We start from the raw sequence: 144,179 nt of genomic DNA on the forward strand, positions 1-144,179 counted from the left end.
CGGGGCACTCCGAGGGAGAGTGCACGCTTTAATCCGGAACGGGTGGTTGAAGATTGAGGGAAATGGTTCCCTCCCCAATGTCACCTCAAACCCACTACCTAACCATAACGCGGGCAGTGGTGTGAATATGATAGAGTCTAAGGAAGAAGGATCAACGCCAGAAGTGGATAAGTTGGTTCCTTACTATAAGGAGATTTTTGCTGCAGCAATAAGGAAAGGCTACCTTTGCCCTCAGGTAGCAGGGTTCAAAAAGAGTATGGGGTGTCCTTACCATGGAGGGGCAGCTGACCATGAGCTGTGAAATTGTGAGGGGTTCAGGCGAGAAGTCCGGAATTTACTGACTCTCAAGGTTCTGAGATGTCGGACAAGGTCAAAAACGGAAGGGGGAGTGAACACCACTAGGTTCAGCCAAACTGTTTCCACCTCCAAGCCCAGAATTACCTTCTCTCCCCCGGTAGCCTCACCGCCAGTAACGGTTATCCAAACTCCACCCCAGCTCCCCATCACCAATACTCATGCTGTCCCTTGGAATTATAATTTCCAAGTTTTTACTCAGGATGCGTCAAGCAGTACATCCACTCCCAGTCTCGCCTCACCTCCGACACCACCAAAACCATGTTTCGCTCCTCACGAGCATTTCAGAATGACTTATGCTGGACCTACTAGCAACATTACTCCCCAAACCAGTTCTCGGCCCGTTATCACAACAAAATCCTCTCCACCTGAGCAAGGAGTTGAGTTTATAACTCGAAGTAGGAGGTGTTACGGGAACGAAGAAAGAGAAAAGAGGAAAGGGAAAGTAAAAGTGGGAGAGTCATCAAAAAATACAGAAGAGGAGGTTGAGAAAGCAGGGGAAGTAGAACCTATTGAACATAAAGAAGAGGAAGAACTACTGCTCCAAATAATGAAACAGAGTGAGTACGATGTAGTGGAGCAATTGAGGAAAATACCGGCCCGAATTTCACTGTTATCACTGATCCTGAGCTCTGAAGTCCACCGACAAGCCTTGCAGAGAATCCTGGATCAAGCCTTTGTGAACCCCGACATCACACCGGGGCAGTTTGAAAAGATAGTGGGACAAATACAAGCGTCCAGTTTTGTTACTTTCTCGGAGGACGAGATAGACCCTGCAGGCTTGGGGCACAATAAGGCTCTGCATGTGACTGTCAAATGTAAGGGCTGTATAGTGGCAAAGGTTCTCATCGATAATGGATCAGCCCTCAATGTACTGCCTAGTGCTACTTTGGCTAGGTTGCCAGTTGACCAATCAGACATACGTCAAAGTACTATGGTGGTGAGAGCCTTCGACGGTACTAGGAGAGAAGTGTTGGGAGATATTGACTTGCCACTTCAGATTGGCGCATGCACTTTCAGCGTTACATTCCAAGTGATGAACATTGAGCCTGCCTACACTATGCTGTTGGGAAGGCCGTGGATCCATTCTGCGAATGCTGTTCCATCGACTTTGCACCAGAAGATCAAATACATTAAAGACGGCAAAATTGTCACTGTAAGGGGTGAAGAAGCCATATTGGTCACTAAGCCACAATCACTTCCTTATGTGGAAGCGGCCGAGGAGTCGTTGGAGAGTTCTTTTCAGGCCCTGGAGTTACAAGATACCGGGAAAGAGGGGGCTATGGCTATGGTAGCCAAAATAATGTCAAGGAATGGATATCAGGAGGGTAAAGGCTTAGGCACCGCACTGCAAGGAATAGTGGAACCCATACCGGCCATTCAGAAGATAGGCCGTTGTGGTTTGGGATATGGGGAGGATGCCCTCGTGGATGGGCGGTTTTGGATGAGGAAAATACTTCGGGATCAGAGGTTTGACCAAGAGATGGGAAAGATGGAAATGGTCCCGAGAATCACGGAGATCTTCACTAAGCCGGTCATTCAGCATCCGGCAAATACAGAAGAATCACCCGATGAACCATCCATTGATATCATCCAACTCGATTCCTTGTATGACATCCTGGTTTCGCCAATGGCTGAGGGGCAAGAGCTGAACAACTGGATAGCAGAGGACATCCCTGTACTCAATCTCGAGTAAAGTACCTCTGGTTATTTACACTTGATCATTTTGTCCATGGTGGCAAGTGTAATACTGTAAATGGACCTTTTCTTATGGCATTAATATTAATGAATTGACAGCGCATTTTAAATCCAATCTTCTCTTTCTTTCCTTTTTAATTCCATCTTTATAACACTTTCTATTCTCTATTTATTCAGGACAATTCATCAATTAACACCTAATAATCCAATAGACTCAGGAATCCCTCTGGTTAATTTTGAAATCCCCATAACTGCCATTACTTCAAGTGATTCTGAGGAAGACCTTACACAAGAAGACAGTGAAAAGGATGAACCTTCCCTCGTGCCTTGTGGAGACGAAACGCGCACAATAAACATAGGCACGGAAGAAGAAAAAAAGGGAACTTAAGGTAGTGGAGAGTAAAGAATTGGGAGATATGATCAGTCTGCTTAAGGAATTCCTCGATGTATTCTCCTGGAGCTACGATGATATGGTGGGTTTGGACCCTCACATAGTGACGCACAAGATTCCCTTAATCCCAGGAACGATTCCAGTAAAGCAGAAACTAAGAAGAATGAATCCCGACACACTGCTTAAGGTTCGGGATGAAGTCAAGAAACGATATGTGTTGGGTTCTGAAGTGGTCAAATATCCCCAATGGGTGGCTAACGTCGTCCCGGTAATGAAGAAGGACGGGAGAGTCAGGGTGTGCGTTGACTACCGGGATCTTAATAAAGTTAGCTTAAAAGACGATTTCCCTCTCCCCCACATTGATGTGCTAGTTGACAATGCTGCGGGATTGGGTAGGTGTTCGTGTATTGATGGGGCATCAGGGTATAATCAGATCCCAATGGACGAGGAAGACAAGGATAAAACTGCTTTCATCACTCAATGGGGGGTATTTTGCTACCGGGTCATGCCCTTCGGGTTGAAGAATGCCGGGGCTACTTACCAACGCGCAATGGTCACATTATTCCACGATATGATGCATAAAGAAGTGGAGGTATATGTGGATGATATGATCATTAAATCCCGGGGAGAAGAGAGCCACGTTCAGGTGATGAGGAGGGTATTCGAAAGGCTCAGGAAATACCGGTTGAAACTGAACCCTGCCAAATGCATATTCGGAGCTAGATCGGGAAAGTTGTTGGGATTCATAGTAAGTGAGAAAGGGATAGAAGTAGATCCAGACAAAGTTCGAGCTATTCAAGAAATGCCGTCCCCAAAAACAGAAAGGGAGGTGCGCAGTTTTCTGGGAAAGTTGAACTACATTTCAAGATTTATTTCTAATCTCACTGCCAAAGCCGAGCCTATTTTCAGACTACTCCGGAAGAACAACTCTACCCAATGGGATTCAGTGTGTCAAGAGGCTTTTGAGAAAATTAAGCAGTATCTGTCGAATCCACCAGTGTTGGTTCCACCAGTGGCGGGTAGGCCTCTGATCCTGTACATGGCAGTCCAGCAGAACTCGATGGGATGTATTTTGGGACAACATGATGATACCGGCCGAAAAGAGAGGGCCATTTATTACCTGAGCAAGAAGTTCAACGACTGTGAATCAAGGTACTCTTTCTTAGAAAAGACTTGCTGCGCGTTAACCTGGACAGCAAATCGCCTCAAACACTACATGTTGAATCACAAGACATGGCTTATCTCTAGGATGGATCCTATCAAGTATGTATTTGAAAGCCCATTCGTGCCAGGAAGGATAGCCAAGTGGCAGGTTATACTCTCCCAATATGATATAGTCTACATGACCCGAAAAGCGGTAAAAGGTAGCGTGATCGCTGACCTCCTAGCGGAAAATCCTATCCAGGATTATGAAGCTCTGGATTTTGAGTTCCCTGACGAGCATATTAATGAAGTAGACTGCGAAGAAGAGGGGCACGCCAACGTATGGGAAATGTATTTTGATGGAGCAGTCAATTTATCCGGAAACGGAATCGGAGCCGTACTAGTATCCCCGGACGGAAAACACTTCCCGATAGCTGTCAAGTTGAAGTTCGACTGCACCAACAATGTCGCAGAGTATGAAGCTTGTGTAGTGGGTCTACAAGCTGCTATTGAAATGAAAATCAGAAAGTTGGAGGTATACGGAGACTCAGCTTTGATAATCTATCAAGTCAAGGGAGAATGGCAAACCAAGGATCCCAAACTAATCCCATATCAGAAGTACTTACTGGAGCTGATCAAGAAGTTCGAAGTGATCTCTTTCACTCATCTTAGCAGAGACAAGAATCAGTTTGCTGATGCTTTAGCTACTCTGGCCGTTATGGCTCAAATGGAAGAAGGGCAGACAACTCAAGCATTGAGGGTTAAAGCAAGGGATGAGCCAGCTTATTGCTTCATGATTGAAGAAGAGCCCGATGGAAAGCCTTGGTATCATGACATCCTGGTCTATTGTAGAACCAGAGAATTCCCTTTGGGAGCAAGCAAGGATGAAAAGAAGATGATTCGGAGGTTAGCATTGGGGTACTTTCCCAGTGGAGAAACCCTATACAAGAGGAACTCCAACGGCGAATTATTGAGATGTGTAGATGCAAAAGAGGCAAAGAAAATCCTCTTTGAGACTCATAAAGGAAACTGCGCCACCCATGCCAATGGGCACATGATGGCCAAGCAAATCATGCGACGGGGATATTTTTGGACCACAATAGAAAAAGATTGCATCGAATATTTCCGAAAATGCCATAAGTGTCAGATCTATGCCGATCCAATAAATGTGCCACCTCATAAGCTGTTCAACCTCGTCTCACCATGGCCTTTCGCAATGTGGGGCATCGATGTGATTGGTCCCATCAATCCTAAGGCATCCAATGGACACAGATTCATCCTGGTGGCCATCGACTATTTCTCCAAGTGGGTCGAAGCAATGTCATACGCCCACATCACACAAAACACGTTTCTCAAATTCTTCAGAAGCAATATCATCTGCCGGCATGGTCTCCCGAATAAAATTGTCACTGATAATGCCAAGAACTTGAATGGTCCAAAGATTCAAGAATTATGTGATCAGTACAAAATACGGCATCTCAATTCTTCCCCGTACCGTCCCCAGATGAATGGAGCAGCAGAAGCCGCAAACAAAAATCTAAAGAGGATAATCCGGAAAATGACGGTCACATATAGGGATTGGCATGATATGCTTCCCTACGCTCTTCATGCATACCGAACTTCCGTGAGAACCTCAACTGGGGCAACTCCATACTCGCTGGTCTACGGCATGGAGGCAGTATTACCCATTGAAGTTGAAATCCCTTCCCTAAGAATCTTGAAGGAGTCAGGAATTGATGAGTCAGAATGGATTCAGTCAAGGTTAGATCCGTTAAACTTACTTGATGAGAAAAGGTTAGCAGCAGCATGTCATGGGCAATTATATCAGAGGAGGATGGCTAGGGCGTTTAATAAAAGCGTTCGCCCACGCGAATTCCAACCCGGAGACTTAGTTCTGAAGAAAGTGCTGTCGAACCAAAACGATCCCCAGGGCAAATGGTCACCAACCTACGAGGGACCCTATGTGGTTAAAAAGGCATTTTCCGAAGGAGCTTTGATCTTGACCCAAATGGACGGTGAAGAGTTTCAGAGACCTGTGAATGCCGACACTGTCAAGAAGTACTATGCATAAATAAGTGAAGGATGAAAACCCGAAAGGGCGTCCAAAAAAAAAAAAACAAAAAACAAAAAAAAAAAAAAACTTGGGGTGAAAACCCAAAAGGGCATCCCAAGAACCGAAATGGGGAAATAAGGAAGGGGGTATGGAACCGAGGATGGAGAGGAAACCGTCACGGCATGGGACTACAGAGAACTGGAAATAATGGCAGTTAAAAGACTTCAAAACCAACTATAAGGGATATGTGAGATCTATCCTTGTACCCTTCCTTTACCTTTAAAAGTCTATCCCTGTTTTCCTTAAAGCCATAATAAAGTCATACTTTGTTCCTTCTGCTTTTGTGTTTACTTACCTCTTAATATTATCCTTTCTCTTTGTTTAATGTGCTATTAATTTGTTAAATTTTTGCCATAAGATTTGAATTCGAAAATTGATAACCTCACGTACTTTATTATGAGATTTGCAGGGAATGGCCTTCATCAAAAAAAAAAAAAAAAAAAAAAAAAAAAAAAAAAAAAGAGGGGAAAACCCGAAAGGGCGCTTCTGGTCAAATGAACGGAAAGAAAGTGAAAACCCGCAAGGGCGCTTTCCTTAAAATAAAAATCGGGAACAGAAGAGGGGTATTTGAAGAAATGGGGTTATGGGCCAAGTCTTGCGATTCCTTTTCCATTAGCCATCAGCCTTCGGTATCTTGTTAAGTACACTACCATCGGAAAGAACTTCAGGTGTCAGGATTAGACTTGCCTTGTAAGTTGATTTTAATTTCCTGCAATTTACATTTCTGCTATCAACCTCTGGTTCCTTGATCTAAGTTGATTTTAAATTCCTGCAATTTACATTTCTGTTATCAACCTCTGGTTCCTTGATCTAAGTTGATTTTAATTTCATTTCCTGTTATCAACCTCTGGTTCCTTGATCTAAGTTGATTTTAATTTCCTGCAATTTTCATTTCCTGCTATCAACCTCTGGTTCCTTGATCTAAGTTGATTTTAATTTCATTTTATGTTGTCAACCTCTGGTTCCTTGATCTAAGTTGATTTTAATTTCATGCAATTTACATTTTATGTTATCAACCTCTGGTTCCTTGATCTAAGTTGATTTTAATTTCATGCAATTTACATTTTATGTTATTAACCTCTGGTTCCTTGATCTAAGTTGATTTTAAATTCCTGCAATTTACATTTTATGTTGTCAACCTCTGGTTCCTTGATCTAAGTTGATTTTAATTTCATGCAATTTACATTTTATGTCATCAACCTCTCGTTCCTTGATCTAAGTTGATTTTAAATTCCTGCAATTTACATTTTATGTCATCAACCTCTGGTTCCTTGATCTAAGTTGATTTTAAATTCATGCAATTTACATTTCTGTTGTCAACCTCTGGTTCCTTGATCTAAGTTGATTTTAATTTCATGCAATTTATATTTTCTGCTATCAACCTCTGGTTCCTTGATCTAAGTTGATTTTAAATTCCTGCAATTTACATTTCTGTTATCAACCTCTGGTTCCTTGATCTAAGTTGATTTTAATTTCATTTCCTGTTATCAACCTCTGGTTCCTTGATCTAAGTTGATTTTAATTTCATGCAATTTACATTTCCTGTTATCAACCTCTGGTTCCTTGATCTAAGTTGATTTTAAATTCCTGCAATTTACATTTCTGCTATCAACCTCTGGTTCCTTGATCTAAGTTGATTTTAAATTCCTGCAATTTACATTTCTGCTATCAACCTCTGGTTCCTTGATCTAAGTTGATTTTAAATTCCTGCAATTCTGCTATCAATCTCTGGTTCCTCGATCTAAGTTGATTTTAATTTCCTGCAATTTACGTTTTATGTCATCAACCTCTGGATCCTTGATCTAAGTTGATTTTAATTTTTTATTCCCCGATTCTTTGATCCAAGTTGATTTGGGTCTAACTTCAGTTGCCTATTTCTAGGTCATTGACTTAGGTATGCTTTAGTTCCTTAACTTAAAACACCTAATCGTCAAAAATATGAGTCGGAATCTTTACATAATTCCTATACGGAAATTTTTCCTTTAATAGAAATTATGTAAAGAGGGGCAGCTGTCGACACCATATTTTGGCCGATCCCTGGAATCAATAAAATTCTTCTTTGAACAGCTAAATCACGTTTCCGATCCCTCTTTGATAGGCGGTCACATTTCCGATCTTTCCTCACAAAGAATTGAATCAATGCTAAGCCCTCACATTCATTAAAGCCTCGCCGATCTCTCAAATCATTTACCGATCTCTCAAACCCGTTGTTGAATTTCCGGACCTGTCGAGTATATTCCTGATCTCTGTTGATAAATAAAATGAACTGGCACTAGATCTTTTCCTACCAGTTTTATTGCCGACCTCCTTTCCGAAAGTTTAAGAGCTAAAGTTTTGGTTCGATTTAATGAGGATTCCGATCTTAAGTGTTCGAGTTAAATTTTCAATCAAGTTCCATGCTTTAAGTGCTTTCCGATCTCTCATACTTAGATTAATAATCACATTTAGTCTTTGTTTTGCTGTCCTCATACAATCAAATACTCAGACAAACAATGGTTTAAAATTTTCCGATCACAATCATTCATTGAACAAAGAGGCATTCCATTTCATGTCATAATTTGTACAAGTTATTCGGCTGGGGGATCACCCACGGCTGATCTATTTGGTTCACTCTCTCTCTCTCCCTCACCTTCGGCTTCCTCCTCACTATCTTCGCCGTCGCCCTCGGGAGCCAGGTCGTCCATCCAGGAAAAGTCCTCTTCAGGGTAGCGTTTTTGGAGTTCGGCCAAGAGATCTTTATGAGCATTCACATAGGCTCCGGCTATTCCTGACACCATCTCTTCATCTTTTTCCTTGAGCTCTTTGTCTTTCTCCGTTAGCTCCTTGTCCTTCGCGTTGAGCTCCTCTATAAGTTGAGCGACCTGAGCGGCTTCGTTGGCCTGAAGTGCCTGGACTTCTCTGAGAGCCCGTTCTCTTTCAGCCAGGTCACGAGACCTTTCGGCCAGCTGGTCTTCATGGTACTTCGCCCGTCCCTCAACTTGAGATATATAATCCCAAGCGGATGAAAGTTGGGATCGGAGGGAAGCCAATTCCTGATTTTTCTTCTCGACCTCCTTACCCAGACGCTGAATCTTTTCCCGAACCATGGTCTGGTTCACCAGACACTCCACATTCAAGCTCATAGATCGAGTCAAGATATCATCGAGACCATTCAGGATAACTGTCCGATCCTCTTGAAAGAAGATGGTAGACCCGGGACTTTGGCAAAATCGGGGTTCTCCCTAAGCTGTCGGTTATTCTTCAAGGAGTCGATCGGATTTGGCGCCACGAGAAGAGGTCCTCCCGAAGATTGAGAAGGACCCCTTTACGTACTTGGAACAATTGGGAGAGGTGGAGGCTGCTCTTCCGATCTAGGAGGTGATCGAGCGGCTTCGGTCGGCGAGATCAAAGGTTGAGGCGGGTCTCTTTGTATCTCCCAGGTTCGTGGCCGGGTGTTTGAAGTCGTTCGACGCTTCATCTCCTTTATCTTAGGAGATCTCTCTTTCTTTCTTTCGTTTCCTAGAACCTTCACCACCCGCCATACCTACGCAGAAAAGAGGTTAGTGAGATCGCTAAGGTCCTGAGAACTGAGATATAGAAAATACCAATGCCGAGGTCAGAGAGCGGAAGTTCGCGATCTTGGCGGTGATCAACCGCATAGTCCAATGGTGCGATTCGCGGTCACCGCATTTGGGCGAGAATATTTTAGAGTGGCGACTCTTGACTCCATCACTATTAAGCTTTCCTCTTGACTCGTGGTAATGTGCTTGAGCGAGGCCCCGTACCACCACTACTAGGAAAGTCCTCAGCGGCTCGGATCTTTACTCCTCAGAATGAAGAAACCGTTCTACCAATTCTAAAGGCATGAGGCGGATCGGAAAAAGCGACGCAATGAGGCTTCGCTGAAAGAACCGATGTTCGTCATCCTTTGGCGGGTTAGTGCATGCATTTCGGCGAACACCTTAGCCATAGGTCGATTCCCTGAGCTCGGCAGAGACCTCGGAAAGCGAACAAGCACCGCCACGAGGTGGGGTGGATTTGAACAAAGGATGTTCGGTGAAGTTTTAGGACCTCCTTATAGAAATCGTCTAGAGGGAACCTCAGACCGGCCTTTAACTGTTCCTCGTACACCATAACCATGTCATCCTCTTCAAAAGAGTGATCGACACGAAGATCGCCATGGCACTTGATCAGCTCATATGAATCAGGACAAATGTTGTATTCTTGAACAAACGATTGCGGTCAGTTCTCGAAGAACCGAGCGGAAGCTCGTCTATAGGAAGGGTCTCTCTCCTTGAAGGTGGTGCAAGCCTTGATGGTATGACCAGGCCAGGCACAGGCGAGAGACCGTAGGGGGTTTAGGTTGAGTGATTGGCCCGATTACCTCTTCTTCATCGGAAGACCATGAGAACTGTATGGAAGGAGGGCTCGCCGCTCTCTGACCGTCGGTACTGCTCATTTTCAAAAGCAACAAAGAACTTAAACTAAAAGAAGATCAAAGCCCTTACCGAGTCGATCGTCGGAAGAAGCGGAGAAAATGAGAGAACTTGAAGTTGAAAGCAAAGAAGTGAAAACAAAATGAGAGAACTGGCTAGCCCTTACCCCTATTTATACTAGTCGAGCATTAAATGCTCACGAAGTTCCATGCAGTCCATCGGTTAACGTGAGCTGCCTGCTGTTCTTGCAAGTCTCTCGAACATCCCAAGGTGATCGGGTAAGAAGAGGTAGGCATAATAAGTTGAATATTTTGAATAAAAGATCGATTAAAGTCGTTTTGTTAGAATCCGAATCGGACAAATATATCGAAGATCGACAAATAATCGAGATAAGGCAATAATTGGAGGAACAAGATTTTTTTTCCAAAAGTTCGGATTACATCATTTGGGCGATCTCTAGGATCGGATTACAATAAAGGTCTAACTACATCATTTGGGCGATCTCTAGAGACTGATTACATTTAGGGTTACATCGTTTGAGCGATCTCTAGAGGCCAGGTGGAACATCCTATCTAAAGGACCTATCTCAAAGCCTAGTCTCGTGGTTGAATCAAAAGAGGTGTTCGATCGGAGGCCAGGCTATTGACATCGGATAGATGTACGGCTCGAGATGGGGTGACTATGACTCCCATGAAGATGAGAGACATCGTCACCGATGTTACCACCGAAACCGACCATTGCCGGAACACCCAATGTGGAGGAAAGACGCTGTCGGAACACCCAATGTGAGGAGAAGTCGAATGAACTCAGTTGAGCGACTCGAGATCGATACAACCGAGGTCCGCAATACAGATCGGTCAAATCCAGTTCTCTCACCATCGTAAATTAAGGTCATGCGATCACCAGGATCGTAAATTTTCAGTCGGTGAGTAAAGGAGTCCATCGGAAAAAGATCAAAGCCACAGTTATAGCCAGAATTTCCACCGGAGCAGCTAGAACAGGGTAAGTAAGAAAGGAAGAGAGGAAAGTCAGATGAAGAAAATGTCTCCGTCGGCGGTATATATAGGGAAAATGAGCATTTATTCTTTGGCGAAGCAAGCGGGCGGCAGGAATCGAGGGACAATTAATGCTTTGACCAGATCGGACCAGAGAAAAGGAGAGATCAGAATAATAGATCGGAAGGTGGGAGACCAGCATGAAAGGTCGGAAAGAATATGCGAAAGAGATCAGAAAGAGGAGGGATCGGTAGGCAAAAAGAATAAGACAAATTCCAATAACCGTCGTCAGAATCAGAGCCGAGGTAGTTAAGGCGTTGCAGACGAGATCTCCACCGCACGCCTAAGAATCGCGCACATCTTGACAGTGCGGTATGTCATGTGATCCTGTACATTCCAATCTCCACCGTTGATCCCACTTGTAAGGACAAACCCGGAACCCTTAGATCAAGAGAGAAGACGACAATACCAGCGTCTTTCGCTCTTAGCCCTCAGATCGTTCCGAACAAGGAAATTTGGGACCGTCGGATGGAAAGAAGAAAAGGACAAATGTTATGAAGAGTGATCTCAACCATTCATTTTGATTCTCTTTAATTCCTGAACCTCCGATCATGTCCTTCGAAATCTTGACCCTCCATCTTCCTCAAAATCAATCCTGACCCTTCACGAAGAGCACCCGATTCCTATAAATACCTGCATAAAATTGTTCAAAGGGGGACGGAAAAATAGACAAGAGGCTGTTATTATAGCAGAGGAACTCTGAAAGTTCATTTAGTTTGTTACTCTGCTATTTAGAAGTATCGATCAAAAAGACTTTTGAAACTAGTTTTCTGAAGTGTTTTCTTGAAGAGATTCGAATCTTTGAACTCTACATTTCCAGTTTGTTCATTATCTGGTCATACTCTCACTTTCTGCCTTTTATTATCTCTGTTTTCACTGTCCAAGCTCAATATCACTCGTTTCTTTTGATCTGATTGCATTTTAACTAAGTACTCTCCAGTTCACGAAGAACACCACCTTCAGGCTAATCGGTCCACTGTCTTATTCCTGTTTGCCACCCCATAACTATTTTAGTAGATCCGGCTCCTCACAGGTAAGAGTTCATATTGCTGTTTACGTTATTTTCCATACTTTCTTTGTTCTTCATACATCCGCAACTTTCTTCAAGATTATTTTGTACAAGGGAACCCAAGAAAAATGTTATTGTAAAAGTTCATGCTACTGTTTTATTAAGTGTCTACGTTTATTTTCCGCTTTTCCTTGTTCTTCTTACATCTGCGATTTTCTTCAAGATCATTTCTGCTCAAGCAATCCCCCCCAAAGAAAGTCACTCTCAAATCATCTTTAGTGATCAGTTCATTTTATTGATCTCCGTCATTTCTGAAAGCAAGTTTTCTAACTCCTAGTAGTATGTAAATGGGTGGAGTAAACGTAGGTAACTGCAACTTAGAGGTCTCTTTTAAAAGAGATGACATGAATAACACGACAGGAAGATAGCCGAACTATTAGGTTGACGTAAACAGCAATTCGACAAAGATGTCGTAAAGTGGAATAAAAACCAAAGTAAACGAAATAGAATAGATCGGTCATTAATAGATATTGGCAAAATGAATATCTAGAAGGTCGGTAAATCAAGTCTAGTTTTCCCCATCTAGCCAAAGGGTATCGAGAAGCCTTATCCCCGACATCTTTGAACGCCAGGATCCTTAGCTTTAGGTTCTTAGGATACCAAATTAGGGAGATCGGAAAAATCCCTTCAGGGCTCCTGTTAATTTAAATAGAGATCGGAGGAGAGTTCTTATCCGGTCTCAACTTAAAATTTCAATAACTATTAAAAAGAGATCGGAGGAGAGTTCTTATCTGGTCTCAACCCAAAATTTTAATAACCATCAAATAGAGATCGGAGGAGAGTTCTTATCCGGTCTCAACCTCAAAATTTTAATAAGGAAATCGGAGGAGGGTTCTTATCCAGTCCCCCCCCCCCTCAATTTTAATAAATAACTTAAAAGAGGTCGGAGGAGAGTTCTTATCCGATTCTCACACCCATTCACTAAGGTTGTCTCATTTACTTATGTATCTGGGTGATCCAATTTAGTGAAAAACTAAAATTTCCTTTCACCGAAAGGATTAACATTGCCGTTTAAGCCCTTCTAGCTAATTTATAAAGAACTCAAAAATTAAATCTACTCACCCTTATTAAGGGACGAGGTGGGGTGCCTAACACCTTCCCTACCCGTTTATGGACCCCGAACCTAAAATCTCTGTTTTGAAGTGGTTTCATTTTTTAACTTCTCAAATGGTTTTCTTTAGTTTTCCTCAAAACTAAGGTGGCGACTCCTCACTCTTTCCCACTTCGGTGAGTGATCGTCCAGGCGACCGCAAAATCCCATTGCAACATTTTAGTTAAATCTTGTTGTTACAATAATTTAGTTTTTTTTTTTTAATTTCAATATTTCAACTTTTTCTAAATTTTAGATTGTATTAAGTACTCAATTTAATAATAGTATAAGACAACTATCAAAATATTTCATTAACTAGTAAATCAATTCTAAATTCTAATATGAATTTGATCAAAGTAAAAATAGCATGAACAAATAATAATTTAAGTAAAATTAAGAGTTTGTGATAGCATGAACAAACAATAATAGTATACTGAATTTTTTTTATTTAAATTTAATTTATTATAAATTAAATATATAAATAAAAATAACTGATAATATTTATTTATTTATTTAATCAAAGGCAGCCCCATAACCATGTGTTTGAATGAAGGATTAAGAAAAAGAAAGAAAATTCATGTTATATATTGAGTTTTAGACACAAGCTTCGACATTTGAAGAAAGAGACATCAACGGCAGAAAACATGAGCAGATTTATTTTATTTTAAGAATAAGACAAGAGAAGATAATGCGCTGAGCTTTTAAAAATGTTGGACTCTGTGACCAATCCATTTGCTTTCGGATTTATTCCTGCCTTTAATTCTCAGACCTCGAATTGCAGACCCTCTTCTGATGGTTGTAATAATTAGCCTCTGGCTGTTGATAATCCAAAGTCTTTGTATCAAAATGGGTTCTTTTAATAGGACATTGTTATTAAATTTTATTTATCACGTAGACGCGCTTTGACAATAATAATTATTAACTATTTCACTGTTAATAGAATATTATTCTATGAATTATTAATTATTTTATTAATTATTATTTATTAGATATTAATCATTATTTATACAATCATTTAAAATTAAAATAAATGTTAACATAAATATTATGTAAAAAAAAATAAAAGAATAATATTTTAATTAAAATTTAAATATTAAATATTACCTTAAAAAGCTAAAAATGCTTTGATCAGAATAGACAACACTTAAATATTAATGTTTATTGACATTAATAAAATAAATAAATAAATAAAAATTAACAACTAAAAATTTCAATTTTTGACAATGTAATTATAATTTTATATTATTAACTTAATAATTAATGAAAACTTTCGAACTCTAAATGCTAAAAGCAGACCATTTATAATAAGTAAATACTTCAAATATGAAAAATAATTTAATTAAACATGTATTTATAACAACAAAAGGACAAGTGGCTATTGCATTCATTTCAGTGATATTTTAATTATCTTTAAAATTATAAAATTTTAAATTCAGATCACAATAAAAATCAAATTTAAAAAAGAAAAAACAAAGAATATTGCAAGTGGCTTTGTCTTTTATTATGGAATTTAGCTTAGCGGTCAGTCTCAAGGAGAACAACTCATCGATGGGTTTGCAGACTTGCAGTTGGCATTTTAGAGAGTATCTTGTAGTTGAGAAGTGGCCACTGCATGAGGATAAAATAAATCTTTTTGCTCTAATAACAGACTCTGTTCCTCTTTGTTCCCTTCTTTCACCTACTACCATTCCCCCATAATGTAATTGCAAATTGTCAAAAGACCTGTGACTTTTATTATTGTAATTATTATCACAGATACAAGAGATCCAAAGCAAACCTTACCAGACATCATAATCATCAACATTAAACACAGTGGTTAACCTATAACACAACCAGCTTTGCAAGGGGGAAGAGGAAGAGAGTGGTATTCATGTACCAATAGGATAATCACAAAAACAGATCATGTTGCAAATAAAGGCACCGACTGAGATGAAACCCAAACCTAACACAGTGAACATTGGTTTTCTCTTCAATCTTTAGAGGAAGGGGGAAACAAACTCCTCCAAGGTACCATTCTTGCATGCAGCCTAAGCATCCGCTAATGTTTTTTTCAAAAAAATTAAGGTCGGATTACTTCTTTTTATTTTACTCGAAATTATCTCCTATATCATGAGACAGACAATCATACAATTAATCACTGAACCATTAATTTAATAATTTTTTATTTATTAAATTAAGTAGCAAGTAAATTAAGCTTGCCGATTGATTCGAGATTTGATTTATTATAAATTTAAAATATAATTATATGAAACTCATATACTTAATAAGTAAATCTCATTTATATATAGTGTCCTAAATCTAAACCGAATTTAGATAACAAAAATTCTCAAATTTGTATAAGTACGCAAAAGAGTTTCAAGTTAAATTCAGATCTATTTGTTAATTATAATTCGCTACAATTAAAATATTAATTTTTTAAAAATAATTTTCATGTTAAAACCCATGTTATTTTGAATAAGAACTGATCGACTATATTAAGCATCGAATTAACATGAAAATTTTTTTAAGTGGACCATCCTCTTAGGTCCCAGCACCACAAGTGAGTAAAACCTTTTAAGTGGACCATGCCCTACTGACGTACCAGTAGCCAAGCTTCCATTTGTCGAAATCATAAAAGCAAAAGTGACATTTCGAAAAGAGGAACTTGGCAGTTGGCAAATGGCAAGAGGAAAATTACAAAACCTGCCCCTAAGATAATAGTAATAGAGTTGGAGTTTTAAGCTGGTTTGATTTTCTAAAGGACTCTCACAATTACAAATCTCAAGTCAACCACCTTTTTTGCGTTGACGAGTCGACCAACGAGGCTTTTTAGCTTACTTTTTAAAAGAAACTTGACCTTGTCTCATAAAATGACAATTTGCCTAGGATTCTTGTCCAGCATTCGATAAACAATTCCCTGTACATAGTCTGTACATATCTCTATTTAACCCTCAGTATTTAATTGTACAGTAGGGCACACCCACAAACAATTCAATTTAAATAAATGTAACCCTAGTTTGAAGCAAAAGCATTAGCTTAGTTGAATGAAAAGGTACCATCCCATTTAAGAATGCTGATCCCCGAGTGGACCGCGCCTGAACTTACTCCGTGCAAATAAGTGATTTAGATTTTACAGAATCATCACATTGGACCCGCCAAGAAATCATCATCATTTGAAATTCAAACCAAGTTTTAAAACTAGTAGTTTTGCTTTTACATAATTGAATATGATTTTTTTGCTGAACGGAAACAATTTCTTTACCTGATTTTTGCCTTCAAAATGTTCTGCTCTACGAGCTGCAAACAGCTGCATCACAAGGTGCTTTGGATTGGATTATAACCCGAGCTCCTGAAGCAAGCCTGTTGGAAGTAAGTTGCAATGTAAATTGATTTGCACAGGAAAATAATAAGTAATGATGAAGAAAAACTGAGCAGTTATTGTTAGAAATGAGTAAGAGTCAACACTTAACTTTCTTCTATTTTGATCACTTTCTCTTTCTCTTCTCTGAAGGAATCCAGCTTCTTTGATTGGCTTTTGCACGAAACATGTTCTACGATTCTTTTGCTGCTGCCATTTGATGTGCTACTGTGTATGGCTTCAGAGCTACTGGTCTCTTCAGAAGATTTTCGAGGTTTATCAAAAATGGGTGATCTCATAGATTCACTTCTTGGTTGCTTGCTTATTGAGGCTTTTATTGATCTCGGAATGCATTTTGAGTGTGCAGAGGTTGACTCGTCATTGTTCTCAGCTGAATCCATTTGCTTACAAGTCCTGTGATTCAATTTAATTCCACAAATTAAGGGCGAATCACAAAAATAAGCAGGGAAGACTTCAAGATGTCCTTCGATTACAATAATTCATACCAGAAGTATTCCTATCAAAGACAAGCCAATACATGTAATTTTAGAAATTAAAACACATTGCTGAAAACAAATACCGAATAGTAGAACTCTGGTTTCACCATACGCACTCAACATCAATAACAAGATTATTTTATTGCACACTAAGGAAAAGTTCTGGTGTTCTAAAAGTTTGAATAAGTTTGGCTTATTGTGTGGTTAGGATCAATACCAAGACCACCATTCCATCGAAATTCATATTTTAATCAAAAGCCAAGCAAGTCCCCTTTCAATACAAGTATGTAACTACCAAGAAGGATGACATAATGAGACATCAATATTTGATATTTTAGACCATAACTAAAATGATTATTCAATTTTTTGCATGATCCTGTCATTATTCATAACACTCTATCAGAAAAAGCATGGTGCTTTTGAATAACAAGTGAAACACAATTGAAGGGGTTTAATATAATGGGATATATTGTCATGTGACCTAATCATTAATGGCAAAGGTAAAGGGCAAAAGTTGCAAGTTTAGACTCAATAAAGAAGGTGGCGCAAGGATTTTGCCAATTGCACTTTTAACAAAAGTCAAGCTCCCTCAAGCAACTAACCTTATTCAATTTTACATGAACTTGTTCTCAAGCCTAATTGATCAAGTCAACTAACCTAATTCAAAATTCATCCAACATGCTCACCGTAATTTGTAGACACTAGTGTTTGCAAAATATTCTACATTGTTATTATTAGGATATTAAACTATTAACTTGCAGCATCAAAATCCTTAATATCATATTGTTCTAGTGACAAGAAAACCTAAATAAAATGATTGCCTAAAGATATTAAATGATGTATGAAAAAAGATCATTTCTTTTGTAAATAACAATTGGAGACAGATGAACCTGTCCGCGCTGTAGGAAGAAGAACGCTTCAGAGTACTCAGTCCATCTCCTTCTTCCTTGAGCATTTTTGTCTCAACGAGGCTCCCACTGAAATATTCCTTATCTTCCAATCGTAGACCTATCAACCTTGGATTCTCTGAGAGGCAATCAAGCTCCCCTAATGATATGGAAGTAGAGAACAATGGAGAAGCAAATTTTGAATGAGAAAACCTTGGCCTGTAGGTTGGTACAAGTCCAAAACTGTGATCTTTCACTGAAATTGACCCACAGGAGATCAATTGCATCAACATATTAGTGGCCTTGATCTTTGAATTGGCTGGCATTCGAATTTCTTCCTCTTCAAGGATCCTAAAACTGTTGATTTTATTAACATCAGCTCTAATAAGGGACTCCAAAGTTTCAGTCTTTCCACCTGATGAAGATGCACTAGAGGATGACGGGGGAGGGGAAACTGAATTCTCACTTATATCAGACTTCTCCTTAACGCATGGAACCCGGTTTTGATAATTATTATTATATTCATGTTCTGATGAGTTATCATCAGTTGAAACACCCCTTGTGCAAGTTTCTCGAGATTTAGGTCTGCTCACATTTTCCTCAGTCTGGGTAGAAGCATCTGCTAATCCATCACTCTTATAAATCTTGTACTCTGTCAGTCTTAGAGAACCATTCCAAGAGGAATTCTTGCCATCTCTAGACTCTGGTGACACAGCAGAGGAGCCAGGACGCTGAAGAGTAGGGGAGAGCTCATCATCCTGAGAATGTTTTGTCTCCTTACCATTCATGCTTGAAGATGACGAGGAATCATCTTGACATCTAGAAGATGCTGGTTCTGGCAACTGTTTCAGATTTTGAATTTTCATGGTTCCGAGAGGGGCAAAACGATCTGTAGAAATCATGCCAGAATTCGTTTCTTCAAAGAGTTCAGAGCCTTTGAGAACGTATTCACTTCCATGAGCAGGAAGAATCAGGTCATCTTCGCAAAGATCATGCCAAACAAATCCATTTTTGTAGCTTCTGCAACAAACAATAGAGGTATACATTGCATAAACAAAATGAAACATCTCACAGAAAGAAATATAAAAATAAAATAAAAACAGAGATATTCGGTCTGGCTACCAAGAAAGGCTCTGCTCAATTGTACCGTAGCATTTGGGGAAAAAAAAAAAGAAAAGAAAGAAAGAAAGAGGAACCCAAAAAATTAGAGAGAGAGAGAGAGAGAGAGAGAGAGAGCAAGGACCAAGGACAAGAGATTTCAATTCTGTCTTCCATGATCTCCTTTGTTTTTCTCACCAACCAAAAGGAAAAACAAAAGAAAAGAAAACGGAGGAAGGTAAGTGATTTGACCTCTTACAGGACCATGAGTACATAGAAGCCATCCCTGTACCTCTCAACACATTAAGCCTCTCGATCACATCTGCACGACACATTCATTCTCAAACATCTCAAAACTAATATATATAGAAATTAACACAATAAAAACACACCTCTCAGGTGGAGACCGTCCGGCGAAGAGAGAGGGACTTCAATGAAGTGAGGATGTTCAAGCTGGCGATTCCTACAGAGATAATAAACGACAGGAACTTTCCTATTCTGGTGGTACTTCAGCGACCTCTCCGTCCACACTTTTGCTCTTTCCGGGCTCAATTGCCTGTACTTCTTCATTCTCGCCTCCATTTCCTCATCAAAACCCTAACATGCGCCACAAAATAAACAAAAAATGCAAGTTTCACCAACTTGATGCTACTCTTCAGCGCTGATTGTCACATGAGCCAAATCTAGCAATGCAGAAACAGAGATTCAACTCAGTAACGAGCCAAACAGAAAAGACTTGAAAATTTTAAAAAAAGAAAGGAAAAAGAAAAAACAATAAGCACAGAGCTGGATACAAATCCAAGCAATCTAGTGAAAAAATTCGATACAGAGATTAAAGCGCAGACCACAAAAGCCTGAAGATACACCAAAATAGAGAGACACAATGAAGAAAAATTTATGATTCAAAAACAAGCTGAAAAGGAGAATTCATGATAGAGAGAGATACCTGAGTGAAGATAGTGAAAGCACAGGTAAGGAGGTGCCCGCATTTACTGCTCGGATAGTAGAGAGACACTGTGCCTTTTAGCTCATTGAAAGGTTCAAAGGCTACAGAGAGAAAGAGATGTGGATGATTTGCAGTGATGTTGACGGAAGAAGGAAGCGTCAACACTCCTTATTTTCTGGTCATCCTTTTTGTTTTTGGCTGACTGATGGGAGTTATAGAGAGATAGAGAGATGAAAAGCAGGAAGCCGCGCTGATCTGCTGCGTGTAGTTTTGGCTTTGCCCTTTTTGCTAATTCCCACTGCCCAGTTTACCCCTTGTGGAAGCTGCGAATAGGGGGAAAGGGGAATTTATATTTGTTTAAACTGTTCTCTTTGTTGGACGTAGACATGGTCCGGTCTGGTTTCAGGCAGAATCGGATCAGCGATTTTGATTCGAAAATGTTGGGATTTGAAATTAGACCGAATGGCAGTACTCAGTTTTGATTTAATTTTAGTTTGATTTAATTTTCATTTAATCTGGTTCAGTCTGATTTGATCAGTCAAACTTTTTAAAAAAAACCAAATTGAAGTGAAAATTTGGTTTTGGCTCAATATTGAACTAAACTAATTAAATTGATTTATTTTGATTTTGATTCAATTCAAGATAATTCTAATTAAATTTCAATTTGACGGATCCAAATCATTTTTATTTCCATTATTTCGAATTTTAACTGATTTCGATAAAAATTCATACCAAACCCATATCCAATTCAAATTCAAAAATAATTGTCTAAATTGAACCATATCCTTGCGGATCTAAATTGAAATCGGAGATGTTTTGAATTTGAGTATTGTTCAAGGAATTTATTTGGATTTGGATAATTCAATACCTCACAACATGGTCATCTTGGAAAACGTTCACATATACTAGTTGAAAATTTATGTTAAATATTTAGACGTTTAGGATATTTTCTTTGAAATTAGACATTTATTTAATGGATTGATTAAGAGTTAATTTTCAAAATTTTTAGATTTTTTTTTTTAATTTAGCTTCTTTCGAGATTTAAATGGTAATTATATTGCTCAAAGTTGATATCAATTATTAGTTATCAGCCACTAATACTTAATTACTAGTAACTCTATCTATTTTTATCTATCACATTTAAGTTTTATCTATAATTAATGAAATAATTGAATAATTTAATTTTTATAAAAATATACTAATAATTTATTAAATTATTCTTTATATGAAGTTCTTTCTCCTAAAATTTTAAATATGCCTCATTGTGATGCTTAGCTTACACCTTGTTTAGATTGATAGAAAAAAGGAAGATGAAAGAAAATAATAAGAGAAAAATAAGTTTAAAAAGACATTTTCCCATATTTAGATTGAAGAAAAAAAAATAAAGAGAGAAAGAAAATTTTATCCTGTTTTTGTCGAATTATTTTTCCTTAAATTTAGAGAAAAAATAAAAAATTAAAAAGAAAAAAATAACTTACTCTTTATCATTTTTTATTTTTTATTTTTATTTATTTAAATAAAATAAATAGAAAATAAAAAAAAATTTCCTTCTTTTATTTCACTTCCCCTCTAAGTGTTAATTGGTAGATAAAGACACTAATTAAAGCTAGCCCATATACTCTTCGATAATGTGATTTGGCAAAAACTAAAGGCACCTTCCCTTACACATGGGTGTTTTTCTCAATTAAGTGCACTGATATTAATAACCTTCAGTGCAGAAGTACCTCACAGGAAAGGGCAATACTTTATGACCCATTCATGTTCCTTATCTTTTATTTAATAACCCATTGAATGTAGGAATATTATGTGACTCACAAGCATCACACATGCTATAGCAAAACCATATCCATTTCTATGGCTAAATTTTTAATATTATTTAAATAAAATTATTTTTCTTAAATAACGAGAATGGCTTTGATGTAACAATAAAATTAGTGCACTTGCAACATGTAGGTCACGGATTCAACTCTTGAAAATAACGTTTTTGCAAAAAGTAATTGTTGCCTGTATTTCTCATATTGATGACTAAACTCTTAATAGCTTGCAAATAGGAATAAATGTGAAGTAGATGATCTAAGTAAGATTACTTCGATGCTCAAATCAGAAAATATTAAAGAATGCAAGCAAATACTAAGAGAATGAGGAAAATAAATTGCGTCCCTTGATAAGTGTTATGACTCCTGTTTATAGGGCAAAGGATAATGCTTTTCTGTCACATTCAAGATCTTATTAATTCATATCCAGTTATTTTTTTTCATATATTACAGAAATGCAATGCATTGTTAAGTAATATTTTTTATAGAAATATAATAAATCTCAATAACCTGTATTTGATTTTTAAAATATTCCTTTCTTATTTGAACTTTATCTGAGTTAGTCTTTTAAAATCCTTTCAATGGTTTTATTTTTAGTATTGTCTAAATATCTTGTGTCTTATATTTGAATGATGAGTTTGGAATCAACTTGAATTTTAAGGACTCCAGCCCTTTAAGGACTTAATTTGGATTTTGAGGCATACTATATCAATAATGATCAAGCTACATACATTAAACATTCCCATAACCTACAAGTGTGATGTTTTTGTGCACAAAGTCAATGTTTTGGTAGATTGCTTTGATAAAGCATGAGAAAAAGATGATGCATATGATGCAAAAGCTAATGTCATTATTATAGAATTGGCATCTCACCACCTAGCCCATTTTTGTCATGAACAGCAGTTTCAAAGTTTGCAATGAAATGGGTTAAAAATATGAAAAGAAGAATATATGCTAGTGTAGTTTTTTATTAGAAACTTTTTGGAACTTTTTGTAATATTTGCTAAAAGCAATTAGACAGGCTGGTTTCTGGTGAGGGGAACAAATCCAAGGTTCATAAGGCAAATTGTTGTTGATTTAGGGCTTTTGATATTTATGCTGGTCCCTACCCCATCTCCCCTGGCAGTGGCTTTGGCCTCTGGGGCCATATGGCGTTGATATGTGAAGTGTTTCCATGTTAGTGTAATTAATAATGAATAAATCCATTAATATATAATAATAATAATAATAGAAAATTCCATGCATTAATTGTATATCTTTAATTGAGACTTAATTTTGAGATTAAGATTGTGTGTCAGTTTAGCATTGTAGTCGGAAAGTTCAAATTATTTATTAGGAAAAAATATAATTATAAAATATTATTAAAAAAAAGTTTGAGAAATATTATTTTATTATTTTAATATTTTTATAATTAAAATTTATTAAATTTATTTTAAATTATTTTTTAATATTATCTAATTAAAAAATTTTAAAAATTACTTTCTAGTAACAGTTCTAATATCAATGGCAACTATAGCGTTTTTATACTGTTTTACCTCCTAGTATTGTAATTGAGAGGGTAGAAAGTTGATTTTTGAAAAAGAAATTATATGTTATTAAAATATACAATTTAAAAGTATTTAATCATTTTGTAATTTTATAATTAAAATATTTAAAAATATTTTTTAACAAATATATATAATAATAATGTCAAATAGATGTTAGCATTTGTAGGAAAGCATGATTTGGTTATAATTGAATAACCAAATTGAACAAATAAAATTTAATTATTTTAGTAAGAGTAATTTCAGTTTAGTACAGTTTTTAGTTAATAATTATAAAAATTTTTTATTATGAATTCAGTTTTACTTAGTTTTGGTGACCGAAATAATTAAATTTTTATTAATTATTATACTAATTATAATTTTATTAATATTATATTATTTATAATTATTATTTTATGATTTTATAATAATATGTAACTTATATTTCATTTATTAATTTTTTACTAATAAAAATTATAAATATTTTTTTATAATATTTATAAATTAATTAATAATATATATATATATATATATATATATATATATATATTAATTTGATCATAATCAATAATCAATCGAATATTTTTTATTTCAATTAAATTTTTCTCTCAATTTTAATTTGATTTGATTAATATTTTATAATTGATTAATAATTTGATTAATTAAAAATTTAATTAACCTAAGTTTTGTATTAATTTTATGAACACGTCCAATGAGAACGTGGGGTGTGCAACTCAGGCCAGGCAGAAAATCTTTGGTGGATCCATTTGTACATTAAGCTAATATAATATTTTATATTAAAATATTCATAATAGCTATGTGATATATTTTTAATTATTCCTAAATTACAAATAATACAAAATAATTATATTAAAATTCTGCTTAATATTATTGTTAAAATTAATTTTAAAAAAATGCATTTCAAAATATGTTACTGTTAATTGCACGTTAAATAGTTTATAAATTAAAAAAATATTTTATTTAATTTATTATTTTATCGTAGAGTTACATTTACGGATTTTTCACTAAATTTTTACCTTGGAATTTTTTACCAAATTATATATTGGATTTTTCATTAATTTTCTCTTTGAAGAATTTAGATGCGAATTTTTTATTGGGCAAATTACAATAATTTCGAAGTTAATAAATATATACAGATTTTGATCACTACCATGGTGTGCAGTATGTTGAGGATTGTAACGGATTCGACTCCAGACGATTTGCTGGCATTGGTATATCTTTTGCCGAAAAAGATTGCTCCTGCGCATGAGGGAATGGAGCTAGGAATTGGAGAATCAATCATTATCAAAGCACTTGCAGAGGCGTTTGGGAGGACTGAGAAGCATGCCAAGAAGCAATTAGAGGTTGTTGCTGCATGTTTTGTTAAGCTTACGAAAAAAAAGAACTGATAATTTATGATCTCTGCATTGGTTTTATCTTTTAATTACTTATAGTTTCTCTGAATGTTTCCGGTCTTGCATAACGTCCCAATACAAATTCTTGCAAGCGTTAATCTGGTTTTATTGCCTATTTTATGCCCTTCTTGAAATGGACACTTAAACAACGTTTGAAAAGGAATGAAAGGAAAAACAATGCCAGAAAAACTTTATTTTAGCTAGTCAAGTCACAAAAAGCAAGAAAGTAAAAAGATAAGATGGGAGTACAAATTGAAAAGCAAAGTTGTCAGTAGTTAAATAAAGTTTCCTTAGTATTTTCCCTGAGCCCCTCTAAAAGTTTTTTTTTTTTTTTTTGGGGTTGTGGGGAGAGGGGCCGCGGGGTGGAGCATACAATATTTTCCCTGTATAAATAGCCCCTCTATTTATTTGTCATTGTTTATGAAAATTCTTCCTAAGAAACGTCCTTATAGTTGCATGAACAACTGATTTCATGTGGATTACTGGCCCTCGCAATCTGATTTTGATTAAGCAACATTTTCAAGAACTTGCTTGAAATTTGCTGAGCCTCGCCTTCTTCTGATTTAGGTTGGAATTGTTATTCAGGCTCATCTTCCTCTTCTATATATTTAATTTTGATTGGCAGGGAAACGGAGATCTAGGACTTGTTGCTCAAGAAAGCCGCTCATCACAATCTTTGATGATGAAGACAGATGCATTAACGATTGCCAAATTTTTCAATACATTTCAGCTGATAGATAAGGTACTTTCTTTCTGGAAGTTTACCTCTTTTGATGCTGAGTTACATGAACTATTTTTTTTTAATTTTTTTTAATGCATGGTGGAGTAGGAGAACTCATTTTTGGTGATGCAGAATGAAATGTTATTGTCTAATTTGGCACCACTTGCTCAAATGAGAATTTACTTACATCACATGCATGGTAGAGATTGTGCTTATGGATAGTTATCGTAATGGTGTTCAACGATTAGTAGGTGGCAAAGAAAGTGTGAATATAGCCAATTCTCCTACTCCAATGGTAAAGGACTCAAGGCTTAGGTCTTGAGAACAAAGAGGTTCCAGATTCGTGATGATTTATAATATTTTATATTAATATATCCATAATAAATATATGATTTATTTTTACCTCCTCCTGGGATAAGTGACTGGCTGTTACATGATGCTTGTGGTGTCACCTATGGGTGCTTTATTCGTGATGTAATTGTTTAGTTTGTTTTTTCTCTGTTTTCCTTTTGCCAAGTGGCCTTTTATCATAATGGTGTTCATTTTTCAACAATGAGTAGGTGGTAAAGATGTGAATATAGCCAATTCTGCTGCTCCAATGGTAAAGGAGTCAAGGCTTAGGTCTTGAGAACAAAGAGGTTCCAGATTCTATTTCCACTGTTGTTAGTTATTATTCCCTTATGATTTATATCTTGTACTCTATCTTTGAAAATGAAGTTGGTGAATATATGGCTTCAGCAACATAATTGCCCTTTTGAAACAAGATATTGTTGGATTTGGAAGATTGTAAGTTAATATTCTAGTTTAAAACTTGGTGTATTCTAGGTAAACTCATTTATGAATTTTCAAATTTGTAGCATTTTTGCTCCCATTGTATGCTCTTAGATATTCTTACATATTTTGTGTGTACACAATAAATTTGAAACAGCTAACTAGCTGGTTCCAATAAATGGAAGGTTTTTTACAATTACATATTTTTTGATTGGTGATAATCATTTAATGATTATGATGTACCTATTTTCATGAATAATCAAGTCAGGTGATGCATAAACACATTATAATTGTGGTATAGGAATGTGCCTTGGATTTTATATGGCTGGCATTTTTTTTTCTAGAAATTTCTCTGTAATGCTGTGATTTTGACATATTTAGCAATTTTAGTTTTTACAATGTTACTGCTCCAAAGTAGAGAAGAGAAAATCATTCTTTTTTTTTTTTTCTGGTTTTTTCTTTTTCTGTTGTCCCTCATCAATCGTAAAGTAACTGAAATGGTATTATTTCCTTGTCAGATACAATATCTTCATGCTTTTTTAAGTTTCTTTTTTTTTTTTTCCTTCTATGGGAAACAGTTTTTGGTATGTATGCATTATGTTACTTTTGACTTAATTTGTGGCCTATGAAGCCTCTTGGCAAATACTATTCTATAATATAGAGCATATGCAGAAAGAAATAATATATAGAAAGAAAAAGTAGTACACTTGGAGACTGATATGCTGGAAAAGAATAAAGTAGACCTTGTGGTTGGTTTAATTAAAAAAAAAATGCTTAATTTTATAATTAACTCATCCTCATTATTTGTTGGATCTTAATAGCAATCTCTGAAGGATAGTCAAAATAAGAAAAAGAACCATATTAAGGCACTTCTTGTTGCTGCCACCGGCTGTGAGTCCCTATATTTAGTTTGTCTACTTCAGGTTGAAACTTTGAACATTTTTTTTATACCATTTCTTTTGGCTTCTTTCTCTTAGTTTTATTGTTGTTTGCATTCATTTTACAGGGAAATTTGGGATAAATTTTAACAACTATCCCTGAACTTATATAGTTGTAACACTACAGTCCTTTAACTTTAAAATGTAACATAAAATCCCCTAAACATTCAAATTTTGCACAGTAAAATTCCTCTGGCTTTCAATTACTGATTTTTCAATTAGAAACTGAAGTAAATAGCTCCTGCATGGCACTTAGTCAACATTTCTCTCTCCTCTCTTATGCAAAGTGTAAAATTATTCTCTTTACGCATAAAAAATTATTCTATTTATAGAGAGAAAAATGATTCAATTTACACATGGCTTGAGAGAGAAAAGAGAAATACTGACTAAGCTCCATGCTGGAACTGTCCAGGTCAGCGTCTAACTGAAAAACTGGTAATTGGAGGTTAGAGGGATTTTACTGTGCAAAATTTGAAAGTTGATGGGGTTTTATGTTACATTTTTAAGTTGAGAAACTGTAATGTTACAACTAGATAAGATCAGGGACAATTGTAAAAATTTATCACGGAAATTTGTGAATCAGATTGGCAGGACAGACTCTTTTGGTGGCAATAAGACAAGCTGCAGTATACGCCGAGAAACATTACACTCAATCTTCACACATAGAGTCTGCTCTAGAAGAGGTGAGTTGATTTCATGTATATAAGAAATTACTGCCACTTTGCTGGTTGTTCGATAACCATGTCATGTATTGTGAGACAGAGTGAGGGCCAATTTCTTGAATATCTTTTTTGATTAGTCTGGGCAGGTTGTTCCAAAGCAAGTTTGAATTACCTTTTCAGCAATTTTTATATTAGTATTTATTTAAAGGTCCTATTTCAGTTAATGTAATGACAATGTCTCACATACAATTTCTTGCTATTTAGAGTATCTTCCCAAGTGGAAACCATGCCTACTTGTTTGTTATAGGGTTAGAATTTATGCAAAGTCAGTCTTTGTTATTTTGAGAATCAGTAAGTGAAATATTCTCAGAAAGGATTGTTTGGGGTTGCACCTGGTAAAGAGGAAGCAACTATGAGAAACAGATCAAAAAGTAAGAGAACAATTGAAGCTATGTTCATAAATTGGAAATGGTGACTGGATTGGGTTATTTATGCCCCTCAGAGAAAAAATGGATCATCAATGATGTCTTCTCAGCTGGTATTTATGTGATGCTAAAGTAAATGGCTCCTCATTTATTTCTAGTTAGTGATAAGGTGATAAGGATAGATATTAATCTAATATTAATATATTATGTATATCTGCCATGTATATTATCTGTTTACATCTTCTATTATAACTATACTTGTATATAGATAGACTTACAATTCCAACCAACTACGTTGTACTCTTGTATATATATTGGTTATGCAATATACAATGAGCAGCTTTTCAACCCTACATGGTATCAGAGCCACAAGTCTTACGCCCATCTGAAAGTCATGAGAGATTCACAAATTGTTCCAGCAAACACATCTTCTTACTTCTTCTACCATCCCAAACGTATCTCGGTTTCTGCCCATTAAGTTAACTTCCTCCAATTATATCTTATGGAAAGCAGAATTGCTTCCTCTGCTTCATGGATATAATTTAGCAAGTCATGTTGCTGATGACTCAACTCCGCCTGCACAAAACCTTGAAAACAACATGCCAAATCAAGCCTATCTCTCTTGGTTTCGACAAGACCAACTTGTGTTGAGCTGGCCCTTTGCTTCTATCTCTGAAAACATCCTACCACAGATCATTGGTGTTGCCTTTGCAAAGGAAGTATGGCAAAAGCTTGCCAATGTTTACTCTTTTGGTTCACGAACCCAGATCCAACAATTGCGAAAGTAGCTCAAACATTTAACCAAATGGTTTGATTCCATTGAAGTTTATATGCGAAAAGCCAAGACAATTTTTGATTTGTTAGCTACTCTACAGTCACCCATCACTAAAGAGTCCTTAGTAAGTGACATCTTAGAAGGATTGGGACCTAAGTACAGGCCTTTTACAAGGGCCATAGAAGCATGTAATATGCCAATTACATTTGATGACATCTATGTTTTATTATTGAGTGAAGAACAATAACTCGAAATGGATAACAAGGCAACTAAACCTGCTATACCACCGACAACCTAAATTTCTACACATAATTCAAATCCACGTGATCGTGGACGAGGACGTGTAAGGGGTCATTCCAATCAATATTATGGAACCAGTTCTATCGGGCAATCAAGCATTACGCCACCATCACAACAAACCGTTAATATAATTTGTCATAACTGTTGTGGCCAAGGCCATATTGCAAGACAATGCCCATCACCCAAACTGAATATCAACAATGCTTTTCATCCACCAAGCACCAATCTTGCCATGACTAATGCTTCTCCAGTGCAGAATTGGACAATGGACTCTGGTGCAAACTACCATCTCACAACATAAGAAGGCAACATTTCTCAAAAGTCAAATTATTATGGCACTGACAAAATTATAATTGGCAATGGTAATACTCTTTCAATTTCTCATGTTAGTAAATCTCTAGTCTCTCTCAATAATATTCCTCTTACTCTTGACAATACCTTTTGCTCTCATTCTATACGTTCTAATCTCTTATATGTGCATTCCTTTACTAAGCATAATAATGTATCTATTGAATTCTTTCTTGACTTTTATGTTGTGAAGGATATCCACACGAAACAGATTTTGTTTCAAGGCTTGAGTGAAGGAGGTCTCTACACCATGCCACTTCAAATTAAATCCTTGCCGCCACCGCAAGCCAACACCGCTACTTTGAGTACTTGGCATGCTCGATTGGGTCATGCCAATAATAGAGTTCTTCATAAAGTTCTTTCCCATTATAATTTGTTATCTGTTAGGAATAAAAATTGTGATGTCCTTTGCAATGCATGCAGCATTAGCAAAACACATAAACTTCCTTTTTCTGAATCTAGCAATAAAATTACTAAACCTCTTGAATTAATTTGTTCTGATGTTTAGGGACCCTTTCCTATTCCATCTGTTGATGGCTTTTGTTTCTATGTTATATTCTATGATCATTTTAGTAAATATTGTTGGATCTATTTTTTTAAGAAGAAATATGATGTCCTGAGTGTGTTCATTCAATTTCAAACTTTAGTTGAAAAGTATTTTTCGTTACCAATTAAAAGTTTCCAGGCTGATTGGGATGGGGAATTTCAAGCATTAACCACTTATCTATGAGAGAATGGGATAACCCATCATGTGTTATATCCATATACTCCTGAACAAAATAGTTGCGCTGAGCACAAACATAGGCATATAGTAGAAACTGGCTTAGCTCTATTACACCATGCTTCGGTACCTCAGAAATAATGGACCCATGCTTTTGAAATTGCCATCTACACTATAAATAGGATCCCTTCTACCCACACAACGCCATCCACCCCATATGAAATTTTCTTCAACGCCACGCCAAATTTCAATGACCTACGTGTCTTCGGCTGTCTTTGTTATCCATGGTTAAAACCACATGCTGCAAATAAATTGGATGCTTGTTCCATCAAATGTGCATTTTTGGGCTATAGTAAATTGCATAAAGGTTATAACTATTTGGATTTGTCAACCGGAAAACTTTATGTCTCATGCCATGTTATTTTTCATGAACATGTGTTTCCTTTCCATTGTGATGAGGGTAGTTCTCGCCAGACCATAGCACTAATTTTGCATGGTATGGAGCACCAAGTTCCTTCGGCATTTATACCTCCCCCACCACTCATACCCGAGCCACCTAGCATCCTTAGGCCTCCACCACTACAACAATCATCAACAATTGCATGTCCTATGCAACACACTTCCCCCACTAGCCATGTTATTTTTCATGAACAAGTGTTTCCTTTCCATTGTGATGAGGGTAGTTCTTGCCAGACCATAGCACTAATTTTGCATGTTATGGAGCACCAAGTTCCTTCAGCATTTATACCTCCCCCACCATTCATACTCGAGCCACCTAGCATCCTTGGGCCCCCACCACTACAACAATCATCAACAATTGCATGTCCCATGCAACACACTTCCCCCACTAGCCTTCCATCAACACCTGTCCATCGAATAACTTGCTCAAGCCCATCCACCACATCGTCCAATCAACCATCTCACCGTATTACATCCCACCCACGTATTTCTCGTCATTCCCCACCATCAACTGAAGGATTATCATTAGATGTTGACCTAAAAGATCATCCACCTAATGCTTCTCAACAATACAAAACCCACCCCATGGTGACAAGGTCACAAACTGCAACCTAAAACCCAAAACATTCTCTGCTACTATGACCTCTCCATTAAGACCCACATGTTACACTAAAGCTGTGAAGGACAAGCAATGGCGAGAAGCCATGCAACAAGAATTGAATGCCTCGCTTCAAACACAAACATGGGAGCTAGTTCCTTGACAGGAAACTTCCAATATCATTGGGTGCCAATGGGTGTTCCGAATAAAACAAAAGGCGGATGGGTCCATTGATTGTTATAAAGCAAAACTTGTGGCAAAGGGCTTTCATCAATGCCCTGGCATTGACTTTATATGGAGACCTTTTCCCCAGTTGTCAAGTTGACAACACTAAGGGTCATCTTATCTCTTATAGTGACATATGGTTGGAACATCAAGCAATTGGATGTCTCCAATGCATTCCTACACGTTGAGTTGGATGATCAAGTTTTCATGGAACAACCATCGCTCTTCATGGATCTAGATAAGCCAAATTTTATCTGCAAGCTGAAACGCTCCTTGTATGGTCTCCGTCAAGCACCTAGACAATGGTACAAATGCCTTGCATCTGCGTTAGTGAAGCATGGGTTTAAGATGTTGTTATGGAAAGTCAATCACTATATTATTTCTCTGTATATTCTGTATTCTGTATTCCTATTTAGGATTTCTTATTTAGGATTTCTTCCTAATTAGTAGAACACAATTATAGGAATCAATTGTATATATATACCCATGTATAGATTAATTGAAATTAAGGAGAATCATCTCTTTCTATATGGTATCAGAGCAGGTCATCTATCTAGGGTGACTATTTGTTCTCACCACCCAGCTCAGGAGAGACCTTGGCCGCCGACTAGCCGTTTCGACTCCGATCAACATCGCCGGCGTCACCTCAACCCCCTCATTCCACCACTGTGTGCTGTTGCCTGATCCAGTATACCATTAAAGGACTTCTGAGGTTTGGCTCTCAGATCTTATTTCGGTATTTGCTTAATTTGTGATTTTGGGTTATTTTGCTGCTGTAAGCACTTTGGATTAGTGTTTCGGTTAGTTTTCTTTGTCTCAACAAATGGCAGACAATAAGAATGTTATTTCTGATGTGATTCCAGTGATGACTAAGATCACGGAACACAAACTTAATGGCTCGAATTACCTGGAGTGGAGTAAGACTGTTAGGGTTTATTTGCGTAGCATTGATAAGGATGATCACCTTACTAAAGATTCACCTACGGATGATACACGACAAACTTGGCTAAGGGAGGATGCTCGGTTGTTTTTACAGCTTCGGAACTCGATTCACAGTGAGGTAATTAGTTTAATTAATCACTGTGAATTTGTTAAGGAATTGATGGATTACTTAGATTTTCTGTATTCTGGTAAAGAGAATATCTCCCGTATTTATGATGTTTGTAAGGCATTCTACCGTGTTGAGAAAGAGGATAAGTCTCTCACGGCTTATTTTATGGATTTTAAACGGGTATATGAGGAACTTAATGTACTGTTGCCTTTTAATCCTGATGTGAAAGTTCAGCAGGCCCAACGGGAGCAACTGGCTGTTATGAGTTTTTTTGCAGGCCTTCCTTCAGAGTATGAGATTGCTAAATCTCATATTCTCTTCAGTTCTGAGATTTCCTCTTTTCATGAAACGTTCACATGAGTCCTTCGTACAGAGAGTACCAAATCTTCACAGCCTGCCAGTAGTGCTCTTATTAGCCGTAATTCAAATGGATAACAGGGTAATAGAAGAGGAAGTAGAGGAGGAATTACAGGCAACAAAAGTAATCAGCGTAATGGAGAGGCAAGTTATAATCAGGACTCAAGAGGAGTCATTTGTTATTATTGCCATGAGCCTGGCCATACAAAATATAATTATCCGCAACTTCAGAGGAAAAAATCAGCGATCACAGATGGCAAATATGGCAGCAGAGGATTCTACAGTATCTTCCTCTAAGAAAACTATTTTGGTATCTGCAGAGGATTTTGTACAGTTTTCCCAGTATCAGACATCTCTAAAGCCTACTAGTTCCCCTGTCACTGCGATCGCTGAGTCAGGTAAATCCACTACATGCCTTGTGTCTTCCTCATCCAAATGGGTTATTGATTCTGGTGTGACAGATCACATGACAGGTAATTCTAGTCTTCTATCTGTTTCAGTCTAATCTCACTTCCTCCTCTACTGTTACTTTAGCTGATGGTTCTACTTCTTGTGTCATGGGTTCTGGAACTGCGAACCCGACTTCGTCAATTTTTTTGTCATCTATTTTGTGTCTACCAAAATTCTCTTTTAATCTACTTTCTGTTAGTAAACTTACTCGTACCTTAAATTGTTCTGTTTCCTTTTTTCCTGACCAATGTTTGTTTCAGGATCTTACGACGAAGCAGATTATTAGTAGAGGACGTGAGTCAGGTGGACTCTATATTCTGGAAAATCATGCACCGCAGTCGCTTGTTTGCTCCAGTACCTTAACACCTCTTGAAGCTCATTGTAAATTGGGCCATCATTCTTTGTCTACTGTGAAGAAGCTATGTCCTTAGTTTCAGTCTTTATCAGTACTAGAATGTGAGTCGTGTCAGTTTGCAAAACATCATCGTTTGCCTTCTGTGTCTAGAGTCAATAAACGGGCTTCATCCCCTTTTGAGTTAGTTCATTCTGATGTTTTGGGTCCTTGTTCTATTACTTCTAAAACTGGATTTCGTTATTTTGTTACTCTTGTTGATGATTACTCTCGTGCTACCTGGTTATATTTAATGAAGAATCGTTCTGAGTTGTTTTCTATCTTTTGTGCATTTTGTAATGAAATCAAAACTCAATTTAATATTTCTGTGCGCATATTAAGAAGTGACAATGCCAAAGAATACTTTTCAGCACAATTTCAGTCTTATATGACACAAAATGACATTCTTCATCAGTCTTCCTGTGTGGATACCCCATCCCAAAATGGCGTGGCCGAAAGAAAAAATCGGCATCTTCTTGAGGTAACTCGTGCTCTTCTTTTTCAGATGAAAGTTCCTAAACACTTTTGGGCGGATGCAGTTTCTACGGCATGTTTTTTATCAATCGTATGCCGTCTTCTGTCCTTAATGGGGATATTCCTTATACTGCTTTGTTTCCTACAAAATCTTTGTTCCCTGTTGAACCCCGTATTTTTTGTTGTACCTGTTTTGTGCGTGATGTTCGTCCACAGGTTACTAAATTGGATCCAAAGTCTCTCAAATGTGTCTTCCTTGGGTACTCCCGGCTGCAAAAAGGGTACCGCTGTTTCTCTCCTACTCTTAATCATTATCTTGTTTCTGCAGATGTCACATTTTTTGAGTCCACTCCATTTTTTCCTCAATCATCTGTGTATGAGAGTCAGGGGGAGGAGGATGATCTCTTAATATATACTGTCCAACCAATATCTAGTCCTCTCCCACAGCCTGTTCCTTCTGTCTCTAAACCTACTCGACCTCCCGTTGTTCATGTTTATTCCAGGAGATTGGAGATTCCTGACTCAGATCCACCACCAACTACTTCGTTGGGAGATCCTGTACCTCATACTGATCATGATTCTAATCTAGACTTACCCATTGCTCTTCGTAAAGATAAATATTCATGTACTTACCCTATCTCTTCTTTTGTTTATTATAATCAATTGTCTTCTTGTTCTCGGTGTTTTGTTACTTCTTTAGACTATGTTCCTATCCCTAATACTGTTGGTGAGGCACTGTCTCATCCTGGCTGGTGTGCTGTTATGAAAGAGGAAATGGAGGCTTTAGATGCTAATGGTACATGGGAACTGTTGCCTTTGCCCACTGGTAAGAAAGCTATTGGTTGCAAATGGATATTTACAGTAAAGGTAAATCCTGATGGTTCTGTGGTTAGGTTAAAAGCACGCCTTGTAGCAAAAGAATATGCTCAGACATATGGGGTTGATTACTCTGACACTTTTTCTCCTGTAGCTAAACTTACTTTTGTTCGCTTGTTTATCTCTTTAGCAGCTACATATGATTGGCCCCTGCACCAATTGAATATCAAGAATGCTTTATTTCACGGTGATCTTCAGGAGGAGGTGTATATAGAGCAACCACCTGGGTTTGTTGCTCAGGGGAGAGTTGGGTAAAGTTTGTAGGCTTCGGAAGTCTCTTTACGGCTTGAAACAAAGTCCTAGGGCCTAGTTTAGGAGATTCAATGAAGCAGTACAGGAATTTGGTATACAAAAGAGTAAGTGTGATCACTCAGTATTTTATAGGCAATCTGAGGCTGGTCTAATTCTCCTGGTAGTCTATGTGGATGATATTGTCATCACTGGGAGTGACTCTGCAGGTATTTCATCTCTTAAAACCTTCCTCCAAACCCAGTTTCAGACTAAAAACTTGGGATTGTTAAGGTATTTCTTGGGTATTGAAGTTATGAGAAGTAAGAAGGGTATTTTCTTGTCTCAAAGAAAATATGTCCTTGATTTATTGACAGAGATAGGAAAATTAGGTGCTAAGCCTTGTAGTGCACCAATGACTCTAAATTTACAACTGTAGCAGGGGATAGTGAGTTGTTTGAAGATCCAGAGAGATACAGGAGATTGGTAGGAAAATTGAACTACCTTACAGTTATTCGTCCTAACATTGCTTATGCCGTTAGTGTGGTAAGTCAGTTTATGCCTTCCCCAACTGTTGCTCATTGAGAAGCCTTAGGAAAAATCTTGTGTTATCTGAAGGGCGCTCCAGGAAGAGGTTTGTTATATGGTAATCATGGGCATTTGAATGTTGAATGTTTTTCAGATGCTGACTAGGCTGGATCTAAGGTTGACAGGAGGTCAACTACTGGATATTGCATTTTTGTTGGAGGAAATTTGGTGTCTTGGAGAAACAAGAAGCAGAGTGTAGTTTTTCTATCTAGTGCTGAATCCGAATACAGAGCCATGGCAAAATCAGTATGTGAGGTAATGTGGATACTTCAATTACTAGATGAGACAAGTTTTAAGACCTCCCTGCCTGCGAAATTGTGGTGTGATAATCAAACTGCTCTCCATATTGCTTCTAATCCGGTGTTTCATGAGCAAACCAAACATATTGAGATTGATTGTCACTTTGTTTGTGAAAAGATTCAACAACAGATCATCTCAACAGGACACATCAAAACTGGAGAGCAGTTAGGAGATATTTTCACAAAAGCTCTGAATGGAGCTAGGATTGACTATATTTGTAACAAGTTGGGCATGATTAACATCTATGCTCCAACTTGAGGGGGAGTGTTATGGAAAGTCAATCACTATATTATTTCTCTGTATGTTCTGTATTCTGTATTCTTATTTAGGATTTCTTCCTAATTAGTAGAACACAATTATAGGAATCAATTGTATATATGTACCCATGTATAAAACTCAACTCAACTCAACTCAACTCCACTCAACTAAGCCTTTATCCCAAAAATTTGGGGTCGGCTATATGGATTCACTTTCTCCACTCTAAATGATTTTGGGTTAAATCCTCAGAAATGTGTAATGCTTCTAGGTCATGTTATACTACTCTCTTCTAAGTCAATTTAGGTCTACCCATTTTTTTCTTTCTATCCTCTAACCTAATGTGCTCTACTTGTCTAACTGGAGCCTCCGTATGTCTACGTTTCACATGACCAAACCACCTCAATCTCCCTTCTCTCAACTTATCTTCAATTGGCACCACTCCTACCTTTTCTCTAATACTCTCATTACGGACTTTATCTAGTCTAGTATGGCCACTCATTCACCTTAACATTCTCATCTCTGCAACTTTTATCTTAGACGCATACGACTCTTTCAGTGCCCAAGACCTCAAGACTCGTTAAGAGAGAGTCTCAAACCTCACAAAACAATTGAGATAAATTTTTTGCTTGCTTTATTTCATAATACTCAGCCTGTTATATAGGCTTTACATGGCATAAAGAAATTCCATAAATAAGTTTCTGTTAAATAGGAAATAAAATCATCCTAAAAAGAAAATTACTAATATCAAGGAAATTAGTTACTAAAGCTAATCCCCTAATTTATGCATAGAAAAATAACAACTGAAATAAAGATACTGGATCCCAAGAATTCTGCTGCAATCAAATTTCCTTGGTGCTGCTGGTTCCATGTCCATGTCTGCAGTAGTGCTGTCCCACAAAGGCGTCCACAACATCACTCCCCCCCTGAGAAAGGAGCTTGTCCTCAGGCTCAATGTTTGGATAAGCATGGCGGAATTGGTCAAGGTCTTCCCAAGTTGCTTCTGAAGTTGGTAAATGTGCCCATTGCATTAGTATCTCCCAAGTGCCTCTGTTCAATCTGGTGTGAAGGACAGAAGCTGGAGTGGGTACCACCTGGCCTTCGACAACAGGAGGAAGGAGCGGAACCTGAACTGGAGGGTCAACTTTAAATGGTTTGAGGAGAGAAACATGGAAGACATCATGAATCCGGCTTGAAGGAGGAAGCTCTAACTGATATGCAACTTCACCGATGCATCGTAAAATCTTGTAAGGACCATAAAACTTGGGTGAGAGCTTATGATAAGGGGTGTTGGTAAGGGAAAGACGTCTATAGGGAAGAAGATGTAACCAAACCAAATCACCAGCTGCAAACTGAACATCACGATGACCCTTATCATAATATGTTTTCATGCGTTGCTGAGCCTGCTGAAGACGTTGACGAATGTCTGCAAGAATAGAATCTCGGTCTAATAGGGCTTTGTCCACTGCATCTATACGAGAAGAGCCCGAATCATAAGTCAACAATTTTGGTGGTTCTCGCCCATACACCACTTGGAAAGGAGTAGTGTGTAAAGCTGAATGAAAGGAAGTGTTGTAACAGTATTAGGCCCAAGGAAGCCAATCCACCCAACTAGTTGGTTTGTCACCCACAAAACACTGGAGATACATTTCTATAGTGCGATTAACAACCTCTGTTTGCCCATCCGTTTGAGGATGATTGGCAGAAGAGAAATTTAGCTTGGTTCCACTCAATCGAAACAATTCGCGCCAAAAATTACTGGTAAACACAGCATCACGGTCGCTAACAATGGACTCGGGTAATCCATGTAAGCGAAAAACATGTGAAAAGAAAGCATGGGCTACGGTTACAGAATTATAGGAATGCGAAAGTGGTATGAAATGGGCAAATTTAGAAAAGCGATCAACTACAACGAACAAAACAGACTTGGCTTTCGCCTTGGGTAAACCCTCCACAAAATCCATTGTTATATCTGACCATATCTGAGATGGAAGGGCTAAGGGCTGTAACAACCCAGCCGGATGCAAATTGGATGACTTCTGTTGTTGACAAATTGTGCAAGATTCAACAAAGTCTCGGATAGCAGATTTCATGCCACGCCAATAAAATTCACTGCGAATGCGATGCAGCGTTTTCTGGATGCCTTCATGGGTACTATTATGTATTTCTGCAATGATAGTAGGAATTAGTGGAGAAGTTGATGGAAGGAAAACCCGCTGATTGTAATGAATGAGACCATTGGATACCGACCATTCTGAACCGAGCTCGCCATCTTCAACTTGGCGCCGTAACTGACTAAGAGAGTCGGTGGTGTTAATCTCAGCTTGGATAGCTTCCAACAATGACATTATTGGTTGCGAAACAGCCATTAAAGTGCATTGTTCTTCAGCTCGTCGAGATAGTGCATCAGCCACGATATTTTGTTGTCCAGCTTTATACTCGACTCTAGAATCACTGTTATCAAAGGTGTGCCTGAGGCACGCCCCAGCCGCAAGGCGCCCCAGGAGAGGCAAGGCACCACCTCACAGAGGTGCACCAAGGCGCAAGGCGCAAGGCGCACCGAGGCGCGCCCCAGTGAGTCAAGGCGTTGGATATATAAGTTAGGGTTTTTTTTTAAAGCTTGTCCAGACTCCAGACCAGCAGCCAGTAAAAAGGAAAAAAATAAGAGGAAAAGAAAAAGAAGAAGAGGGAAGGAAGAGATCAAACAAACCTGATATGTATATTTTAATTTTACCGTTTTGTTATTGTTTTCTTCTTCTTCTCCTCTCTCTCTCTTCTCTGCTCTCTTCCCCTGTTTCCTGTGCTGCATTTTTTTCTTCCTGTTTCTTTTTTTTTTTTTCGGCTGCCAATGCCACGCTCTCTCTCTCCCTTTCCTGTGCTGCACTTTCTTTTTCTGTTTCATTTTTTTTTTTGGAGCTACCATGCTCTCTCTTTCTCTCACTCTCTCTTTCCTGCACTATTCCTACACTGTTTTTGCACGGCACTTTCTTCTTCTGCATCTTTTTTTTCTTTTTTTTTTGTGCTGCCATGCTCTCTCTCTCTCTCTCTCTCTCTCTCTCTCTCTCTCTCTCTTTCTGCCTGTTCTGCCTTGTTTCACCGCACTTTCTTCTTACGCATTTTTTTGGCTGCCAATACCATGCTCTCTGTGTTTTACCTTTGTTCCAAAGATTGCAATTTTCCATTTTTTCCAGCAGATGATGAAGAAGATGAAAAAGATGAAGAGGATTTTGATATTTCTATTGATGTGGATTGAACATTTAGTAGTTTACTAGTTTATTAAACTTTAACTTTTAGTAGTTTATTAGTGTTTTTAACTTTTAGTAGTTTATTTTTACCTCTTTTGGATTATAAACTTATTATTACTTGTATATTTGTTAGTTATCATTATGTAGTTTTATGTTACTTGATGTGTGATAGCATAATTATAATTTTTTTAATTTTTAATTTTTTTTTTTATTTTTGCGCCTTGGCTCGCTCGGGCGTGCGCCTGAGCCTTGCTCCTTGCGCCTAGGCTCCAAGACACCTTAGCGCCTTGGTACGTCTTGAGCCTTTGATAACTATGTCTAAAATCAAAACCAAGTAATTTGTTGAGCCAGTGCTGCTGTGGCGAGGTAGTAAGCCGTTGCTCAAGCAAATATTTCAAGCTATAATGATCAATTCGGATAAGAAACTGCCTTCCCCACAAATAAGGGCACCAATGAACCACCGCTTTGGCCAAACCAATTAATTCTCGCTCATATGCAGCCAGTTTATGGTGTCGGTCAGCCAATTTGCCACTGAAAAAAGCAATGGGTGGCTGCTCTGTTGAAGAATTGCACCAATTCCTACACCCGAGGCATCATATTCAACTATAAACTCATCATCAAAATTAGGGAGTTGAAGAACAGGGGCTTGCGACAATGCAGTTTTAAGTGCATAAAAGGAAGTGGCACCCTTAGCAGTCCAGTGAAAGCTATTCTTTTTTAACAAACTTGTCAATGGGTTAGCGAGCTGTCCATAATTACAAATAAATTTTCGATAATATCCTGCTAGCCCAAGAAACCCTCTCAGTGCCTTAATAGAAATAGGTGGTGGCCAGTCCAGGATGGCTGAAATCTTGGAAGTGTCAACTGCAACACCAGCGGCACTAATGACATGACCAAGATAGGCCACTTGCTCTTCACCAAAGGAACATTTGGATCTTTTGAGGAATAACTGGTGAGAGCGAAGTAACTGAAACACTATACGGACATGTTGCAAATGGTCTTCCCACGTTTTGCTGTAAATCAAAATATCATCAAAGAAAATCAGAACGAACTTGCGTAAGTAAGGCTGAAATACCTCATTCATTAATGCTTGGAAGGTGGATGGAGCATTGGTGAGGCCGAACGACATAACCAGAAATTCAAAGTGCCCATGATGAGTGCGAAAGGCTGTTTTCTCTACATCTTCAGCCGCCATACGGACCTGGAAATATCTCAATTTCAAATCTAATTTTGTGAAGTACCGAGCACCATGGAGTTCATCCAATAACTCATCCACTACTAGAATCGGAAACTTATCTTTAATTGTTTTAGTATTAAGCTCCCGGTAGTCGACACAGAAATGCTATGTTTCCTCCCATTTTTTAACAAGCAAAACTGGTGATGAGTAAGGGGAATGACTAGGGCGGATGATTCCTTGGCTAAGCATTTCCTCACACTACTTCTCAATTTCTTCTTTCTGAAAATGAAGATATCTGTAAGGCCGGACTACCACAGGTGCTGAACCCGGAAATAAGAATATACGGTGATCACATGAACGAATGGGAGGCAGCCCCTTGGGTTCTTGAAACAAATCAGCTATTTTTTCAAGAATTCCCTCCAATCCTTCTGCTTGCTGTTCATTAAGAAGTTTTAGTCTTGGTTTATGTTCAGGTTGGAGCCCCTACAAGGTGACCTGTCTATTTCCCAATTCGAAACACATAGTGAAAGTTGAAAAATTCCACTAGATAGGGCCCAATGTCATTAGCCATCGTACACCTATGTAGAAAGAGATGATTCTCCTTAATTTCAATTAATCTATACATGGGTATATATATACAATTGATTCCTATAATTGTGTTCTACTAATTAGGAAGAAAACCTAAATAAGAAATCCTAAATAGGAATACAGAATACAGAATATACAAAGAAATAATATAGTGATTGACTTTCCATAACACTCCCCCTCAAGTTGGTGCATAGATGTTAATCATGCCCAACTTGTTACAAATGTAGTCAATCCTAGCTCCATTCAGAGCTTTTGTAAAAATATCTCCTAACTGCTCTCCAGTTTTGATGTGTCCTGTTGAGATGATCTGTTATTGAATCTTTTCACGAACAAAGTGATAATCAATCTCAATATATTTGGTCCGCTCATGAAACACCGGATTAGAAGTAATATGGAGAGCAGCTTGATTATCACACCACAATTTTGCAGGCAGGGAGGTCTTAAAACCTGTCTCATCTAGTAATTGAAGTATCCACATTACCTCACATACTAATTGTGCCATGGCTCTGTATTCGGATTCAGCACTAGATCGAGAAACTATACTCTGCTTCTTGCTTCTCCAAGACACCAAATTTCCTCCAACAAAAACGCAATATCCAGTAGTTGACCTCCTGTCAACCTTAGATCCAGCCCAGTCGGCATCTGAAAAACATTCAACATTCAAATGCCCATGATTACCATATAACAAACCTCTTCCTAAAGCGCCCTTCAGATAACACAAGATTTGTCCCAAGGCTTCCCAATGAGCAACAGTTGGGGAAGACATAAACTGACTTACCACACTAACGGCATAAGTAATGTCAGGACGAGTGACTGTAAGGTAGTTTAATTTTCCTACCAATCTCCTGTATCTCTCTGGATCTTCAAACAACTCATTATCCCCTGCTAACAGTTGTAAATTTGGAGTCATTAGTGCACTACAAGGCTTAGCACCTAATTTTCCTATCTCTGTCAATAAATCGAGGGCATATTTTCTTTGAGACAAGAAAATACCCTTCTTACTTCTCATAACTTCAATACCTAAGAAATACTTTAACAATCCCAAGTCTTTGGTCTGAAACTGGATTTGGAGGAAGGTTTTAAGAGATGAAATACCTGCAGAGTCACTCCTAGTGATGACAATGTCACCCACATGGACTACCAGGAGAATTAGACCAGCCTCAGATTGCCTATAAAATACTGAGTGATCACACTTATTCTTTTGCATACCAAATTCCTGTACTGCTTCACTGAATCTCCCAAACCAGGCCCTAGGACTTTGTTTCAAGCCGTAAAGAGACTTTCGAAGCCTACAAACTTTACCCAACTCCCCCTGAGCAACAAGCCTAGGTAGTTGCTCCATATATACCTCCTCCTGAAGATCACCATGAAGGAAAGCATTCTTGATATCCAATTGGTACAGGGGCCAATCATATGTAGCTGCTAAAGAGATAAACAAGTGAACAGAAGTAAGTTTAGCTACAGGAGAAAAAGTTTCAGAGTAGTCAACCCCATATGTTTGAGCATATCCTTTTGCTACAATGCGTGCTTTTAACCTAGCCACAGTACCATCAGGATTTACCTTTACTGTAAATACCCATTTGCAGCCAATAACTTTCTTACCAGTGGGCAAAGGCAACAGTTCCCATGTACCATTAGCATCTAAAGCCTCCATTTCCTCTTTCATAGCAGCACACCAGCCAGGATGAGACAGTGCCTCACCAACAGTATTAGGGATAGAAACAGAGTCTAAAGAAGTAACAAAACACCGAGAACAAGAAGACAATTGATTATAAGAAACAAAAGAAGAAATAGGGTAAGTACATGAACGTTTACCTTTACGAAGAGTAATAGGTAAGTCTAGATCAGAATCATGATCAGTATGAGGTACAGGATCTCCCAACGAAGTAGCTGGTGGAGGATCTGAGTCAGGAATCTCCAATCTCCTGGAATAAACATGAACAACGGGAGGTCGAGTAGGTCTAGAGACAGAAGGATCAGGCTGTGGGAGAGAACTAGACATTGGTTGGACAGTATATATTAAGAGATCATCCTCCTCCCCCTGACTCTCATACACAGATGATGGAGGAAAAAATGGAGTGGACTCAAAAAATGTGACATCTACAGAAACAAGATAACGATTAAGAGTAGGAGAGAAACAGCGGTACCCTTTTTGGAGCCGGGAGTACCCAAGGAAGACACATTTGAGAGACTTTGGATCCAATTTAGTAATCTATGGACGAACATCACATACAAAACAGGTACAACTAAAAATACAGGGTTCAACAGGGAACAAAGATTTTGTAGGAAACAAAGCAGTATAAGGAATATCCCCATTAAGGACAGAAGAGGGCATACGATTGATCAAAAAATATGCCGTAGAAACTGCATCCGGCCAAAAGTGTTTAGGAACTTTCATATGAAAAAGAAGAGCACGAGTTACCTCAAGAAGATGCCGATTTTTTCTTTCAGCCACGCCATTTTGGGATGGGGTGTCCACACAGGAAGACTGATGAAGAATGCCATTTTGTGTCATATAAGACTGAAATTGTGCTGAAAAGTATTCTTTGGCATTGTCACTTCTTAATATGCGCACAGAAATATTAAATTGAGCTTTGATTTCATTATAAAATGCACAAAAGATAGAAAACAACTCAGAATGATTCTTCATTAAATATAACCAGGTAACACGAGAGTAATCATCAACAAAAGTAACAAAATAACGAAATCCAATTTTAGAAGTAACAGAACAAGGACCCCAAACATCAGAATGAACTAACTCAAAAGGGGATGAAGCCCGTTTATTGACTCTAGATACAGAAGGTAAACGATGATGTTTTGCAAACTGACACGACTCACATTCTAGTACTGATAAAGACTGAAACTGAGGACACAGCTTCTTCATGGTAGACAAAGAATGATGGCCCAATCTGCAATGAGATTCAAGAGGTGTTAAGGTACTGGAGCAAACAAGCGACCGCGGTACATGATTTTTCAGAATGTAGAGATCACCTGACTCACGTCCTCTACCAATAATCTGCTTCGTCGTAAGATCCTGAAACAAACACCGGTCAGGAAAAAAGGAAACATAGCAATTTAAGGTACGAGTAAGTTTACTAATAGAAAGTAGATTAAAAGAGAATTTTGGTAGATACAAAACAGATGACAAAGAAATTGACGAAGTCGGGTTCGCAGTTCCAGAACCCATGACACAAGAAGTAGAACCATCAGCTAAAGTAACAGTAGAGGAAGTGAGATTAGACTGAAAAGCAGATAAAAGACTAGAATTACCTGTCATGTGATCTGTCGCACCAGAATCAATAACCCATTTGGATGAGGAAGACACAAGGCATGTAGTGGATTTACCTGACTCAGCGATCGCAGTGACAGGAGAACTGGTAGGCTTTAGAGATGCCTGATACTGGGAAAACTGTGCAAAATCCTCTGCAGATATCAAAATAGTTTTCTCAGAGGAAGATACTGTAGAATCCTCTGCTGCCATATTTGCCATCTGTGATCGCTGATTTTTCCTCTGAAGTTGCGGACAATTATATTTTGTATGGCCAGGCTCATGGCAATAATAACAAATGACTCCTCTTGAGTCCTGATTAGAACTAGCCTCTCCATTACGCTAATTACTTCTGTTGCCTGTAATTCCTCCTCTACTTCCTCTTCTATTACCTTGTTGTCCATTTGGATTGCGGCTAATAAGAGCACTACTGGCAGGTTGTGAAGATTGGGTACTTTCTGTACGAAGGACCCATGTGAACATTTCATGCAAAGAGAAAATCTCAGAACTGGAGAGAATCTGAGATTTAGCAGTCTCATACTGTGAAGGAAGGCCTGCAAGAAAACTCATAACAGCCAGTTGCTCCCGTTGGGCCTGCTAAACTTTCACATCAGGACTAAAAGACAACAATACATTAAGTTCCTTATATACCCGTTTAAAATCCATAAAATAAGCCGTGAGAGACTTATCCTCTTTCTCAGCATGGTAGAATGCCTTACAAATATCATAAATACGTGAAATATTCCTTTTAGTAGAATACAAAAAATCTAAGTAATCAATCAATTCCTTAACAAATTCACAGTGATTAATTAAACTAATTACCTCACTGTGAATCGAGTTCCGAAGCTGCAAAAACAACCGAGCATCCTCTCTTAGCTAAGTTTGTCGTGTATCATCAGTAGGTGGATCTTTAGTAAGGTGATCATCCTTATCAATGCTACGCAAATAGACCCGAACAGTCTTACTCCACTCCAGATAATTCGAACTATTAAGTTTGTGTTCCGTGATCTTAGTCATCACCGGAATCACATTAGAAATAATATTCTTATTGTCTGCCATTTGTTGAGACAAAGAAAACTAACCGAAACGCTAATCCAAAGTGTTTACAGTAGCAAAATAACCCAAAATCACAAATCAAGCAAATACCGAAATAGGATCTGAGAGCCAAACCTAAGAAGTCATTTAATGGTGTACTGAATCAGGCAACAGCACACAGTGGTGGAATGAGGGGGTTGAGGCGACGCCAGCGATGTTGATCGGAGTCGAAACAGCCAGTCGGCGACCAATGTCTCTCCTAAGCTGGGTGGTGAGAACGAATAGTCACCCTAGATAGATGACCTGTTCTGATACCATGTAGAAAGAGATGATTCTCCTTAATTTCAATTAATCTGTACATGGGTATGTATATACAATTGATTCCTATAATTGTGTTCTACTAAGTAGGAAAAAATCCTAAATAAGAAATCCTAAATAGGAATACAGAATACAGAATATACAAAGAAATAATATAGTGATTGACTTTCCATAACAACCTAAAACCACATCAAATCCATCTAGTGGGATAACATATAATTCGATAGGGAAGTGTTCACCTGATACTTGAATAGTCTCCTTGCACGTGCCCATACTAGGAATCTTTTCTCCATTTGCCACTGCCACTTGTAAAGCACTTTAAGAATCCAGGGTTGCTCCCAATTTTTGTGCCGCAATTTTATTGATGAAGTTATGGGTGCTACCTGAATCGATTAATACTGTGACTAAACAATTTCTGATGTTGGCTATTAATTGCATAGTCCGGGAATGTTGGAGGCCGATGATGGCATGCAGGGAGATGGCTGGTTCTGCAACTGCGACATTCTCACTTTCTTCTGTCTTGGTTATAGCCCCCTCTTCCAATTCAAGCCAAAACAACTTTTTGCATTGATGGCCAAATGTGTATGGCTGATCTCAATTATAACAAAGTCCGTTTGCCCTCCGATCAGCCATTTCGGTTCTGGATAGCTTTTTGACGAAGGGTGTGGTTGCACTTTCCCCCCTAGAAGCTGGTGCGTTATTCCCTCTTGAACCTGTTGGTTTCGTTACAGATTGAGTAGGTGCAGTAATTCTGGAATTATTCCAGAAGTTGTGCAGGCTATTGTTCACACTTGCTAATTGCTGCTTCTTCTCAAAGACCCTCGCCAAGTTCATTGCAGTCCCCAAATTGGGCGGATTTTGCATCTCCACATCCAAACGAATCACCTCAGATAATCCTGCAATAAAAAAATTGACCTGTTAATGCATGTCTGGCCCAGACGAGCTAGCAAGCTCAAATCGCTTCGTATTCCTCCACTATCCTTGTTTGCTTCAAGTTGATCAGTTCCCCGAGAGGATTACCTCTCAGTAATGGCCTGAGCCTTAGATTGCAGTATTCTTTAAAAGAATACCAAACCAGGTCTGCTTCCTCCTGTTCCAACTTGTAAATCCATAATTGCGCCTCCCCAGTCATATGAAAAGCTGCGAGACTGACCTTCTCTGTTTCTGGCGTCTTCTGATTAAGAAAAAATTTCTCACAACGATGGAGCCAAATGAGGGGATCATAAGAACCATCATATGTTGGAAATTCTTGCTTGGCATACCTCGGCACCATGCCTCCAGTCTATCGCAGCTCTAGTCTTTCTTCTGGCCCGGTAGCAATATTCAGACGTGAAGAGCTGCCACTGATTCCAGTGTCCGTTCCCCTTCCATTGGTCCCGCCCATGACAGACATGAATTCTCTCAATTGCCGAGTTAGATCTTGAACCTGCGCCTCCACCTAGGCAACTCTCACTGCATTCTGTTCTGACATCTCGCGGATAAGAGCTCGCAGTTCATTGGAATCCCCCATGTCAGGCTCTGATACCAATTTGTTATGTTCACGAATCAGGGATCGAGTCACGGGACGATGAACTACGAAGTCTTCTCCAAAACTTGTAGCCTTCCCTTTGTTGCGATTTCTCCCTCTTGATGGACCTATGATGACAGAAAAGAAAAGCAGGACTTGTCGGAGAGAGTCCAAGACCTCAAGACTTGTTAAGAAAGAGTCTTAAACCTCACAGAACAATTGAGATAAATTTTTTGCTTGCTTTATTTCATAATACTTAGCCTGTTATATAGGCTTTACATGGCATAAAGAAATTCCATAAATAAGTTTCTGTTAAATAGGAAATAAAATCATCCTAATATAAAGGAAATTACTAATATCAAGGAAATTAGTTACTAAAGCTAATCCCCTAATTTATGCATAGAAAAATAACAACTGAAATAAAGATACTGGATCCCAAGAATTCTGCTGCAATCAAGTTTCCTTGGTGCTGCTGGTTCCATGTCCACGTCTGCAGTAGTGCTGTCCCACAAAGGCGTCCACAACATATATTACTCACTGGCAATTCCCCTCACCATTTACAAAGTCTAGTCGCCTCTTCACAGAAGGAGTTTATATTGAAAGATCTTGGTTCCCTAGACTACTTTCTAGGCATGGAAGTGACACCAACTAAAATAGGTATTCACTTATCTCAAACAAAATACATCTCCTATTTGTTGACCAAGGCTCGCATGCAAGAATGCAATGGGATTGCAACCCCAGCAACTCCTAACGATAGACTCTGCATCCACGGCAGTGACCCAGCTAAGGATCATAGCTTATATCGCATTATTGTTGGTGGATTGCAGTATTTATCTTTTACAAGACCTGACATATCATTTGCAGTGAATAAAGTGTCTCAGTTTGTTCACAGTCCCTCAAAACAACACTGGTTTATGGTCAAAAGAATTTTGCGTTACCTTCATGCTACTCCAAATTATGGTTTACATATAACAAAATCTTCTACCCAGCAAATTCATGCTTATTCAGATGCTAATTGGGCTTCCAGTCTTGATGACTGCAAGTCCACAACAGGGTATGCCATTTTTTCTGGGTTCTAATCTTGTGTTATGGTCCTCAAATAAACAACATACTATGACAAAATCATCAATAGAAGTGGAGTACCGTGCCATTGGAGCAGCTACCACGGAAATTTCTTGGCTTTAGCCGTTACTGTGTGAAATCTCCATGTCCACAAATGAAACGCCTATTCTGTGGTGTGACAATGTGGGGGCAGCATACCTCACTACCAATCCTATTTTTCATGCTCGTATGAAACATGTAGAGATAGATTTCGACTATGTCCATGACAAAGTAACAAAGAAGGAATTGCAGGTCAAGTATCTCTCCTCTCAAGACCAACTTGCCGATGTGCTAACCAAGCCGCTGCCAAGACAACGGTTCACTGCCTTAAGACAACAGTTGACAATTCTACCTTTGGCAGGTTAGAATTGAGGGGCATGATAAGGTGATAAGGATAGATATTAATTTGATATTAATATATTGTGTATATCTGCCATGTGTATCCTCTATTTACATCTTCTATTATAACTATACTTGTATATAAATAGACTTGCAATACCAACCAACTACGTTGTACTCTTGTATATATATTGGTTATGCAATATACAATAAGCAGCTTTTCAACTTTACAGTTAGTATGGTAAAACTTGGCTTATTGACCTCATTTACCTTTTCTTTTCCAGAGCTGTGGGTAATTTGGTTAAGATACTAGTCTGGCAGATTGATGTTTATTAAATTTGTTGCCACTTTGCATCTTTTAGGCTTTTTATGCATAAGATGTGGAAGTTGTGAATTATTTGTGCTCAGATGGTTGTGAATTTCAAGCAGCTCCCATGAGCATTAATGGAATGTGTTTGAAAGAAAGTCTAGTCAATACTTGAAAGTTCATCGATTTATATTACAATGCTTTTCATTCAGTATTATATTATTGTGTTTGTAACAGGCCGCAAAAATTGTTAAACAAGTGAACTCTGTGCTTCCTGTTTATAATATGATAGTCCCCGCTCTTCTTAAAGATGGTGTATGGAATCTTTCCAAGACATGTAGCTTCACGCTTGGTGTCCCAATTGGACCCATGCTCGCAAAGTCAATAAAAAATATTTCTAAGGTAGCAGATAAGTTTCAGAATACGAACTTCACCTATGAATACAAGTATGATGAACAATGCACTCAGGCGATACTAACTAGTTACAGTGCTTCTAGTTTCTTATTTTGCATCTGGTCATTTCTCCTAATGTTGTTATGATGTAGATACATTGCCTGGAGAATGGTCTAGTTGAGAAATACAGTCGAAATGCTGAGCGAAATACTGGAAAATATCCTGATGTTATTATTACAATTTCAAGGCAGGCTTCATTCCTTGCTTGAGACTTGAAAGAACCCATTTCTTAAAGTCTTTGAACTTTTCGAGGGCTTTTTTTATCGGGCCCTATTATTCAATTGTGTACGTTTAGGACATTGAGGACTTATTTAACAGTATTAAAAAGAAAAAGAAAAGGAGAGTGAAATTCGTTAATAGTGGTTCAAAAATATTTCAAAAATTGCACTATTTTTTTCCTTGGAGAATGGGAATTTGAACCTAAACTATTGAGGCTAAAGAAAAGGGAAAACTTACTTCCAAGCCTATGGGCTTTTCAATTTTGTCTATTAAGGAGTCCCATTAACAAATTGTGGCCTTAATAGCACGCTATAGAACAAAAGGGATTCTCTTGATTCTCTATTATTTTTTCCCCGCCATTTTATTGCATCTACAGATTGATATCTGTAATTTTGAAGCCTTCTTTATTCTTACTTTCTTTTTTGTTTGAGCAGCATAATATAGTGGTAAGTTGCAATGCCTGATCCATTCTTGTTATCTTCTGCATTGGTGTGTTCTATTTCCTCATATAAAATCTTGAATGAATGCTTAAATGTTGGCCTGAAAATTTTCAATAGATATTTTTTTGCAGTTATTCAGAATTTGAAATGCAATCTGTTTTGAGTAAATTCAACTTGGGGTTTGAACTTCAGTTATTTGTGTTGTAATATAAATTACTAGCTGTAAAGGGTTTTATTTGCAATGCCTGGCTGTTTAGTGAGAATGATTTGCTAATAGCTTTTTCCACTTGGTAGGTTCTAATGCTATATACTTAGGGTTTGAGAGTTATGATTGATTGTATCTTGCTCTTTTTTTTATCATAGTGAAACTTTTTTCTCTTGTTTTACTTGTATATGTAGACCTTATAGTCGAACAAAGTAAATCTTGTGTTATTTTCTTATCTTCTCTATATTTTCTCTATACTGTGTGACTGTGCGATTGTGTGTGTGCTTTAAATTTGCATGCTTGATTTAACACATGGCTTATATGCTGGCAATTATATTTAGCTTGGATGCAAATAATCTGCCTGTGTCAGAAAAATACCATTTATTGATGGATCTGTGCTTTGGTTATGTGCAGAGGCTTTATGGCTCATTTGAGGAAGACCCTGGATTTTTTAAGTTTGCAACAGTTGTAACAACGAATAATCCTGAGGAATCAAACATTCCTTGCTGATGCTGTTGTGGCAAGGTTTTGATCTCATGCTTTGGGCACTTTTTAGCGGGCAACTAGCATCACTTAGGCACCTTTTAGGATATACTCACGTTTAGCATGTTGATGATTCCAGTTGCATTTAGATCTTGTTGACACGATCTTATATTGGTTGGGTATCCGGTTTGGTGTGGCCTTATATATTGTCCAGGTCTCTGCATTATGGCTTAAGTTGTTGGGAGTGAATGATGGTTTTGTAATGAAATAACTATACAATTGCCACGTAATATTCATTTTTATTGGAATATGGTATTTCTTGCGCAAAATTGGCAAAGGCTGGCGCTGAGTTAGAGAACATGGTTGCTGTTTTCTGGCCATTGATTTGTCTTGCTTTGCAGTTGTGAGGGTAATGATCAAAAAATTGAGCAAAGATGCTACATATAAGCCTTCCAACTGATCAATGAACTGGCTAAAGTTGAAGAAAGATTACATGGCCAAGTTTAGGAATATGAGTCATATGCATATAATGTTAAATTATAACAGAATGTTATTATTGTTGTGGGCACTCTACAGTATTGGAGACTCACTGGATCTTGTACCTATTGTTGCTTTCCATGGTCGTGGGAAACGTGCAGGTAACTATTATTTTAGTTGAATTAAGCAGGCATGCATTGGTGTCAAAAGCATTTACTAACCCATACTGTTGTAAATTTCATGGTGACTGTTAATAAGTTGGTGCACAGTTTTTGAGAAGAGGGGGGTACAAGCATTCTACTTTCAGGTACTAACCTATTTTAGTTCACAATGCTATGTTTCTTGCCCTTAGGTGTCTATGGCGCTTTTCTTCTTGCTTGTTACGACATCGATAATGAAGGGTACCAAAACATATGTAAAATAGGTGATTTTGTTTTTTTAAAGTTTCACGGAATTTGAGTAATTTTAATATTGATGCCATTCTCTTTTATATTTCTTTCTTCTTTTTTCTAATACATTTTTCTAATAATGTTACAATGGACAGGAAGTGGATTTTCTAAGCAAGAGCTTGAAAATCGATCTAATGGTCTTCGTTCCAAAGTGATTCTGAAAACAAAGGTCTTTTTTAAATTGGTAATGCTGGAGTTCTTATTACTTCGGCAATTCTAACTTTATAGTTTGGTTCCAGCCATACTATATGCATGGAGATAAAATTATTCCAGATGTGTGGTTCGAGCCCAGTGAGGTAACAATTATCATCTTCAAGAACACTATTCTATACTCTAGTCCATCTTGTTATGCTTTCTTCCCATTTATTTTGTCTAAACTTTGGATCTTGGATTTTGATGCATATTTTGTATCTACACTGTAATTGGTTGATGGAATTCCATTCTTGGTTTTCACATCCTTAACTCATTCCTGAATATGGTATGGGAATCACCCAAAACAATGTAATGGGACTCTTGAATCATCATATGGATGTAAACAAATGACTCCAGTGTTTCATAATGGTTGTTCTTAGGTGTTCTTTGATTCAGACTGCATGTGCATGAATAATCTTTTCTTAGACAAAAAAAATCTAACACTTTTCTGCTCTGCAAAATCCTAAGCGCAAGATCTTCTGCGAAGTAAATTGTTTTCCTTATATTTTTCTTTCAGAAATCATATTTTTGCTATCAAAGAATTGTCAGGCTCATGGATTTTGGCTGGTTTCTGATGAATCTGGAAAGCTTAAATTAACAGTGTACGAACACATCCAGACAAGCTTCAAAATTGAGTTATAGGAAGTATTAGCTTTTGAGAAACAATATGCTTTGCATAGCCGAACCTAGCATTTAGCTGCTAAATGTCTTTTCCTAAACCTCATCATGTTGATACTCATTTCTGTCAATTGTTAAAAATAAAATTGTTCTGCGAGGGTGTTTATTTGCCCAGGTTTTATTTGTCTAGCTTACAGAGAAAATGAAATATATTGGGGAACTTCTTGTTTCCTTGCACCATATTTTTGGACATTAATTGCTGACTTGTTATTTTTGTTGTTATCATATATCATTATTATTATGGAAAATGCAGGTATGGGAGGTGAAAGCTGCAGAATTGACTATTAGCTGTGTTTATTTTGCTGCATTTGGCAAAGCATAAAAAGACAAGGTTAAATTCACCTTCTTAGATAGTTGAAAATTTATTTTCTACATAAAAAGAGAGGATCTATGTGGATAGTGCTGGCTTCCCCAGTCACCTGAATTTTCTATTAAACCCTTTTCCCTTTGGGTCTTTAATTTTCTTCCCGTTCAACATATGGCAGTTTCTATATGAAACAGAAAATTAAAGGGAACAAAGATGTATCTAATTACTCTGATTGGTAATATTGTGATTTTCGCATTTAGAGGCGCTTCTTTTGACATTTTGGCTTTCCACATTTGCATTTGGGGGTTGCAGGTTTTTCTGGTCCAAGTTCCGGATGTTGTACTTGGAATAGTTTCATATAGTTTTTGTGAAATAAATGGTGGACATCTGCTTTGGATTGCGTTCCAATTTGGTTCTCTTAACAGTTTCTTTATTTGTTGAACCAAATGATCAGCTTCATACTGTTTTTTGGGTTCTTGCTTTAGGGTATTTCGCTCCAATTTCCACGGCTAGTGAAAGTTCGGGAGGACAAGTCTCCAGAGAAAGCCTCATCATCTGCAGAGGTAATAAACTATCCTACTTGGTTGATAATTTAGCATGAGAACACCAAACATGAGGAACAAAGAGAAAACATTGATGGTTAGAACATTATTAATGTCCTTTCGTTTTTGCATATATTTACAGGTTGTGGAGATGTATAATGTTCAAAAGCTTAGAGAACAAAACAAACGATGAATCAACAACAACCAACCAAACAATGATCAATCAAGATAACAATGAAGATGATTGAGGCTAAGATTTTCTGATATTCAAGTCATTTGCCAGATAGTTTTCCTTGTAAAGATCAGCAGCGTTGTGGATACTTGTAAGTAGATGTCCAATGAACACGGATTAACTTTTGAGTTTAATACTGAAAGTGAGACTGCAAAATCATGTCTATCAGATTTGTACACCTTTACATGGTCCAAAAATGCATTCAAATGAAAATGTTCCATCTGATTCAAATTCTATCTATCCTTTAGACGAAAAATCTGATTCAAATTGTATCTATCCTTTAGATGAAAATTTTCAGCAATTTGAAGCAAAAGGTTTTCAAAATCATTTAATCACCGTGTTTGTTATAGCGTCTGATTAATCTTTTGATATTTTTCTTTCTTTCTTTCTTTCGTTTGATCAAATCAATCGGTTTAAATTTGATTTTGACCAACTTATCGGCCCCTAGAAGGGATGAAAATAAGATGAAGGGACAATGGGACCCACCATCTGCGTTTTCTCCTTATTCGGGACATAGCCCAAGTCTCTGCATGTGAATTTTGAAAGCATAGGTCACGGTCATGTGCTATTCATGATATAGAAACTAATGCTGGAAACCAATAGCAGAGGAAGATCAATAAGTTACTATTCCTTGTGAGAAATTATTTCAACCAATCTATAATCTCTCTCTCTCTTTTATTCTTTAACTGCAAATTTGCATGAAAAAGCCAAAACGGCATCAGAATGGAGATGGACCAAAGGCTCTCAGGAATAACATGATTCTGATGGCTTTGATTAGAAGGCTTGAATCAGATTCAAAAACTTATAATTTTCATTGCCATTGCAGGGTCATTTATGATATACCCTTCGCATTCCCTTGTACAGATTTCTGTAATCTGGGTTCAACATTTTATAAGGTTTTTAGCATAACTGAATGAGATGGGTCTGAGTTACTGTGATCGTGACCTTTCTTTTGCGAAGGGACGTTTGAGGGAGGAGGTCTTGTCTATTCTTTTGAATAATCATCAAGTCTTTGGTCAATTTTCTTATTTCTAAGCTTCTGCCGTATGGACCAGACAAGCCCAGACCTGCCCAGGCAATGGTTTTGCTTTCAGTTTTGCAGCTAACATTGGCAATTGCAACTTGTCCAAGTTTATTTCTTTTTGTGCTTTTTTGCTGTAAATTTTGAAGACAATGTCCCTTTGCATAATTTCTGAGGCCACTCTGTTTTTCACTTGATATCTATCTCCCTCCAAGTTCTCTTTGTGCTTATCAGGATGAAACGGAAATGAATAGTTTCAATAAGATTTCTGTTGATCAGAAATCCATTTTTCATTTAGTTTATCTATTTTACCTTGAGAAGGGGTTACTCAAAACAAATGATTATGAGCAATGAGTAAATTCAATTACCCTAATGGTAGATCAACCTGGTAGGTATGTTAGAAGACCATGTTATAGGAGAAATTAAAACAGGGACATTACTAGTTTAACAGCTAAATCATGATTCTGCAGAAGACCAATGTGTCCCCTCAGTTGGGTAATGATATAATTTGCATGTGAAGAGCAACATAACATCCTTGCATTATTTGGTTTAATTTAAGGAGATGAAAGCTTAATGCTAAAATAAACACATAACAAGTAGAGTGGGGCATATAGAATTATAGATATTAAAAAGATGCTTTGTTGAAATCAGGAAGTTAAAAACAGAGAAGAGGGAAAATGACTTTTTGAGAAAAAACAGAACATTAGGAATTATATAATCATATACCTCCCTCTCCACAAAGGAGTAATATAATCATACATCACACCAGTAGTAGATCCTGATTCTGATTTGTGGGATCCACTCAACCAGACAGGCAGGTCTATGAAACCCTATAGTTGTTGGCCTTACCTATCTTCCAACCCTAACAACTTCACACCCATCATTTTTTTTTCTCTCTTGATTGTGATTTCTCTGTCTCTCTCTCTCAAGCTCAAACACTTGTTTTACTATCGGTAGACTAGCACCTAAAAGTTACATTTTACATGCCACAGCAATCTTGGAGAAACCAATCTCCCTTTCACATCATGGAGCCAAAAACATAAAAGAAGAGGCAAAAATCTCCAACCCAAGACACTGGCACAAAAAAAGCCAAGAACAAGCCTTGTCTCTCCAGTTCAGTCAAACTTGGAATAGCTTCTCTGAAACAAACCTTCTGTACAAAAATGCTAGATCAGTCACATAACCATAACCCATCATTGCAAATTACATTCCTCACTAATTTTTAGTGGTATTAAAATGATTTGTGAATATATATATATATATATATATATATTATGTAATTATAGAAGTGTGTAATTTTCACTCAGTAGTTGCAGTGGTCAATGGAGAAGTATCCTTTGACGCTTGGTCTCTGTTGGAGAGTCAGAGCCATCAAAGAGTACCTTCTTCCTATTGCAACCATTAATGTTTATCAAGGAGTCTTGGTGGAGGAGCTGTGGTGGTGGAGGTGGTGGTGGTGGTGAAGGGATAGTGACTGGTGGGATCTCAAAGGACTCAAGTGGTGGTGGTGGGTGTCTCCATTGAGGGAGTGGTCCAGCTAGAAGAAGAGTCTGCAAGAGAGGACCAGCTTTCATCACTGCCTGCAAAAGCTTTCCCTTTTCAGGTAAAGGCTTTTGAGACACCACCTCTATTGTTGCTTGAGGAGCTACTGCTGGTGGCAATTGAGGTTGTTGTGGAATTGGGTCAACAACTGGAGATGAAACAATGCTCTCCTCACAATCTGATGATGAGAAGCCATTGTTAGAGTCAATTGCTCTTCTGGGTTCATCTTCAATGCTGGAAATCCCAGAGAGAGGAGCATTTTGTTGCTGCTGCTGCTGTTGTTGATGCAAGAGCTTCTCAAGGAGAAGTCTTTGGCATTTTTCCCTTGCTTCATCCCTCTCACTTGTGATTTTGTCAAGCAGATCTTTGAGATGACTCAACTGATCATCTCTCTTTCTTATCTCTTCTTGAGCTGCTAGCCTTGTTTGCTCAAGCTCCAAACTTGTGAACAAAAGGGAATTCCTTAACTCTTCCAAGGTCTGCGTTAGTCACAACAGAGAATACCCATTAACAAAATTGCTTTCAAAACGCCAAAAAAGAAACAACCCATCAGTCTTTCTAATTGCAGAACACCAAAACAGAAAGCGAAAATTGAAGAAAATGTAATTTAATTACCTTTCCTTGGCAGTAGTAAGCCCAGCCAAGAAGAGAACTTCTTTGGTTGTCCATGCTCCTAGACACTACACTACACCTATGAACTCAACTCTGAACCAAGAGATTTTCTCAGGAGAAAAAAATGGAGAGATGTGGGGGGTTTTTTAGTGGTTTAGGTAGCTCTTATAACAAGAAGCAGCAGCAGCACCACCACTTGGTTCAACTGTTTTCTCCAGTGTGTGTTCCCTTTTACTTTTCTCACTAGGTGTTGGACAAAAGCACAAAAAGCCAAACCCTCCAATGCCAAATCAGAATTTTCTATATATGCTGTTCCTACTCTCTCTCTCTCTCTCTCTCTCTCTCTATGTGTATTATGCACAGTGTTTTCTACTGAGTCTATGGCTTTGTGAGGGAAAGGCAGGTAGAGAACAGTACCCCATAACAAATCATCAGTTTCATCTGGAGCAAATTATTTGTAAAAAATTAATTTAATTAAATTTCAAATAATTATTTTTTATTTTTTTAAATAATTTTTTTTTAAATTAAAAAAAATAAATTATTTAAATTAAATATAATAATTAATTAATAAATAAATAAATCACTTGAATTGGGAAATAAGTTCTGTTCTATTTTCTTATCAACTTTTGTTACAAATTAATTTCTATACAAACTTGATTAAAATTTGATGGATTGGTCTATTTTCATTACTTACTTAATTTTTTTCCCTCTGTGAAGTTATTATATGTAGAGATGAAAATTGAAATATTTTCCTGTATGAATTTGAATTTAATAGGATGATTTTAAATCATGTATTATGAAATTTAAGATAAATTTAAATTTAATAATTAATATTCATGTCAAATTTAAACTTTATATATTACATATCTATCATTTGAATTTATTTACAAAAATTATTAATTAAATATAAAAAATATCTTTTATAATTTAAAATGTTACATTTTAAAATAGAATTCAAAAATTTTATAAAATTATTATATTTTAAAATAAAATAATAATAAATATATATTTTAAATATATTATTAATTATATATAATTAAATAAATTCATATAATACATAAATAATAATTGATTTTATGATTAAAATCTTTTTGATAATATATAGCATAATTTTTTTTATTAATATTAAAAATATCTAATAAATAAATACAATATTTTTAATCAATCAGTATTGGTTAAGTGATAAAATTCACAATACAAAAGAGGAGAATTTAAATTCGATCTTTAGAAAAAAAATATTATTGAGAGGACAGTCTTGAATTTTAAAAAATTAGTAAAACTTTTAACTATAATATTGATCTTGTAATTAATCATATAATATTTGTGGTTTTATTAAAAGAAATTATGATAAAATTACATTTTTCATATGAAAAATGTCCTTTTTCCCAAAGAATTATAGGCAAATAATTTTCTTCCACGTGGCTGCTTCAACTGTTAAATCTAAACCTTTCAAGTCTTCGATTTTGTAATCCATTTCCAAACTATATAAAATCTAAAATGACCTTAACTCGAATGATGATTTAACTGTGGGTTAATTCAATATTATCTATATATGGTCTGATTTAAAATTAATTCATTTAAATTGATTTGATTAATCTAAATTTTTAATCTAAAAATAATAAATTTTATTTTAAAAAATTAATATTATCGACATAAATCAATAACTTATAAATTTATCAAATATATTTTTATATAATAATTTAATAAATAATTTGAATTAATCAGCAATATAAAATGATTCAATTTAAATTTACTTAAAAATATAATTTACAACTCAAAATAACTCTATCTAACCGCTGTGTTTAGTGGAAAATATTTTTATGAAAAATTATTTTTCATAATTTCTAATGTTTAGAGTATTTTGAAAAATAAATTAATAAAAAATATTTTTTTAATAAAAAAATATTTTTTTAATAAAAAAATAAACAATTTTTAAAGACCTCTTATTTAATATTACAATTAAATAATAAAAAATATTTTTTTAAAAAAATTTTCTTAAAAAACAATTTTCATAAAAAAAAATTTCATATACTAATGATTTCTCGCAAAACAACAGAGATTAAATCTACCCAAATCGCTTCTAAGGATATTGTATGAAATATTGAAATCATTCAAAATTTCTAGTTGTTTAAAAAAAAAAAAAACAAAAATTAAGTCTTTATTCATTTCAAAGTAACATTTGAGGCATTTAGAAAAATGAGTCAATAAAAATTATTTTTTAGACGTTGATAATTTTATTAAAATATAAAAATAATTATATATACATGATATAAATATATATTATTAATTTAATATTATAAATTAAATAATAAATAATATTTTTTTTCAAAAAATATTTTTTATAAAATATATTTTTTGTATATAAATTATTTTTTAGTGAGATAAATAAAGTCTAAGAAAATAAAATATTTCTGAAAATATCTTGCAAATAATAATGAAGTTGACTACATTCTAAATGATAAATAATTAATAGGAATATTTTAAAATTAGGTCTCATTTATGTAATTAAAAAATAAGAAATTAGGTGGGATTCCTTTAACTTTACATGGAAATTGGAGAGACATTTCTTTTTCCACGTTTAAAAAATTGCTCAACATATAGCTCTTCGTCTACTCGTGTTTCATTTCTTTCCATGTTCATTTTTACTAAGTTTATCTTCTAAATTCCATTAAAAAAATTCCATTTCAAGACTAAAAAATTCGTTTAGAAAAATACATTCATTATAATTTAAATTTAATCTAATAAAATATGTAAAAAAAAATTTATCTACTAATATCTCCAACTTAATATGATAATAATAGTTTATATCTATATATAAAATTTTAAAACAAAATGTTAATATTACAACTCACATATATAACGTTTCTTACTAACGTTGGACGTATCATTTTCAACCCTTTAGATTATACATTTTCGTACAGAGAATTGAAATCATGACCTGTCGACTAAATAAGATATAGACTTATGAATTTGTTTAACTCTATTTTAAAAGTTAACTTATAAAGGAGAATCGAAAACCCTTTACTTTAAGAAGGAATTTGCATTAAAACTATAAAAGAGTAAGTTGTCTAATTTCTAGAATAAATTGTAGAGATAGAAGTCATATGAAGCAATTGCAATAATAATAAACTTATAGAAATTTATTTTATTACTAATTTTCAAAGTCTGAAAAAACTTTTGTCATATTTAGGGAACAATGCATGGGCATGTCTTTTTTGACAAAATGATAACCCATTTCATTTCTCTCATTTTTGACTTGAAGGACTCACTGGCAAGTTGCATGTGCCATTCATGCTCAAGACATTTAATTCTCTACAAAATACATATTCTTTTACCCATTTTTAATAAAACCAATTTAATTTCCTCAGTCTTCTTTATGATAGTGATATCTCAATTTTATTTATCTTTCAAATTTTATAATTTTAAAGATGATTTCACTGTAACTGATCAATTAAAATTTTAATTTCAAATTTAAATTTTAGTCATAAAAAAAATCTCTTTCAAGCTCTCATATTTTACATGCATAATACATAGATGATTTGGTCAGAAAAGGGAGCTGGCAATCAAACTTTCCCACCAATATTTTGTACAAAGAAAGGTGATTGGACCCTTTTTGAACAATAAAGTCCTCCTTGGAGGAAAGGAGAAGGCCGCTCTTTGACTCAGTTTTCTAAAATGAACAAATAAAACCATTAATGGCCTCCCTTTGACACAGTTTTCTAAAATGAACAAATAAAACCCTTAAATATATAATGTCACACTCATTCATTTCTTAAAATTTAATTAAAATTTAAAATCACTGCATTAAAACCAATTAATAATGTATCATATATCATCAACCATATGAAAAAGGCCTAAATAGATGCTTAATATGAACATCATTAATATTTTTTTATATATATATATTCAACTTTAACAAGAGTTTAAACTCGAATTCTCATAATACTGAAAACGACGTTTTGTTATTGAATTAAAACTTATTAATAAAAATATGAATTCTCATAAATAAAGACAAGAGTAATTATCAATGTTATTTGTAAATTTTTTTTAGTAAGTATGAACCTGAAGAATAAGAGAGAATATGGGTAAGTTACCTTGAGTAACTCTTTTAATATTTAAGCCAATAATTAAACTAAGTAAAATATAGGAATTGACTAGATAAAATACTGTTTAGATGATAAGTGTGATTATAATAGATTTTTATCTTAAAGAAATTTCAATTGAGGTGTGATCAAGAATTAAATAAATAAGAATATCAATCTTCAATAAATAATATTTATATTTGTTATGATAGGCACACAAATTTAAGGCACACATATAAATTATATAATCACATAATATAGAATAATAATGACACAAAATTTAACGTGATTCAATCATACGGTCTACATCAAAGGGTAAAACAAGAGAAAAAAGTTTCATTTTATGAAAAGAGTAAGATACAATTACTTAAAACTCTCAAGTTTTAATCTCACTATTTTTTCTAAATATCTCACAACTCTATCACAAATGGTAGAATATTATAATATTTATACTGGTAACGCCCCCGCACCCCCAAGAATATCAGTAGTGGATTTCGGGTCCATGTCCTCCGCTTTTATCCCTATCGAGTAACAGCGTAAAATTTTTGAGTCGGATCATAATTTGAGTTTATGAAAATATATTTAAATTTAAAAAAAAAATATAAGGATATTTATATTTTAAAGTGATAATATATAATTATAAATTTTTTTTTGTTTCTTTTGAGTGTGTAGCTAAGAGCGGTAAAAATCCAAACCAATCATACAAAAATTTTCAAAGGGAATAAATGGGCGCCGCGCCCTTTATGTCCCATCCGAGGTTTGCTTATCTTTGGCTTATTATTAAATTCTCTCTTTCTTATCAAATTTAACCTGCATTATGCATACCCTATGTGATGTGGGTTGAGTTCCCCTAGGCTGCCATTGTTATATTATTAACAATAATCTTTATATAAAGTGCCTTTTAAAATAAAATAAAATTTATTTTATTTTATTGCAAATATTTAATTTTTTTAAATCTTCATATTCCTAGTCTTGGATTTGAAAAATGTGATAAAATCCATATGGATTAGGTATTGAAGAAAAATATTTAATATATAATTTAGATAATTTTCTCTTATAAAATATTTTTTTAAGGGAAAGTTAGGTTTCATCTATTAATGTTTTACTTTTTAATATTTGAAATGATTTATCATTTTTTTATTAATAATTATAATTAATTTGAATAATATTGAGTTTATTCTTTAATCTACCATTTTGAATTTAAATTTTATACCTAACATCTTAAAAATAGTTTCTAAATGTAGACTTAGAAAATAATTCAGTTTAAACAATAAATTAGTGTAATTTATTTTTTTCAAAGTTTCACGCCTCTAAATCTAAATTGAGCCCAACTATAAGACAAAAAAATGTTAAATTTAACAGTAAAAATTTTTTATTATTAAAAGTATAAATTTTATGATAGTAATATAAATTACTTTATGTTACTATTACAAAATTATAGTTATAGATATTTACAATAATATTGTAGTTATTAAAAAAATAATTATTGTTACAAAAAATTTATTAATTGTAACAATAATTTGTATCATATCTTTTTTTATGTACTATTAGCAGTAATTTTTTTTAATTTAAATTATATTCATCCTAGATCTAACACATAAAATATATAAAAAAATTTATTTATTAAATATATAAATATTATATATTTATATTTTAAATTTATAATAAATCAAGTTTAGGTAAAAATTTTCCACATAAACTTAATATGAATATTATTGGACTTCTCTTTTTTCCCTTGGTTTATTAGCTTTCTTAATTACTTATTAAATGGGTATTATTATTGATGGCTCAACAATGTTTTGGTTGGTCAAGAGGAAGTGAAATGGAATTTTATTGTGATGATTGATCATTGATGTAGCTATACAAAGAAAAGATCACAAGTGAGAGATTAATTGGCGTTGCAATTTTGTCAAGCATGTTATGAGATGAAATGCTAACTAATCATGATCTCCATAATAATAGACATGTACTCATGATATTAATTAATTATTATAATCATTATTTATTTATATAAATAAAATCAAAAGACATTCAAAGCTTCACACTACACGAAACCCATCTGGTTGCTCTTTTGTAGAGTGTAGAAAATCTTTAAGAAAGTCATCTTCACGTACAAAAAGCAAGGGGACAACACATATCATTACATTATCATCTTTAACCAACATATACAATAATACTCTTTTTTTTTTCCCTAATACATATATAATATTGCATTAATAGAACGTCAAGGGTTCGAATCTTAAGGATTTTACTTGAATTTCAATTTTGATTTGAATATAAAAATACTACGTATTTAAATAAAAAAAAATATTGCACTAATAGCATTTTTGAGGAAACTATCTATTCTTTTACTTTTATTTGTAATTAAGGTTAAAAAAATAATTTTCTTCACTTGAGAATCTTAATTTTTAATATATATAATATTTCTTGTATTAAAAAGAGGTTCATTCATACCATATCCATACGTAAAATTGATAATATTTGTAGTACTAAAATTTCTGCTCCTGAAAAGCTATTTCATGTAACCGTTATATGTATAATAAATATATTTTCCTCCTTTATCTAATCATGTTATGCAAGATTGGTTGAATGCTGTTGATGGTGATGCTGTGTTCAATCCTTTCGGGAACACTAGTAGAAAGCTTATAGCCTGGAAACCTCCGCAGATGGGCAAGTTGAAATGTAACCTTGATGCTACTTTTGCTCGGGGTGTTTCAGGTATTCTCCAAGGTTCTCATAATGGCTGAAGTGTTGGGTTTGCATGAGCTTTTAAAGTGGCTTCTTTTGCACTTTTCTTCAAATGTGGTAATGGAAATGGATTGTCTTGAGGTTGTGACTGCCGTGAACTCCTTAGAGGAGGACTGGTCAGAATTTGAGACTGTGACCAAACATTGTCAAGCGTTGTTAAGCTTTGTTTTCGGGTTCCTCTCTTTGCTGGATTAGTGGAAATGCTAATACAGTTTCCCATTCTTTAGCTAGAAAATCTTTTGAATTTGGTTTGTTTCATGATTGGGTTTAGATCTCATCCTTCTTGTTTTCATTTTTCAATTTGATGTTCTTCATCCAGGTTTTTTTACTTAACTTTTTATCATAGGATGAGTGTATGGAGTAAATCTATTGATCAGGTTAATTTTTCGATCTTTTGAGCAAAATTTTTTCTGGTTTTATATTTCTTTAAGAAAAACCATTGAAATATTTAAAGTGAAGATAATTTTTTATTAATTAATAATCAACCTCAAAAATTAATTAATCCACCAAATTAAATATAAACACTATTGAAAATAAATTAAAAATAAAAATAAAAATATTTTTATACTAATAGAAATATATATATCTAAATTTCCTCCAACTTTATAATATCAATTTCTTTTTAAGATTTTTAAAATATGTAATAGTTTCAAATTTCTTCCAATTTGATTATCTTTCTAAAGATTATTACTTTGATAGTGAGCTCACTAATTAAGTAAAAAAAAAATAATGATAATAATATATATAAAAATTTCGCCCACAATACAATCTTATATATGGATGCATTGAGTCATATATATGATCAGGCTGGCAACAAGGACAACAAAATTCTATTGTAAGCAATCCTAGTAATAAATTTGGACCCAAAATAAGCCTACAAGGTACCCACTAAATGTTGGCTAATGTATAAACCAAAAGGATAAGTTTCTATGATTCTCCATTAAGGTTGGAAATTTTGGTGCTCTATGCAACATTTGGTCGGCCAAATTTAGGTTTATAAAAATATTTATTAATTAAAACAATCAAAGTTACACACATGATCCTTCACATAATTAAAACAACCAAAGTTTTTTATTGGTTCCATTGCATAAATTGCCTAACAATTCAACTTTTTGCTATAAAAATATATATATTCAAAGTTCTCTTTGTTTAGAATCTAGGGCACAATAATAATATGTTCTTGAACTAAAGAATTAAAAAAATAGAAATGGCATCAAATTATTGATATATATTAATTTGCATTAAAGGTGAGAGTCTAAAGTTATAACTAACTCAACAAAGAAAGAATGGTAGTTGGTGAAAAGAAGTAACCAATTTCTTTTGGATGGTTAATCAAAGGCCTAAGTGCTAAGGGAATTGATTCTTTTAAAAGCCTTTAAAGATTGCTAATATCACCAAACCTAATTTAGGTTTATTCCTTTGTATTGTACCCTTTTGGTTCAAAGGTGACTATATCTTGAAAATTTACAATTTTATCTTATAGATATTTCTTTTAAAATAAATTATAATTTTTTAATTACATATATTAAGGAAGAGGGAACTCAAACTTGAGTCGCTCAAATTCAAAATTATTATAATATGGTTTGAATTTTAAATATGTTTGTATTGACTTGAATTTTGATCCGATCTGAAAGACTCACATTGCAAAGCCCACCATTGATTTTATTGGGGTGCTTCATATGATATGGATCAGTATAAATATTATACTATCTACTTTTTTTCAATAGTATTATGAGATTTTGGAAAATAAGATGGAATTAGGGTTTAAAAAGTTTTATATGATTGTGTCTCATCCTTTTTATCATAATGGAATTTTTTTTTTTATGTCTTACTCATTAACATAGACTATAGTCAAACTGTGAAAATTTTGTGTTCATATTTTTTCATCTCCCTATTTTGTGATTGTGTGCTTTACATCTTCGGGATATGCATATCTATGCAATAAATTTTATTTTTTTATATAAATGACCCTGATTGAGATTCAAACTTAAAATCTCATTGTTCTTAAGTTTTAATTTAATTTTAACTTAATAATACTTAATTCTTTAAAATATAAAATCTTATATTCAATTCTCAAATTGAAATAAAATAAAAGAAATTAGGACAATACAAATCCAAAATAACTAATTAAAAATTACAACTCAACCCAAAGTCCACTCAAATATCATGTCACAAAATACAAATTAAGAGAATATTCTTGGCATAGTGCATGGTTGTATTCCATATAGAACTACAAAAAAACAAAAGAAGAAAAGAAAGTTAATATTGATTTAGCAAATTAATCAAAGATTTAACATACTAACCGTAGAACTAAATGTAAATCAAATCAAATCAAATCAAATTTGATTGTGTCTACATAAACACATAAATCTTAAAACTTGGAATAAAAACAAAATTAACATGTAATTACATAAAGCCTTAAGAGTTTATTGAATTACATGATACAAAGTCATAGAAAGGGCTACAAGAGTGGGGTCCCAACGGCTAATACCTGTCGGGTGAGGACCTAAAAAAATCATGGATGCCAACTTTGTTAAGGCGTGTGGGTCACATAGAAATTGAGAATCAAAGGTTGGGGGGCTCTTTAGTCTTTAGGCTTTAGGTGGGTCGTCAATTCTATCTCAAATCATATCATGTTCTTGAAGATCTTTGGAATCCCAAGCCTCCAATTAAAGTTTAATTTCTTTATTATTCTATTATTTATTTTATTCCCTCCAAAATCTTGTCTGTATAATCTGCTTGGCTTGCTTACTAGATTTTATTTTATTTTATTTTAATTATGAAAATAAAAAGTTTTATTCCAATCCATTGGGAATATAAAACTAATTTTAATTAATTTTTCTTTATCTTTAAAAATATAAAGAGTGAAGGAATTTTAGAATTTATGATTTCTTTATTTATAATAATTTTAAAAGTTTATTTGAGTTTATAAGTTAAAAAAAAATAAATTGAAGAAATTTAACTATTCATTTTGATGATTATAAACACTATACTTATAAGTTAATTTAATATAATATTTTACTATATTATCTTTATTTAATTTTATAATTTTTGTCGTTAATTTTATTTAATATTTTTTTTAATTATTTTAATAATAAATGAATATATGAACTAAATTTTATTAAATATATTAATTATTTATCAATCACTTATAAATATTTTAACTAAACATCTAACTGCTTAAAATTTTAAATACTTATAGGCTGAAATTAACTTATAAATTGATTTTTATAAGTTAAATCAAATAACCACTAAATATTAATTAATTTATTATATTTTTATAAAAAAATTACTTAATTTAATTTCATTTAATTTTAATTAAAACCCAAATTTAAAATCTCACTATTCTAAAAATTAGTCTATCATCAACAATTTTTTTTTTTTTTTTTGGAATTCTCCATTATTACTAATTAATTCTCATTAATTGACTCACTTCATTCCAATGCAAATCCATCATCCATTCACATTTTTAGATACATTTACAAGTTTATTATTTTAACTGGAATGTAAGAAATATTTACAAGTTTTGTATATTAAATCTCATAGTATAAATTTGATTAGGTTATTATGGAAAGACTTTCATTTCTTTTTAATTTAAGAAAAAAAAATAAAGAATAAATAAAAGGGCTAATAATCCGTCATCACTTAACGCGGTTTTGGGTCTCGAAGTCTGATAAAAACGACGTTGTATTTGTCGTATTCCTCTCTATGCATGTGCGGGGGGTTGATTATTAGTTAAGTTAGTTGGCTGTTTCCACGTGGCGCAATCTTCTCTCTTTTTGTATTAATGAAAATATTTATTTATTTATTTATTTTAAATTCGGGAGAGCAATTTAAAAGAGGGACAATACTCGGTTCCCTTTGACATTGTCATTTAAGGGTAAAACATATTGTTAAAAAAATATTATTTTAATTAATTTAATTTTATGTTTAAAAAATTATTTTACCATTTAAATATTATTGTGTGATTAAAATATTTATATTAAATTAATTTTTATTATTCTCCAATTAATATATTGAAAATTAGCGTGAAATGTAATGTGGTATTGGAAAAAATTATGTAGAAAATTACTATCTTCTACTCTTAAAGGAAGAAAAAGAGAAGGATGTTGGATATCTGGGTGGCATCATACATCAAACATAAAAATAATATTAAAATAAATAAAAATATTGAAGGACCCACACGTTTTGCTTACATTGAACAATCTGATAGCCAAGCGGTGTTTATAAAGTTAGTAATTTGAGGAATTTTAGTGATTTGGAGACCACTTGAGACTTGGGGTCTTACTACTAACAATCTCATTGAGATTATATGGTTTTAATATGTTTTTTTAGAAAAATATTATTTAAATAATGATAAAAAATAATTCAATTATTTTTTAATTTTATAATTAAAATAAATTAATTTTAATTAAAAATGAATTTTTAAAATTTATTTAAATAAGCGATTCAAATAACAATATCAAAGAAATTTAAACTTTTTTTTTTTTTTAAATTTCTCACTTTACTATGTAATTTGGTCATTGCCCACTAATGATAAGAAATTCATGCTGTTCTAGAAATATAACCTTTGAAAATGTATATATATTGAATTTTTGGTAATGATGAATGATGAATCTAAAATTCGGATTTGCAATTATTTGTAAGCGTGCTAATTCAGCCAACTCTAATTAATTCTAAATGACTTTTGTGAATTTCAATTTTTTTTTTTAAAGTTAATATAATTGGTAAATATTTTTTCCTATATTAATTATAATTAAAAAAAAAAATAATGAAGAAATGAATCTATAATTTATCATTCATGGGGGTGGATAAAATCCTTCCATTTAGCAGTAACTTAGGATGGCATAGTCGGGACTAACAAGAGATAATTGAGTCCATATAATATGATTGAAGTGCATATAATGGGTTGAATTGATATTAGTATGATACAACAAAATAATTTTATTAGATTTAATGAATTAGAATAGATATTTTTTATTTCTCACTCAAAATGAAGCTACAAAAGAAAAAACAAGTGGATCGATTTGATTTGCAGCCACAGTACTTGCTGTGAGACTGAGTGCATGATGCACTTTTCTGTTGGGGAAGTCCATATTGTCTTTCTTGGGCTTCTTTTCTGTTTCTTGATGTGATCTTTTAGCCCATTTGGATTCTTAGACTGTTGGGGTTTGGTCATTGGTGTTTATTTTGTTAATAATCTCTCAACTTAGATGATTATCTAGTATCGTATCTTAACTTTAATTTAACTTGGGTATTGTGATAAACTTATTTAATGATACTCAAATTAAAGTTTAAGAATTTTTACAATACAACCTGATACAATCAGCTGAGCACCCTTTCAAGTGAGAGTTTGTTCTTGGAGAAGAAGATCTCATTGATTATGAAAAACCAATAGATGATCATTGAAAAAAGAAACCCTTTTACAATTTAGAACAATTAGTTGTTCACCTACAATGACACAACCGCACTCACCAGTTTGTTAAATACTGAGGAGAAAACACAATGACTAATGTGGAAACCAATTCTTTATGATTGTTGTTCTACCCAATGGTAAATCCTGATCATTCTTCCCTGCGCATTTTGGTATTAAGGGGAACTTCTTTGTAGGATTGCACCTTCTCCACTGCTCTGCGAACTGGTCTGCCCAGTGAAGACCTTGCTGCTACTTGTGCTTCATTTTCTGAGCCAAAATTTTCTTCCTTTACAACAGAAGAACCAGACAGAGTTGTTAGACCATCTTCCTGCATTGGATTATCAAGTGGCTGATGAGGGATTGGAAATTTTGCATCTTCAATCTCAAACAAGTTCTCCATGGGCAGTTCTCGTTCCTGGGATTTGAACCTAGCAGATTGCCTTCTCAAACAACGCCTGCACAGATGAAAATACATATTTGAAACAACTATTTCTTGGAATGATATTAATAGCTTTAATGACTAGAATTCTGAAGAAGTTTTCCATGCAGACATTTTCCAACCTCACAGGTACAAGACAAGACAGAACAGAACTATGCAATTATGCGCTGAAACCTAGCAGATTCACCTTTTGTTTTCAAGCATCTCTTTTTCCTGGCCTTGTCTAGAAGTAGTAGAAGGGCCCATAGCTGCAAGTATTTTGAAAGTGCCTTAAATGTCAGTAGCCATTACAAGGAAACAAAGAAGTGTATTCAGATGAGTTATTTTAACTCAAAATGATTACATTGACTTCTTGCTGCTCGCCTACTGATGCTATTGCCAGGCTTTGTATTGTTATTAGCTTCCACTTCCTTGAAGAAACAAAGCATGAAGAGGTCAAGTGATAGGAAAAAGAAAGTCGAAAACTATTAATAGCTCTAAATAGACATGTGGAGACTCACCTGGGAGCCAGTGTTTTGATATTTAATATCTGCTTTTCCCTGCATAATAAGATTAATTGATTACAATTACTTTTAAGTTTAAATAAAATATATTTGCTCAGTGAAACTTTCTTATTCCATTTGGAGTCGCAATTAATTTTCCTATTCAATCAGCATTTGAAATTGTAATTGCATTGGACTTAAATTTCTTCAAGCTATATTCTCTCAGATGTTACATTTTGCTCAAGATATGGAATTTAATTTCCTGAAGCCTGAATACATGAATTCCAAGCCTCAAGGGCATTCTAAACACATATAGAATAAGTAATAAATTAATAATAGATCAAAGAATGGAAACTGAAACTAACCTCTTGCTCTAAATTCTTTGCTTTAAGCAAGGCATCCTTGCATAAAAGTTCATGTTGAAGTGACTTCAGCTGAAACAATAATACCAATTTCTTGAGTTGGACATAAATAAAAGACTAGTACTCAAACAAGTAGTCGGGATTTGGAACAAAGTTACCTTTTCTCTTCCTAAATTAAGCTCCTGTCAAAGCAACAGAATATAGTTAAATATCACTGGGAATCAAATTACTCTGGAAATAAGATTAGCTTGAATTTTAATGAATAAGGAGAAACTGACTGCTAACATCTGGCTGTTTGACTGAGCAAGATTCCAATTCTGCAGCTGTAGTTTCTGATAATGCATTCTCAGATTCCTCAGTTGGTTATCACTCAATGCTACAATTTTACTGTTCAATCCAAAATTAAGAAAAATCCAAATCCATCCAAAATGGTTACTGCAAGAAGAGGAGGAAGAAGCAGAAGAAGAAGAAGAAGAAGAAGAAATGCTGTTAGGCTGTTTTAATCCAATATTTTGGTTTATTTGGCTCCTATGGGAGCTCGAACTTAGACCTCATATCTTCCGAGACAACTTCATTACCATTGATTTAAAGCTAATTGTTTCAAAACATCACATACTCAGACTAATCTCAGTACCATTGAGTTAAAATTATTTGATGTTCTAATCCAATTTTTTCTTTGTCAAAAATAAAATAAAAAACAAAGGAAGAAAAGGAAATGAGCAATCAAAGGATACTCTCTCTCCTCAATAAGCAGCATTAGTGTCGCTTTTTCCTGTTAAAAAAAAAAAAAGGATAAGCCAAGCAAACCCACATTAAAGGGACAAGAAATTCATGGTACAGAGATGAACATATATTTGAGAGAAGACCAATGACAGTTTGATTAACATCCCACAATTTATTTCTCATAAATAAAAACAAAACATCATCTTAAGATTGACATATTAAACCCTTGTACCTTAAGAAGCTGATTAATCAAGTCCCCTGTGGAGTTGGGAATGGAAGGCTGCTTTTCCTCGAGGCTAACCAATTTGATTTGCGGCTGAGAATTGGTAATGTCAGAGAGCCTTTTCCTTACTATGCTTCCAAACGATGATCTCTTCGCCATTCTTTCACCTTTCATCATTATCTAACCCGTACAATTCAAGAATCTATAGTTCTGCAAAAGTGAAGGTTATCCAGAAACGAAAATGGAGAAAAAAAAAAAGTAAAGAGAGGAATTCGGGTTCAAAAGGGCTTTGCTTTTCAGGGTTTGCAAAAAATCTGAGACAAAAGGTTCTTAAAACAAGAAGGGATACAAGAAGGGTAAAGAGTCGGACTACTTATAATTCAAATTGAAGCCGCAAGAAAATGCTGAAGTTAGATTGGAATGTGTAATGAAGATTTGAGAGGAAGGATTGGAATGTGTAATGAAGATTTGATTCAAAGAAAATGTGAGAGAGGAGGTAAGTGAAGGGGAAACAAAAATGATAAAGAAAAAGGGCTGAAGAGAGAAGAAAGCAAAGGCAAAGAAGAGGAGAAGCGGAGGTTCGAACTCTTAACGGCTTTCCGAAGCTGAATTGCCGAACGGATGATACCAATTCCCGAACCTGATTTTAAATTTCCGAACCTTGTTTTTTTGTCTTTTTTTTTTTGTCATAGGTGCGACCTAAGAGAAGGCTCAAAAGGCTTTAGTGTTATACACCGAGCGAGCCCAATTAGGTTGGCTCTCAAATCCGAGCAGAATGTATTAAACCTTTACCATTTAACGAATAAATTATAATTTAATTCATCCATAACTTAATTTTTATATTTTTAAAACAAACAATTTAATCTTTTAAATTTAATTATATACACAAATGGGTCATCATTAAATTTATCATTAATTACAATAAAATAATTAAAATGTTTTTATTTTCATTTTCAATTTAAATCAATTTAACATCTAAAATTTAGCAAAATATACAAAAGTCTCTTTGTTTTAAAATTTATATTTAAATAATTACTATATTTTATATAATAAATATTATATAATAAAATATTTTGAATATAATAAATATTTTAAATATAAATATGAAAGTTTTACTATTACTATAACCAGTAAAAATTAGAAGAAGAGAGATTTATATATATATAAACTTAAAGGACTAAAAAAATTCCTTTTTCAAAATATAATAAAAATTTTAATTCATTTGTTTTGAGCAACTAAATTATAATTTAGTCTATTCTATATCATCTTTTATCTTAAAAAAAATTAAAAAAAAAAAACTAATATGATTTAGATGGTCTCCTGTTATTAACTTTGTTAAGATTTCTACCCAAAATAATTGCTTGAAATAAGCAGGTGGAATTATTATGGTTGCACCATCCACTACATGGCTCAAGATAATGAATGGCTGAGAAGATATTACTATTTCCTGAAGAATCAATATCCTCATATTTCAAATAAGTTGTGCATCTCTCAAGACCTTAAGAGAACAAGTACATGCAATGCAGTTGCAAGCAAGCCTGTACATTCATCATCTTTACTATTTGGAGCACTTTCTCTGAAGCAACCAATCACTATTCAATCATTGCCCTGATTTGAAATAAAAATTATCTTGAGATAAAGAATGAATACCAAAGTCTAAACAGCACATTTGCCATCAGCCCTCCATGCCATATCACAACCAAAAAAGAGTAACTTGAGGGTCCAGAGAAGTGAGGTTGCCTTACTTGTACCAGCGCCCCAGTTTAGTGCTAAAATAGTTGCTCTTACACCTATACAACTCAAAAGAAGGTTGCTTTCTGCAACCTTACCTCCATCATCTCTTGTTTTGTGGCCTCAAATTCATTTACACTGAGTTGCCCTGCAAACATAAAATGCTGCTAATTGAACTGAAGGAGCAGCTTATAAATCTCAATACTTTTTTCAAATAGCAGTGAGAATAATGCAAAACATGAAATGAGATCATGACTAATTGCAAATGCAGTAGGCATCTGACTGTAACACCATCGAAACCTTTTCTTTGAGAGAGAGAAGGACTACTGATGCTACCATGAACAGTTTTTGACCACCCATAAGGCCAGAAATTGTTGATGTGCCACAAAACTTGGAGAAATTGGGTTTTAAAAATTATAATTACTTACATATAATGGGTGACGCGAACTTGACAACTTTTCCAGGAGCTAGACAAACCGGTGGATACAGGAGTTGATTGTTACCAGTTAGAAGCCATTTTATTTCCCCTACAAGGCTACAACCCAGCGTCTATCCCTTACTTTCCTTTTAAAACTTGCACACAGAGAGGTGCTTAACATAGATATGAATGAAGAATCTAAACATAATAAATAGATCATAAGAATGCACTTTATTTTCTTGGCTGGTTAAGAACACGTACTTTGCAATGATTATTTCTTGGAGGTACCATGTAGAAGATATGAAGCTTTGGTACGAACCTGAAATGTATAAAGAACTTTGTCAATGAAAACCACCTCAGGTGCATAGACACAGCAACGTTTAGCCGCATACCTTTGATGCATAAGGCCTCAAATCTGTGCCATTGATTTGGCAAGAACAGTTTCGCAGATAAACACCCCACATTTCATAGATGACTGGCTTATGTTCCAACATCGGATTGGACAAGAGCCAATTCTCCGTCAAAACCAGGTAAATATACATCTTGAAAAAATCACAATTTTTGTCTTTCACATTAATTGAGATGAGCAAGTTCAGGATCTCTACTTCATCAGTGGCCTGAGGACCATAGCAAAAGTGATACTGGTAAGATAAACTTTACTTTGGCCAGACAACTAGAGTTAGAAATAAAAAACAGTAAACTCGTTCAATTAGTCAAAAGTTGTTTTATTTGACAAAAGTAATCAGACTTTACAAAATGCCATTGAATCTAGGATAATCAAAAAATTAAGGCACCTGTATTCCTAATCAATGAGATTGTGTGATGCATTTAATCAAGAAAAGTGTAAAACGCAATAACTGATATAACTGGTAATACATAATTCAATCAAAAAGAAGCAAACTGAGGCTGGACACAGAGAGAAAAGAAATTTGCAGATGCAGATAATGGTAGAAGTCGCCAAAAAGATAATTGTTCAAAATAATTGTTTTGATTGTGTGCAAAATAATTGCAGATGCAGAAAATTGCTCAACAGGTTCTAAAGATATGAACCAATGGAAAATGAACACAAGCTACCTCACTATTAAAACAAACAAGCAGAATCTGATAAGAAACCGCACTTCTGAGGTGATTACTACGAGTACCTACTCCTGAAATGCACTCCACAGATCGCAAGCAGTTCAAATCCATGGGGATTCTGCACATAATCAATAATGCTTAACGTAAGACAAAGGAATTAAGAAAATAATTGTTCAAAGGCAATTTATTGGATATTACCCTTCGCTTATTCTTATGAATGCCAAATTTACCAATCATGTTCAATGATTGCATTGATCAAGGCCACAATAAAATTGCAAGTGTGGTAGAGTTTATTTATTTGCGTGTAAAAGATTAAGAAGCATGCAGACATCATGGAATAATTTCTGGCCTTAAAAAATGATTAATTTAAGGAAAAGAAATACACACACCAACCAGAGGAGTGCTCAAAAAAATTGCAGTCTTACATTTACAGTGTTGCACAGAAAATTTCCCACAAAAAGAGCATGCAAGAAGAATAACTACAGCTATTTACATTCAGCAAACTGTTATAACATAAATAAATGGAAGAAAAACCACAGAATGTAAAGATATGGAAATCAATTTATCTTATCAATAAATATGATGAGCACTAATCCCATATCCCCAATAATGGCGTATTTAAAGTGATGAGACAATGAACAAAAAAAAAAAATAAAATAAAATAAAATAAAACTAAACAGCAACTACCTGCAAGCAAGAGTTCTTGCTATTTTTTCACAGCTGGTACTCCATTCCTCATCTGTGAAGTAACTGATAGCTGATTGCATGCATTTATTCAAAAGCACCTGCAAACCTTGAAGCTGGCGATCTAAAGACAGACAAATAAGGAATTTAACCAATTCTTCAGCTTCTGAAGTTGAAAAGATAGATTGTTTGCTCCTGCAAAGAAAAATATGACTGTGTTAATCTAAAAAGATCAGCAATAATCAATCAAGTTAGTAGCATTTATAGACTTCATCTTACAAGTTACAAGTGAACACAACAATTCTTACAATGGAAGCTAAGAGTAATTTATATTCAAATCTGTCACATACCTCACAAGACAACAAGCAGAAGTGAATTTAATCCAGCCTCTAATATTGTTAGGTGGTCCTCTTCCACTAGAATCTGAAAGAGATGTTTACCGCACCATATGAGTCGGAAAACCACATCTATTTAAGAATACCAATTTACTAATACCACAAATCTGAATGGAAAAATCTGTCTTTTCACTCAATGACCTCCTGCAATCTAATTCAGTTTCAGTAAAAAGCACCAGAGGCAACAAGTGTACATTCGATATCACAACATTCAATGCCCAAAACAGCATGAAGTAGGAAAGAAATAATGGTAAGACAAAGTAAAGCGATAAATATGAATGTTCCTCAAATTATAACACAATACAATCGAGTTTCTTTGACTGCAAAAGGGCATTATATCATACTAATTAATCAACAAAATCTTCTGTACAACTAATTTAGCCATATTCATCACAATTAACACATGTGCAGAGCAGATAGCATTTCAGGCAGCAACTGCTCATTGTAATTCTGCATTGGGTCTGGATATGTAGGTCTAACATTAACAACTGTCATGCACACATTCAAAGGAAACGTGATAAACTGATAATATTACACAAAAGTAGTTCATTAAAATGCTTGTTCACTTCACTATAAATAATACTCAAGCCCAGTCCACTGAAATTTGAAATGGAAATTTGGAAGGTGACATGGTAGAGAAAGTAAGAGAAATCAAAAGGAAAAAAATAAAATGAAGAAAGAAAAATATGCAGAAAAGCAAATGCATCGTGCACCCCAAATATAGCAGACATACAGGCTTCACCAGAGCAACATAATTACATACGGGAAGAGAGCATTTCTGTTATTAGCATTATTCATCTTATTATCCTAAAAGTCCTACCTTCCATGAGCAAAACAAAAAAGGAGCTAGACATCTTGTTCTACCACAGGAAAAAACAAATTGATATTGCCAGTTAATAAAATGCATTTCGTTTATGATATAGGAGGAACATTGATGAGGTAAGAGAACATACCCATATTTAACAATTTTGGATGTGATGAAAAATCAAATAGAAATCCATATATTTCAAGAGCTCTTTGAAAATCAGAGTAGCTAGGAAACCACTCAATTCTAACAGGCAGCTTCTCCGCCTGATCAAGCACAATGACAGAAAACCATGATGATTCACAATATCCCAACAAGAAAGGAAACATCAGAGTTAAATTGGAAGCATATGGCATAACTGAAATCTCTATCCAATCACTAAAAGTATAGACGTTCACAGTTCACCTTATTATCAGGAGAAAGAATGATCCACCAGAAGTCACATGCAGATGTCCTCAACTCTTCTTTTGATGAATATAACACTAAAAGACCATAGGATGAGATCATGAGAACACAGCCAGCATCTAACTACAAAATGGACAAAACAGGACTAAAAGATACACTCACTCAAATTAAAAGTCCATTTGGCTATCAATTTTTCTACATGACAATGTGCAGAAACCAATTTTGAGAGCCAGCCATTTACCAATAATCCTTCTAGAAAATTGTCCCCTGTCAGAACATTTCAAAGAGATTGGTAGACAAATATTTAATCAGAAACTTATTTCAAATTTCTAGTATAGAACAGCAAATTCATATCAATATTGGGAACAAAAAGGGAGAAAGAGCACGTCTGGTGAGGAAAAAAATACTGTTGAGTAGGAAAACACTGAATGAGTAGTAGGACTAGCTAGAAATTCCTCATTCATGCCCCCACTCTGGTATGACCATATCTAGGTAATGACTCTAATAGGAATTAGGAAGGCAAGTAAACCATAGTAAAATAAAATAACTACCATTTTCTGTACTCAGTTCGATCAAAGTGTGGTGTTTATTGCTCATAAAAGACTGCAATAAGGAGCAACTTCCAAGCTCAGGAAAAACAAGAGGCGGTGGGGGTTTCTGCAATTCACAAGGAAAAGCTAAGTGATGATGAATTACCGTCAGTTACCTAAGAAATGAATTGTACTACACAAAAGATAAAAGAGACAGTAGTACAGCAGTCATCAGAAAATGACCTGATTTCCAAAAACCTGTACACCCCATGTGGAGATCTCTTCCTCACCACTCATTTCTCTCATCTACAACAAATACATTATAAACTCAATTATAAACAGAATGCCTCTTAAAAAAAAAATAATGGGGAAGCTTATAATACCTGATTGTGGCACTCATTAATTTTTCTTGATAGTAAAGCTTCTTTGCCATTGTCATCTTCATCAGAATTGTAATTCTTCTTAGCCTTTGCTCGTTTAGACTCCCTCTCAATCACTTTGCTTTTCTCCTTATAGTAATCAGTCAAAAGATCATCCAAGCCAATAACTTTCTTCCTGCTTCAGAATAGAAGCATAATACATTATAACACAGGATTTTACACTAACCAAGCAAAACTTAAATTTAACACTATATTTGGATTGAGTGCAGTTTGGTTTATTAATGTATAATATCATACTATACTATATTGTATCGTATGGTTTTTATTATTAACATGTTTGGAAAGATAGTATGGTACAGAATGGTTTAATAACCTTTTCTTGTTTGTTTAGATGGTATGATATGATATAATAAATATGAAAATTACTAAAATACCCTTATTGCTATTTTAAATATATAAAGAGTTATTTTAAACTTTGCTTGCACTGTTTAAAAAACGATGAATTTTTCCCAGAACCAAAGAATTCGGTGTTGATTACTCAATTGACAAAATAGACTAAACAACCTAGATATACAAAATGAAATCACTCACCAACAAACAAGAAAATAGATTCTAGAGCCAGGTAATAAAAGAATCAGAAAACCAAACTCAATGATCAAACAGAAATAAAAAAAAATAATTACCAATAAAAACTCACACTTTTGATGAGTTTAGATTATACCTACACCCAAAATTGGCAGCTAGAGCAAGAGTAAAGATGAGGTATTGAAGCGTATTTGTAGACTTACCAAAGTTTGAGTAGGGGCTGTGGAAGACCTAATGTGAGAGACGATAGAGGACTAGCCTACGTGAGAGATTAAAGTTTTTTGTTCCGAGAGAGATGGAGGATGAGAGACAGGGATAATTGGAATTTTATAAATTGTATAAGTATAAAATTAGAATGCAAAAATTTTAAACCATCTAAAATTACCGATTTTGTGGTTTGAAAATATGTGGTAAAATCATATTAAAGAACCATAACTCGACAACCCAAAACCACCATTCTCTAGGAACAATTCACAAACAAGTAGCATTACCATAAACTATGGAAACCATCATCCAAACAAGGGGTAAGTCAAACAACCAGATTTGCCTGAAATTTCATCGACCTAATGGATCCTTCATATCCCAATCGATTCCTAAGGTTTGACAGGGAAACAAGTGAAGAAAGTTCAATCAACTTCAAAACTTCTAATGCTTAACAAGGAAAAAAAGTCATTACAAAATGGTTTTATTGAACCTTATAAAAATTTGAGGAAAATTAAAGGGGGAAAAAGAACATTAGCAATGAAGGCTATATTAGTGCAAAACTAGCAATGTTCAAAAATCAAAACCCTAACTACCCAGATGAGATTTAAATGGTATGCTGAAATTTGATTGCTTAAAGATAATAAATAGACACTTCAATGCAGTAAAAACAAGATAAAAATCCTAAGGATTTTGAACAATAAGCATTAAATGACAGAATAAACATAATTATAATAAAAAGATAAAAAGGGTACAATTCCAGTTGAAGGAGAAACCTTTTCTGATTAATAACAGGGGAACTAAGAAGTGGGTCTTCAGATTCGAAATCAAGAGGATCGTCCATGATCACCATCACTCTCTCTAAGCAATCGCTTTCTTTTATATATACGCAGTGTGTTCCTCTGGCAGCTAAATTTTGAGAGAGAAGCGCGAAAGTGAGCGTGGTTTTCCAACGAGGATTTCATTCTTGAGAAAGAAGTACAGAAACGAGACTGGTCCAAGGCCCATTACAGAGATGGAACTCAGCCCAGAAAACAAAGCCCAAAGGAAAGGCCCAAAACCCACACGGTCAAAACCCTGTCTTGGTCTCATCAGCAAAATCCTTGTCTCTCTCTGAATTTCTTGTGTATATCACCACTGTAAAACTTCCTTGTCCTCACTACCAAAATCAGTAAAATGAGAGCACCAAATAAAGCAGCAGAAGACAAAATTATAAATGGTTTTTTGTAACATTCAACTCCAATGCAGACCAATTCCTTCACTGCTGATCTATCCAAACCCTTAGCTTTTAGCTCTTTGGTTGCCTCATTGCCATACAAAATTCTAGTGACCTGCACATTCAGTATATATGACCCAAGAGGACTTGCCAATTGGCCGCAGTTGAACAATATGGAGTGGTACTTGAGGCCAAATAGCTCAGAAATTATGGCGAAAAGCAAAGGCAATTGTGCACCAAATGAGAATCCCATTATCACTGAGGCTACATACACTGAATTAGGGAAAGGGAAGGCAATGATAAGGTGGCCTATGCAGGATAGCAGGACAAAGGTCATCATCAATGGCCTAGGGGTTTTGTACTTGATAAGCATGTTTTCAGAGACAAATCCAGAGAAGACCCTGCCAAAGTAGTTCCATATACTCACTAGGGAAACAAAGGAATTCACTGTTTTTGTTGGATATCCTAGTGATTCACCAATTTGACCCAAGTTGTCCACTGCTGTTAAGCTTGTACCAAACCCACAAAATGTTGCAGCAAATAGGATTAGCATGTCAATGCTAAGAAGTGCTTGTAAGATTGTGTATTCTTCATCTCTCTCTGGCTTGTCAAATATAGTAAGGAAGCAAGATCTTTCAGCTTTGTCTTTTTTCTCTTTTGAGGCACTAGATTTCACTGATCCCTCATCCTCTGATGCAATTTCCCTTGGCTTCTGTATGGTTAGTTCAGTAGGAGGCTTCATTGCTTCCTTTTTCTTGAGGTTCCATTGAACCCATTCTTCTATAATGGCAATCAGGAGAGGTGTAAAAAGAATTAAACAAACCACAGTAGCACTTGCTGCATAGGCTCCTTTGGAGAAACTAATGATTTTTTCGAGTATACTCATGGCCATGAGAAACAATGCTAGCACAATTGAGACATAGAGGAAATGGTAAAAGACTCTGAGCTCATTAGGTTGTCTCTCAGTTTTCATTGTTCTAATTGTGTACACATAAACCACAGAAAGAGCAGCAGGAAACCAAGCAATGAGAAGAATGAGGGACTTGGAATCATTTCCATAGATGGCTAGGTAAAGTTGGGCAAAGATAGCTCCACTTAGCCCAACAAAACCCTTCAAAAGAACCAACATAACACCTCTACTTTCTGGGAAATTCTTGACACAAGTGACAAGAGCTCCTGTAGTGGCAAAATTTTGGGAATTGGCTCCTATGCAAATATAAAGACACATATGCCAAATTCTAGGCTTGGCTACCTTGCCAGTCACAGCCAGCCAAATCATGAAATACCCAACAAAATTCATCGCAGAACCTGTGAAAAGCACAAACCATGTTGGTGTTGCTTCAGCTATAAGGCCAGCAAGGACCCCAACATTGGCACCAAGATCCTTGACGAAACCTATAAGATTCGGAGCTTTTTGGTCATACCCAATAGTGGCTTTTATATCTTTAGAGTAAGTTCCAAACAGATATGTTGCACCAGCTCCAGCCATGATTATGAAGGAGGCAAAAACTGAAAACCATCTCCCATTTAACACGTGCACTGCAAATCGCCATGTCTCACCCATTTTTTTGGTCTTCTTCTAGGATAAGCCTATAGTAAAAGAAAAAGAACAAAGAAACTAAAAACAGACCCTTTCTTTTTCCTCCTAAAAACGGACTTGCAGAATTGTAAACAGAAATGGACAAAGAACAGAGGGAAATGAGACCTTACTTGGATAGGAAAGTGTGTCAAATCGTCAACAAAAGATTAAGCAATTCTGCAAGAAACTTGGGGTGGTGATGGGATTAAATTTTCATGGCATACCCAACATGAAAATGAAGACCCTGCATTAATTGATGATTGCCCAACATGCCTAAAGTAAATATACTAATGGGGGGTGTTAGAGGGAAAGGAAAAATTAAGAGAAATGGCAGGTGAGATGAGATGGGTTTTTCTTCTCTTAGTTTTGATGTCAATGTCTCTCCCAACAGAAAAAAAAAAAGCTTTGACAACTCTTTATTATTGATCTGTTTGTCCTCATTTTGAACTCAAAGAAATCTGCTTTATAGAGAGCTATAGGAGCCAACTTTTCTACAGAACTTAATCCAAAACCATAAATTGCACAACCCAAAACTGGTGTGCGGTGAAACCATGTAAGCAAGTTACATGGGCGTTAATGAGATGGAAATTAACCCTGTAAATCTGTAATTAGTGGATGAGATGTCTTCTTTCATTTTCTTTTCTTTCAACTGCCTATGGTATTTTGTTTGACAGTTTTGATACTCGGTTGATCAAGATTCAAGCACAAAGACTTTGTTTTCCTAGGATCTGAACTTTTTTTTTTTCCATATTTATGATTTGGGATATCTTCAAACTTAATGCATTTAGATCACTGCTTAAAATGATTTCTAACGTAATTGAATCTTAATTAATAAGGAATGATTATCCCTACTAATGATTAATTTTACCTGCATTTGTCTATTTGCTATATATGAGAGGGTTGTACGTGGATAAATTGAGGGCCAAGTGCCATTTAGTTAAGCGATCAAGGCATATGAACAGCTGCTCGAGCAAGTTCATGAGCTAGTCTATTGTCATCATGTCGAGTTTTTACAAAAGTGAATTTAGAAATTATTAAATATTTATATTTATATTTATATTTATATTTATTTATTTATTGTATATTTTTTAATTAATTTTATATAAATTTTAATATAAATATTTAATTTAATTATTATTATATTTATTCTTATACAGAGTCAGAATTTATATTAGATACACTCTTATATGAATGATGGAAACATAAATTTAAACGTCTCATGACAAAATTCATAAAATTTTAAATCATAAAATGTAGCTCTACTTTTGAATCCCTTCACGACGCAACCTATAGGCCGGACCGGCACTAGGACCTGGGCCAACCTAAAGTCGCCGAGGCCTATAGTAAGCAGTAAGCCTAATTATTCTTCAACCCAACTCTAAGGCCCGTTTGGGCCCAATTTCAAGAATTCAACCGGAGAGAGTTCAGCCATAAAATGAACCATTTAACGGAGAGTTTTTGATTCGCCTGACCTGTAAACACAATATATGATAAATTGGGGAGCTCAACTCACCCTCCACATAATCAAACTATCATAACTCAAATGGGAGCTCATTTCCCTCGTCCAATCCCATCATGCATGCAGTTAATAATTCTTACAGGTCCAACATAACTTTTATAATATAGGCCCAAAATAAAATAAGTGTTTCTAATACATACGGAGTCTAAAAATTTAACTCAATTATACATAATACATTAATTACTATCAATGGACCTGCGAAGAAGAAGAGCAGGTTAGCCACAACAATAATCCTCCTGTAACATGGAAAAATAGATGAATAGGAGTGAGCGTTCGACTCAGAGAGTAAAATATCAATTTTAACCATAATCTCTATAACTATATAAAAGCTAATGCACCATGTGGAGTGAAATGCAACATCGTCAATATTTTCATATAATTCATACCACAATCAGCAAAAAGGCAACTTGGAGCACTCATACACCCAATGCTGTCAAACAATACATATATGGGAGCTGATCCCCTATACAGCCATTTTAATCCAACCTCTGCCAGCGAGTGTCTCTCAAGCTGGACTTTCGCTTAATAAACCAAATGCGAGGTCCCAGCGAGTGTCTCTCAAGCCGTGTTTATCTCGAAGAACCGGGTTCCAGCGAGTGTCTCTCAAGCCGTGTCTACCCGTTCTGTCCATATCCAATACCATACCACACGCACGCCATGCACACACACTGCTCCAAATTACCACAAACAACGTCCATGGCACTTCAACAATTATGAATGCAATATAAAACATGCCTAGTATTTAACTACACAAATACATATTTATAAGTGATGCATAGATGCTTGAACATATAATAATATCGAAATTATAATTAAAATTAATATTTTACTCATAGACTTAACCGAAGTCACTGTGGCGGCTGAGTGGAGGAGGAAGGCTGTCCCGACTCACCTGATAATTTTATTATAATTATTTAATATATTGAACCCAATAAAAACTAAGAAAAGACTAAATATGTCATAAGTCGTATCGAAAATCTGACAGAGTCTCCCCTATACCTAGGACCTACCCAACCTGCAAAATGACTCAAAATGCATTTCTATATCTACAAATCACACATCCATAACTCAATCACATTACATAACCCCTCCTAGGCCCATCCAAACAGTCAACAATCATAATATGAAAAATTACAGTTTAGTCATTATAATTAACCCTTTTGCAAAAATTACCCAAATGAGCCCTAAAAATTCTAAAACTTTACCCCGCGGTCCTTAGCAATATTACTAAGCTAATGCAAAAAGAATTATAATTTTCTAAACTACCATGAATATTCTATGGATTTTAATCCAATTCAAGCACTAAATAATTAAGAAAAAGTAAGGTTTGGGTTTACCTATGCCAATTCTGACCCCGGGAACGTGCTTGGGACGAATAACAACGATGGGGTAGCTAAAATCTCGACCCAATTCCAAGACTTTTTCGGTAGCTTGTTTGCTCGGTCTAAAATTTACAGACTCGGACAATCATTGAAATTCCGCAAATTGAAGATACCTACACGAAGCCCACAACATGGAGGTTAGTATATAATTTTTACAGAATTTTCTAAGTTTATTTAGTGCTCAAAAAAATACTACGAAGTTTCGCGGAATCCACCGAAAAACGGTGTCAGAAAATTTTGAAATTGGTATTACCGCAAAACTCTCGAGGAGTGGAGCACTCCGGTACTCTCGATTTTCTCGTGGGATTCACGGTTTGCGAGAAATTTAGCCTAAAAATCGAAATGGGTTAAAACTTTCGGGACAAAAATTGGGCAAACCGTTTTATGGATTTTGATGTTCTTGGTGTCTATGGAAAGCTCTCGAGGTGCAGAAGAGTTTTGATACAAGCCCGGTCCGATTGATGGCCAGATTGGCCGAATTTTGGCCGGGAAGGCAAAACGGCGCTCTGCGCGAAGGGAAGGTTTCGCGCGACTTTTTTGGCGGCTTAGAGCTTCGGCTAGCGGCGGGGAGAGGCTGGGGTGGCACGTCGGTGAGCTGGGAAGGCTGGGTTGGCGGCGGTGCGGCTAGAGGAGGAGAGAGAAAACGGGAGAGCAAGAGGGAGTGTCGGGCGCGCGTGCGAAAGAAGAAGAAAAGGAAATAGCCAGTCCGATTCGACTAGTCCGATCCAGTCCAATTCGATTCTGCAGGTCCGATTCAAAATACAAAATTTTAAATTTTTACTGTGCCTTAGGACCGGAAACGAAGCTCAAAAATTTCGAAAAAATTCTAGAAAACTCAGAAAAATTCGTTGAATCCAAATATATTTTTAGTTTTGCCACTTGATCTTTAAATTAATTTTTAAAAATCATCAAAGTTTTATATTTTCGGAAAATCAACCCCAATTTCTAAAATCCGAAAAATATCAAATAATTTCCTAAAATTTAAATAAAATAAAATATTAATATTTACCCACATAATAATAAATTTAAAAATTAGGGGTGTTACAATCCCCTCTTTAATTTTTTTAAATTTCAATCTATTTAAAAAAATACTCAATTTTAATTTTTTTTTCTCAAAAATATCATGTATTTATGTGCATCTTTATCAATTTGCCTACTATATAAAAATATGCCTAACCATTTCTTTTCAATTTATTATTATTATTATTATTATTATTATTATTATTATTATTATTATTATTTAATTTGACATGATTCAGTAGTAAAATATATATTACATTATTACTTATTTAGTAAATTAAGTTAAAGTCTTCACTCTCCAATCCTCTGTTTAAAAGGGAAACTTACAATTTGATATCTGAATTTTATCTAGTATTATACTTCAATTCCTAAATTTTAAGAAATTAATTATTTAGTCATTGAGTTTTGCATTATATTATATTTTAGTCTATAAATTTTGAAAAATAAGTTATTTAGTCATTTAATTTTAATATATAAAATAATTTAATTCTTATAATTTAATGTTTAAAATAATTTTATTTATTGACAGAAAGACTTAATTATTATATACATTAAAATTGAATGAATTAAAATGTGATATAGTATAAAATTTAAAGATTAAATAATTAATTTTAAAAAATTTAAACATTAAAAGTATAATATAATATAAAATTTAAAAATTAAATGATTAATTTTTTTAAATTTAATATTAAAATATATTACGTAGTAAAATTCAAAGATTAAATCGTAAATTTTTCATTAAAAAAATAAAGTGATAGTTAAATCATGTTGGCCAAGTCACCCAAGCCTTCTAGGATCACAAGCCTTTAATTAGGCCCGACCCGGTAGAGAGGTCCAACAATACGCCATTTTTACGTATTATTATTTTTTTATTTTATTTTAATGGACTTTTTTAATATATTAATATTTTTGGAATATGATTATCAATCTATGAATATTTTATTTATATAAAAAATATATAAAAATTAAAATTTATCAATTAAAAAATTATTTATTTTATGAGTTCAACTACAATTTTAAAATTTTATTATTATTTAGTTTTATCATATATTTTTTAATTATTAAATATTCTATAACAATTTATATTTTATACAAATTATACATAGATAAATTATAATAAAAATAAATTATTTTACATTAAAATGTGACACATAAATGTATAATATTAAATAATTATTATATATATATATAGATCAACTACTAGTTAATTTCTATATTTTAACGAAATTAACTATTTAATTTATTTATTTTAAAAAATATATTATTTAGTCCATATATTTTACTTTAATTAAACTGTTTAATTCTTTCATCAATTTTTCTGTTCATCAATATTGGTCAAACTACTATTTAGTCTCTCTATTTTAGTAAATATAATTAATTAGTCTCTATATTTTAAAAAAATAGATTAGTTTGTCTTTATAATTTGATTTCATTAATTATTTAATCCCATAATTATTTTTTATACATAAACTATTCTAATTATCTCTCCCTTATTTCTCTCTTATATTCTCTTATTTATCCTCTATATTTTCTTATTTATTTATCTTCATGTTTATTCCCCTTTGTATATGCACCCTTCCCTCCTTCATTCTCTTTTTATTTTCATCTGTCGATAAAAACAGTAAAAATTATTTATACAAAAAATTAATCAGTTTTCTTAAATTTATAAGTAATCAAGAAAAATTATTTTTCAGTAGATAAAACATAAAAATAATGTCAAATGAATTGAAAATATAAAAAATAAATATAAATTCAGATTTAGTCTACAAATTGTAAAATTTCTATTTTTATCTAATAATATATTTTTCAAGCTATTATATTTTTTAAAATATATAAATCAACTAATTAGTTTCATTAAAATAGAAGGACTAAATAGTAGTATTTTTCAAAATATAGACATCAGCTAATTAATTTTTTTAAAATAGAGAGACTATATAATAGTTTAAATAGTATGAATAATATAAAATTTGATGAGGTATTAAATAGTTTTATGAGAGCAAAATACAATAACTAAATAATATATTTTTTAAAATATATGAATCAAATAATTATTTTTATTAAAATATATGAATTAAATAGTAATTTTTCATATATATAGATTGGAAATTCATTATTTAAAAATGATTTTTATATATCTTGTAAAAACATGGAAAAGACAATAGCGGTGGAAGAAGAGGAAAGGATTATTGGTGAAGACAGCAACAACAAGAATCATTCCATTATTAACAGAACTGAATTCAATCTCACAAAGTTGAGGCATTTGAAATTGAAAGAGTTATAAGAACTACAAACCCAACAATGCTCATAATGTCCTTCACCTGAATCTTCAACAAGTTGATCCTTGATAGTATAATTTCAGACCAATAAATTGTAGATGGACTGCAAGTTTTGATGCATTGGCTGCATTTCAAAACATTCAATTCCCTATCAAGTGCACATGCAGACATGCCAAATGTGCTTATCTTTTGTTACCTCTCACAGAAAGGCAACTTTGCACCAATTCTTTTACAAATAGTTCATCTAGCGGTCGGCCTTCGGACAACGGAGTCAAATTGAAGTAAATTTTTAATTAATTAAATTATTAATTAATTTTAAAAATATTAATTAAATTAAAATTAAAAAAAAAATAAAATTAATTAAAACAAAAAATATCCTATTAGTTATCGATTATAATCAAATTAACTAGAAAAAATATATTTATTTTATATTATTAATTATTTAATAAAATATTAATAAAAATATATTTATATTATTTTTTATTTATAAAAAAATAAATATAATTTAATATTAATAAGATAATAATTATAAATTAAATATTATTATAAAGTCATAAAAATAATAATTATAATTTATATAATATTAATAAAATTATAATTAATATATTAATTAATTAAAATTTAATTATTTCAATTACCAAATTAAAAATAGCTGAACTATAACTCATAATGAAAATTTTTATTATTATTAATTAAAAATTAAATTAAATTTATTTTTATTAAAATGGTCAAATTTCATAATATAATTTGATTATTAATTATTGATTATAGCTAAATAATGCATTCCCACTAGTTTATCTCTCTCCCTCTCTTTGTACCATGTGCCTGGACGGCTCACACTTCAAAACAGTAGGGACAATGCCCAGAAAGTGTCCGTGTCTTTTTCAGATTCAAGGTCCTCTTGATGGGGACCCCCACATAACATCAAGGGTATGTATGGTACAGTCCCATACTGGAATTCGCATAAATAATTGGGTAACTATTTTTTAACAAGGACTTGACTTGATGTATTTTGTTTTGTGCTTATGTGCCACAAGAACATAATCAAAATAATAGAGCAATGGACCTTCATGTTCTTCCTTTATTTGTCCTATGGCCCTAGAGATGTCCAAAAGGACCCACCTCAACGAGTGAATTTAATCCCAAAAAACTCCTTTTCCACCCTGCAATTCTAAGATGGATAGAACAATACCAAATGACTTAGTAGGAGGCTTTTCATGTTCCTTATATTTTTGCCCCTGCCCCCTCTTTCCCTACATAGAAGAATAATTGAAATGGGTCGCCCCTCTGCTTTGCAAACCCACCTCTTTCTTCACGGTTCAGTAGTAGCCTCTGCAAATCCAGACCTTGCATAGGCGGAATCTTCATTCTTCTTCCTCTTCAAAATCAATAGCTTCATTTATATTTTGTCTTATTTAATTAAATCTTACCAAGAATAGCTCTACATGGTCTAATTAAGATCAGACTCTGTCTAACTAAAGCCAACCAAAAAAAGAGTGAAAGGTTATAATTACAGTACCCAAGACAACCACCATGATAAGGATACTCATATCAAAACCTCCATAGAAAGCCTCAATAATTACATCCATTATGAGTTTACTACTACCCAACTAAACAACTTCTATCCATTTTAACTTGCTTAAAAGATGCAGTAATAATAATAATCATCATCATCAAGAATGATTTATGAATTGATTTTTGAACCCCTCAAGCTAATTTGATGGTGGGACCTCTAAAGTGCATGATTTCTTGATAATGCAACTCCAATCCCAGTTTGAATTTTTAGTGGATGCATCCATTTTTGGGATACAATTGATTTTTAGGTTTTAAATTTATTTTTTTATTTATATTTAATTTTCAAGTTATTTACTTTGATTTTGATGTTGATTTGAACCTAATAATTATTAATCAATGAAATTAAACTATATATATATATATAATATAAATTATTTAGAAAAATAAAACAATTTAAAAATCAATAAAGTAATTTAATTTGGTTCGATTCAAACTTTTTATTTTTCACTCTAAAACAGAATCAAATCAAAATAATTAAAATTTTTAAAATCTAAAATTAAACCAAACTAAATTACTAAATTAAAATTATTTAGTTTGATTTATTCAATTCAAACCGAACAGTACTCATTCCTACAAACTTAACCACACTCACAACATATCTCAAAAAGCATTTAAAAGACATGATATGTGGGTGTGGCTTAGGCTTAGTTACTCATACAAGCAACTTTGTCTTGAATGAAGATTTAATGTTCTCTAATTTACAGGGAAAAAAAAAAAGTAACTTTGTGTTTGATAAATGCTTATGAGCATATCTAATATTGCTTTTGTTTCCTACCAATAATCATATTTTATTTTAGAAATAGGCTTACAAATTTATAAATAAAAAAAAAATAAGTACCGCTAATAGAATAATATCTTATTTTTTTAAATTCAAAGAGATTATTGAGCAACTTACATATTTATTTATTTTAATTTAAATTCAAATAAATGGTTAAATTACTTTATACATTAAAATGATTATCTAAATCAATATTACAATATAATAACTTATATTTATCATTTTATTTTTATACTTTCTTAATATAAGATTTATAATTCAATAGTCTCGACCTTAACATCTAAACTTAATAATTCAATTAATCAGATTCTTAATTTAAAATGAAAATTCCAATAACATTATCAAAACACATGATTATTAATTTTATGACCATATAAAATCAAGCTTATAATAAACGTATCTTTTATATAGACCAAATTTACTAGTCAAGATTCTTTAATATATATGCTTAGCATTTTCCATCACATTCTGCAAATAAACATGAAAATCTTTCTTGTTTTAAGCCATCCAGGGTCCAAAGTTTCCGACTTTTAATTAGAGGAACCATTTCTTAATCAATATCAGCCTAGTTTGCTTTGGTCCTTTTATTACCATTTGCGTTTGCGGAACAAGGAATTGGAATCAAGTGCAAGCCTTTAATTATCTTTTGTTTACATGGCTACAAGTACCTCCCACATTTAAGAACCGCACCTATACCATTTGACCTTTCGTTCATCCTCCTCCAATCTCAACCGTCCATCAAATCAGATCTGCCGTTTTCATCTTCTTCGGATCCATAAATGCGTCAGTGTTTACTGTTAATTACTTCATTAAGACCCACCAACAGACTTGTCACTTCCATTCAACCTAAATGGTATACTCAATGTTTACTTTAATTTAATTATTTTATAAGATATAAAGTCAACAAAAGAAATATTAATTAAATTATATTTTTTATTTAATATATAATAAAAAATATATTAAGAAAAAATTATATAAAATAAAAATTATTATTTTAATTATATATAATTTTTGAAAACATATTAATTATATTTTTTAATTCATATAAAAATTGAAGTACATTTATTTTTGTCACTCAACTAAAATTAATAGTGAAGGTCAGACAATCCTGATCACTCAAGTCGAAGAAGTTCAAATCAATTAAAATATATTAATATAAATTAATAAATTTTCATTTTGTAATATTGATTTTTTTTTTTAATTTGTGTACTGAGTGAGGATATATCAATCGCTTTTGAGTTTTGTAACCCGTGAACAAGCACCGAACTTAGAAACCAAGACCTTCGCCGAGTTTTGTTCTGCTCCGCCACCATGTGACCTTCTGCAATCCCACCTCTCTCTCCGTCTGATTCTCTGTCTCTCTGTTTTTTTGTTTTGGTTTTCTTTCTTTTGTTTATTCTTGAAATAACCAGAACTGAACAGAAGAAAGAGATTCAACAAGAAAGCAACAACATTATCCGGTCTTTGTGATTTTTTTTTTTTTAATTAGGTGCAAAAACGAAATACTAACAAACCCACATCTCCTATCACTGATTTCTTCATCTCCACTTCATTTCCCAACCAAAAACGAAAGACCCATTTCAACTGTTAGTAAAAGAAACAATTTTCTTTTTCATGTTAAATTGGAGAAATGGTGGAGTTTAAGAGACCACTTATCAAGAACAACAGGGGATTCTATGTAAAAATGAAGCTTGTACACAGACATGGAAGGCTTCAAGCACAGCAAGAGAAAAGCAGCAATCTCTTTTTCAAATACTACAAATGGCTTCTTTGGGTTTCTTTGTCTCTTTATTTCTTCAGCTCTTACTTCATTACCCACAAGCCTATTCCTATGTACAAGACTGAATACTTCTCCAAATCCACTATAGTTTCTCGTGTCCTCTTTGAATCCACCAACTCCACATTTCTTCAACACCCCAAGAACAATCAAGGTATATACTCATATATATGATCATTATTCTTCACATTTTTCAAATTTTCACCTTCCGTTTTTCTATATAGGTTTATTGAAGGATTTGAAGATATATATCTACGAATTGCCCCCGAAATACAACACGAAGTGGCTAGCCAACGAGAGATGCAGCAACCATTTGTTTGCTTCGGAGGTAGCTATTCACAGAGCACTATCAAACAGCGATGATGTCCGGACATTTGACCCTTATGAAGCTGATTTTTTCTTTGTCCCTGTCTACGTGTCCTGCAATTTCAGCACCGTTAATGGCTTCCCTGCAATTGGTCACGCCAGGTCTCTCCTCTCTTCCGCCATCAACCTTATTTCCACCAACTTCCCTTTCTGGAACCGCTCACAGGGAGCTGACCATGTCTTTGTTGCCTCTCACGATTTTGGCTCTTGTTTCCACACTCTGGTATAAAAACTACGCAAATCAAGTTAATTTTTTTTTTCTTTTCTTTTATATTGGTTTTTCATTCTTGAGTTTTGGTGTTTTTGAAGGAGGGGAGGGCTATGGAGGATGGGATACCAAAGTTCTTGAAGAATTCGATCATATTACAGACTTTTGGCGTCAAATATGACCACCCTTGTCAAGACGTAGAGAACGTGGTGATTCCACCTTATGTCTCTCCGGAAAGTGTACGGTTGACCCTTCAAAAAGCTCCGTTGAACGGCCGGCGAGACATTTGGGTGTTCTTCAGGGGCAAGATGGAAGTTCACCCCAAGAACGTTAGTGGACGATTTTACAGCAAGTAATCAATTCAAACTCTTTTATCAACCATTTTCATCAATGGATTGCTTGCATTATCCATTTTGGTCAATTCCATTTTTGGGTTCTTTTTCTTTGGGTGTTGTAGGAAGGTTAGGACGGAGATATGGAGGAAATTCAACGCCGACCGGAGGTTTTACTTGCAGAGACACAGATTTGCCGGTTACCAGTCAGAGATAGTACGGTCGGTGTTTTGTTTATGTCCATTGGGGTGGGCCCCATGGAGTCCAAGACTGGTCGAATCCGTAGCGTTGGGTTGCGTGCCGGTAATAATAGCCGATGGTATCCAGTTGCCTTTCCCTACCGCTGTTCCTTGGCCGGAGATATCCCTCACGGTTGCGGAAAAGGACGTGGCAAAGCTGGGGAGGATTCTTGAACACGTGGCGGCCTCTAATTTGTCAATTATCCAGAAAAACCTCTGGGACCCAGCAGTGACGCGGGCCCTACTTTTCAACAATGAGATAAAAGAAGGAGACGCGACGTGGCAGGTGCTTGACGCCCTGGCACAGAAGCTGGATAGGTCGCGTAGGACAGTGAGAATTTTGGAACAATAAGAAGAGGGTACGTGGATGGACACGATTTGTGGAACACGGAGCCAATTCTGTCAGCTAGTGCAGCTGTTCGTTTCCCACGTGGACGCGCTTGCATGTAATCTAACTTTATGGAGTACAGCTGGATTTTTCCGCCTGGAGGCAACAGTGGATGGGAATTTTAATGCCCTGTAGTGGGGTCTACTACGGGTAGAGGCTAAGGATTTTTTGTGGTCACGTGACTAGGTCCCTGAGTTGGTTGAGAATGATTGGTCTGAAAAGCTGTAAAATATATAGAAAAAAAATATTAAACTGTTATGTACATTGGGACAAAATAATAGTCTATATGCACAAAGAGAGATATTTAATTTATTTTCAAATTTAAAATTTTATAATTATTTATTTTTTATATAAATATAAAGATAATACGAAGAATTGGAGGATGTTTGATTCAGTGGTTACTTTCCTTTCATTTTGATTTAAAATATATTTTTAATTTATAAATTAATTTTAAAATAAATAATTAATTATTTAATAAATTTATTTAAAATTATTTTTTAAATAATTTAAATATTTAATTAAAAAATAATTAAAAGAGATTTAATTCATTAAAATAATAAAAAAATATATTATAGGGTTTTGTGATTATTATTGTTCACTTATAGTGTGTTTGATAAAAAAAATAAAAAAATTAAAAATTATTTTTTATATATTTTAATTTTTAAGATAATAATTATTAATTTAAATTCTTAATATTAATATTTAATCTTTCAAAAAATATAAATATTAATAGATAAAAATATATTATCTTTTAAATATTTAAATAATATTAATCAGAATTAAAAGTTACGAGAATAATAATTAATTTTTATTGATCTCATAGTAAATACTAAAATATAATTTTAAAATAAATAGATAAATCATAAAGTAAAATTATTTACTTCTTATTAATCAAATATAAATTTATTTATAATTTTTTATTTATAAATAAATTTAATTGACTTGTAAGTCAAATTAAACATTATTTTAGTAATATCAAAATTAATAATATTTTATTTTAAATTATAAAATATAAAAATTGATGTTTATAAAAATAGAATAAAAATGTTTTAAAATTCAACAAATTGAGAAATTATTTAAAATGAGATGAGAAGAGATAAATGAAAGTATAAAATCAACATGTTCCGCAACTAAATTTTTGTTTTTGCTTTTGCTTTATATTTACTATTTTTTTTAATTGAGGAAAAGCGTATCTCAAAATCAACTTTTCGCCTACATTTGTCTTTTTTTTTTAATAATTTATAAAAAATAACATATATAAAAAATTATTAAACTCATTTTTATCTAAAATAAAATTTATATAAAATTCATTATAATATATATATATATATTATAATTAAAAAAAAAATTATTAATACTCATTGAATTTTTTAAATACGATAGATAATATTTAATAAAAGAAAATTTTAAATTTAATAGGTAAAAACAAATGGAGAGAATAATTTTTAATAAAACAGTGGAGGTATATTGAGAAAATATTTAAAATTATTATGGCTTTAATTATATAAGTAATATTTTTTAATATTAATTATATTTTTTTAATCAATGCAAAAAGAAAAGTAAGCTTATCTTAGTGGAGTGGAATAGAGAGAATAAATTTAATTCGATGTATTTTGGTTATTATAATATCAATTTTTTGAATATAATTTTTATTTATTTTATTTTTTTATTTAGTTTAGAATAATAAATATAGTGCATAACTCTACTCCAATGCTAAAAAAAATAAAAATATAAAAAAACTCTAATAATTATAATAATATATTATATTTTTAAAAATTCTGTGCAAAATAAAAAGTAAAATTTGAAATTTGCAATATTTATAAATTAAATATTTTAATAAATTAATTTAAATTTAAGTGTAGGAATTAGATTTTTATATAATTTATAAGAATGTAAGAAAAATAAAATTATAAAAAAAATAAAAGTTGTGAAAAACTATTTCTATGTTTTTTTTTACAGTTTCATTAGAATTTTATTTTTTTGTTATTTAAGTTACGTTAATTAATATATTTCATAAATAATATAAATATATAAAAATATTTTAATAAGTTTACAATAATTAGTTGATAAGAAAATTTTAATACTTATAAAATATATATATATATATATATATATATATATATATATATATATATATATATATATATATATATATAACACAATTTTATTAAAATTCTATTTTAATATTTAATTTACATTAATTAATAATTGTTATAAATAATATAAAATTATGAGAATATTTTAATATAATATATTTTAAATTTTTTTATGAAAATATAAAGTAAAACTTGAAAATTGTAATTAGGAAGGCAATCTTTCAGGGGAGAGAAACCACTCTAGTCAGCATCACAAAAGATGAAGAGAATCACCATTGCCAACACATTAGAGAGAAGAATCTCCGACTCATTTCTGGTAAATATTCGTCACCCCTGCGCCATTTATTCCACTCATCTTTCCCTAAGTCATCCAAGCCATATTTAGACCTGGTAAGCCAGTATCCATCTTCCATATGATTGCTCACTACCATAATCTTTCAAGAATGTATATTAAAAAATGTTGCAAAACCAAAAAACAATTATATTTTGCAACGTCATTTGGATTCTTGAAGGGTTTCTCAATCAGTACCTTCTTTTGGATATCCTTCCCTTGAACCAAATTTTAATGGGTCTTGAATTGACAACTTGGAGAAAAGTTTATACATTCAAGTTCTAACCAAAATACGGTAATTGGAATCTGGAACTTGGAAGTTAAAGAGAGTGAAAATCTGCATGAGCACAGTTCACTTTGAACAAATCGTGCAAATCAGAGAATACGTATGTTGGCATGTTTTGATTCTATAACAATCAAAGGAAGACCAGAGAAAATTTCATTGCATTTGATGACATTAATCATGTCCAAGTCTTCTTTCAGATCGTGTCATCATTTGAAGCACTGGTAGGAACACTGAGAAGCAGCAAAGAAGCGTAAAGTAGTGACATATGATGGTGAGCTATTGTTACCGGGTGTGCATAACAATGTGGAAATCAGACTGAAGCCATCACCACGAATCAGACTGAAGTCATCACCTCAGCCTCATCTCTGAGAGAGAGAGAGAGAGAGAGAGAGAGAGAGAGAGAGAGAGAGAGAGGAGAACGAGGGAGAAATAAATTAAATAAAAAAAATAAAAATTTTAATTAAATTGTTAAAAATTAAAAGATTTAGATAAAATGATATCAATAACCTTAGACAACTCTTTTTATATCACATTATAAAGACTTATGGGCCGGAATTGGTTCATCGTCTCAGGGGCCTCTGCCTTGGGAATAAGCACCAAGTTGGTTGTATTAAAGTTTGGCAGAAAACTCCCACTCGACCAGGCGCCCCTTACCAATTTAAGAATCTCACTGGACACTTTGCCCCAAAACTTCTAAAAGAAAATGGGAGACAGACCATCTGAAGCCAGAGCTTTGTGAGGATCCATGCTACAAACAGCTTGTTTGACATCCAACAGGTCAGGAGTTTTGCACATAAACTCTATATAGAAGGAAGATAGAGTAGGGAAGAGATTCCTGGAGGAGAAGCTTATACGATCCTGAACGGGCTCAAGGTAAACAGACCCAAAGAAAGAGACTGTGATACGTGTCTAATATTGATTGGTGTTTGTTGTTAAGCTTTAGGGCGGTTATTCTAAACTGATCTATAGAAGAGCTCTGAGAGACATATAAAGGGAGCTGTTATGAATGAATTCTTGCATTCTTCTCTGCAAATCTCTTCTCTACCTGTAATTCTTCTATGTTTTCTATCCTTTCTAGTTCAATTTTGTTTTAGTTTGCATCAATGGTATCAGAGCTCCTGATCCTCGGCCATGGCAAACGATGGAATAATATCTCTAGGCTTTCTTTTCTCTCTCTCAGTTCTTCCTTCTTCTCTCGCTAATTCTTTCTTTTCCAAAACTGTAACTCATCATTCTATTGATTCTTTCCTCTGTATTTGCTTCCTCCTCCTCCATTATTGAACCTAGCCCTCTCCCCTGTTCTTAAAATTTTTTGTTCTCTCTCTTCTTTTCTTGGTTACGAAACCATCCATTATGATTCATCTACATTTTTCTCATTCTATCTCTAAATTTCACCCATTGGATCACACCAAATTTCTACCATGGATTATGTTCCTTTCCCAGTTACAAAGAACTTATCAGAATTGAATGATAGAAGGTGTAAGGGCTTGTGCTTGTGGTGTGATGAGCAATTTACCTCTAGCCATAATTGTGATAAGGCACCATTTACATTGATGAAAATAATGAAGAATTGCAAGAAATCCAAGAAAATGTTTCTGCCATTGATGATACTGTTCAACAAGACTGGTTGTCAACAGTTGTCAATGGCAATGTTCAACAAGAATGCCCACCAATCTTGCAGCCTCCTGAATGTTCTAAATGGGATGAAGAAGACAAAGATTCTGAGAATTCAACCTTTTCTTTGCTTCAAATATCACTTTCGGATGATCAAAATTTTTTAAAGATGGAAGATCATGCAACTATGCCCATGCTTTTGGTTTAGGTTAATATCATTAATAAGAGATGCAAGGGGCTTTACCAATTGGATAAGCGAAAAAGTGAGGTTTCAACTTTCTTGGATATCCATGATATAGCTGGATTAATTAGAGGTGCCTATGAGGGGAAAGAATTGGTAAATAGTTTCTCATCTCACAATTATGCAGTTGATAGCAGTTTTCATTTGTTGAAGAATGTTTTAGATTCATTTGTTGGTATTGAAATGGGTGCCATGGATTGTTATGAACGATATTTTGAAATATACATGCTTCAAGATACTGGTGAGTACTATTTTCCTAAGGCATCAAATTGGATTTTGGAGAATGTTTATCTAGATTATATGCTGAAGGGTTTTTTTTGGCAAGATTTGATGCAAGATGAAATCAATATTAAATCATTCCATTAGGCAGTTGAACAAGATCAAATGCAAGATGAAGGAGTTGTGCTAGAAAAAAAATTTTTTTTTTCTCTCTTCAAAATTCAACTTCCTTTAGCAGAGATTTCTTAGGCATTAGAATTTGTTTTCAGTTTTCCTTAAGGAACAGGAAACTTAAGGGGGAGGTATTGATAGGTGTCTAATGTTGATTGGTGTTCAACTTCCTTTAGCAGAGATTTCTTAGGGCATTAGAATTTGTTTTCAGTTTTCCTTAAGGACAAGGAAACTTAAGGGGGAGGTATTTAAAGGTGTCTAATGTTGATTGGTGTTGGTTGTTACGCTTTAGGGCTGTTATTCCAAACTGATGTATAAAAGAACTCTAGAGACTTGTAATGGGAGCTGCTATGAATGAATTCTTGCATTCTTCTCTGCAAATCTCTTCTCTTCCTGTAATTCTTTTGTCTTTTCTTCCCTTTCTAGTTCAATTCTGTTTTAGTTTGCATCAGACTGCCAGACGTTTAGGTTGATCAGCTGAAGCACACTAGTTACCTGCCTCTTTTTGCAAGGTCTCAATTTTATATCTCCTCTGCCTGTTTATTGCCTTGGAATGAAAATATTTTATGTTTTTGTCCTCATTATTATTTTAATCAGCAATAGAATTCTGAAACCAAAATAACTCCTCTTGAATCAATACTGTTTCCAACTCAAGCTTAAGAGAAGTTTCAACATCCAACAAGTACTGAGAATTAGGATGCTTCTCCAGAGCCCTTTCGGCTCCTGCAATGCGTCTCAGTAATCTGACTTTTTGTTTACGAATGCTCCCAAAGATCTCCCTATTCTAGTCCTGAGCAGCAGAAGAAAGTATGAGACTATTCACCATAATTATTTTATTTATTTTTATGTTTATTCTTTCTACAGTTATTATGAGACTATTCACCATAGTTGCTCACCACACCAAATATATTTGAAAGTAAAAAAAAACTTCTATTATAAGATTTTACTTGTAATGTTTGAAATTCTTTTTCTAATATTTTCAATGTATTTGTAAGATGGCTTGTTATCTTTGTTGGCATAGATGGAAAACTCGTAATGCAGCTATCTTTGATGGAGTTCAGCCAGATCCATAGAAGACAATTAAAAGGGTCCATGAAGACTTTGAGGAGGGACAGCTCAAAACCCCTCCACAAATTCCGTCTTCGTCGGATTCAGATCGAAATGTGTTGACAAGGTTTCCCTCTGTTCAAGAAGACTATTATTTCGGTGGATGCTTCCTTTGAGCAGAACATGGGTAACGCTGGCTATGGAATCCTTGTTAGGAATAGGAGTGATTTTTTGGTTGATGGTTGTGCATCTGCTTTTGTTGCCTTGTCGCCAGCTACTACGGAAGGGATGGCTTTGAGGGAAGCAATTCTTTTAGCTTCCAGAAGAGGGTTCATGCCATGTGTGATTAATAGTGATGCTCTTCAGCTGTTTCAGTTGTTGTTCTCCTCCTCCCTTTCTTGTCCTTGGGATCTTGAGGCTATCATGCAGGATTGTCGGATGATGTTAGCAGTCTATCCTTTAATCTCTATTAAAAATGTATCTAGAAATGCTAATTTGAGTGCTCATTGGATGGCAAATGCTGTTAGATTGGGAAAGATTAGTCCAGGATGGATGTCAAATCCTCCAGATCAGTTAGTTCTTTTTTTTTTTTTTTCTCTTGGAATGATATTCAAACTTTGTTAAAAAAATGAATTTCAGTATATAAAATTATAAAATTTAATATATTTAAATGGAAAATTATTATTATTTATTTTTCTAAAATATAAAATTATTGGGACAATGTTGACAATTGGACTGGGTTCTTATAGGAAACTAATAGGATCCATAGGAAACTAATAAAGAAGGATCAATAGGATCCATCGCCTATTGAAGAGGTGAACATTTAGTTCAAATCGAATTAAATCATAAAAATTAAATTACATATTTTAGAAATCAAATTGAACCTAAATGGATAAATAATCAAATTGAATCGAACCACTCTGTTTTGGTTCGATTTGATTTAAATAAATCGATTTTATTTTTTATTGATTTTTTAATTTAGACTTGATTTTTAAGTTATTTGATTTAATTTTGATATTGATTTGAATCTAATAACTATTAATCAATGAAATTAATATATATATATATATATATATATATATATATATATATATATATATATATATAAAATTAAATATGACTTATAAATTTCTCATATAAATAAATCAATTCAAAAATCAATAAAGTTATTGGGACAGTGTTAGACAGTTGAAATGGGTTCAACTAATAGGATTCATAGGAAACTAATAAAGAAGGATCAATAGGATCCATCGCCCACTGAAAGGGGTGAGCATTTTGTTCGAATCAAATCGAATCGAATCAAATCATGAAAATTAAATTATATATTTTAGAAATCAAATCGAACCAAAATAGATAAAAAATTAAATCGAATCGAACCGCTCTGTTTTGGTTTGATTTGGTTTAAACTGATCGATTTTATTTTTTAATTTAGACTTGATTTTCAAGTTATTTGGTTTAATTTTGACTTTGGTTGGAACCTAATAACTATTAATTAATGAAATTAAATAATTTATATATGTATAATTACATATGATTCATAAATTCTCCATAAAATAAATTAATTTAAAAATCAATAAAATTATTCAGTTTGGTTCGATTTAACTGATTATTTCTCTTTAAAATTGAATCGAAAAATTAAAATATTTCGATTCAATTTATTCAGTTTGAATTGAATAATGCTCACCCTCACTCAATATGATGGATTGGGGCCTTAAGTTTTTGAAAATGTTGTTTTTGAAGCTGCCCAAGATATGGGCCTGCCCCATTTCAAAATCTAGCTATTTTGGATCGCATTGACCTTCTAGTACAGTAGCATCGTTTAATTGTTGGCGACATGCTGATAATTAATAATTAATTACTTTATGGTCAAAAAACAAAAACTAATTATTGATAATTATCATTAATATATTAATTAATTAATTATAAAAATTATAATTATTTTTAAATATATTTTAATATTATTTTTAAAAATTCAAACTATAACAAATTAAAAAATAAAGAGAATTTCTTATTTAATTAATTTAGTTAATAAGACTTATTCTTACGCTCCTATTAGGTTAACCGTTCAAGTCTTATTAACCATCCTTTTGCTAGACTATCTATAAACTTTATTGTAATCCATCGAATAATAAACTTTATTGTAATCCATCGAATAGGTTAGTAGTATCCCAGGCCTTGGACTAAAGAAGTCTCTTCACTTAAACTTTTTGTAAAAAAAAATCATCACATAAAAATTAATTTTATATAATTATTATTTTATTATTATAAATTTTAATAATATTACAAGAAATTTTAATAATAATTTCAAAAATTACCAACAACAAAATTAAGAAAAGAAGCCAAGAGAAATAAAATTTAAATCATTTTGTACCAACGAAATTACTGACTGATTACCACGGATCTTTTACTGACAATGCAATTTCGTAGGTAAAAGCGATACTTAATATTGATAACAAAATTAGCAATTAAATAAAAAAAGATACTGACAAAAAGATTGTTAGTAATTATCGATCAACTTGTATTTAGTTGCTAATATTAAAGAAAAATTAAAAAAATTCAAAAATTAAAAAAGTTTTACCTACGAAACTTTGTTTATCTGTAATTATCAATGAATTTTTTTTGTATGTAATATTAAAAAGAAAATAAAAAATAAAAATTTAAAATAAATTATCCACGAAAATTTTGTATTTGTAATTATCAACGAACTCATTTTTTGTCGATAATATTAAGAAAAAGAAAGAAAAAAAATTTAACAAGCTTAAAAATTTTTACCTATAAAAATTTATCGACGGTAATTACTAACGAACTCATATTTGATCGATAATGTTAAAAAAATAAATAAAATAAAATAAATTACTTACCAAAAACTTTTGTCGATAATTATCAATGAATTTATTTTTTAATTGATAATACTAAGAATAAAATAGAAAAATAATTTTAAATTATCTATAAAAATTTATCATTAGTAATTAGCAACCAACTTGTATTTGATGGATGATATTAAAAAGAAAAAAAAATAAAAATTATCCATGAAAATTTTTAGTCGATAGTTACCAACAAACTGTATTTAGTTTGTAATACAAAGAAAAAAATAGAAAAAAAATTAAAAAAACTTAAAAATTTTACTTACGAAAACTTTTCATTGATAATTACTAATGAACCATATTTAGTAGGTAATGTTAAAAAGAAAATAAAAAAAATTGAAAAAACTTAAAACTTTTACCTATAAAAATTTTTCATCAGCAATTATTAACGAACTGTATTTAGTCGATAATGTTAAGAAGAAAATAGAAAAAAATAAAAAAAACCTAAAAGGTTTTACCTACAAAAATTTTTCGTTAATAATTAATAACGAACCATATTTACTCTAATATTAAGAAGAAAATAGAAAAAAATTTAAAAAGTTAAAAAAAATTTATATACAGAAAGTTTTTATCGGTAATTACCAACAAATATTGATTTTGTTGGCAATCCGTTAGTAAATCATAAAAAATGTGAAATTCTCACATCGTTTGTGAATGAATTGGAGAAAAGTTAGTTTCTTTATATAAGGAAAGTCACTGCCCAATATATTGCATTTGCAGCAAACCCACTATGTGGGGTCTACTTTGAGCCCTACTAGTTATTTTTTTTAAATTCATTTAAATCTTAAAAAATTAAAAAAGCTTACATTAAAATTAAAATATTTAATATTTAATTTTAAAAATAATAAAAAATATTAAATAGCAAAAGTTAAATTAAAAATTAAATTAAATTAGATTGAAATTTTTAAATTAAATTTAAAAATTAAATTAAATTAAGTTAAAAAGTAAATAATTAAATTAAAAATATGAAATAAAAATTACCTACGAAAAGTTATCGTTGGTAATTACCTACGATAACTTATTGTTATCGGTGATTATCTATGATAATTTATTATCATCAATAAGTACCAATGAAAAGTATTATGGGTAAATAATTGATAATTCATATGCGTACGATCCCCTGGGAAATTACCTAAAAAAAATCATAATTTACTTATGAAATAATTCATTTGTAAATTTAGTGATAACATTTTTTTTGCCAATAAAAATTTCTCATTCTAAAATTTATGAACGAAAAAATTTCATTGGTAATTCATCAGTAATTCTAATTACTAACAAAAAATAGGAATATTTGTTTAATAATTTTTGTAGCAATTTTTTTAAAAATTTTAATAGTGTAAATATAAATAAAAATAAATTTAAAATAATTACTGGCTGATAAAAAAATTTTAAAATAAAACTTTTAAAATCAAAAGTTGTTGGGTAAATCAAACAACTTCAATATAATTATATAATGAAACTTTAATATATTAAATAGTCCTTGGAATAATTATTTTGCTAAAATTTTTAAATGAATTTCTATAATTTAATATATTTTAATGAAAAATTATAGATGTTTACTTTATTAAAAAGCAAAATAATTTGGTTTATTGTGCATGGAATGGGATGGGAGAAAAGGCAGAAGATTCATATGAGATTAGTCTTAACCATTACTAATTAAAAATATATAAAGAAAAAGTATTTAGCATCAAATCCATTAGGATAAATTATCTTCTATTTTTTATTATATTATATTTTAAAAAAAATGTTTGTAAATTTAATTTCAATATATTTTTTATTTATTTATCTTTCCCAATTTATATCATCAATCAAAAGTGAAAATACTTTAATACCCTTAAAATAAGTATTATTTCATTTTTAAAATTTATCATTATTAATACTTTATTCAATGTAACGTGTAATAATTGATGGATTACACAATAGAAGTTAGCTATCTCCTTATAAAAATGAATTATTTTAGAATAGATAATTGATATGACTTGAATTTGAGGTATTTTTACTTTTTACATCTTAAATACAAAAGAAAATTAACTAAATTATATCCGATTAGCAAATTTTATCATTATTAATATTTTAGCCACTTGTTGATTATATTTAATTTCAACCAATTACTAAATTGATAAAAATAAATAGAGTGAGAAAAAAGTTTTATGATATAATCAAAATTTAAAAATATATTTATTTATTTTTTAAAATAAAAAAATTAAATACTAATTATGATATAATATTTAAAAAATATATAATTTATTTCATATAATCTTTTAATAATGGGCAGGTGACGACATGCCGTACATACTTTATTAGACATTTTATTTTGGCTTTATTATGATTCATTAATTTATTGCATTATGAAGTCAAATTTCCCCACTTGTATTTCCCTTTTATGCATACTTTCTGTTTTTTTCATTTGGTCTTTCTTGTGGGGAACTTCTTTAACCCTACTTGCCATTGCGCAAACAAAACTAAAATTTATTACAGATTTAGTGTAATTCTCTGAACTTGTGAGAATATGAATTATTATATAAATTTGTAATTATCACATATATTTTATGATTATTTTTATAATTTTTTTCATAAAACTTATTAAATTTTAATTTAATTTTATAAAAATTACTGTAATCAGAAATTAAAAAATTTTAAGTTATCATATTGATTTGTTAACTATTTTACAAATAAAATTATTTAACCAATGATTATTGGTGAAAAAAATGAAAAAATGAGAGAGATTTAACGGTAAAAAAAGTAATCGAATACATTTTATGTATTTTATTTTTTTCTTTAAAAAATTAATAAAATAAGATAATTTTATTTATGAAAAAGTTGAAAAGTTAACATATTAATATGAAAACCTTTAATTTCCGGTTACAGTAACTTTTGTAAAATAAAATTAAAATTTAATGAGTTTTATAAAAAAATTAAAATTTAATAATTTTTATAAAAACACTTATAAAATTAAGTGATCGCATATGATATTTTTTCTGTAAATTTATATAAAAATATTTAAATATAACAAACACAATAATTATATGTAGAATCTATGCTAATAATTATCTAATTGAATTATTTTTTTTCCCTTTTAACCAAATAAAGTGATGTGATGCTTCAAAATCCTTACATTTTCAAATTGTTTTTGTATAACTAGTAAAAAGAGATATTTTATTGATAACTAATTTTAAATGAAAATTTATAAAATCTATTTGCTTTAACATCTGTAAATAATTGTCTTTCAAAAAATACTTCAATTAACTAGCTTAAAGAAAAAGAAATCTCCATGATGAAGCTAAGTAGTAATTTGGCAAAGGCCACATAATTTGGCAAATTGTGGTATATACTAATCATTCACTAAGTCCCAAATCAAATTGTGATAGCTAGACTCACATGCATGATTCTTATAGACATTTATTAGATTTGGTAGGGAATTGCATGAAAGAGTTCAATTGTTGTGTAGTGTTAGTTAGTGTAGTCCAATGTGGACTCACAAGTTTTAATTTTTTTACCTAACCAAAGAGGAGACAAATTCCTTGCACAAAGTGGTCCAAAATCAAAATTCACATGTGAGATGGCAGAAATCCACCTCAGACTTAGGCCATTAGACAATGAAAATTCACATGTATATTTTCCATTTTATGGGGAAATTTATTCTATCATCTATCTATTGGGAATAAAATGAGAAAATTTAGTACAACATTTATGACCAATCCTTTTCCATTTGGCATTCTTTCCATTTAGCACAAGGCAAAGTCAATATCCAACCATCCAATGCCCAAACCCATATTCACTCCATTTCAGAAAAATCCTCAAACCATGTTGCAACCATGAAATATTTTAGAAATTTTAAGGTAGATTTAATAGTGATAATACTTAGAAATTAATTTAAATCCTAAAGTTTATTTCTTTTAAATTTTGTTTTTTCAAAAATTTATTTTATATATTATATTTTATAAGTGACATTCAAGTAAATTATATCAATTAAAACTGATTATTAGTTTTAATAATTTTAAGAGTAAGCTTGATGTTTATTATAAATATTAATTATAAAAAAAATATTAAAGATGATAAATTAGGTAAAGAACGCAATTAACAATTAATTAATTCTTATAATTATCACAATAAGAAATATTAGATTTAACAATAAAAAATTTTATAATAAAAAGTATAAAATTAACTATCATAAATTTATGACAACAATATATGAATTGCTACCCAATTGATTGCTTGCTGTTATTACTTATTCCACCGTTAATGATACAAAAACTATATAGTGCAAGAAAAAAAAATAGAGAGTGCAAATCAAATCTTGGAGGCGTGGATGATCATCTATACTCTTGCATCCATTCCTGGCAAGTGGGACCTATCTCAAGAACCCTTCAAGTTTATATCTGAAAGTCTGAATCAGGACTTACTCCAAATATAACAGCAAACACTGTACATCACCCAACTATTGCAGCGATGATGATGATGATACACTAATTAACACTCAGGTGTTTGAGCATGATCTCTCTTTGGATCCCTACAATAGTTATAAGCCAAGTAGTTCCTCTGAACCCATTCCATGGCGGAGTATTGCTGCTGGCTGAGGCCACCAGATGAGGAGGCCGAGGGTGGCCGGCAGGTGGCAGGAGCATTTGCAGTGCACCCACCAATTTTGAAATTTTGATACCTACCAATGAAGGGTTGGTACCTATAATCTGCTTTGTATTTTCCATCCTCAGTGGCCCACGATGATGCATCCCATATTGAGCCATACACCCACATTGGCCTCAATGGAAATGTAGCATCACTTTTTCTTGGATACCTTCTAATGGGAACATCATCTACGAAAAATCTGCAGTCCGCATCATCAAATAGTTTCATCAAAAAGTGAATGAATCCTTCCAAATTTCGGGTTCACGAGACAAAACATTATTTACAAGGTTTATAACTTGAAATTTTATCTAAGTTAAAAGGTTTGCTCATCAAATCGAAAATTCTTGTCTAAATACGATTTGTCATAAAATTTTAAGACAAAAATATATAAAATTCATATATATTGAAGAAAATTCTTGTCTAAACTCATTAAATTAAAAAGAAAGTGCTACACTGAATACCAAAAACAGTAAAAAGAGATGCCACTAACATGATCTCACTGGGGGTCCAAAGAATGCCATAGTTATGAAAATCTTGTGTAGGATCAAACCAAAGATGAAATTTCATTTCTCTTCCAATAATTTTGCCATCCCCACTTCCTCTGACATAGACATTTGTCTGCAAAGTATATGGCTTATCTGGAATTGTTCCTAGGAACTCAATATCAATTTCATCATGGTTTCCAGGATGTTCTTCATTGTTAGAAAGCTGCATGCCATTAGTAATTAATTACCAAATAAATTCAAAGCTAGTTAGTCAATTGTTGAACACAACTTAATTAATTAGCTCAATAATTGCTATTGTAAATTAATGAAATGCAATTAATTAATCCTCACATAGAATGATGTAATGACTCCTGCAGTGTAACCAGGTTGAAGCTTGATGGCTGCACCAAAATATCCTGACTGATATGGCTGAAGTGACTTATACCCACTTCCTATTTCCCATTAATGCAATTGTACAGTAGCAAGTAAGAGCATTAATTAATTATTATCTAAGATATAATATGAAAAATAACAAAAAGGAATTAACATATCAATTAAGCTAGAGTGATGAGTACCTGAGGAAGTATCAAGCCATATTGTTAATGTGCCTTGGTCTAGTCTTTGATGCTGAGGACCCCAAAGGTTTTTAAAACCTTGATCAAATCCTATAGTGCCAATTCTGGAACTAGGGTAGTAGCCAGGTGAAGGTGGATTTTGAGCACTACTGCTTGAAGGGATCATAAGAATAATGAGTAGAAGATAAAGAAGAGAAGCCATGAAGATAGATAGAAATGGAAGGATACTTGTAGTGATGATTAATCGGATAGAGTACAACTTTGAAGAAAATGGCTGAATAGCTAATGGGTATAAATAGGGGTAGCAAAGGCCCCACAGCTCAAGCATGGTGATAAGTTGGTTGATGAAGGGTTACAAATGGAAAAAAATAAAAATAAAAAATAAAAAATAAAAAAATAGAAAGATTGGTGATAAATGAAGAAAGATTGTCCAACTTGTGGGTGTATATATCCTTTTTTTTTTTTTCCACTTTTTACTCCATTCTATGACCAAACCAATTTTCTATTCATGAAAAAAAAAGGGGAAAACTTGTTTGCTATTGTTGCTCACTTGAGCAAGCAACCATTGATGATCATTTTCTTACTGTTGGAGTTTGGTGCTGAGGAGGTCTTAGTGTAGAAACATAACTGTTGTATATATAATGATAGTATTCTAAAATTTCTCATAAACAGAGCCTAGTTTTAATTGATATGGTATGAAAATTAAGAACATGCTTTTCTTGTCAATGCTTTATTTCATGTAGATGAAAAAATGATGATGGAAAAAGAATGAATAATGGAAGGATTTCTTTGGAAACTCTTGTCTTGTCTCAGTGTCTCATTCTTTGTTTGAATTTGCTTGCCATAGATGGCAGGGACCGCCCACCACTCATTTGCAAAACTTGTTGCTTTTGTTATGTAGCTTATTTGGATTGAGCTATTATAGGTATCTTTTTTTCCTTGTAGGATCTTCTTTAAAAAAAAAATCAGTTAGAAACTGAAAGATTGATACAAGATGTTAGGTTTTATGGTTGCTAACAGTAAATTATACATCAGAGCCATTAAAATGACTGTTGAGAATTTGGAATTAATATGAATAATATCATTTTTGGATCCTTTCAAGTAGCTAATAAAATAATCAATAATTTGAAAAGTGTCAAATAACCCTTGATTCTGAAATCAAGGATTTAATTTGAATTATATGAACATGATTTATTATAAATTTATAATCATGCTATCATTTTTTTTTTAAAATAATTTATCAATAAGTAGTTGAATGAGTGGCGTGGCATGAAGCTGATCTCCCAAGTGAATTTTATCTATAAATTCAGGGGTTCAAATTCTGAAATCATTATTGTTTAGAGGATTTTACCTGAATATTACTCTCGGTCCGAGCTTAGTAACCCATGTATTTAAAATAAAAAATAATTTTAATAAGGATAGGATTTGAACATATATAAAAATCCCTCTCCACCAGTTCATTAATTTATTACTATCATGTCAACTTTTGACTTCTTAAAACTAACTCATTCTTGAGAGACTGATTTCAACAATTTGCATTAATGAATTGAGCATAATTAACAAGACCAATATATATATATATATATATATATATATATATATATATATATATATATATATATATATATATATATTGCCATACATAGTTTAATATTGTAGGATACCTAATTAATCAATGATAAAACCAATTAATATATGTACCATTAATTCAAAGATATTATTTTCTAATTAGGTCTTGTCCATTTGGTATGCTTCTGTCTTTTAAAGGATATATGCAGAGAGTGAGAGGTCTTTGTTCACATTGATCCCTTTCATCAAGATGGTGAGAGTTTTTTTTTTTATTTTTTAGTAGGAGATTGATAAAGTAAAAACTCGAACTTGAATATGTTAAGTGAGTAATATACCTTTAACTATTAAATGAAATTAGACTAAATATCAAGATAATAAGATTTACCATAAAAAGATAGCACCATTATCTTCAAATGTATAAGTGGAACTAGCTAATGCAGTATTTTTTTCTCAAATATTTTTATAAAAAATAAATTAATAATAATATTATTTCCGAAATTTATTTTTTTTAATTAATCAGGGTTGTACATCGTTAGAGGGCACTTGGAATTATTTAAAAATTTTAAATGTTGAGGAGTGCATTATTAAAATTATTCAAAGAGAAATTGACATGACAGACCTAATTAATGCTTAAAATGTTATGAGCAATTTGCTTCAAAAAGCATGCAATATTATCTGATAGATTGATATTGCGTGGTTAATTGGAAACCAAAGATTGCTTAGAAGCATGCACAAAATATAATTCAAGAAACAGGGAACCCAGTTGTTGGGTTGGGGGATCTTAATTATCAATTGAATATTTGTAACGCCCCTGGCCCACTAGATAGTATTATCCATTTTAGCCCATTAAACCTCATGGTTTTGCCCCTTGTGTAATACTCTCACTGTAGTAATTCAGTACAATCTACTGTTCTGATGACCGGTGTCGGTCTAGACAGCTAGAACATCTGAAAAAACATTTAAACTAAAGTGAGGAGCCATAATTAACTTAAATATTAATAAGAAAAATTTAAAAAAAATTTTAGAAATAAAATACAACTAAGTTAAATGAGCCGGTGCCCTAGCGATGGGTAACATAGTAGAAAGTTGCGGTCCTCCCAACTAGGAGTCCTAAACCCAGGAAAAAATTCATAAAATAATTTTTAATATTCCAGAAAAAAAGTCATTAAGGTTTCTATAGCATTAGAATGCCAAGAAAATGCTTAGAAAAATTTTTAAATTGGTACAGATAATTTTAACTCAATAAGCCAAACGGAGGGCATTTTGGTCATTTCGTTTTCAGAGATGATTTTTTACCGATTTGTCCAGTTAAGTAAATAATTATTATGATCTAAAATATGAATAAATATTGCTAAAAATTTAATTGAAAATAAGTAGAAAATAAAAGGAAAGAAAAAGGAAAGAAATAGGGAATTATGACATCATATGATGTCATTAAAAGTGCTCCTACCAATCACATTTAAACAAGCCATTACAAATCAATTAAAAAGAGATAAAATTAGGTAAAAATTAACAAAAACAATCTGCCTTCTTCCTTGAACCAGACCAGCCATCTCTCTTCCTTAACCCAACCTCCATAAAAGTTTCATCAAGCTCCAAATCCCACCTAATTTCACCCTAAAACCACTAGCTTGCTTCATTAAAAATTGATCTTGTATCTTGAACAACTTCTAGCCAGTAAAAAGAAGAAGGAAAAATGAAGGTTTTGCAACTTGGGAGTTAGCTTTAACAAGGTTAGTGTCCAATTCCTTTACTCTTTCATTTAAATTCTTGTTAAAATGATAAATTTGAGCTAGGATATATGAAATTCCATTAAAAATAAATATGTTAAGGTGTTACCCTATTTTCGGCAGCCATGGATTTGTTATAGTTTTGATGGTTTCTTTGGATTAAATGAGTGAATTGGTTGCCCTTGATATGATTGTATCACTCAAAATATTAGTTTATGAGTTTAGTGCAAGAAAATGAAACTTTGGAATTTTAGGGCTAGGGTTTGAAACTCAAATATGGGGGTAGATGTAATTGAACACAAAATGATATTGTAATGGTCTTTTAGTGACCATTTGGTGTAGTTTGAATTGGAAATGGAGTGATTGGTGACATTAACTAATGTAGAGAATTAGACTGCCTTAAGTGTGCATTCTGGACTCTTTGAGTCTAGTGTGCTCTTGGGGTTATAACTCAAGCTAGGTAACTCCAATTGGTGCAAGGCCAATTGGAGGCTAGACTAGACACAAAATGCAACAATTTTGATGAAAGAACCTATCCCAGAAAACTAACCTAAGTGGCTCTAAAAATTGACCTAATCCGGGTGACCAATATGCAGTCCCTGAAAAATGACCAAATGAACAGTGTTCATTCATTTGGTCATAACTCAGTATAGAAAGGTCCAATTGACCTGAATTTTTACCAATAGAAAGCTGAGACATAGTCCTACAACTTTCATGAAGAAAATAAACCCCAAATTTTGACCATAACATATCCAAAAACTGACCTGTAGTCAGTATACAAAAACTGCAGAATTGATTCTGCCCAGAAATTTTGGAAAAATTGCAATCTGGCCAGTTATGGTATTTAGGCCATAACTTGAGCTACAAAACTCCAAATGGAGTGATTCAAAAAAAGAAATATAACTAGACACAATAATGAACAACTTTGATGAAGAATATTTGGCTAAATTCATACTGTATAATGACCTAATGGAATAGTGAACTCTAGTACCAAAAAACTGAAATTTCTGATTTATTCACCATTGGTTAGAAGTATGGATTGGCAACTAATGCCAACACTTTTGAGAACCAAAATGTGGTAAATTTATGTGATTAAGGCTTTTGTAGCTATTATGCATTGGAAAGTCAATAATTTGACCTAAATAGTAAAATGAATAGTAACCTTACATGTAATGCATGAAAATTCAATTAATAATTTGGTAATGTGCCCTAGTACACCTAGTAAGATTGGTTTGGATAGATTGACATGTCAATAGGGTTCAGTTAGCAGTACTGCACATGGCATTATGCCATTATGTGATTTTATGGCTTTTAGCCATTATGATATTATGATTGTCGCAAGGTGTTTTGCGGTCGCCTGGATGAACACTCACCGAAGTGGAAAAGTGAGGAGTCGCCACTTTAATTTTGAGGGAAATTAAAGAAAACCATTTGTGAAAGCAAGTTAAAATGAAACCACTTCAAAAACAGAGATTCTAGGTTCGGGGTCCATGAACGGGTGGGGAAGGTGTTAGGCACCCCACCTCGTCCCTCAACGAGGGTAAGCAGATTTAACTTCACGTTCTTCATAGTTAGGAGGGCTTGAATGGGAATGTTAATCCTTTTGACCGAAAGGAATGTTTGATTTTTCACTAATCCGGATTACCCAGATACATAAGTAAATGAGACAACCTTAGTGAGTTGCTGTTGCGTATTAGTTTTATTTCAGGGGGATCATCTTACGTATTTGTTAAAATTTGACTTGAAAGTCGGATAAGAACTCTCCTCCGATCTCCTATAAATATTTATTAAAAATTTTGGGTTGAGAATCGGATAAGAACTCTCCTCCGACCTCTTTTAAATATGTGTTAAAGTTTTTAAGTGAGAATCGGATAAGAACTCTCCTCCGATCTCTTGTAAATATTAAAATTTTGGCTTGAGGATCGGATAAGAACTCTCCTCCGACCTCCTTATAAATATTAAAATTTTAAGTTTGAGGATTGGATAAGAACTCTCTTCCGATCTCTATTAAATATTAAAATTTTAAGTTTGAGGATCGGATAAGAACTCTCTTCCGACCTCTATTAAATATTTATTAAAATTCTGGGCGAGGATCGGATAAGAACTCTCCTCCGACCTCTATTAAATATTTATTAAAATTCTGGGCAAGGATCGGATAAGAACTCTCCTCCGACCTCTATTGAACATTTAAATGGGGACCGGATAAGGACTTTTCCGATCTCTCAAGGTTTAATTACAGCTACGCATCATAAGAACCTGAAACTAAGAGTTTCGGCATTCAAAGATGCTAAGGGTTGGAATGAGGCTTCTTTTAACTGGTTGGTACCTTGTGACCAGACAAAGGATGCCAGACTAAATTTTACCGATCTCCTATGTAATTACCTTACCAATACCTTTTTTTACATAATCCGTCCTGTTTATTTACGTGAAATTTAGTTTCATTCTGCTTTATGACGTCATACTGGATCACCTTCTCTGTTAGCCTAGTGATACAACTCTATTATTTTCTTGACGTATTACTCAGGCTTTCTATTTTAAAGAAGCACTTAAGACACGACTACCTACATTTTACCGAACTACTTATACACTACTTGAGATGAGGACTTTCGCATTTAGAAGTAGCAAAGCTTAACAAAAAGAATGGACCAATTGACAAAGAAAGTAAACTTCGGGAATAACCTTCATTACACCATAGAAACTTGGCGAAGATTACGAACATAAAAGTAAAGGAAATGCATAAAATAAAATAAAAAGAGCTTTTAGTGAAACAGAGATATAAACACTCACCTGTGAGGAGCCGAATTTACTAAACTAATCGCAGAACGTAATAGGGGCACAAGCTGTTTAGCTTGAAGGCTGAAGCTCTCCTAGAAACGAAGGATGCTTCGCTAAACGGCAGTCAAGTTTACACAAGCAAGTTGAGCTTGGGGAATAAGAATGGAAACAAAGATGACAAAGAATTGAAAATAAGGGCGTCACAGGATAATGAAAGAACTGAAAATGGAGAGTTCCAATATTTCAAGAATCCCTTTTGCAAGAAAACACTTCGGAAAACTGGTTTCAAAAGTTTTTCCTTATCAAAACTTAAAAACAGCAGAGTAACGAACTGAATTAAATTTCAGAGTTCTTCCACTATAGTAACTATTTCTCCTTTTTTTTGCCCCCCCTTTTTGAACAGTTTTCATGCATGTATTTATAGGAACCGGGTGCTCCCCATGAAGGGTCAGGATCTATTTTGAGGGAGATGGAGGGTCAGGATTTCGAAGGACATGATCTGAGGCTCAGGAATTAAAGAGGATCAGAACGGACGGCTGAGATCCCCTTCAGAATATTTGTCATTTTCTTCTTCTAATCTGACGGTCCTAAATTCTCTTGTCCGGGGTGATCCGAGGGCTGGGAGTGAAAGGCGCTGATCTTGTCGTTTTCTTCTTCGATCCGAGGGCTCCGAGCTCGTCCTTACAAGTAAGGTCAACGGTGGAGATTAGGATGTACAGCGCTGTCCTGACGTACGTGTCACCTCGAAGAAATTGCTCCCGCAGTTGTCCAAAATTTTTCTGCGTTATGGCTGTCCCAAATGCATCCAACAAGCGAGCTTCGGTCTCATTGGGAGGGACGTGATATGCATGGGCCATGAAGAATTTACGTAGGAATTTAATGTGAGTGCAGGTTGGATATTTAATGGTGCACTAAGGGGTCTTGTGATCAGCACATGCCGTGACTAAGTGGGACGCCACTTCCTTTGCTACGCTGGACGTGTATTGAAATCAACATGGTGCAGCCCACATGGCCTTGACAAGTGGTATTTGTGTGGGGTTGCAAGGTGGCAAGGAGGCATCACGGCAAGTGGGACGTCAAGCCAATTTACATGGCCATCTTCAGCGCATGTAATGTGAACTTGGTGGAGAGATTTGTCCCGCCCAATTAGAGGTCCAACTGGTGGGACCCAAGTGCTTTATCGCCTAATCACATGGCCCTCATCTTCTCCCGCCTATGGACTTGCTAGGTGTCAAGGGCTGCACACTCCTCATGTCCACTAACTTAAACTTGCCGCCCAATGAGCCTTTGATTTGTGTAATTTAAACTTGTTTAAATATAGCCACATGTTGGCAATCATTAGGCAGCAGCCATGCAGTGTATAAAAAGCTCTTGTCCCCTATTTCTTTGTACATGAAATGCCGATTTCATTTGTGTAAAGTGTGAGCAGAATTTGCTTTGTAAGTGTACAGCTTGGGAATACAAGAAGTAGCCGAATTCCACCAGATTTTGTCTCTCATTTCTACCTTTCTTTGCATGATTGTGTTGTATGGTTTATTGCCGCTTTATGTTCTTGTTTTATTGCTTGATATTGTGCCGTTTCCTTGTGATTGGGAGTGTTGCCGATTGGTCCTTGGGACAAAGGGAAGGCTGACTTACTTGGGAGAGGTAAGTGCCGCACGTTTTGGGGTTGTTTTGGGTTGCAAAATTGTCCCAGCATGACAGTTGGTATCAGAGCTTCCTTGGTGAGTGTTGGGCAGCGTGACATACGAATGTCAGAAATGCGGGCGATTCTGGGGCGTGCGGTTGAGATTTCTCCTGCAACGCTTTAACTACCTCGGCTCTGATTATGACGACAGCGGTAGGCGCCTTATTCTCTTTGTTTTCTGCTCTCTCTTCCTTTCCGATTTTCTTAACATGATCCTTCTCCGATCTTTTATACCGACCTCCCTTCTTCCGATCTGTATCGTTCCGGTCCTCCCCTTAATCAGGTCCGGTCTGGTCAAAGCATTAATTTCCCTCGATTCCCAAAACGTCCGCTTCGTTTTCTGCTTAGCAATAAATGCTTGATCTCTCCCTATATATACCCCTGACCAAAAACTTTCTCCATTCGATTTTCCTTTTTTTCCTCCTTACTTTCCTGCTCTAGTTGTTCCGGCAGTTGTTCCGGCCATGATTGTGGTTTTTGATTTTTTCCCGATGGACCTTTTTATTCCCCGACTGAAAATTTATGATCCCGGTTATCGAAGAATCGTAATGACCTCATCTGATGATGGTGAGAGAACTGGACTAATTAACCGATCTGGATCGCGGACCTCGATCATGCCGATCTCGAATCATTCGACCGATTCAAATGGCGAACTGATTTCGAGTGAGAAGACTGCTAATATTCCCCTTAACACCAGTGACTGCCCCTTGGCGTTCATCTGGCTCCTCCCCGCACTGGGTGTTCCGACAGCGGCTCGGTTTCGAGCGGTAACATCGATGACGATGTTTCTTATCTTCATGGGAGTCATAGTCACCCCATCTGAGCTGTACATCTATCCGATGTCAACAGCTGGTCTCCACATCTTTTGACTCAGCCACGAGACTAGGCTTTGACATAGGCCTTTAGATGGGATGTTCCACCGGTCTCTAGAGATCACCGAAATGATGTAGTCCAATTTTAATGCAATCCGATCTTTAGAGATCGCCCAAATGATGTAATCCGATCTTTTGGAAATAAAGATTTTATTTTGTCAATTATCATCTTATTATTATTGCATTAATTATTTTCCTATCTCTGAAGTATTTACCCTATCTGACCTTTAATTTAAATGACCCTAAACCGATCCGCAATTCAAAAGATTTATCTTAATCTGCCGATCTCTAGTTAGTCGATCTCTTTATGGAATCTTGGGAATATTCACGAGACGTGTCAGAACAGCTGGCGAGTCCCGCTATCCGATGCATTACCTGGAACCTCGCGAGCATTAAATGCTCGGACAAGTATAAATAGGGGTGGGGTTAGCCAGTTACTCTCTTATGTCATTTTCAGTCTCTTGCGAACAACTTCAAAATTCTCTCGTTTTCTCAAATTCTTTCGACACTGATCAGATTCCGGTAAGGGCTTTGATCTTTCTTTTAGTTTAAATTCTTTATTTCCTTTGAAAATGAGCGGTGCCGAAGGTCAAAGAGCGACGAGCCCCCCTTCTATTCAGTTCTCGTGGTCGTCTGATGAAGTAGAGGTGGTAGGACCGATCGGGCGACCTGAACCTCCTCCATTGTCTGTTCCCGCCCGTGGCCAAGCAGGATCTTCAAGGCGAACACATTCTTCAGGGAGAGAGAATCTTCCCATGGACGAGCTGCCATCGGTCTTGCAAGAAACCGACTGCGATGCTCAGCCAGGAGTACAACATCGAGCCTGATTCGTACGAGCTCATCCGGTGTCACGATGATCTTCGTGCCAATCACTTCTTCGAAGAGAATGACATGATCATGGTATACGAGGAACAGTTAAAGGCCGGTCTACGGTTTCCTCTGGATGACTTTTTTAAGGAAGTCTTGAAATATCACCAAGTGTGCATCGCCCAAGTTCACCGGAACTCGTGACGGATTTTAGTAGCCTTTCGAGGCTTATGTCGAGCTAAGGGGCTTCGACCTACAGCTAAAGTGTTCGCTGAACTGCATCGGCTAACTCGTCGAAAGGACGACGAGTATTGGTTCTTCCAATTGAAACCACATTGCTGGCTTTTCACCGATCTGCCCTCCTCCCTGAAGAATTGGAAAAACCGATTCTTTATCTTGAGGAGCAAAATTCTGAATAGCTTTGAGGGCTTCCCCCGCAGCTGGCTGCACCAGGGCCCCGTACTTCCGAAGCGCATCACCTTAAATAGAGAAGAAGGCCTGATGGTAATGGGGCTAAAGGATCAGGCGGGCAGAGAGAAGTTTTCTTGTCTGGATGTAGTGACTGCCGAACTGCACCACTGGACAATGGAGTTGATCACCGGCAAAGATCGTGAACTTCGGCTCTCTGACCTCAGCATCGGTATTTTCTACATCTCAGATCTCAGGACCTTAGCGATCTCACTGACCTCTTCTTTGTGCAGGTATGGCAAGCGGCGAAGCCTCCAAGGAGAGCCGGAAGCGAAAGAGGGAGATCTCCCGGAAGGTGCGGGAGATGAAGCGAGCTGAGGAAATGCAGACACCCAGGCATGAGCCCGGGGAAATACAAGAAGGCTCGTCTCAACCTTCGGGACCGGTGGTCGTAGAAGTGGTCCGATCCCCTCCTCGCCGGGAAGAGCCGCCTCCACCTCCTCCAGTTGCTCCGAGCGCAGAAGAGGGTCCTTCTCAACCTAACGTGAGAACCCTCTCCCGCGGTGCCCAAGTCTTAGTCCACTCACTGGAGAAGAATCGTACGGTTCGAGAGAACCCTGGTTTCGCCAAGGTCTTGGCGTCCTCTATCTGTCTTCGAGAAGATCGGGATAGGCTGTCTCCGGATAACCTTGATGATATCTTGACCCGATCCATGAGCCTGAACGTGGAGTGCCCGTGAACCAAAGACATCATACGAGAAGGCGCACGCTTGGGTAAAGAGGTCGAGAGGATGGGTCATGAAGCGCTTCCTCCGATCTCAACTTTCATCCGCTCAGGGCTACATATCTCAAATTGAGGGGCGAATGAAGTTCTATGAGGACAAGCTGGCCGAGCAAGCTCATGTCCTGGCTGAGCGAGATCATGCTCTTGAAGAAGTGCAAGGGCTCCGGGCCGATGAAGCTGCTCAACTTGCTCACCTTGCTGAGGAGCTCAAGGTGAAAGAAGAAGAGATGGTGACCGGAGTGGCCGGTGCTTATGTGAATGCTCACAGAGATCTCCTGGCCGAGCTCAAGAAGCGTTATCCTGAGGAGGACTTCTCTTGGATGGCCAACCTGGCTCCCGAGGATGAAGGTGAGGATAGCGAGGAGGAGGCTGAGGGTGAGAGAGGAGATAAACAAAATGTAGATCAGGCTGGGGGTGATCCCCCAGCCGAATGACTTGTACAAATTCTGAAATGAAATGAAATGCCTCTTTTGTTCGGTGAATGGTTGTGATCGGAAAATTTCTAAATTATTTAAACACTTGATTGTCTGAGTATATCGAAGCAACTGAAAGTGATTATTAACCTAAGTGTGAGAGATCGGAAAACATAATGAGCGCGAGATTGGTAGGGAACCAACGCTGAACGGGACTCGATTAAAATTGGAAATTTGACGAACCCACTTAAGATCGAGATTATCATTACACTGTATTGGAATCTTAACTTGATTATTCCTAAACTTAAAATGAGAGATCGGCAATAAGACCGGTGACATAAAGATATAGTGTCGGTTCAATTTTGTTTGACAAGAGAGATCGGGAATGTACTTGACTGGTAAGGAAATTTGACAATTGGCTTGAGAGATCGGTGAGTGACTTGAGAGACCGGTAAGGCTTTAACTGATACGAGGACTTAGCATTGATTCAATTCTCTGTGAAGAGGGATCGGAAATGTGGTTAAATGGCAAGGAGAGGTCGAAAATGTAATTTGCTGGCAAAGGGAGACTTAATGCTGGGGGATCGGTTTCGAAGTTTATTGATTCTGGGGGTGGTGTCTACAATGATGATACTTGGCCTTGTGCCTAATGTTATTACAGCTTATCAGCTGTTATGTTGCACACCGGGAGATACTATGTGACTGATAGTGTGACTGCTCGAGGTACTTGGTACCCAGTGCCAGTTTACCCATTTATCCAGTCCAGTCATCCAGTACAGGTTACTTGGGCAACAAAAAAAAAAAAAATGAAAGTTGATAAATTTAATGAAATAATGGATATAACAAGTACCAAATAAATAAGACTACAAATAATTACTAAAAATTTGTCTGCATAAGACATCAATATACACACTGCATATTTATTTATTTTTAGTTCTTTTTATTTTATTGTTGACACCACTAAGCATTATTGCTTAGCGCGTTATTTTTTGCTACGCGTAGGTACTGGAGATACGGAGCGCAATCCCAGTAGACCCCAGTCTGAGTGAGAGTCAGATCTGCTAGTGTCCTGTGTCACCTCTCAGCTACAGTGCATTGGTAGGATGCTAGGCTACATTTTGTACTTTGTGTTTTGTATTTTTATAAATTTTGTAATTAAACTTTTATTTTGTCATGTATATTGAAACTCATATGATTATGTATTAATGAAATTATCTGTAAATGGTATTCATAATTGAAAGTTGAGTATTTATTTATGATTTGAGTATAAATATGATGTAAATTGAATAATTGGAAAGTTTGAGAAATTGATGGGAAATTGTTGAAAATTGATGTGATAAATTGGGAGTTGTGGAATAAAATGATTATTGGAAGTGTTTTTCACAGGTTCCGAAGAATTGTTTTCTCCATTTTTAGTCGGTACTCTGCTGGATTTTCTATAAAATTTTTGGAACCTCAAATGAATTTATAATTTCTATAAATGACTTAAATGAGTCAAATCTCCCAAATTACATTTCATCATCATAAAGAAATAAATTAAGGAAGGATAAAAATAATTGAGATAAAATATGGTGTTCCAGTACACAGTGTGGGATATCTTGCTTGGCTATACTATAGACGGTTAAGGGGTGTCACACCTTGGACCCCTTATTTGAGACCCAAAAGCATGCTATCCATGTTAGAAGACTCGTCACTCCCTTTCTAATGTGGGATTTATCCCTTGGACCCCTTATTTGAGGCCCAAAAGCGTGCTATCCATGTTAGAAGACTTGTCACTCCCTTTCTAATGTGGGATTCGGTTCATTTCTGGACCCCATTTAGACAAGAGCACCAGCGAGCCTTGCCCTCCCAGAAGACTGCTCTAGCCGAGACCTTCCATTTTCGCGCAAGATGTTACAGGACCACCAGCTTCTGCCTGGTGCCCTGGTTCATCCCCAAACCACACCATACTGAGGGAGGTCAGTTCTGATACTATATGTAACGCCCCTTTGTGGCCCATTGGATAGTATTGTCCACTTTAACTCACTGTACTCACGGTTTTATCCCTTTGACTTATTCTTTGAGGCCCAAAAGCGCACTATTCAGATTAGAATGCTTATCACTTATATAACCCTTCATTTTTACCTCTCTTTTCGATATGGGACTCGATTCATTCTTGCCTCCAATTTGGACAAGGGCATCAACAAGCCTTGCCCTCTCAAAGGATCACTTCAGCCGAGACATTCCCTTTCTGTACGAGATGTTACAATTTTATATCAAATAATACAATTAAAATTATAAATTTAAAAATTATTAATTATATAATTAAACTTGTGATTAATAAAAAAAAGGGTTTACATTCATATTAATTAGTCTCATTTTGTGAGTTTCATGTGATACAATGAATTTTTTTTAATATTTTTTTTAGTCATATCGACGGTATAGATTCTTCTTTCTCCCACACATGATGTGTAGTCTAAATTTAATGCATTTTTCATACAATAACATGCAAAATCTCTCGCATGATGAATTTTTATTAATAAGAAATAGAGTTCTGATTTTTGTTAATTGCACTAATTTTATTAAATTTCATGTGATACAATGAATTTTTCGATTTTTTTTTTCCTTTTCATATCTATAGTGTACGTTATTCTCCCTCTCCCACATGATATATAGTCTGGATTTAATGCATTTTTCATAACATAACATGCAAAACCTCTCTTCCTTGTTTAATTCCAAAGGCATGTTGAGTAATATTAGTTGTTTTAGTATATATTAATTATTTTAATAGCTATCAGCCGTTAGATAATAATTATTAGTAACTAGCTATTAGATAATAGCTATCAGCTGTTTATATGATAATTTAAATTAGAAATATTTAATAAAAATAATTATTGGATTAGCTGTTAAATGTAAAAATAATTATATCATCTTATTAACTTTTGTCAAAATGCTCTCTCAACCTCTAAAAACTAAGAGATTAGTTTTTTATGAATTACTTCTTCGACCTCTAAATACTATTATAAATACTATGTCACCGAACAATATAAATAAGAGGGGTAGTATTTTGACTATGATTAAAATACTAAATTATTGCCAAACAGGATTAAGTAAAATTCAATTGATACATTATGACAAATTTAAACATTAACAATATGTTTTATATACTATTAAAAATTTAAGCTAAAATTTTTAACACTTTTATATTAATTTACAACACTATTATTTATAATATTTTATACATTATTTATTACATTATATATTATCTCAATATTTAAATATATTACATTAATGTTATTTATTATTTTAATCTCATATATAAAATGATGTTAAAAATACTGTTTAACCCCATATTTATTGTAGCAGATAAAATAAATATACAATTAAATATCTATTTCATAGAAAAAAAATTATGATTATAATTAAATTGATACTTATTATCGATCACTATATGTATAGACAAACATTATCGATGAACACTAATTCATAAATTAATTTGGTAAGACATAACTATCAAAGGCAATATTCATCATATGGTATATTTTCTTGCATGAGAGAGCTACTTTTGTAGACCGTACTATGGAAATTAAATTAAAGAATATATATATATATATTGTTGTTCTCTGTGGCCGGCCATGGCCTACGTACATGATCGATCTTGTGGGGTCTGTTTGCCGACAGATAAAGAAGACTCTGGTGCACTACATGAACTTTGGTGTTCAGCCATTTCTAAAATTTTGGCTTTGGCACACCACTTACCAATGACAACAAATTAGACCAAAATACATAGATTGAATAAGACAGGCAGACAATTAATCAAGTAACTCAAACACATGGCTGGAATTTTTTTTCCCCTCTAAAATCGATTTTCACTTGGAAATGGATACTTGCAAGATTACTGTAGTTTAATGACAAATAAATGTTGAATTCTTAATGATGTTGAGTTAAATGATGATAAAAAATTAGAGTTGCCAAACAAGTCCGTTGAGTTTTTTAAATCACGAGTGTAATTAAGTGATATTTGTGTAGGTTTAAATGGTGGTAAAACTCAAATTAGACCGAATATAATAAAAATTATCAATTCTTTCATAAAACTTTTCTTCATTTATGGCATTGAAATTTACTTTTTATTTTAATATATGAGAAATTTTTATCTAGACTCAGATTAAATATATAAATGTGAAACTCATATATTTAATATGTGAGTTTATTAGGAATATTAAGAATGGCCCACGTCAGGAAAATATGAAAAAGAAAAGGTAAATATAAATAATTTAATTGTATTATCAATATTAAATTGATTAATCATTTTAATATATAAAGCAACTCTGTCATTTATATAAGTTAAAATTAAAATTAATTAACATATAATTTATCATCACTCTCTTCAAATTTAACAGATTTCACTATGTATTTTGTTATTGTTTACAAATTTAGCTGTAGCAAATGGACTATTACAAACTTAACTTTCTAAACAAATTCTCTCTAATCCAATTATCTAAATTTTGGTCCCCACAAGAAATAAAGAATATCAAGAAAGATATCAAAAGGGCAATGACAACTTCACAAGATATAAACAAATGCATTGAGATAATTAATTAATGATAATTATGGGTAGATAAGAAGATAAAAAGAGAGAAAAGAGACAAAAATACATTAAGATATTCTCATTAAAAAAATCCCAAGTTGATCTCTATTTTTGTACATTACTTCACTAAAAAATGCATTATGTGGGAAGCATTAGAAGCTATTATATGTGAAAGAAAAAGCATAATCATGTCATGTATAGGTGATCAAGCAAGTTAATAATTAATGTTATTATCAAAATACATGGATAAATTAATAAATATAATTATAATATTTAATAACTAAATAATAATGTATCAAAAATATTTTACATATAAAGTCATAATATATAATTATACAGGAAAAATTTAGCATGCACCATTTAATTAAAACTCGATCATCAGATTTTCTCAATGTATCTAACTCGAGACAATGCATGTTAAATGAAAAATCTTGAAGAGACATGTTACAAGAAAATTAATCCACATCGATTGAAATCACAATGTCAAACCAAGAGAATTCATCAGGAATCAATCACTTGTGGTTTACTCTTGCTTGTCGTAGTAAACATAGCTTGCATTTAATCTTTCATCAAGATTTAAACTAGGACCACACTAGTCTTGTATTAGGATTCGAATCTGTAAACACCTTTGTCTTCACCATTACATGATAGCTATATATGGCTACTTTATTATGATTATGATAATAATAATGATTATTATTATTAACATTTTGCATGAGAACAAATTCTTGACCTCTTTAACTTGTAAATTTAATTTTCCTTTGAAGAATATATAGAATTAATAAATTGACAATTATTAATAGATGAAGTCATGGTAGTTCTAGAAATGGATTATCCGACACACATATGAAGAAAGAAGAATAAAAAACAGGGTTTCAGAAGTAGTTACAGAAATTGCTAGCGTGGTTCATTATCATTTTCAAAGGACAACCACTACTCCTATTGCCCTTTAAAGTCAAGGGCTCAATTAGATGCCCTACCCTACCGACACATTGATGGTGCACTTATGAAAAGATAGTGACCTTATTGCTTGTTTATATGGAATTTCTTTTTCCGTATTTTCTCTTTAACTAATCAAATTATGACATTTTTCTTAAGTACTATAAAAAAGACATGGGTTTTAATTGATTTTCATGACTTTTTGAAGGAATAAATGATCGATGCCTCAATATATATAAATATATAAAACAACATGAAGACAATTAAATAAGGTGTTATAATTACTAAGTAGGTATATGATGTATACATATATTTGGATATTAGTGCACTATTTATTGATTCTTCACATATTATGGAGGATTACATTAATTATCAATTATTTTGAGCCCTATAATGTTCTTAGCTATAATATGAAGAGGGTATGTGATCACTATGCAGGTGGGGTTCAACTCTTAATCTCATATAATAAGTAATTAATATATATAATACTAACACCGTTTACTAATTTAATAGTTTAAAAATTAATTTCTTTTCTTTCGAAAGGAAACACTAATTAATTTTATGCTATGTTCCAATAAAAAATTTTGACTAATAATTTAAACAATTAAGTATTTATTTCATACTGTCAATATAGAAAGTTTGGGTTTGATAATTTTTTTTTATTTCTTTAATTTTTAAAATTTTTTAATATATATATATATATATATATATATATATAAAAGGAGGATAATTTGCCTATAATTTTTCTTATCATCCAAACAATAAAGATACTGATAATCCTCTCAAATTTGCTCAGATAAGCCTATAAGACCCAAACTTGAAAGGTTATCTACAACTCACCTATTGATGGAGAAGGTAGACTCATGACCAGGTAATTAAGGAACAGGGGAAGCCGCTAAAACAACAGAGACAAAGGAGCCTAAAGCTCTCAGAAAAAGAAGAATATTCAGAAAAAATTTCTCTCTAAGTTAATATATATATATATATATATATATATATATATATATATATAAACAACTTTAGAGTGAGAAAGAGAGACATCCTTATCATCCCATTAAGAGTTTGAGAGGTTTCCTATGGTCTTCATCAAACTAGAAAAGCTTTTGAAAAAAGAAAAAAAAAATATCGTTGGAATCTTCATTATATATATATATATAAACAACTTTAGAGTGAGAAAGAGAGACATCCTTATCATCCCATTAAGAGTTTGAGAGGTGTCCTATGGTCTTCATCAAACTAGAAAAGCTTTTGAAAAAAGAAAAAAAAAATATCGTTGGAATCTTCATCAAATGAAGATAAACTTGTTAAAATCTAGATATTTAATTAGATTGTCATTTCATTTTTAAGAGAACCAAAATTTTTCTTTCTCTTAGTGGTCTTTACATGTCCAAAGGTAACTGATCAACATTTTCAAAGATGATGACAAATAATTTCTGAGCAAATTAAAGCAAAAGGAAATAATACTACAGAAAAGAAAAGAAAAGAAAAAAAGATGAGACTAGACCGGAGGTAGGCATCAATCTGACAGATGATTCCTAACCAGCATAATAATTAGGACTATGCATGCAAAAAAAAAAAAAAAAAAATCAATTCTTGCAACAATTGTATCATCTTGATGTAGATTGTAAAATTGTGATGGATGGATTTGAAATTTTTGATGTAAGGGTATAGGTATATAATCTCAATGATTGAGGGTCTATTTGATATTATTATTGAAATTATTGGTAAAAAAAATATTTTTTAAATATATTTATTAAAAAATATAAAAAAATAATTTAAATTAAATTTAATAAATTTTAATTATAAAAATATAAAAATAATAAATTACTTTTTCAAATTAATTTTTTTAACAGTATTTAAGTAATACTTTAATTTAGAAAAATAAATACCATACAAGCATTGATAGAGATAATAATTTTTTTAATTCTACTTTAATTTAAATTTTATATTCGAATTGAAATAATTTAAATTTAAATAATTTTTCAAAATACTGTTAAATTAAAATTTAATTTAATAATTTATATGATTTAAAATAATCCTCCTTTAAATTTAAATCTTTTTAATTTAAAAAAAAAATAATTCTTTTTAGTAATAAAAGGGATTAAAAACCTGCACAAAGGCAAAGTCTGGAGAATTTTAACCATTCTCAAAGAAACATTATGGGCCACATGAAAGCCCAAATAGATTATGAATTACATTCCAAAAAGGCACTTTGCTGTTACCAGCCCAAGCAGAGCCCACACTTCAAAATCACAAATTCAAAAAAAAAAAAAAAAAAAAAAAAAAAGAAAAACTCTCTAATGGGGTCACAAACAAATAACAGTAGTTCAATCAATAAAACGACACATGTCTCCTTCTGCTATGTGTCGTTTAAATTTTCTACCCAACCAATCTTTTAAAAAGGTTAGAATTGTATTTTTATTAATAATTTAAATTTTTAATATTATTCTTCTTGATGTAAATTAATTTAATTATTTTTTTTAATTTAAAAAATTCATTCTTTTTAAAAGAAATAAAGCCGAAAAAAAATCGAAATGAAATAACTAATTAAACTGAATCATTTAAATTGGATAACCGAACCTCAAAGTTAAACTGATTTCAATTTTGGGTTATAATGGACAATGCTCACTGCTCAGACCTGAAGTTCACAGACAAAAACCCGAAAGGATTGAAGTTTGATCAATCGACGCAATTTTGATTCTAAGCAATCATATACCCATTAGAAGCAAAGGAGAGAAAAAAGGCCCAAAAGAAGATAATGGAGAAAGTGATGAACATTATAAAGCCGAAACCAAACCCACAGCAGCAATTGAGAGATTGGCAGCGTAGACTCCGTCAAGAGTGTCGCAACATCGAGCGCCAAATCCGAGGTAATCCCGCTATTTTTCTGATTTTTCTCCATTTTTTTGGTTTGTATTTGATGGGTTGTTTTCGTTACATGGATCTGGGGTTTTGGTTCGTGGGTACCATGTATTTTGGCTTGGCTTTATTTTCATGGATTTATTCTGGGTTCAATTGTAGATATACAGAGAGAAGAGAAAAATGTACAAAAAGCAATCAGAGATGCTGCCAAGAGGAATGACATGGTTTCTGCTAAGGTACTGCTGCTTAGTGCTTTTACCATAATCAAAATAAATACGTGTGGTTTCTTGAAGGAGATGCTGAGTATGCTCAGTGGCGGATTTACATTGTCAAATGAGGGTTCAATTGATCCCCTCTTTTTTTAATGTTCGTTATATATATATAAGTTTAATTATTGAATCCTTTTTCATAAAATTTAAAATTATTTAAGAAAAAAAATGTTTTGCATTCAATATTCTGCTATAACTTTTTCAATAATTAAGTTTATCAATATAAAATATGATAATTGTACGTGTGGTAAATTGATACATGAATTTTAGTTAATTTTTTAATAATATTTTATTATTTATTTTTTTATATATTGACGCTGGATCCACGGGTTATGCTATTGAAGGAGCAAAGTCTGTCTTTCTTCTTCTTCTCTTCCACAGTGTGGCCAGTAGTATGTTGCTTTGTTCATAATTTGTGTTATGGTACATTTGCCTCACACAACATTTTTCACTTTTGATTTTTTTGCTTTCTTGAAGTGCATTAGGCTCAGCTGTGATTCTTGTGAAGAAAAGTACTAGACTTCATGTTGATACTTGTTAAATGATCTGATTAATAGTTAACATCTTGTGGCACTTTTGGAGAATGCGCATTCCACCTCCCTACCCTAGTTTGGTGACAATGTATGTGGAAAGTAAAACAATGTGGTACAATAGTTAGGTTATGTGACAGTGGATAACCCTCTCTTTTGACCATGTGACCTCACTTTGTGCTTATTTGGAATGTCAAGCACTAGCATGCAACATGCAATGGTCTTATTCCTTCTTTATTTTTATGTTCATTTTGTAATTTATTACAGGCACTTGCTAAGGAAATTGTGCGATCTAGAAGAACAGTAAACCGACTTTATGAAAATAAGGCACAAATGAATTCAATATCAATGCACCTTGGTGAAAGTGTGGGTATGTTTCATCTCATGCTTAGTTTATGGTCTATTATTGCCTCTAAGGATTGTAATCTATTAGTGTAAGTTTGTGAATTCAGGTGGTGTAATTGCTTATATACATTAACTGCAATGTATCTTAATAGTAAAAGGAATGGATTTGTTGAAATATGTTTTATATTTGCATTACTGGTTGGAACCTGGAAGATGGGGTGTGCCTTGGTCCAATGGTAAAGTTGCTCTATTGCGAGCTGGAGGCCATGGGCTCGACCCTGGAAATGGTATCCTTGCAATGCAGGGAGAAACCCGTAGCCTGCATAGCTCTTGTTTGGAATACCACTATTAGAGGTTGGAAGATACTTGTAATTAACCAGTATGAGATTATTTAAGGGGTGAGAGAATATGGAGGTGTTAGTGTGTTAGTTGTGCTTGTACAAGTAAAGCAGGATGGATAAAGTGCCCATCCACCTGGCTAGTGAGTTTTTTTTTTTTTTTTGGGTGTCTCTTGGGTGTAGATGATGGGGATAATGACATTCTTCTTTAAAATCCTGTGGTGAAATATCCATAATGCGGATAGTCAATTTGTATGGTTGTGATTTCTTATGATTTTCAGCATGCAGATTATGCTGCTTGGTCTTTGCTCAAGTGGTTTAATGGTAGATAGATTCTGGTTGGGGTTGTCAGACAGTGAGACTCTCATAAACACACACACACACACACACACACACACACACAACAATAACAACAACTAATTGCCTTAATCTCAAACTAATTGGGATCAGCTGTACGGATGCTTTCTCGCCATTCAGTTCTGTTGGAGCAATTTTTCTTCAATTGGTGATTGCACTTTAGAGATTTGGAGTGATATAAGGTTAGATGAGGGGCAAGCAGTCTTCCTTCATATGCTGGCTTCTCTTGAGGAAGTGGTTAATCAACAAAGAATGCTTCTCCTCATGCAATTATAAAAACAGACCAAAAATCTTATTCAGTTATGAAGTTGGAGATTCTTGTTGTCTGGGACTATCTAAGATTGAATGTGTTATGGGAAAGATGAAATGCATAAGGTGTAACTTGTACTTGAAGGATGAGTATTTTGGTTCTTCATGTGTCAACTCTCAAGGATGTTTTTAGTTTGTCCTTCCCATCCTTTTGAATGCATTCGTGACATGTACTGTGCAATGTTTGGTAGTTATGTTTTTACGTGATATGTTTTCTATAGTCTTGTGTCATATGACCTGTATAATTGTTGGATATTGATCTTTCATGTTTGCTATTGTTATTGTATGTTTGATATGACTTGCTATTAATGTTCAAGGACCTAGTGCTTATCTTCTTCAAAATATTCCTCTTTCTTCCATGTATATCAAGAAGGTGCTTATATCTGCCGTTGGTTTAGATTCTGAACTTATCATTTCTTTCATTCCCTATCTCAACTAGCTGGCTTATGCTGCACAAGTTCACTGAATTTCTTTTTGTAAAATTTGAGCTACTGCAGGATAATAGAGCCATGGCCTTTCTTATTCTAATGGTTATATGAATATATGATCTGCTTATCCATGTGTTTGTGGTTTGCTTCATTTTCTGTAATGATATGAAATGCCAGTACATCTGTTGGGTGTCTCCCTCTCTCTGCCATCACTATAAAATTTAAAGTGAAGATGCTTTCCACTTGTTCAATCCCCCCTACCATCCTCTTTTTTCTCTCTCTTTTATCACTATTTTACCCTGCATTATTATTTTTTTTTTCAACATATTAGGTGAAGAAAATAATCACATTGGAATGCAGGCACGTGCATCCCATGTGCCACATACATAAGTAGAAAAATGTGTACATACACTGTATGACTGCCATGTCAAGTAAATAATGTAGCTTGTGTGAGCTTATTGTCTATGTTTAACTGCATGTCATTTGGAATGGATCCTGCTATTTTTTTTCAATTTCCTGTAATCATTTTGTTATTTTACTTTTTTTCGGTTGATATTGCAGCAATTGCTCGTACAGTGGGCCATTTATCCAAGAGTGCTGAGGTGATGAAGCTTGTCAATAATCTCATGAAGGCTCCAGAAATGGCTGCTACAATGCTAGAGTTTAGCAAAGAAATGACCAAGGTTGTTTCATTTGAGATTTTTCTTTCATTTAAGAGTGAATGAAATGAAGTTCTTTCTTTTTCTGTTATTATTATTTTTTTTTTATGTTGGAACTCGCATGTTGTAGTTTAAAGACAGTAGGAAAGTAGATTATTCTTTCTTCAGTATATTATGGTCTCGGAATGTGTTTATGCTTGCTTTCTATGCATGCATGTTGCTTTAGTTGCCATTTCTTCACTTTAACTAAAGAAATTTTTGGTAATTGTATTTATATTATGGCTGACTTCTCCTGTAATTGTTATTGTTTTTGCTTATGATTTGCAGGCAGGGGTGATTGAAGAATTTGTGAATGATGCTGTTGACAATGCACTGGACTCGGAAGACATTGAAGAGGAAATTGAGGAAGAAGTTGACAAGGTCTTGACTGCTATAGCTGGTGAGACTGCTGCACAGCTACCAGAAACAGTCAGGAAGGAGAGAGTGAAGCAATCAGCTGAGACAGCAAGAACAACCGAGGAGGTACGTGTGAAATATTGACATGGGGTAATGAACCCAGTTTCAGCTGCTTCTTTTAAGTAGAAAAAATGTAAAATGTTCTTTTGATTCTTTTAGGAAGAAGCCATTGCTGAGGGCGTTGATGATGAAGAAGAACTAGAAGAAATAAGAGCCCGACTTGCAAAAGTTAGATCTTAATTTGACCCTTAAGAGTCCCTTACTCTTATTCTGGTGAATTAAAGTGGGGCTTCGAGCACATATAACTTGCATGTAGGCGTTGATCACAATGAAATTGCTGCAGACTGAAACTGTATTCACCATTGACAGTGAGTAAATGAGATAAAAAGAAATGTTTGTATTATATATTGAAAGCAGCTTTTCCTATATACTCAAAAGTTATTAGCTGCAATGTATATCATACCTAACTTGAGGCATTGTTGTTGATACCGGTCTAACTCCTTATTTGTATAAAAAAAAAAATGGAATGGTTTGTGAATAAATCATTTCATGGACTGTTTGATAGGATATTTTAGTTTGGAGCTTGACGCTCTTTGATGATTGCATTTACTTCTATCTAATTATGTTGAATCACTCGTGTTATACTCTTCTACATTCTAGGTCTTCCCATTCCTTCATCTGGCTTATGCTTTTCATGCAGCATTCAGACCGATGACTATGAAATTATGTTGATACTTCCACATATCATTGTATTAGAGGTAACATAGGAGATATTTCTATTTTTCCTATGGAAATCTTTAGAATTACCGCTGTTTAGCTTTCAGTTTGCCTCTAGCTATCAAATGAAATGTGAATAAACTCGTCCTCCTATCTTTGATACAAGGGGTGCTTTGGTTCTGTCGGTGCTTAAAATAATTGTCTTTTCCATGCTACTATATCTCTCTAGAGTCAATAATTTTCTGAGAAACTGCTAATCATCATACCTAATTTAGTAGTTCTGAACAATATCTGATGTAGTTAGCGTCTAATTTTACCTAGACTTTGATCTGTGCTCAATTTATGTGATGCACTTATGAGATTTTGTTCAATTGCTCTGAAATTTCACTTGCACAATGTGGGTAACTGCATTCTCACATCATGCATCTCATACCTTAAAATGCTGAACAGTTTTTGTAGACGCAAGTGCATGGCTACAAAAGCACTTCATTTTATGTTTTTGACATGAATCAGTAGCAAAACAAATTATGAAATTGGAAAATAACAAGAGAGCTTATCAACCGCACTCTTTTCTATTAATTTGGCTTTAATTGAAATTTAAATTCAAGACCTTACGGTGGTGGAAATATCCTGATGCCATCGAGTCAAAATACATTGGTTACCAAAACAGAGCGAGCTTATATTTGATGGTAAACTCACCACACAAAAAATAGGTTAATATCAAATCACCTAATAAGTAACTTTTAGGTGAACAAATTCACCTAAAATAATACTTTTGTAGTTATCATATTAAGAAATAATTTTCTAGGAAAGTTTAGGTTTAGAATCTGCTGTTTGCTTTCACTCAAAACAGTTTCACAGGTTTCAAATCTTTTTAATATCAATGCAAGACAAGAAGCAATATAGATAGCTTAATGAAACAACTCTCTCTCTCTTTCTCTCTATATATCAACTATCTCCTCTCTTGGCAGCTAAGCATACTCATATATATGGTGTATGAGGAGACGTTATGGTTTTATGGGGACAGAGAGACTTGAAACGTTAAGGGAAGTCGATGTTTTCTATTACGCTTCTCAATGTTGAGGAGTTCATAGAGATATACCATTTGCCTTTTTTTTAAGGGTATAGTTGTCTTGCACGCAAGAATAAGATCATCCCTCGAGTCCTCACTTTTCACTTAACAAACCCAAAGCCCTTCTCTCTCTTTTTAGTCCAAGTAACAGAAGAAGAAAATTAAAATTGCTCTTTTTTTTGTCACCACAATGTTCTTCTAAAATAGATAACGTCTGATAGGTGATAATCATATTAAATCTGTTTCTCTAATTTTAATTTAATTTTTTTAGTTTGGCATAAGCATGATAAAGAAGCTTCTATTACCAGCCTTTTAAGATAAGGTAATCCTCCCAATCAAAGAAGATACAAAAGAAATAAATTATTGCCCATTCTTCCACTAATGACCATCTTGTTATTCCATGTGGAGTTTTGGAGACAAGAATATCCTCAATTATTTGTAATTAGACTAAATCATTGTTAAGTGCAGTTGATAGAAAAAGTTTTAGGCTTTTTATAATAAGGATGTTCATAGTCAGAAATGTATACACACATGTATTTAAAGGGAATAAGCATTTTCCACTTTTAAAATGATTACTTTTGAGTGCAAATATTGAGATTTGAGAAGGTAAAATTCCTTTATCTATCTCTCTTTTAGGATTAGCTTTAATGCTAATGCACTATAACTAGATAATAAGTTCAGTGCAAGGTGTATTTGTTTTATTAATCTCTCTTGTATAGATTTGATTTATCGTAAACTTAAAATATAAAACATACGGTGAAACATAGTTATTAAACGTAAATTATTATGCGCTTAATCTTATTTATGGAATTCATAATTGGCTAATCACACCATAATTGAGCAGAACATTTAGTATTAAACTGTCTCAATGATGGCTCTCAAACAATCTCATTTTTGCCTTCACCAGTAAAAGCCTTATTATTTTCTTTGAAGCATCTTTTTTCCAGAATTAATCAGTCCAATCTGTCAATGTCAGATTGACCAATATCTTGATGCTTCAAGACAGAAAAGTAAAAAATGTAAAAGAGAAAGAAAAAGTAGACTCCAGAAAAAAAAAAAAAAAAAAAAAGGATAGGCCAACCAATGAAAGAACATACCTTGACATTACATAAAGGCCAAAAAAAAAAAGAGAAAAAGTGATTGGAGTTTAATTCTCTCTTTCCCACCCACAAATTTGGCTGATCAGTCCTATATAAACCCATCAAGATCCAAACTCATTTTCCATTCACAAAACTATCAAATCCAAAGCTCAGAAGCAATATTATTATGGCATCAACTTTCTCTTACAAATTCCTTTCTTTGTTTCTTTTTCTTTCCATTTCTTCACCTTTCTCATATGCAGCCTCTCATCATCATGACCAACTTCACTTGTCTTCAGCTTCCAACTTGCCAAAACTGCAAGCAGAAAAGATGATAAGAGCCTTTAACTTATTCCCTAAGCACTCCATCAACATGCCAACCCATGTTGATTCTTTAGTAACTGCTCCTCAGATTGTTGAGAAACCATTAAAGTTGCATCTTCTTGGTGATCCGGAGATTTCTGTTCAGGATTTGGGTCACCACGCTGGATACTATAAGCTTCCCCATGCAAAAGATGCAAGGTAAAATCATTAAAGCACTCTATATGGTCATTTATTTTTTGAATTGCTTCTTGGTTCTCTGTCTCAGCATTTCAACATCAGTTCTAGCTCTTGTTCCCTGTCAACTATATATTGCTAATGCTCCATATTATCTGCAGGTTGTTCTACTTTTTCTTCGAATCACGGAACAGCAAGGATGATCCTGTTGTCATATGGTTGACAGGAGGGCCTGGATGCAGCAGTGAATTGGCATTGTTTTATGAAAATGGTCCTTTCCATCTTTCAAAGAACAAGTCTCTTATATGGAATGACTATGGTTGGGATAAGGTATTACACTGCTTTACCATGTCTGGTAACTTTCTCTGGGTCTTAACTGCCACTGCTCATTATATTTCATGCCAGTTTTTGTATTTCAAGGGTAAAATTCAATTTTTTTGCCACTGTTATCATTCAGAAAAGCTTATAATATGCTCATATCTCTAAGCCTAGGCAAGATTAAAGACAGAAATTTGCTTTTTTGGCAGGCATCAAACCTCATATACGTTGATCAGCCTATTGGAACTGGATTCAGTTACACAACAGATGCTAATGACATTCGCCACGACGAAAATGGTGTTAGCAATGACTTGTATGATTTCTTGCAGGTAAATTTCTTCATATTGAGGTTTTCTCTACTAAGAGAATTACTTGTTCATGATTTGTTAATGCAGAACTTAAGCTTAATATTCGCTTGATTTTTATCTAAAATTGCTAGGCTTTCTTCAAAGAGCATCCCCAGTTTGTCAAAAATGATTTTTACATTACTGGAGAATCTTATGCTGGGCACTACATTCCTGCTTTTGCTGCCCGGGTCCACCAAGGAAACAAAAACAAACAAGGGATTCAGATAAACCTCAAGGTCCTTGCCCGTTAAGCTATACTTAACTTCATTTAGTTGTCTCATCGTTCTTAATTGGCTTGTAATTGGATTAATTAAACAAACTTGTTCAACAGGGATTTGCCATTGGCAATGGTCTTACTGATCCTGGTATTCAGTACAAAGCATACACAGATTATGCATTGGACAATAAGTTAATTCAAAAATATGATTATGACAGAATTAACAAGTTGGTTCCAGAATGTGAGCAGGCAATCAAAGCTTGTGGTAATCTCTTTCCTGATCTAATCATGCTTCCATTCTTTCCTGTTGTTTGATTAATTGGTCATTTTTTTTCTTGCATTCTTCAAGCGAAGTCAGTAGCATGTTAATTTTAACTAATTGCTAATTGCTCAGCCCCTGGTTGATTATAATGAACTGAGAATGATTTGTCAGGCACAGATGGTGAATCTGCTTGTGAAACTGCATATGTCAATTGCAATAACATATTCTCTGAGATCCTGGACGTTGTTGGTAATATAAATGTAAGGAAGCAATTCAACTATTCTTCAAACAAATAAAAGCTGAGAAGGCATGTTGTTTGTGAAGAAAAATGCATTATATATTTTCATGGGAATTCATAGTATCTTTGATCTGCAGTACTACGATATCCGAAAGGAATGCGTGGGTCAACTATGCTATGATTTTTCAGACATGGACACATTCCTGAATGAGAAAGTAGTTAGAGATGCTCTAGGGGTAGGAAACCTAGATTTTGTTTCCTGCAGTTCTGAGGTTTATGATGCCATGGTTTTGGACTGGATGAGGAATCTTGAAGTGGGTATTCCTGCTGTCCTTGAGGATGGAATCAGGGTGCTTATCTATGCTGGAGAGGAGGATCTCATATGCAATTGGCTTGGTAAACCTCTATGGTTTAATTAAAGCCTAACAATGTAGTTTATGCTGTGATTACAGTCTTGATTTGATTGTGTTTGAGCAGGAAATTCAAGGTGGGTTCATGCAATGGAATGGTCTGGCCAGCAAGATTTTGGAGCAGCCCCAACTGTTCCATTTGTTGTTGAGGGTGCAGAAGCAGGACAAATGAAAAGCCATGGTCCTCTCACTTTCCTCAAGGTCTGGCTTTCACACACTCTCTCTTTCATGTGACTTTGCCCATGCCACGATATCTAATTCTAACTACAGTAATTTTGATTGTCTATAACAATAACCAGGTGCGTGAGGCTGGTCACATGGTTCCAATGGATCAACCAAAAGCTGCATTACAGATGCTGAAAAGTTGGATGCAAGGAAAGCTTGCTGTGACTAGAACTAAAGAAAGAATTTCTCCCAAGTGATCACCCCATTTAAATCTGATTCCATTTTCTTAGCATGCGCAAGCACAGCCTCACATTTATAGTTCTTAGAGTTCTGTAGGCTTTGATATGCTGGGTCCCGCTGAATTCAAGGAGATCATTCTCAACTCTTCACAGATATACAAAAGAATAAAAAAAAAAAAAAGGGAAAAACGCATGCTTTTGCAAATATGCATTTGGGAATAAGCAGTTTCACTTCTGTAGAAGGGAGCAATAACAGTTGTTCACTTAAAATGTTTACCTAGAAGCTTAATTCATATTTCATCAACATTATTACTGGATTATCAAGTGTCATAAACAGTCACTAATAATTTATCAAAAAAAAAAGTATATCAATAACAGCAATTAGCAACAAAAAATTCCTTTTTAAATCCACTAGTAGCATTGGAACAATGCAATGCAAACTGCCTGCTCCAACTTCTATAGACAGAGGAATGACAACAGCAATCTGAAAACCATCTACCAAACTACTAGTAAGGAAAGAACATATGGTTTAAAGCAAAATAAATACCCTTTACATCAAAGAATTGATGAGAAGAATCAAGAACTTGCTCTTACCCCATACAATTCCCTCAAGGTCTCAATTGCGGCCTGGAAACCAGTCCTCAAAGGCGAAACTGAGATTGCTCGCAAGTGTTGTGCATTACCATTCTTTGGTTTTGACAGCATTGGCAGCCATGAAACACAAATACCTTTCATTTATCATCAGTCAAAAAAAAAAACCCAAAAAGGAAAAAAAAAAGTTGAGAAATTTACCAGCAAAAGGGTGCATCTTGGCGAAGTCAAAAAATTCATCAGCAGAGCATCCAAACAAGACTCTAGCAGCCGACATTAAGCACCTTGGTATCAGTGGCTATTGAAACCTGCCCACCAAAAGAAAATGCCTATTAAAAAAGAAAAATCGATTGCCTTTAAGACCCACCTGCAAGAACCAAACAAGAAACGCTCACAAGGAGGTGAAAGAGGCGCTTGGAAGAGGAGGAAGAGGAGGAGTTGAAGCTGTTACAGAATCTGCAGAGAGAATTAGGAGCGTCAGGAAGAGTTCCCTCGCAGAGGGAGCAGGCTCTGTAAAAAAGGTTGGAATTGTCAATGGCTAGTACTGTACACATTACTATTGTGGGCTTGTTACCCTCCATGCCTTTTCACTTTCTGGGGATTCTTCCCTAAGCTCTACAGAGTTTCTTTTCTTGCCAAGGCAGAGTGAAAGCCTTCCATGATCGCCGTTGGCGCCGAATGCTTGTAAAGAGGTGCCTTCGATTTGTATTGCTGGCAGCGCTAATAAAAATAACGAGGCTTAATTTCACTCACCGTGGTATTTTAAAAATATTCAAACCTCAATGCAACGAGTAAACCCAGAGTAATAATCACCTTGCTGATTTACCTTTATGAATATTTTTTATAAAAATTATTAAATTTTAATTTTAAGTTTTAAATTATTAATTTATTAATTATTTTATAAATAAAATTATTTATAAAAAAAATAAAAAATAGAGAAATTTAATAAAATAGCCAAATGTCTTTTATACATTTTATTTTCTTTTTTTAAAAAGTTAATAAAATACAATAATTTTATTTATAAAATAATTAATCAATTAATTAATTAATTTTAAAATCTTTAATTTTCAATAACAATAACTTTTATAAAATTAAATTAAAAGGATTTATAAGTTTTTTTTCCCAGCGTTGACTTCATCCATATAGAGTCAACATTTTATACACACACCCACTTGAAATATATGATGTTTTTTTCTTTAAGAAAATATTCTGAAATCCCACAAATCATGATGATCAAGAACATTTTCCACTGAATTATAATCCAATAGCGAAAGAAGTAAAGAAAAATTTCTACTCTCTATTCTCCAAGATAGTCCCTTTAAATTCATTCTTGTATTTTCACCAAATTCATTGCTCTGGTGTGAAATGCGGAGGTTTGGTAAGGACTTGACCATATATGTCAATGTCAACGTCAACCTACCCCATGTGTGCTTCTTAGCTGTAGGAAAAAACAATTAGAACAATGCTTGCAAACATGTCAAAACTCTTGAGTCTTTGTGGAAAATGAAAACTTGCTTTTTTTACTTTGAATTGATTGAGAAGCAAAATGGATCTCTTTTCCTGCAATGGATCACATATACATGTGTAGCAAATCATCATCCCATTGAATCCCAACACCCTTTACAATCATGGACAAGAAAAGCATCCTTTTTCAACTAGCTTTTCTTCAATTCTTATCTGGGTTTCTAACTTTTAACTCCATGAATGTTCAAATTCGTTGCCTCCAGATTGAGAGGAAAGTGCTTCTTGATTTCAAACAAGGTCTCACAGATCCCTCTGGTAGGCTTTCTTCTTGGGTAGGTGAAGAATGCTGCCAATGGGATGGGTTGACTTGCAATAATCTTACAGGACATGTCATAAAGCTTGATCTTCGGAACCCATTTCAAAGTGATGAAGCAGGTCATCAAGAATCAGCTCTGAGAGGTAAGATTAATTCCTCTCTGCTTTACCTAGAATATTTAGACTACTTAGATCTTAGCCTGAATGATTTTGAAGGAAGCCAGATTCCAGGTTTCATTGGCTCCTTCAGAAGTTTGAACTATCTCAATCTTTCTCATGCAAAATTCGGTGGGACAATTCCTCCCCTTCTTGGAAATATGTCAAGCTTGCATTTTCTTGATCTTCATGCATTTTCCGATTCTGATCACTTGTTAAATGCAAAAGACCTTCACTGGCTAACTGGTCTCTCTTCTTTGGAATACCTTGATCTTGGAGGGATTGATCTAGGCAGTGTTGTCAATTGGCTAGATGTAGTTAACATGCTTCCTTCTTTGCTGGAACTACGCTTGCAAGACTGCAATCTGCAGAACCTTCCTCATTCCCTTCCATTTGTTAATTTTACATCACTTTCAGTTATTGATCTCTCCAGAAATCTTTTTAATTCACCAATGCCTGCTTGGCTCTTCAACATTACTAATCTTGAAGATATTCTTTTTAGTGCTAGCAATCTCACGGGTCCCCTCCCCAACACTTTAACAAATATAATTTCCCTTCAGCATCTGGATTTATCTGATCAATTCTTGGAAGGTTTACTCCCAAGCAGCCTAGGAAATCTCTGGAAACTACGGTCACTGATATTATCATCCAATAACTTCAGTGGCAATGTGATTGAATTTGTGGATAGTTTATCAAGAAATAATAGCTTGGAAGTGTTGGATTTGACACAAAATAAATTTTATGGTGAGTTGCCTGTTTCTTTGGGAAATCTCACCAACCTGCGATCTCTTGTCTTAGGGCAGAATAGGTTCTGGGGTTCATTGCCTGAGACTATTGGAAGTTTGTCATCCTTGGAAGCCATAAGCATGTTTGGCAATCCAACAAATGGTAGCATTCCAGAAAGCATGGGACAACTTTCCAAGCTGATTGTTATGAATTTTGGACAAACACTTTGGAAGGGTACCATTTCAGAAAGGCATTTCCTGAATCTTACACGATTAGAAAATTTAGAAATATCATCAACGTCTCTCAAGAAATCATTGAACTTTAATGTGGGTAGCCAGTGGAACCCTCCTTTTAAACTTAAATCCATCATACTTGCACACATCCAAGCAGGTCCCATGTTTCCTGAGTGGGTTCAAACTCAAAATGATTTAACCAGACTATTCCTCAATGATATTGAGATTTCCAGCACTTTACCAGATTGGTTTTGGAGTTGGTGTTCACAGCACATTGATGACCTGGATCTTGCACATAATCAAATAAGGGGAACATTGCCCAGATCGTTGCATTTTCATTATGAAGCAAATGTATATTTGATTTCCAACCAGTTCAGGGGCCCTCTGCCAATGTGGTCTAACGTGCGCCGCCTTTATCTTTGGGGAAATTCTTTTTCGGGTCTAATTCCTGAAAACATCAGTGAGATCATGCCAAAGCTACGGGATTTAGATCTTTCAGAAAACTGTCTCAGTGGTGGCATTCCCCCTTCCATTGTCAACCTGAGGCATTTGAACACACTTGTTCTTTCATTCAATCATTTATCTGGAGAACTTCCTGCGGACTGGAGTCAACTTCAACACCTGCAAGTTCTAGATGTATCTAACAATAATCTCTCTGGTACCATTCCCAGTTCAATAGGTTTTCTTCATTCACTCCAACTGCTAAGCTTGAGCAACAACAAATTTACAGGCAAAATCCCATTATCCTTGCAAAATTGTACAGGACTCTGGAACTTTGATCTTAGTGAAAACAGATTGTCTGGAAGCATACCAGCATGGATGGGAAACATAACTTCCCTTCTCATCCTGCATCTGCGGTCAAACTTCTTAAGCAGTGAACTTCCTACACAACTATGCCATCTCTTGAAACTTCATGTACTGGACCTTGCAGACAACAATTTATTAGGGTGGATTCCCCAATGTCTGGGAAATTTAAGTGGAATGATCTCTGATGTTCCTCCTGAATTTGTCCACCTATATCAGGGGCATGCGACGCTTGTAGCTAAGGGAAGAGAGCTTGAATACAGCAGCACACTTTCACTGGTAAAGACCATAGATCTTTCAGCCAACAATCTGACTGGTAAAGTGCCTGAAGAGATAACCGGCCTTCTCAGATTGGGCACCTTAAACTTATCCATGAATCATTTGACAGGAAGAATCCCACCAATGATTGGAAGCCTGCGCTGGTTGGAAACACTTGATCTCTCAAAAAACCAACTTTCTGGCACAATTCCATCGAGTTTATCTATGATATCATCCTTGAGTCACTTGAACCTATCTTATAATAACTTAACAGGGAAAATTCCATTAGGTAACCAGCTTCAAACCCTGAATGACCCGTCCATTTATGAAGGAAATCCAGGACTGTGTGGGGATCCACTAAAAACCAAGTGTCCCGAGGATGATACGTCGAGTGAAAGCAGTGAAGAAGGCAATGGTGAAAATGAAAGGTTTGATATTCTATGGTTTTATTTTGGTGTGGCATCTGGATTCATTGTGGGGTTCTGGGCAGTATGTGGAGCAATGCTACTAAATAAGTCATGGAGGCAAAAATATTTCAAATTCATTGATGAAAGAAAAGATAAAGCATGTGTCTTCATTGCAGTAACACTGGCTCATTGGCAAGGAAGAATGAAGTCTATCAGGAACAGAGACAGACAAGCAACATTCTCAACCACTTAGTCTCAGTACTCAAATGTTGTAAGATAAGTGCGATTTCAGTATTCAAATATTGTCAGCAAGGTAAATGAAAATGATACGCATTTTCAACAACGAACTGAACAGCATTTACACAGATTGCTTCTTTGATTTGAACCTTTTGTTTTCTTTACTCAAACAATAAACTGAAAACATACGGCACCAGCATCTAAAACATAATTCTCTGCCCTAATCATTATTTGTAAATGGATTTATATCACTAACTACACAAATAATTATCCTTACTTCAGTATAAGGGTAAGATAATAGGTTTTTATGTCAATGATTGTAAAGATGCTTCATATCAACCTTTTTATTTAGAGGAGTTAATATTCATCACCAATAATTACCATCGCTTTTCTAAAACTAAACAAGAAATGAGAAAAGAAACAGAAATTCAGAAGACAAAGTAGCTAAAATAGTAATGAAAACAATAGAAGGGACCAAGGCCAATAAATTTTGCAGCAAATGTTACTTCCTTAGAAAAGAATGGGAGAAGGGGTAAATTATGACAAATGATGAGCAAAAGGAATAATGAAAAGAACCTAGATCTATTGCCGCTATTAACCTCAAGTTCAACTATAAAATTCCTCAAAATCTTAGCCTAATTTATCCAAAATGGCCTTTAAATGAATGAACCAAACAACCATTTGTAGATTAACTTCTTCTGTTTCAAAGGGAGATGGGAAAGCCAGAAAAGAACGGCAGTAGGAAAAAACAGTAAACATGAGGATATTGACTCTAAGCCTTCGTAGGTTTTAGAGGCTTAACAGTCTCCCAGGTGAAATCCGGGTCATCACGGCCAAAATGTCCATAGGCAGCAGTCTTCTGATACCTGAAGTTGCCGCCTCTCTTCAAATCAAGATTGATAGCAATCATTCCTGGCCTGAAATCAAACTTGTCCTTGATTAAAACCAGTATATCTTTGTCCGGGATCTTCCCTGTCTTGTAAGTGTCCACAAACACAGATAATGGTTCAGGCACACCAATTGCATAAGAAACTTGCACAATGCAGCGTCGGGCAAGCCCTGAAGCCACTACACTCTTTGCAGCCTGCCTGACAATATATGCACCACTGCGATCCACCTTAGTGGGATCCTTTCCAGAGAAGGCACCACCTCCATGGGCACCCCAGCCACCATAAGTATCAATGATTATCTTCCTACCAGTAAGCCCTGCATCTCCATGAGGGCCACCAATAACAAAGCGACCTGAAGGGTTAAGGTGGAAGATTGTCTTGTCATCAAGATATTGGAGTGGAATAACTGGCTTAATCACATGCTCCTTCAGGTCTTTAGCAATCTTCTCATTGGTGACAGTCTCATCATGCTGAGTTGAAATGAGGACAGTGTGAACCCTGAGTGGAACCATAGCTCCACCTTCATCCCGGTACTCAATAGTCACTTGAGTCTTGCCATCAGGCCTCAACCACGGGCATGTTTTGTTCTTTCTCACCTCAGTGAGCCTAGCTCCAAGCTTGGTGGCAAGCACATGGGTCAATGGCATCAATTCTGGGGTCTCATCCGTGGCATACCCAAACATGTGACCCTGGTCCCCAGCACCAATCTCCTCAGGTTTCTTGCTAAGGTGACCATGGACGCCCTGAGCAATATCAGGGCTCTGTTGCTCAAGGTTGACAAGGACCTTGCAATTATCAGCATTAAGGCCAACATCGGCCGACACAAAACCAATGCCTCTGCAGGTATCACGAACAATCTTCTCATAATCCACCTTAGCACTAGTGGTAATCTCACCAAAGACCATAACCATATTTGTCTTAGTGCATGTCTCACAGGCAACCTTGCTTTCAGGATCTTGCTCCAAACAAGCATCTAGAATGGCATCAGAGACTTGATCACATAGTTTGTCAGGATGACCTTCATTAACAGATTCGGAGGTGAA

At 34.0% G+C, this 144,179-nt stretch overlaps 11 protein-coding genes, 2 long non-coding RNA genes and 1 pseudogene across 19 annotated transcripts in view; 6 read left to right on the forward strand and 8 right to left on the reverse strand.

Moving 5' to 3' along the window:
* Nucleotides 1-16,343: 16,343 nt before the first annotated feature.
* On the reverse strand, nt 16,344-20,432 carry LOC110657786 (protein SOSEKI 3). Of its 3 annotated transcripts, none has more exons than XM_021815149.2 (6): nt 20,094-20,432; nt 19,540-19,744; nt 19,400-19,469; nt 18,053-19,069; nt 16,777-17,079; nt 16,344-16,667 (listed from the first exon to the last, which is right to left on the reverse strand). In XM_021815149.2, the coding sequence occupies exons 2-6, from the start codon at nt 19,727-19,729 to the stop codon at nt 16,598-16,600; spliced, it is 1,650 nt and encodes a 549-aa protein (XP_021670841.2). In that variant the 5' UTR covers nt 19,730-19,744; nt 20,094-20,432; the 3' UTR covers nt 16,344-16,597. The 3 variants fall into 3 exon arrangements, with proteins under 3 accessions (XP_021670841.2, XP_021670839.2, XP_057993371.1); XM_021815147.2 differs by having other exon boundaries at nt 19,540-19,830; nt 20,094-20,431; XM_058137388.1 differs by lacking the exon at nt 16,344-16,667 and having other exon boundaries at nt 16,773-17,079; nt 19,540-19,830; nt 20,094-20,430.
* Nucleotides 20,433-24,441: 4,009 nt separating this feature from the next.
* Nucleotides 24,442-54,554, forward strand: LOC110657811 (DNA ligase 1-like; annotated as a pseudogene).
* A 1,465-nt stretch (nt 54,555-56,019) lies between these two features.
* On the reverse strand, nt 56,020-57,731 carry LOC110657787 (uncharacterized). Its single transcript, XM_021815150.2, has 2 exons — nt 57,499-57,731; nt 56,020-57,362 (listed from the first exon to the last, which is right to left on the reverse strand). The coding sequence occupies exons 1-2, from the start codon at nt 57,550-57,552 to the stop codon at nt 56,661-56,663; spliced, it is 756 nt and encodes a 251-aa protein (XP_021670842.2). The 5' UTR covers nt 57,553-57,731; the 3' UTR covers nt 56,020-56,660.
* Nucleotides 57,732-69,706: 11,975 nt separating this feature from the next.
* Nucleotides 69,707-72,806, reverse strand: LOC110657790 (SHUGOSHIN 2). The gene is made up of 9 exons (XM_058137532.1): nt 71,980-72,806; nt 71,759-71,796; nt 71,303-71,411; nt 71,183-71,206; nt 71,028-71,096; nt 70,681-70,719; nt 70,524-70,590; nt 70,368-70,428; nt 69,707-70,196 (listed from the first exon to the last, which is right to left on the reverse strand). Exons 1-9 carry the CDS (start codon nt 72,145-72,147, stop codon nt 69,890-69,892), a joined length of 882 nt encoding a protein of 293 aa, XP_057993515.1. The 5' UTR covers nt 72,148-72,806; the 3' UTR covers nt 69,707-69,889.
* A 776-nt stretch (nt 72,807-73,582) lies between these two features.
* Nucleotides 73,583-80,205, reverse strand: LOC110657789 (uncharacterized). 4 transcript variants are annotated; one of them, XR_002495438.2, is made up of 14 exons: nt 79,958-80,205; nt 78,399-78,573; nt 78,259-78,321; nt 78,037-78,142; nt 77,648-77,752; nt 77,486-77,562; nt 77,229-77,346; nt 76,231-76,303; nt 75,884-76,075; nt 75,194-75,314; nt 74,512-74,736; nt 74,381-74,438; nt 74,130-74,236; nt 73,583-73,849 (listed from the first exon to the last, which is right to left on the reverse strand). XR_002495438.2 is itself a non-coding variant. In XM_021815151.2 (13 exons), the coding sequence occupies exons 1-12, from the start codon at nt 80,032-80,034 to the stop codon at nt 74,391-74,393; spliced, it is 1,380 nt and encodes a 459-aa protein (XP_021670843.2). In that variant the 5' UTR covers nt 80,035-80,205; the 3' UTR covers nt 73,583-73,849; nt 74,381-74,390. The 4 variants fall into 4 exon arrangements, 3 of the variants coding, with proteins under 3 accessions (XP_021670843.2, XP_021670844.2, XP_057993682.1); XM_021815151.2 differs by lacking the exon at nt 74,130-74,236; XM_021815152.2 differs by lacking the exon at nt 74,130-74,236 and having other exon boundaries at nt 78,399-78,570; nt 79,958-80,201.
* Nucleotides 79,957-82,555, reverse strand: LOC110657788 (protein NUCLEAR FUSION DEFECTIVE 4-like). Its single transcript, XM_058137575.1, has 2 exons — nt 82,108-82,555; nt 79,957-81,987 (listed from the first exon to the last, which is right to left on the reverse strand). The coding sequence occupies exon 2, from the start codon at nt 81,959-81,961 to the stop codon at nt 80,273-80,275; it is 1,689 nt and encodes a 562-aa protein (XP_057993558.1). The 5' UTR covers nt 81,962-81,987; nt 82,108-82,555; the 3' UTR covers nt 79,957-80,272.
* Nucleotides 82,556-91,749: 9,194 nt separating this feature from the next.
* On the forward strand, nt 91,750-94,148 carry LOC110634095 (probable glucuronoxylan glucuronosyltransferase IRX7). Its single transcript, XM_021782998.2, has 4 exons — nt 91,750-92,457; nt 92,528-92,892; nt 92,979-93,229; nt 93,335-94,148. Exons 1-4 carry the CDS (start codon nt 92,157-92,159, stop codon nt 93,798-93,800), a joined length of 1,383 nt encoding a protein of 460 aa, XP_021638690.1. The 5' UTR covers nt 91,750-92,156; the 3' UTR covers nt 93,801-94,148.
* A 3,336-nt stretch (nt 94,149-97,484) lies between these two features.
* On the forward strand, nt 97,485-100,424 carry LOC131174441 (uncharacterized). The gene is made up of 2 exons (XR_009144748.1): nt 97,485-99,601; nt 99,816-100,424. It is a non-coding gene; the product is annotated as an uncharacterized LOC131174441 (long non-coding RNA).
* Nucleotides 100,425-106,824: 6,400 nt separating this feature from the next.
* On the reverse strand, nt 106,825-108,702 carry LOC110634056 (probable xyloglucan endotransglucosylase/hydrolase protein 32). Its single transcript, XM_021782942.2, has 4 exons — nt 108,392-108,702; nt 108,168-108,268; nt 107,822-108,039; nt 106,825-107,530 (listed from the first exon to the last, which is right to left on the reverse strand). The coding sequence occupies exons 1-4, from the start codon at nt 108,591-108,593 to the stop codon at nt 107,176-107,178; spliced, it is 876 nt and encodes a 291-aa protein (XP_021638634.1). The 5' UTR covers nt 108,594-108,702; the 3' UTR covers nt 106,825-107,175.
* Nucleotides 108,703-127,518: 18,816 nt separating this feature from the next.
* On the forward strand, nt 127,519-132,058 carry LOC110634069 (vacuolar protein sorting-associated protein 24 homolog 1). Its single transcript, XM_021782957.2, has 6 exons — nt 127,519-127,810; nt 127,962-128,038; nt 128,869-128,971; nt 130,940-131,061; nt 131,365-131,559; nt 131,653-132,058. The coding sequence occupies exons 1-6, from the start codon at nt 127,699-127,701 to the stop codon at nt 131,731-131,733; spliced, it is 690 nt and encodes a 229-aa protein (XP_021638649.2). The 5' UTR covers nt 127,519-127,698; the 3' UTR covers nt 131,734-132,058.
* Nucleotides 132,059-134,439: 2,381 nt separating this feature from the next.
* LOC110634068 (serine carboxypeptidase-like) lies at nt 134,440-137,373 on the forward strand. Its single transcript, XM_021782956.2, has 9 exons — nt 134,440-134,883; nt 135,021-135,189; nt 135,387-135,506; nt 135,617-135,760; nt 135,856-136,006; nt 136,175-136,263; nt 136,379-136,637; nt 136,719-136,852; nt 136,951-137,373. The coding sequence occupies exons 1-9, from the start codon at nt 134,549-134,551 to the stop codon at nt 137,071-137,073; spliced, it is 1,524 nt and encodes a 507-aa protein (XP_021638648.2). The 5' UTR covers nt 134,440-134,548; the 3' UTR covers nt 137,074-137,373.
* Nucleotides 137,374-137,436: 63 nt separating this feature from the next.
* Nucleotides 137,437-138,416, reverse strand: LOC110634070 (uncharacterized). The gene is made up of 3 exons (XR_009144777.1): nt 138,042-138,416; nt 137,848-137,954; nt 137,437-137,742 (listed from the first exon to the last, which is right to left on the reverse strand). It is a non-coding gene; the product is annotated as an uncharacterized LOC110634070 (long non-coding RNA).
* A 499-nt stretch (nt 138,417-138,915) lies between these two features.
* LOC110634109 (receptor-like protein EIX1) lies at nt 138,916-142,374 on the forward strand. Its single transcript, XM_058137929.1, has 2 exons — nt 138,916-139,569; nt 140,380-142,374. The coding sequence occupies exons 1-2, from the start codon at nt 139,275-139,277 to the stop codon at nt 142,260-142,262; spliced, it is 2,178 nt and encodes a 725-aa protein (XP_057993912.1). The 5' UTR covers nt 138,916-139,274; the 3' UTR covers nt 142,263-142,374.
* Nucleotides 142,375-142,713: 339 nt separating this feature from the next.
* The window catches only part of LOC110634078 (S-adenosylmethionine synthase 1), a 2,239-nt gene continuing 773 nt past the window's right edge, over nt 142,714-144,179 (reverse strand). For both annotated transcript variants that reach the window (XM_021782971.2, XM_021782973.2), the window contains exon 2: nt 142,714-144,179. This exon is cut by the window's right edge. In XM_021782971.2, coding sequence (XP_021638663.2) covers nt 143,019-144,179 — 1,161 coding nt within the window. In that variant the 3' untranslated portion in view covers nt 142,714-143,018.

Source organism: Hevea brasiliensis, chromosome 1 (genome assembly GCF_030052815.1).
Source record: "Hevea brasiliensis isolate MT/VB/25A 57/8 chromosome 1, ASM3005281v1, whole genome shotgun sequence".
NCBI lineage: Eukaryota > Viridiplantae > Streptophyta > Magnoliopsida > Malpighiales > Euphorbiaceae > Hevea > Hevea brasiliensis.

What these genes read in the sequence shown, in the direction of transcription:
- LOC110657786 (XM_021815149.2), bottom strand. Translation starts at nt 19,729, where the DNA reads ATGGAGGCGAGAATGAAGAAGTACAGGCAATTGAGCCCGGAAAGAGCA. An exon ending in TACTCATGGTCCTGTAAGAG is followed by an intron (nt 19,070 to 19,399) that starts GTCAAATCACTT and finishes TGTTTGTTGCAG; the next exon opens with AAGCTACAAAAATGGATTTG. An exon ending in GTGATCAAAATAGAAGAAAG is followed by an intron (nt 16,668 to 16,776) that starts TTAAGTGTTGAC and finishes TACTTCCAACAG; the next exon opens with GCTTGCTTCAGGAGCTCGGG.
- LOC110657787 (XM_021815150.2), bottom strand. Translation starts at nt 57,552, where the DNA reads ATGGACAACCAAAGAAGTTCTCTTCTTGGCTGGGCTTACTACTGCCAA. An exon ending in CTTACTACTGCCAAGGAAAG is followed by an intron (nt 57,363 to 57,498) that starts GTAATTAAATTA and finishes TGACTAACGCAG; the next exon opens with ACCTTGGAAGAGTTAAGGAA.
- LOC110657790 (XM_058137532.1), bottom strand. Translation starts at nt 72,147, where the DNA reads ATGATGAAAGGTGAAAGAATGGCGAAGAGATCATCGTTTGGAAGCATA. An exon ending in TGATTAATCAGCTTCTTAAG is followed by an intron (nt 71,797 to 71,979) that starts GTACAAGGGTTT and finishes TTTTTTTAACAG; the next exon opens with GAAAAAGCGACACTAATGCT. An exon ending in CAAACAGCCAGATGTTAGCA is followed by an intron (nt 71,207 to 71,302) that starts GTCAGTTTCTCC and finishes TTGCTTTGACAG; the next exon opens with GAGCTTAATTTAGGAAGAGA.
- LOC110657789 (XM_021815151.2), bottom strand. Translation starts at nt 80,034, where the DNA reads ATGGTGATCATGGACGATCCTCTTGATTTCGAATCTGAAGACCCACTT. An exon ending in CAAATGGACTTTTAATTTGA is followed by an intron (nt 77,563 to 77,647) that starts GTGAGTGTATCT and finishes ATGGTCTTTTAG; the next exon opens with TGTTATATTCATCAAAAGAA. An exon ending in TTGTTTGTTTTAATAGTGAG is followed by an intron (nt 74,737 to 75,193) that starts GTAGCTTGTGTT and finishes TATGGTCCTCAG; the next exon opens with GCCACTGATGAAGTAGAGAT.
- LOC110657788 (XM_058137575.1), bottom strand. Translation starts at nt 81,961, where the DNA reads ATGGGTGAGACATGGCGATTTGCAGTGCACGTGTTAAATGGGAGATGG.
- LOC110634095 (XM_021782998.2), top strand. Translation starts at nt 92,157, where the DNA reads ATGGTGGAGTTTAAGAGACCACTTATCAAGAACAACAGGGGATTCTAT. An exon ending in GCTCTTGTTTCCACACTCTG is followed by an intron (nt 92,893 to 92,978) that starts GTATAAAAACTA and finishes GTGTTTTTGAAG; the next exon opens with GAGGGGAGGGCTATGGAGGA. An exon ending in AGTGGACGATTTTACAGCAA is followed by an intron (nt 93,230 to 93,334) that starts GTAATCAATTCA and finishes TGGGTGTTGTAG; the next exon opens with GAAGGTTAGGACGGAGATAT.
- LOC110634056 (XM_021782942.2), bottom strand. Translation starts at nt 108,593, where the DNA reads ATGGCTTCTCTTCTTTATCTTCTACTCATTATTCTTATGATCCCTTCA. An exon ending in ATGGCTTGATACTTCCTCAG is followed by an intron (nt 108,269 to 108,391) that starts GTACTCATCACT and finishes AATGGGAAATAG; the next exon opens with GAAGTGGGTATAAGTCACTT. An exon ending in TGGACCCCCAGTGAGATCAT is followed by an intron (nt 107,531 to 107,821) that starts GTTAGTGGCATC and finishes TGCGGACTGCAG; the next exon opens with ATTTTTCGTAGATGATGTTC.
- LOC110634069 (XM_021782957.2), top strand. Translation starts at nt 127,699, where the DNA reads ATGGAGAAAGTGATGAACATTATAAAGCCGAAACCAAACCCACAGCAG. An exon ending in CATCGAGCGCCAAATCCGAG is followed by an intron (nt 127,811 to 127,961) that starts GTAATCCCGCTA and finishes GTTCAATTGTAG; the next exon opens with ATATACAGAGAGAAGAGAAA. An exon ending in CAGCAAGAACAACCGAGGAG is followed by an intron (nt 131,560 to 131,652) that starts GTACGTGTGAAA and finishes TGATTCTTTTAG; the next exon opens with GAAGAAGCCATTGCTGAGGG.
- LOC110634068 (XM_021782956.2), top strand. Translation starts at nt 134,549, where the DNA reads ATGGCATCAACTTTCTCTTACAAATTCCTTTCTTTGTTTCTTTTTCTT. An exon ending in CCCCATGCAAAAGATGCAAG is followed by an intron (nt 134,884 to 135,020) that starts GTAAAATCATTA and finishes TATTATCTGCAG; the next exon opens with GTTGTTCTACTTTTTCTTCG. An exon ending in ACTTGTATGATTTCTTGCAG is followed by an intron (nt 135,507 to 135,616) that starts GTAAATTTCTTC and finishes TAAAATTGCTAG; the next exon opens with GCTTTCTTCAAAGAGCATCC.
- LOC110634109 (XM_058137929.1), top strand. Translation starts at nt 139,275, where the DNA reads ATGGACAAGAAAAGCATCCTTTTTCAACTAGCTTTTCTTCAATTCTTA. An exon ending in TCAAGAATCAGCTCTGAGAG is followed by an intron (nt 139,570 to 140,379) that starts GTAAGATTAATT and finishes CTCTTGTCTTAG; the next exon opens with GGCAGAATAGGTTCTGGGGT.